This window comes from Lontra canadensis, unplaced genomic scaffold, assembly GCF_010015895.1.
Source record: "Lontra canadensis isolate GAN:19392208 unplaced genomic scaffold, GSC_riverotter_1.0 scaffold160, whole genome shotgun sequence".
Classification (NCBI taxonomy): domain Eukaryota; kingdom Metazoa; phylum Chordata; class Mammalia; order Carnivora; family Mustelidae; genus Lontra; species Lontra canadensis.
This window is the reverse complement of record NW_022631154.1, coordinates 2,229,652-2,363,034: the sequence shown is the minus strand read 5'-3', so window position 1 is coordinate 2,363,034 and position 133,383 is coordinate 2,229,652. Positions and strand designations below refer to the sequence as shown.

Below are 133,383 nucleotides of genomic sequence, written 5' to 3'. Positions count from 1 at the left end.
GGGGCAGGGCGGTAGGAGACAGTCCTGGGAAATAGCGAGGTCGGAGATGGTTGTGGGCGCCCGTGAGGAAGAGCTCTGGAGATGGAGCTCGCCCGCCTCCGAGCACAGTGCACTTCCCTCTCAAGAAACGCAGGGTCTGCAGCGCACTCTCTGGGTTCTCATGAGAGCCCTTCTCTGGCTTGGGCTTGCCCTGGACTGTGGTGTGACAGTAGCCACGACCCGTCTCGGACTCTCGGCCAGCACTTCAGTGAGAAACCTCTGGTCGGAAAGCTCCAAGCACGTTCCCTCAGTCACTCTCGAGCTGTAATCCCCGTGGTCCTGCGTGTGCAGAAAGAACACGCGTGTGCGCTCGAGCCTGAGCCCCTGAGCGGGCGGGCACGCAGTCCCCAGGGAGCAGCCCGGGTGGCCAGACCGTTCCCGCTCACACCCGAGGCTGCTCGTTTGCAGGCCGCGTCTGCGAGCCTCGTGCGCTGGGACGACTCTGCCGTAGGGAGGCCGTTGGAGAGTCGGGGAAGAGGGAGGTTACCTTGTCCCGAGCTGAGAGATTGAGTGCTGGTACCAGCGAGCGCGTCAGATGAACGGTTCTGTAGACGTAATAACGTTTTGGGAATAAGGCGAGGCCTTCTGCAAACTTGTGTTCTTGAGGCTGTCAGGGAACGAACTGTGCCCTGAGGCCCTCACTAGGCTTCTGAGTCCACGGTTGGCAGAGCCCTCGGCCTGGCCGATGGTAAGCCCGCCCGGCCCTCTCCGCGGCACAGTGGGGCCAGGCTCGGCAGGTGAGAGGACCCCCAGTTCCAGAAGGCAGCCTTCCTTCTAGGGACGGGGCCAGAGGTGGTTGTGCGCCCTGCTCCTGGGGAGGAGCATCACTCACCCGTGGGGCCCTGGAGGAGGCCGTGAGGCACTCACCGGGCTCAGGCGGCCACTGTGGGGTGCTGGCGAGAGTGCTGGTGGCAGGCTTGATAGGAGCAGCTCTCACTGACCCCAGGGGGTGTTCAGAGGCGATCGGCTGGCGGCGGCTCCTAACCCTCAGGACCCCGGGGGCAGCTCCGTTTGGGTCCTTGGCGGTTCGGAGAGGCATGATAAATGGGGACCGAGCTACTTGGTTCTTTCTCTGTGGCAGCCTGCTGTGTGACTTAAGAGCTCCCTGCGCTCTGCAGGGGGGTGGAGATGAGTGACAGTGGCAGCAGGGCCAGGCAGGGAGGCCCCACCCCGGGGCAGTCAGGGGTCCGAGGTGCCAGTTGCCACCGTGGTCCTGCACTGCAGGACGCAGAGGAGAGCAGCACCGGCCGTTGGCCTCTCACGTCCCAGAGACACTCGGTGGCCAAACATGGCTGCCAGGGCACAGCTTCCTCCTGTCAGAAGCCAGCACCCCGCCCCCAAGCCGGCCTGCTGCCAGGAGGGGAGGCAGAAGCCGGGAAGCGTGCACAAGACAGGAACGGGAGACCCTGCGCCGCGGCTGGGGCAAGAGGCCAGCAGCGGGTAGACCTTGTGCCAGGCCTGCCAGTGAGGAGGCTGGCATGCGTGCGAGAGGATAGCATCTGTCCCCCATGGTAGGAAGTCCCAGAAAAGGAGAGCTCTGCCTCCAGCAGAGTCCGCGGTGGGGGCTGACCTGCTCCAGAGCCGAGGGCAAGGGGCATTGGCCACCACACGGCCCAGGATCTGGGCCTCCAGTGCCCACAGCTGTCCTGGCGGCTCCAGTCTTCGGCAGCTGTACACAGCACAAGTCTGGTCTGTTGGTCCCAGATGTTCCTTGTCCTCTGGACGGAGACTGTAGGGCAGCAGCAGGAGTTGTCACTGGGAAGTTAAGGCCCCGTGGGTTGGGGGTAGAGGACCCCTGAGTCAGGGTCACAGGTATAAGCCGTCCAGGCTGTCGGACCCTGGGTCTCTTGCCCTGCTCCCCAGCTCCCGCTCAGAGATCCGCCTGGGCCGCTCTGAGAGCCTGAAGGGCCGGGAAGAGATGAAGCGGTCACGGAAGGCGGAAAACGTGCCGCGCTCTCGCAGCGACGTGGACATGGACGCGGCCGCGGAAGCTGCCCGCCTCCACCAGTCAGCCTCCTCCTCTGCCTCCAGCCTCTCCACCAGGTGGGCAGGGTTTGGGCAGCCGGGTGGGGGGGGGGGGGGAGGAGGGCAGGGGTGCTCTCTCGGGGCAGCGGGTGCTGAGGGCTGACTTCCTCCACAGGTCTCTGGAGAACCCGACCCCTCCCTTCACCCCCAAAATGGGCCGCAGGTGAGTGAGGCGCCCGGCCCCGAGCGGCTGGTTGGGTGTACGCACCCGTCTGCACGGCCGGTGGTTCTGCCGGGCATGGGGCAAGCGGGTCGGACTGGCCGTCGTGTGCACCCTTCCTCCTCACGGACTGGCCCTCTTCCCCTAGGAGCATTGAGTCCCCCAGCCTGGGGTTCTGCACAGACGCCCTCCTCCCGCACCTGCTAGAGGATGATCTGGGCCAGCTGTCAGACCTGGAGCCGGAGCCAGACGCTCAGAACTGGCAGCACACGGTGGGCAAGGACGTGGTGGCCGGGCTAAGCCAGAGGGAGATTGACCGGCAGGAGGTCATCAACGGTGAGGGTGTGCGCCCGACACTCGGGCGGCGCCCCGGGGATGGGACCGGCTCCGCGTCGCCGTGCCTTCCCCGGGGGTGGCGGAAGTAGCCACTGGGACGCCAGCGCCCGAATGCCTCAGCAGTGAGGTGGTTGGGGGTGACAGCCGTCCCTTCGGATGCTTGCTGACGTCTCCCGCTCTGTCTTCCTCCCGTCCCGTGACACCCTGCTCAGAGCTGTTTGTGACGGAAGCGTCCCATCTGCGCACACTCCGGGTCCTCGACCTGATCTTCTACCAGCGGATGAAGAAGGAGAACCTGATGCCCCGAGAGGAGCTGGCCCGGCTCTTCCCCAACCTGCCCGAGCTCATCGAGATCCACAGTGAGGGGCCATCCTCCCCACCTGCTGCCCCCCCCCCACACACATGCCTGCTCCAGCTGGCCTCCAGGTCTCTCTGTCCCTTGTCCCCCCACACGCCAGGGCCCCCTTGAGCAGATGCCTGTCGCCAGTGCTCCCTGGCCTGGAAAGCAGCATTCCCCTTTCCCTGGACCCTTCCCTGCCCGGCACTGGTGCCACGGGTCCCCTCTGAGGGTGGCACTGGGTCCGGCCACATAGCTCTGCCCCAGGCCCCCATGTCCCTTCTGTCCGTCCCAGATTCCTGGTGCGAGGCCATGAGGAAGCTCCGGGAGGAGGGCCCCATTGTCAAGGACATCGGTGACCTCATGCTGGCTCGGGTATGCCTGGAGGAAGCGGGTCCCCTTTCCCACGGCTGCACAAGTGGCGGAGGAGGGTATGGGGCCGGCATGTGACGCCCAGACGGTGTCCCTCGTGCCGCAGTTCGACGGCCCTGCCCGGGAGGAGCTCCAGCAGGTGGCTGCCCAGTTCTGCTCCTGCCAGTCTGCCGCCCTGGGGCTCATCAAGGCCAAGCAGCGCAAGGAGAGCCGTTTCCAGCTGTTCATGCAGGTGCGCCCACGGCCAGCAGGGGGAGCCCCGGGCCTCCCCCTGCCCATCCACACTCAGAAACGTGGCCCGGTTCCTGCTCTCAGGACAGACCGCTGCTCCCCAAAAGGGACCCGATCCGTGGTCAGGAGGCCCCGTTCACTCCCAGGGCCCGTGGGCACGGAGGCGATGTCCACTTCCTCGTCCATAAAGTGGGCATGGCAGTTGCATAGGGGCGCCTGTCTGGCCACCCCCTTCCCTGAGTTCCCTCCCTGCCCCCACCCACCTTCCCCTAAATATTTAAGGAGTTGCTTTCCGGGATCAGGACCCACTTGGAATTTTCACACCCATCTGGGTCCTGAGCCCATTGGCCGGTTCCTGACTGGGCTGACCTCTCCGTCCGCACCCCCATCCTTCCAGGAGGCTGAGAGCCACCCCCAGTGCCGGCGCCTGCAGCTCAGGGACCTCATCATCTCAGAGATGCAGCGGCTTACCAAGTACCCCCTGCTGCTGGAGAGCGTCCTCAAGCACACGGAGGGTAGGGCACCGGGCGCATGGCCCCATGCAGACCTCCTCCAAGCGCAACCCTGCTTTGTGACCTTTCAAGAGACCTTCCCGGTCTTCAGGGTCTGGTTCCTGGCCTCATTAGGGTCCGTCCAAGAGAGCGATCACAGCTATGCCCTGGGGAAGATAAGGTGTTCAGAGGCGAGAGGAGGGAAGGCGGGGCCTCCGGCCTGCGTGGGGTCTGAGGAAGCATCTGGATGCACACGGGGTTGGCACATGGACTCTGCCATGACCGTGGTCCCACCCCAGGGCCAAGACGCAGTCGGCGCCCACCCCGCCCATCCCCCTGCTGGATGCCTCCAGGCCCTTAGACTTGGGATGTTGGAGTCCGGGTATGGAGTGGCCCCCGGAGGCTGTCCCTGCCCCCAGCCGGTCCCCGGCCCTGCCCCATGTCCCCAGAGCTGGTTGCAGGCCAGATGGCAATTCCCAAGAGCTGCTGGTGTGTTCAGAGAGGGGCGGTCTGAAACCGAGGCCCCTCCGTGGCAGAGACCCTTAGTTTGAGGGCCTCAGTTAGGCAAAGGCAGCGCCCCGTGCCCATGCCTGCCAGCTCGCCAGGTGCATCAGGCTCCAACCGGCTTCCCAGGCAGGAGCCCCTGACCGCCACCTCCGCCCTGTCGGCAGGTGGCACCCCCGAGCACGAGAAGCTCTGCCGGGCACGGGACCAGTGCCGGGAGATCCTCAAGTACGTGAACGAAGCAGTGAAGCAGACAGAGAACCGGCACCGGCTGGAGGGCTACCAGAAGCGGCTGGACACCACGTCCCTGGAGAGGGCCAGCAACCCGTTGGCAGCAGAGTTCAAGGTGGGAACAGAGCCGGGGCCTGGAGGGACTCAGGGCGGGTGGCATGGCTAGTCTGGGATGTGGTGCCCCGATGGGACCCCACGCACACCCAGGCAGACAGCCCGTGGCGGGACCGGACGCTGGAACCTGGGGCGCTAGGGAGGGAATGAGACAGGGTCGGGGCGGGGAGACGCCTTGGTCCTACCCGTGCCCCACAGGGGCTTCCGAGCAGAGAGGGCCTCCTTTCCACCACTGGCCCCCAGCTCCTCCGCGGGGCGTCTGGCGCCTGGGCCTTTCTTGCACGTGCTCGACAAGCCAACGAGTGAGTGGCTTCTCCCTCCAGAGCCTGGACCTCACAGCCAGAAGGATGGTCCACGAGGGGCCCCTGAGCTGGAGGATCAGCAAGGACAAGAGCTTGGGTAGGTGTCTGGGCACGGAGGCCGCAGGGCTCCCCCGGGGGCAGGGACGGAGCAGCCGGCCCCTGACGGCAGCCCTCCCCACCGCAGACCTGCACGCGCTGCTGCTGGAGGACCTCCTGGTGCTGCTGCAGAGGCAGGACGAGAAGCTGCTGCTCAAATGCCACAGCAAGACGGCGGCGGGCTCGTCGGACAGCAAGCAGACCTTCAGCCCCGTGCTCAAGCTCAACGCCGTGCTCGTCCGCTCCGTGGCCACCGGTACCCACAGGGCTGGGGGCATCCCAGGGTCAAGCTCCCTGCCTCCCCCACGGACCCCCTGAGCCAGAGGATGGGGCCGGAGGGCATGGGGGTCAGGGGGTGTCTCATGTCAGCCAGACAGGCAGGAAAGGGCCCCGGAACAACACCTGCCGCGCCTCCGGGACTCACAGGCAGGGACAGGGATGAAGGCCCTCGTGCTCCCACCCTGTTAGGAGCGGAGGGTGGGAGATGGCTGTGAAAGGGACCTGTGAGTGCCTGTCCCAGCGTGGGCCCCACGGGGTGCACTGACCCAGTGCGTGTCATGCCATGGTCGAGGGTCCGGGCTCCAGGGCTGCTGTCACCTCCGTTGCCCGCCGCCAACCCTCCCCTCCCCCACACAGACAAGCGGGCCTTCTTCGTCATCTGCACCTCGGAGCTGGGCCCCCCCCAGATCTACGAGCTGGTGGCACTGACGTCGTCAGACAAGAACACGTGAGAATTGAGGGGGCCACATGTAGTTGCCTTCCCTTGGCCAGCGGGGTACGGGCCAGCGGGGACACGGGGACCCCGCAGGTGCAGGGGGTCGCAGGGCCACTGTCCTTGCCCAAGTCCAATGTCACCAGCGCCCCTTGCTCTTCTCGCTTCTGCCTGCTTCCTGCCCTCGGGGTCTGTCTGCCCCTCTAAGCTCCCTTCATCCACACGCCCTTGGCGGACGCCTGCCTCCCGGGCCATCACCCACCCACCCCATGTCGCCTCTCAGCACCTGACGAGGTGGCATGACTCAAAGCACAGACTGGTAGAGTCACACGGCATCTGTGTCAGGGCCGTGCTCTGGAGCGTGGGTCTGGCCTCTCAGGGGTCGTGTGGAGGGAGCAAGCAGCTGACGGCACTGAGCCCAGAGCCCCGCAGAGGCTCACTGGTCGCGGCTCGTGCTGCCACCGGGTGGGGGGGGATGCGCCCCGGCCTCGTTCTCACCACCAGTCCTCTCTGCTCCTGCCGAGCCACAGATGGATGGAGCTTTTGGAGGAGGCTGTGCGGAATGCCACCCGGCGCCCGGGAGGTGCCCCCACGCTCGCCCATGCCCCACCCCCGGGCACCCAGGAGCCGGCGCACCAGAGCCCCACACCCAGCAGGTGCTGGCCTGCAGGCCCCACGCGTCCTTGCTGCAGGCCACCTGCTTGCTGCTTCCGAGCCCTTCCCACCTCGGCCGTCTGCCCCGTCTCCTCTCCCCCCTACCTGGCTATCCTGGAGACCACGCCGGAGGGGGGTGCGGGGTATACGGTCAGGACTGGCAGAAGCCAGCAGCATCCGTCCTCCCCGCAAGGTTGCCGGCCAAGGGCAGATGCGAAGCCTTACACCTCCCCGTTCAGGATCCCCCCCTCGCTGCCAGTTCTGATGCAGGAGGCCAAGAGGCATCCGAGACCTCACCCCTTCTGGCTGGCAGAGAGTCAGAACCCCAGCGGGTGACCACTGGTGCCTTCTTCCCTCAGGGTCCAGCTCGATGGCTCAGAAGTGTTCCACAGTGAAACAGAGCCCGGGGAGCTGCCCGGAGGTACGTGCCCTGAGCTGTCTCTGCAGGACCCTCCCCCGCTCCCGCCGTCCAGTGTTAGAAGGGCAGATCAGGAGGTGACGGGAGAGGCGCTTGGGGCCCGAAGTGTGAGGTTTGGATAGAACAGAGAAGTGAGTGAGCAGGGCGTCCAACAGACCTGAGCGAGTATAGACAAGCTCGCATGGACAGAGGTTTTGTTGTTGTTGTTGTTGTTGTTGTTTTAAGATTTTATTTATTTGGCACACAGAGATCACAAGTAGGCAGACAGGCAGACAGAGAGAGGAAACAAGCTCCCCACTGAGCAGAGAACCCGATGCGGGGCTCGATCCCAGGACCCTGAGATCATGATCTGAGCCAAAGGCAGAGGCTTTAACCCACTGAGCCACCCAGGCGCCCTGGACAGAGGTTCTGACCCTGGCTCTCTGGGGACAGGTGTTTGGCCATTGGGTGGAGTCCAGGGGTCCCTGCTTCCTGCTGCTGGACATTTCTATGGAGAATGACATGCTGGGGGACAGTGTTCCCGGGCTGGGGCTGGGGAGGAAGGGTACGGGGGTCCCATTGAGCGATTCTCTGGGGAAGGATGTAGGATGCTGGGTTTAGAGAGAGACCTCCAGGCAGGCTTCTGCTCCAGGTCCCTTCCTGCCTCCTGCGGGTCTGTGGCCACGGGCCTTCTCCGGCTCTCGGTCTGCAGCATAAGCGGCGCCCCTGCCCGCCCCTGCCCACCCCTGCCGCAGCCTACGCTCTGCTGTCCCCGCACCCACAGCACTGCCTGCCGTGTTTCTCACAGAGGTCCCTGAGTGCTGTTGTTCATGGGTATCTCCCACTAGAACTTAAGGTCCCCATGGGCGGGGGACCCTTGTTTTATCGCTGCTGTGGGCCCAGAGCCTGGGCCAGTGTCTGGCCGTACCTGGTACTCAGTAAACATCAGTAAACGTCCCCAGAATGAATCAGCCAGGGTTCTGGTTCCCGTTGATCCAGAGCTGGGCATGGGGTCAGCCCCCACGGACCTTCCCTCCCCTGCCTCACGCCACCCTCCCACCCGCAGCAGGCCCTGGGCCCCAGCAGAGGGCGAAGGGGACGCACCCGGTCCTGCTGGAGGATCCCGAGCAGGAGGGCAGCCTGGAGGAGGAGCTGGGTGCCCTGCCTCACCCCTCCACGTCTGCGGATGGAGAGCACAGGGGCGGCCGGACGAGAGACCCCATCCTCCTGCCCCTCCCAGGCCCTCTGTTCATGGAAGGGTTGGCCGACTCAGCCCTGGAAGACGGTGAGTGCCTGGTGGACGCCCGTACACCCCACCAGCCGGAGGGCTCTCCCTGCGTGTGCTTGAGGAGAGAAGGGGCCCAGACGGTCGGGACCCCATGTCCCCACGCCCAGCTCCAGCCCGTGGGGAGCCGGGGGACGCCACCGCGCTCTTTCTCCTCCAGTGGAAAGCCTGAGACACCTCATCCTGGGGAGCCTACTGCAGGGTCAGCGCCCTGAGGCACAGCCTGCTGGGGAGCCTGAGGACGACCTCACCCCCACACCATCCCTCGGGAGCAGCACCTGTCACCCCGCGGACCCTGGCTCCCCAGGGCACAGCCTCCTGCGGGGGGAGGAGCCAGAGCGGGGGGACGCAGCTCTCCGCTCCCTGGAGCAGCTGCCCCCGCGGGCCCGGAATTCCGGGATCTGGGAGTCTCCCGAGCTGGACAGGAACCCCGAGGAGGAGGCTTTGAGCGCCGAGGCAGCAGGAAGTTACAAGGTGGTGAGAAAAGGTAAAGTGAAGGGGACGGCCCCCATGGAGACAGACCCCCAGCTCGCCAGGGCCAGGGCGAGTCTGCCAGGTGGCGCTGTAGCCCGGGGAGGCTGGCGCAGGGTCCTGGGGATGACACCGCCGCGCAGAAGCTTTGGGGTCAGAGGGCTTCAGAGCCTGTCCCCTAAAGTCTGTGGGACCCGAGACAAAGGCCGAGCCCCCGAACCTGACGGTAGCCTGAGGACGGCTGCATGAGCCAGCTGTCCCAGAAAGCATCTGCTGGGGGTCTAAGGAAGTCCCGCGGCTCCCCTGGGGGGGCCGCACCCCCGGCACCGGGCAGACACTGGGCAGACGCTCGAGGCCGCACTGAGGGCCCCACGGCAGGGGAGGGTGCGTGGCGAGCCGATGTGGAGGACGGAGGCCATGGGCAACGGCAGCCGGAAGAGCCAGGAGCAGTTGGGATGGGGGCTCGGGTGGGCTCTGGGCAGAGCAGGGACCCGGAGGGAGGGGAGGTCCCTGCGGCAGTGGGAGGAGGGAGGAGGCCTATGGAAAGGATGGAGTGAAGCCTGAAGAAGGTACTGGGGGCGGGGGCCAGGGAGGGGTCCCGGCCTCCGCTGCATTTCTGGCCCTGTCTGCCCAGGGCCCGCGCCGTCCTGGTTTCTGGGAACTGACCTTCCTTCTCTGCCCTTCGGTGAGCTGGTGGACGGCTTCTCAGCTGCCCTCTGGGCGCTTGCACGTGCGACCTGTGTTCACTTTATTGTCCCTCCTTTTTCTCCTCTGCTGCCTTCTCCCACTTTTCTGCTCCCCCTCCCCTCCCCTGCTCCTCCTCCCCTCCCCTGCTCCCTCTCCCCTCCCCTGCTCTCCTGGTCTCTGCTCTCCCTGGTGGTGGTGGCAGCTGGTGGCGGCACAGATGCAGTGGAGGTGGCGGGCAGCAAGGCCAGGCTCCCCGAGAGCGGCCGGTCAGGGCCTGAGCCACCCGACATGGAAGGCGGAGCAGAGGCTGCGGGTAACGAGCTTCCCCTTGGACCCAGAGCCAGACCAGGATCAGAGTGTGGGGCCTGTAGGAAGGGGGGCGGGGGTGGGCAGAGCCAGGCTTCGGGGGTTGACCCCTGCCTGCATTCACAGGGTGTTCCCTGAGAGCGTCCACGGGGGAGGAGTAGCACCCAGGGACAGGGGGAGCCCAGGCCCTAGTCGGGAGACTGGTTGGAGCGGAGTCAAGACGGTGGGGAGGCCTAGAGGGCCAGGAGCCCCGAGTCTTTGGCGTCTCCCCTTCTCTCCTCAGCCGCATGTGGGCCAAGGGGTCTGCAGGATCGCGCGGAAGAGGGTGGTGGGGGCAGGGGCTGCGCGGACATTCATCAGCAGAGCTTGCGATGGGGCAGGCATGAAGGAGCCTCCCTGCGCTCCTGTCCCTGACCAGTCCCGCTCTCTCCCACTCCTCCAAGGACAGGGGGCACTCCCAATTCCCCAGCGGCCGCCACTGAGCATCCTCCCTCCGCATGGGCCATCGGGAAGGCTCTCTGGAGGAGGAAGGCCTTTAGGGGTGACAGGTGGGCGTGGTGAGGCTGGCGTGCGCTGAGCTGGATCACAGGGCACCATCGCCAGCCCTGGGTCCGTGTGGGGTGCACTGGGGGCACAGGAGGTGGCTCCCACCTCCTCCGTATCCCCCTCATCTCCTCCTCTCGCCACGGGGACAGGGAACTGCTTCTATGTCAGCATGCCGGCGGGACCCCCAGACTCCAGCACTGAACCCTCGCAGCCCGACAGCCTCCCTGCCTGGCAGCCTTGGGGAAGCAGTGGAGGTCGCCGACGCCCTAGCCACTCTGTGCCCAGCCTGGCCCTCAGGGACGTGGGCAGCATCTTCCACACCATCGAGCAGCTCACCGTCAAGCTCAACAGGCTCAAGGTGGGCCCAGCGTGGCGGGGGCGTGGTGGGGTGCTCAGTCCCTGTCCCAAGACCCATCGCCTTGAGGGAGAGGTGTCCTCCGGCCTGGGTCCTCCCCACAGCCGCCCAGGAGCACAGAGCCACCCAGGGGCATGGCGAGGGAGCGGCGGCCGGGCCCCTTCCCGAGGGCCCTGCCTCCCAGGACCAAGGTCAGACGTCCCCTGCTACCCTCCCAGGACGTGGAGCTGGCCCACCGAGAGCTGCTCAGGTCCCTCGCGGGAGAGTCCGGCGGCACCACGCCCGTGGGCAGTTTCCACACGGAGGCAGCCAGATGGACAGACAGCTCCCTGTCACCTCCAGCCAGGGAAACCCTGGCCTCCAACTCCAGGGACAGCCACCAGCCAGGGCCGTGCTCGGAGGATGGTGAGCGAGGCGATGTCCTCTGGGTACCTGTGGGGGATGGACGGGGGTCCTCCTCCTCCCTGAGTACAGTGAATTCATCCCCTCAGCTTCAGAAAGGGATCTGCAGGGAACCCCCACAGGAGCTCGCCTAAAAACTGGAAACCCTCTTTGGATTAGAGAGAGAAGGGACCAGGGAGCAGGTCTCCCCCCTGAAACCTCTTAGAGGGCGGGCCGGGACACCGCTGCCCATGGGCTCAGGGTGGACAGGAGTGCGGGGCTGCAGACAGCCCTTTCCAGGCCGCAGGAGAAACCCTGTGCCTTGTTCCAGATGGACGCACCGGGGCGGGTGGGGGTTGTCCCCACACCACCAGGCCAGCTCCTCAGCTGTCCTCCCCACCTCCTCCACAGGCTCCGACACCCCCCTGGAAGACGGTACAGCACTCACAGCCTCGTCCCCAGGACTGTAACTGTCCCCACTCCTCTGGGGGCTGGCCCGAAAGGGGCACAGGGCAATGGGAGCCCAGACCTCCTCGTGGGCCCGCGGAAGATGGGTCCAGCCGAGACCCCGGGGGCGCCCCGCATGTCACTTGGTCTGCTCAGGTCCCAGTCCAGTTTCAGCGTCTCCCCTGCTCTCCAACTCCTCCGAAGGCCTCTCTGGAGAGTGCTGAGTGCATCTGAAAGGCCCCCCACACACAGGTGAAAGGAGGGGTCTCTGTGAATGCACTTTCTTCCTCCCTCCCTCTCCCCGCAGGACCCCAGGGCTGAGGCGGGCTCCCTCTGCCTCTCCCCTCGTCGTCACTTTGGTTTCCTATAAATATGTACGTACTGTCTGTGCATCTCACTCTGTAAATAACTTTGACCCATTTTATTTGTGTTCCTGGGGGCCCGGAGGCAGGCCCAGAGGGCACAGCTCGCATCTCCTAGTCAACAGGCCTCCAGGGTCAGGGCGCAAAGGGGGAGCCAGACCTGAGCACCAGGTCCTCCGTGGGCAGGAAGGTGTCCCCGCCCACCAGGCTTGAGAGCCCAGTCCCTGTGGCCTGAGCCGAGAGCTTCGCTCCCCTCCCAGGACAGTCCTCTTCGGGGGAGTTCATGACCCCACCTGTGTCCACCGTTCGCCACGCTCTCCCTAGGGAAAACCAGTGTATCAGGTGCGGCCCCGAAAACCGGGCCCAGGAGGTGGGGCAGGGGGTTCGAATGCTGGAGTCCCCGCATTAACCCGGGCCCATCCCCGGGGCCGTGGTGGCATCGGCCCCTGTCCCCATGCTAGCCCCCTCCTCACGGCCTGGTAGGATATACACACTGTGCTAGGTGTATATATACGTATATATATAAATATATATATATAATATATAAAATATAGAGATGGAAATGACTGTTTTCCTGTTAAAATAATGTATACTCTTTTATTTTCTTTCTCTCATGGTTAAGTTTTTGTTTGTTTTTTTTTTAAGAAAAGTTAAATATTCTTCAATCGCGGTGGTGTGTGTGTGATTTCTGGAACTGCTCGGATAAAAGATACTGTGGTTCTTAGGATTGGGGGGAAGACACAGGAGGCAGCCCCCACGCCCGGCTTCAAGCCCCCAGGCCCCACCGTGGCCGGAGACTCCAGGCCCAGAGCTTCCGACGTGACGTGCGCTCACCGAGCCACCATCGGGCAGACCACGTTCCACAGCCCCATGGCCCAAGCAGGGAGAGCCAGAGCCCACGCCATCGAAACACACACCGGCAATGGGTGCAGAGCCGGGAGACCCCGGCAGCCGCCCTCCACGAGCCCCAAGACTTTAAGGCAAAATGCGGGGCAGGGGGAGGCCGTGTCCAAGGCCTGGCCAGTCCTCGCTGGCCTCAGCCTCTGCTCTGTCCCCCCGCTCTGACGGGACCCAGAAGCCACGTTTTCCCCAGACCTCTGGCCCTTCTGCCTTCACTGACAGACCGAGGGCCAGATTCCCTTCCAGCTCTGCCTTGCGCTCCCTCCCAGACCTAGCACAAGCCATCTGCCGACCCCACGGGCTTCAGATCCAGGGGGACATCCGGCACTCCCCGAAGGAGCCCTGCTGTGTGCTTGGGAAGGGGGGGAGACACTCAAGCTGGAGCTCAGCGGCCGGGTACCCAGACACGCAGAGAGGCCCGTGAGAGCCGCAGAGCCTCACCAGCCTCGCAGAGCAGGCGTGGGGGCAAGGCGAGCGCGTCTCTGTGGGCTGAGGGTTAGGTCAGGTTCCATCTGCCTGGCTCCCTGGGCCTCATCCACAGGTGATCTCGGAGGGGGGGGGGGGCAGCTCTCCACGATCCTCTGGCCCGCCCACTGGGGCGTCCCTGGCTCCGGGCGGCCATCGCCTGCGGCCAATGCGCCAGGCTTTGTGGGCTTCAAGGTGCTTGGCCTTTGCCACGTCGATGCACAGACTTAACACCCTCTCCAGAGTAGCCTTCCGGTTCTTCGTGTCCCTAGCTGAGTCCTTGTCTCCAAAGTGACCGGGCACCTGAGCCGACGGGGAAACGCAGAAGAGGAGGGGCCTGCGGTGGCGGAGCCCGAGCCCTCCCCGTGCCCCTTCACCGGGCCTATGCCAGCGGTGACAGTCCCAGGTCATCCCACCGCGTCCTCTGAGACCAGAGGCTGAATGCGGGTCCTGGCGCGTCCCGTGTCCTGCAGGGAACACAGGCAAAGAGCAAGCAAGAAGCAGGCCCGAGGAGGCAGGAGAGTGTGGCCCTGGTCACCCGAGCCTAAGTGCCCAATCTCATCCCAGGAGAGCTGCAAAGCCCTTCGGCCATTTCAGACTCGGAGTCCAAACCTTCCGTGTAGTTCTGGAACAAAGTTTTCAGACAACAGCAGTGGGGAAAAGACAGCAATCACGGTTTGTTAATGACTGGAGATCTCCGCCAGGGAAGCCAGGCCACCAGCGCTGGGCAGCCCCGCTTGTCAGAGGGAGATGGGGGAGGGGCTAGGTGGAGGACGCCGAGGGCTCCTCCTCTCTGGCCTTGGCCTTGCTGATGGGGTCCCTGGGCAGCATCAGCTCCTGGATCATGGTGTACGTGGGACATTGTGGGGAGAAGTAATTTTTCTGAAGGAGGGAAAGGAAGGTGACATGACAAAGGGATAATACCACTTCTCTGGGAGGAGACAGTTTCCCAGGTCGGGGCAGAGGGATGGGCAGGAACGGGGGACTCACCGCCAGCGACAAGCACAGCAGCCCCACAGGGCCCTTGGCTGCGCTCTTGGACTTGGAGAACTGGGCCTGGTGCTGCACGGTGGCCAAGAAGCCCTCCAGCCCCACCTCGGTGATGCGGTTTCCTGGTGGGGGGAGCGGCCCAGGTGGCCCCCCCGCCCCTGCCCCTCACCCCTCTGACGCCCCTCTGGCCTTCCTGCCTTGAGCTCCCACCCACGTCTCTCTCCCGACACTAACTGCCAGAAGCAGGGCCTGTCCTGCTCTCACCCCGAGCGCCGTGTGAGGTGGCTCTGCTCCACCGAGTCGGGGCTGCCCCCCCCCACCTGCTGCATGGGACCCAGGTGGCCGCAGGGGGAGGACGGCAGGGGCGCTCACGCACGGGTGAGGTTGAGGTGCAGAAGGACCTTGTTCCCAGGCATGAACACTTTCCCCTCTCGGTGCTCCACGGGCTCCAGGAGAGGGTTAACCACCTCTGAAGGCTCCGAGACCAGCTGCTGAAGCAGGAGGACCCCTGCAGCTGACCCGAGGGGCTCAGCCCACGGGCCGCGCTCTCTGTCCTCCGTGCTGGGGGTACAGAGATAAGCCTGCACCCCCAGAAGCAACCCTGGAACGTGAGCCGGGAGCCAGGGCGGCCCCATCCCACCCCCACACACACAAGCCAGAATCTGTGGGGCCCAGAGGAGGCTCCCAGCCCAGAGCAGCTCCCGGGGCAGGTCCCCGGGACCACAGCGGAGGAGGTGGAGGACAAAGGCAGAGGAACTGGCCAGAGCAAGAGCCGAAGCGTCGTGTGGCACTGGGGTCTCCCTGCGCACCCGCGGCAGCGATGAAGGCCGAGCCTGGGAGAGAGGGGGCGCCCCCAGAGCGGCCCGCGGCGGCGGCGGCGGCGGCGGCCGGGGCAAGATGGGCGGGGCAAGGTTCCGGAGGGCGGGGCAGGGGCGGGGCCTGGCTGGCTCGCGCGCAGGAGCGGAGCCGCCGCTTCTGATGTCCAAGCCCCACGTTGGGCAGAGAAATTAATGACAAAAAAATTTTGTAACGCAGCCCCAGCCCCTCTCCACCTGACCTTCCTCTCTGGTAGGATCCTGTCTTGATGGCAGACAAGACTCCCAAGAGAGGCCCTTCCCTGCCTATGCGGGAGACAGAAGGGGAGGACACAGACCCTGGGGCAGCTGAGGGCGGGGGCGGGGGCGGCAGTCGGGAAGGCTCCAGAGTGAGGTGTCAGACCTGTCCGAGGTGAAAGGGGGAAAGAAGGCTCCAGTAGCAGAAGAGGGGGTCTCCAGGAGCCGTGCACGGGTTGGGCTGCAGGGGGACGTAAGACGCCTTCCTGGGGGGCTGCGACGCGGGCGAGGAGGACGGGGAGGGGAACCCAGCCGAGGAGAGCTGGGAGTGGCTGGCCGCGCCAGGGCCAGGGAGAGTTGACATAACAGGGAAAGGTTGACGGGAAAGGAGACCCCTGAGCTCCTGCCCAACCCCCAGGCAGCCTGGCGGGGACGGGGGTTGGGGGGGGCACGCGAGGACGGTAGGACAAGAGTGGTAGCCGGAGAGACCCTCCAGGAGGGGCTGGCGACACGCACTTGAGGGAGGTCACTGCTGCCCACCATGGCCCCCCTCCCCGCGCCCACCCTCCTCCCTGCCTCCCCGCATCCACCCAGTTCCCCCCACCCCACGCCCAGGCCCTGGTGCCCACCCGGCTCCCTGAGCTCACCCCACATCCACCCGACTTCCTGCGCCCACCACGACCCCAGCGCTCACCCCGCCCCCCACCCCCGCTCACGCGCGCCCACCCCCACCCCGCAGCCTACCTCGGACTCCAGCAGGAAGCTGCGCTTCTCCTTGTTTCCGATCTTGGGCCCCTTCCCCTTGTTGGGCTTCTGCTCCGGGATGGTGACCTCTGGAGTGAGGAGAGGGGCCAGAATGCACCGCGTAGATGGTGCCACACTGCCCGGTGGCCGCAGAGGGCACGGGCTGGACCAGGAGATTCGCCCTCAAACCTTGGGACGGGGTGCCAGGGGAACAGAACCCGGTGGGCGGGTCCCTTTCCTCAGGCCAGTGCCACGGGGGTCCAGGCAGGGGACATGGGGTGCGCAGTGTCCGGGGCAGAATGGGGGGCTCACCCACAGGAGGAAACCCAGAGACCGTGGGCCCCAGGAGGACCAGCAGGCACTCAGGAGCCCGTGCTGTCCCCCCACAGCTAGGAGGGGCCGCTGATGGGCAGCCCCACTTACTCCCCTTACTTACTCCCCTTGGAGGCCTTGGTGTCTTCTTTCTTGAGGGTCCCCTGTGTGGGTGACTGCCCTGACCCCGGCTTCTCCTCTCTCTTCGCCCCGTCCTGTGCAGCGCAAGGAGAGAGCTGAAGGCCCGGCTTGCTGGGGTTGTCCCCAGGCCCTCCTCCCTGCAACCCGGGTGCGCTGCGTGGCGGGCCTTGGCTCGCGGCACACCCACCCCTGATTTATCCTTTTTCTTGCCCAGGCCTTTCAGGGTCTTCGTGGTGGGCGTCTTGTCTGGCTTCTCTGACAGGGCAACATTGCTGACGCCCGTGAAGGGGTTCTTCTCGCCTTTGGAGTCCCCGTGTCGGGAGGAGGAAGGCTGTGCTCACAGAAGGGAGGGGATGAGCCGGCACCCCCTCCTCAGGGAGAGGTGAGGGGATCCCCATGCCGGACTGACAGCACCCCCACCCCACCTCCCTGCCTAAACGCTGACATTGCTGCTGGGGACGCTGGGCTGGGGGCCCAGACTCGCTCGCTGGGAGGGAAACCCCGGGCACTTCCACTGCTCCTCTCCACCGCCCAGGATGCAGCCGTTCCACTGGTGGGCAAACAGCTCCAGCTCTGGGGCTGGGACCAGGGCTGGGACCGGGCTGCTCCGGGGCCGGGACTGGGCTGCCTCGGGCTCTAACTCTAGCCATCCCCTTGGCCCACATGCTGCTGGCCGCGGCTTGGTAGGAGACAGAGGGCAGACGCCCACTAGGCCTGTGCCAAGAGGCGGCGACGGGCCAGGCCCAGGAGAGGCCGGCTTAGGACGTGCCAGGGGGCCGCAGGGCTCACCGATCTCGAGCGCTCCTGAGACCCCTTTTCCAGCAGGAGGCGGCGGCGCTCCACCACCTCCGTGTGTGTCAGCTCGAAGGGGCGCAGGACCTGAGGCAAGTGGCCACTCAGACGCCAGCCACCAGCCGGGGACAGCCCCCACAACTCCTCCACCCCCCCACCGCACCCACCTCGGCCAGCTTCAGGGCGCCCTGGTCCTGGATACGGTTGTGTGCCAGGGACAGCCAGAGCAGGGCGCGATTCAACCTGAGGCCCTGGGGCGGGGGGTGGGGAGAAGTACATGTGAACCCGCTGCCCGCTGCCCCACTCCTGGTCCCCGGATCCCAGCTCCCCAGCTCCCAGCTCCCAGGTCCCGCCAGACACGCACATCGGCGATGTAGCCAGCGCCTGCATCCCCGATGTGGTTGAAGCCCAGGTTGAGCGAGACCAGGGAGCGGTTGCAGCTGTGCAGTGTGGACAGAGCTTGGCCCAGCAGCTGTGCGCCGTGGTCATCGATGTCGTTGTTCCGCAGGGACAAATGGGAGACGCTGCCGTGGGGTGGGGGGAGGGATTCGCTAGGAACATGGGGTCGGGGCTCGCCTCTCCAGGGGATCTGACCTCTGAGGGTGAAGGGGCAGGAATCGTGGATCCGCGGGCAGGTGGGGGAGCGCAGGGAAGGGGAGACTAGGACTACCTGGCCTGGGGAAGAGGCCCAGAGACGGGGGAGAGAAAAAACAGTCTCACATGCTGTCCAGCGCCATGAGCTTGTGATAGGACTGCTCGGGCAGTGGGTTGCCCTCCAGAGACACCTTCCTAAGGACAGGGAAGGTCTGAGAACCAGGAGGCACCCCTGAGGCCCGGGAGGGATGGGGTCAGAGAGGAGGTGTGGGTCTCCGGGACGCAGCTGGGAAACAGACTCAAAGGATGGCCTTCCAACAGAGAAAATTATACAGGACAGAAGGGTGGCCGTGCCAGGGGGGTCACTCTGCAGCGATAGTGGCCCATGGTGACTTGGCCTCTGGGAGGATTCCTGTGACCACCACGTGTGCCCCACCAGATGGTGGCTGGACCTGGTGACTCACTTCTGACCAAATGGGATATGACAAAAGTGGTGAGATGTCACTTCTAAGTTCAAGTTCCAAAAAGACTGTGGCCTCCACGTTAGGGGCTCCGTGGCCGGCGCGGGGCTGTCCCTGCAAGGAGGCCTTGTGCTTCGAGCACCGGCCACACGTGGAGCTCGGAAGCCAGGGGACAGCAGCCCACGCTCCAGCGACAGCTCCATCCACCCCCACCCACCTACCCGCCCCACGGAGAGATTTGTGAGTCAGGAATAGGGAACCACCGGACCACCACTAGCAGTGCCCCCTCCCACGGTGCCCAGGGATGGGAGGGGGACAGAGGACCTTTCCCAAGTCACAACAAAAGTTGGACTAATGGCATGAAGTTTCTCTACTTAAATATATTCTCCCATGGGGCGCCTGGGTGGCTCAGTGGGTTAAAGCCTCTGCCTTCAGCTCAGGTCATGATCTCAGGGACCTGGGATCGAGCACCACATCAGGCTCTCTGCTCAGCAGGGAGCCTGCTTCCCCAACTCTCTGCCTGCCTCTCTGTTTACTTGTGATCTCTGTCTGTCAAATAAATAAATAAATTAATTAATTAATTAAAATAAACTCTCCCACAATTTAGTATCACTTTCAGCCTTTGGGGCTGGCTCATCTTTCACCTAAGGCTGATTACACTCATTTTAAGTGATTTGATTATGTTCATCTTATTTTGTATCTTACAACGAATGCTACCGTTTTGTTTCTGCTGGCTGATTTGTTTCTAATTGCCACAATGGACACAAGTCATGTTCCGTGGTGTTCTCTGTGAAAAGTGTTGAGGACCTCCAGCTGCAGAGGACGCTGTCCCTGCCCTGCAGAGGACGCTGTCCCTGCCCTGCAGACAGCCCATCCCACGGGGCGGGGCAGAGGGGGCGGTGGGTGAGGCCCCGAGCCAGTGTGAGGCCCTGGGGTTTGTTCCCCGAAGCAGGGTAAGTCCCGGCTGCTGGGGGAGCCTCGGGAAGGGGCGCCCAAACCAGCTTTGCCAAGGGCACCTGTAACTACACCGCCTTACAGCTCACACCTGCTCCTCTTCCTCTTCACAGCTTTGCTCAGCACCGCCTCCTCCAGGCAGACTTCCTGTCTCCCCGTCCTACACCCGTGCAATGGGGTGACTGCGCCTTACCTGCCCCCACTCCAGTGGTAGGCCCCAGGCCCCAGGCAGGAGGGAAAAGCTCCAGGAAGAGAGTGGATGGTGGTGGGAGGTGGGGGGGAGAGGGAGGGAGGCGAGGAGGGACGGGGCCCAGAGGCCAGCCTCTCCAGGCCCTGGTGCCGCAGAAACGGGACCCGCTTCTTCTGGTCAGACTGGAGCTTCAAAAATCAACACAGCCCTGGGCGGGGATGCCGCTCTCCTCCCCAAACTGCCCACCCTGCCGGGGCCCTCGCACCCCCTCTCCTCTCGCAGACCTGAGCGTGGATGCGCAGAGAGGCAGGAGAGCGATGAAGGTGGTCAGGGTCTTATCGGTCAGGCCCACCTTCCACAAGCTGGATTGGGGCGGCGGTACAGAAACCCAGCTGGAGCCTCGCCTCCTCCTCCCCAGGCCCCTCCGGCCACCCCCTCCCTTGCGCCCCTCCTCCCACAGCCCCCGGGGCTTCTTTCTCCCAAGCCACGGAGGCAGCGGCCCCACACTGGCCTCCCGCCCTCCCCAGCCCCGCGTCCCCTCACTGGATGGCCTGCAGCTGGCTGAGCGGAGGCAGACACGTAGAGAAGATTCCCAAGATCCGCTCCTCGACCTTCCAGCCTGCGGACGGGGCAGGGGGAGGCGCCTCAGCCGGGGACCCGGCCCGCGGCGGGGGCGGGGGTGCGGGGCTCACCGCGGATGAAGACCTCCTTCACCGACTTGTCCTCGGGCTCCAGCTCCACCTGCACCGTGGGCCGGAAGAACACGTACTTGCTCTCCAGACTGTTGAGGCTGCAAGACCCCGACAGGCGCTGATCGTCTGCAAGGCCGGGTGCGAGGGGCCCGGGTGAGGAGGGAGGAAGCAGAGCCGCACGGACGTACCGCTCAAGTGGGGTGGGGGGGTCCGGCCTGGGGCGCAGCGCCTTGGGCCCGCACGCGGCGTGGGCCGGGGTTGGGGAAGGAAGCCGGGAGACTCGCCCAGCCGCATCCCCGCCGCGTCGGACCCTCCCCGCACGGCCGCACTCGCTGCCCTGCACCCCCGCCGTTCGGCCCGCCCGGCGCTGCGAGGCTGGCTTGCACCGGGCGACCCCGGCAGACACCCCCGGGGCTCCCCGGGCACTCACCTAAGGCGGGCTTTTCCGACATCGAGGCCGAGGGGACGAAGGCCGGGTGCGGGCGAGGCCGGGGGACAACTTTGGGGAAGTCGGTGTAGCCCGAGCGCGTGCAGAGCTCCGCGAAATCCGTCTCGAGGACCCCGGTGCACTGGTACTCCTCTGCGGGGCGGCGGGGGGACGGCGGCTGTGGCCCGGGGTCGCCACCGGGGGGCAGCAGAGGGCAGCGGGGGTCCTGGGGGTCCCCGGCCCGCCGGGGGTGCGGGAGTAGGGGGTCGGGGAGCGCGGAACAGCTGGGGCCCCTCCTCAGGAGAACGTCTTCACAACCATTTTCTAAACGTAAGATGCGTTGTAGAAACCCGCAGAGCAAACAGCGCGGAATCCAGACGCCGGAGAAGGGGCCAGAAGGGCGCGGGCTACACACAACCGGGGCGCCCAGCCTCCGTGCGGCACCTCCAGCCAGCCGCCGGTCAAGGTCGCTTCCCCTCCGCCGCCCGCGGGCCGGGGGGGCCTCCGCCTCCCGCGGGGTATCCCGCGCAGCCTCCTCCTCCGTTCCCTGGGACGGCCCAGGACCACGAGGGGAAAGAAGCCCAGGCCCGCTGCGAGCAAAGGCAGGAGCCCAGGAGCCCCTCTGCAGACCCAGCCCGCCCGCCCCGCACCGACGCGGAGCGCCCGCAGAGCCTCCGGCGTGCGTTAGTCCCACAGAGGCGTACAGGGCGCCACACCCGCCCGCACTCTTCTAGATGCGCTGGGAACGTCGGTTCTCTCCAGAGCTCCATCAGCGCGGACAGGGCCCAGCGCGTCCCCTCCGGAGGGCGGTGCTGACCCCAGGCAGTCCCCAGAGGCCCCTGCTCTTTCCTGCCTCCCCATGGGCATCCCAGGAAGAAGTGATTCCCGGAGCCGGGAAGGGGTGTCCCTGGCACGTGGGCGAACCGGGAGGCAGAAGGGTTGGCCCCGCGCCAGCCTGCTCTCCCAAGGGCGCGGCAGCCTGGAGCCCCCACGCACCATCACTCCCACCTGGCGGCCTGCGGGGGTTGCAAGCCCAGCCGGTGGACAAGGACTGCTAACAGCAGGAAACCTGCCCGCAGGCAGGAGATGGTTTGGGAGCACAGGGGCTCCGCGTTCACGGGGACAAGAGAGGGTGGACGGTTCTTGTGGCAAAGGAGGGCGAAGCACAGGCACGTTCCTCCCGCGCCCAGCCATCGGGAGAGCACGATACACAAGACACGGGAGCTCCCTGGGCAGAGCCGCTGAGAGGAGGCTCAGGGGTCCCCGGGGTAACCCCCTTGCACAGCGGTCGCCCGCACACCACCTGCCTGCGGGAGCTGTTCCCCCTGCCAGGGGAGCCCCTCGACCCTTCCTGCTTCACCCACACCACCTTTCTCTACAACAGACCTTCTCGAACTCGAGCAGCAGTTTGTCAAAAGAGTTTTCTGCCCCGCCCTCGCCCCGCAGGGCCCGTGACTCCGCTGGCCCAGGGGAGTCCGGGAAAGTGCATTTCTAACAACTTCGTGGCTGGTGCCAAAGCTACTGGTCCCAGGACAGCGCCCTGAGAGCCGCCGCCCTGCCCTAGGAGCCCGCTGCCGCTGGGACGTCGCGGGGGCAGTGCTCGCTTCCGCAGCAAATGTGCTGAACTTGGCGGGACGCGGAGATGCTCTGCGTCTGCCTGGAGCCCGCGGTTACCTGGGGGACAGCGCCGCCCCGACAGGGCCTTGCTCTTGCTCCCTCTCTCACACACTCCCACCTGGCTCTCACTACAGAACTCGCCTTTGCACCTGGAGAAGCAGAAGCCAGCAGACGGCGTTTCCTCTAACCCTTCCTACTGCTGCCATCACCCTAGCTGAGGCGCCAGCCCAGAGCCCTGCTTCTGCCCTGTGCAGCACACAGGACCCTCTGACCGCCATGTGTTCCCGTCCAGCATCCCTGGGCAGCAGCCACCTGCATTCTCTCCCCGCCGGTGGCTGGGCCAGTCAGACTTCCCTGCCTGCTGCACTCCCCTAACAGCTCTGGGCTGGGTCCTGCGTGCTCTGTTCTTCCCTCCTGCCCCCGGGAATCTCTCTCCTTCCCAGGCTGACCGGGACCTAAGCAGCTCCCAAAGTCACACCTCCAGCCCTGCGCTCTCTTGAGTGCTCCAGACGTGTCCAGCTGACAGCCCGCCGAGGCCTTCGCTCACATGCCCTCCCTCCAGGCTTTCCTGGCTGCGTGAATGGCCCCTCAGCCCACCTCCTGGCACCTGGGAGTCCTTCTCCTCGCACCCCAGCCAAGACTACCAACGCGTTACCAGGAAGCCTAACCCGTTCTCCCTCACTGCTCTAGTCCGGCTACCACTGTGCTCCAGCCGGACTGTTGAAACACCTCTTTCTCCGCCTCCCTGCCTCATTCTCTACCCCCTCCACGCCATTGTCCATACAGAGCGGTGTGGGGGGGACTGGCCCCTGACCAAGGTCTGACGATCACAGCCTTTTCCTGTGTCAGTTTCCCATGAGTCCAGGGACAGCAAGCCCCTGTCCCCTTTCAAAGTGGTTGGATCTGAAGCCAGAGGCCTTCCAAGAGGGGCTCCTGGCTGGCTCAGTTGATAGAGCATGTCTCTTGATCTCAGGGTCATGAGTTCAAGTCCCATGTTGGGTGTGGAGCTTACCTAAAAAAAAAAATTCCCATAAATTCCCCTTCATGTATCATCGGTTTGGGTTGGGGTTCCAAGGGACAGAAGCATAGGCTTACTTGTACGCGGCCTGTGGTTTTCTTTTCCCAGAAAATGTAAGTGGATTATGTGTGTATTGTTCTCTCCCTACCCAAAAAGTGATTGTTGAATGAGTGCGTGAACAAAACTCCAAGTCCCCTCCTGGTGGGTTCCCCGGCCTCCCTGCCCTCCTTCCACCCCCTGCCCCGGGGACCTCCTGTCCCTCCCTGGGCCCTCTTCGCTCGTGCATCTTGGCACATCTTATCACATTTGTCAGTCCCAAACCACAGTGTGGGTTTTCTAAGATCGAGTTCAAGTCAAACATCGGCCAAGCTGAGTTCCAAGAGCGGGGCTGGAAGTGCTGTGATTTCTAAGGAGAGAGCCCAAGGCTACGCTGCCAATAGCCATTAGTACACAGAGCGCCCCGCCGTGTGCACCTGCTGAGGGCGTAGTGCACCTGCTGAGCACAGAGCTGCTTAGCCTCAGAGACGCCACGATTGTCCCCCGGCTCGGCTGTCGCGCGCACCAGGGCGTCGTTCCGCACGACCCGTGCAGCGCGCCCGGCACGACGACGGCGCCCACCCGCCCTGGCAAAGCCGAGCGCGCGAGGAGCCCGGCCGCCCGCCTACCAGGGTTCTTGGGCTCCTCCTCGCCCACCGGCTGCAGGACGGTGACCGGCTTCTCCTTGGCCGCGCGATCCCCCTTCTTGGTCACCGCGCCGGACGACTTCTGTGTCCCGGGACGCGGGGCCCGAGGGGAGACCCCGGGCGCACTCGCCTCCCCCGACATGCCGGCGCGGTCCGCAGCGACTCTGGAGCGGCCCGGCGGGCGAGGAGGCCAGACAGGACTCGGTGGGGCCGGCCCAGGGGACGGTCGAACCGGGGGTCTCTACTCCGCGGCCAGCGCCCTCCCCGCCACCTGCGGCGCCGCCTCCGCGTCCCTCTCCACGACAACCGTGCGCGGCGGGCGGGCGGGTGGGAGCAACCGCAGAGCGCGCGGGGCCACCCGGGGGCGCCGCAGAGCCACGGCCGGGGGCGGGGAGCCTGGGGGCGGAGCCACAGCCCGGGGGCGGGGCGAGAGAGCGCGGGGGCGCCGCAGAGCCACCGCCCGCGGCGAGGCCACAGGCGGGGCGGGGCGGGGAAGCCCGGGGCGTAGCAGAGCCGCGGCCGGGGGCGGAGTCACAGGTGGGGGCGGGGTCACGGTCGGGAGCGGAGCCACAGCCCGGGGCGGATGCTAGGGGTGGAGCCACGGCCGGGGCGGAGCAACCGGGGGCGGGGCCCCGGAGCGAGCGCGAGGGAGGAGCGGGGTCGCGAGCGCTCCGAGTCCACGCGGCCGGCGGCGCCCTGGAAGGCCGCGAGCATGTGAGGGACGCGGCAGTCGGAGGGAACTGGGCAGAAGAGTCGGTGGGGACAGATCCACTTCCGGGGCGCGGTAAGGAGAGGGTCCTCGTGGGAAAGGCGCGGCGCTGGGTTTCCATCCTCGACCCGTCTAGTTAGCCTCTGGGAAGCGTGGGCAGTTAGTAGATCCGGATTCGGTGTCCGCAGGTAGTGTAGACCCTGCCTGTTCCACGGCGGCGGGCCCCCATTTGAGCGGCCCCTCTCCCGCCTGCCTTCCCCCCCCCCCGCAGCCTCCGCAGGGCTGTGCGCCCCCAGGGACACTCCCAGCGCCGGCCCGCCTTTGCGCCGTCGTGCCGCTGCCCTGCGGACAGGCCGCTCCTCGGAAGCCGGGCCTCCCACGGCCTGTGAGCTCCCAGCCCGCTGCTGGCCCGCACCTGAGCACCTACGAGCCCTCATCCCTGGTACTTTCCGCTCACTCAGCCTCTCCGCCTTTGGGGGAACATTTATTAAGTATCTACTGTGTGCCAAGGGGAACCAATGTTGGGCACAATACATGATTCCTGCCTTCAAGGAACCCACCGCTTGGTGGGGAAGGCAGAGATGAATCAAACGATCCGGTAAAGAAACCACACGTCCCAGAGAGAGCTGGTACTGAAGGCCTTCTCCAGGCGCCGGGGAAGGCGCACAGCTGTAGCCCGCGCAGTGCGAGAGAGGCTCTTCCGTAGGACAGTATGTGAAGGAGCAGCAGTGAACAGGTGAGAGTGGAAGAGAAGAGGACGGATGTGCAAAGTCCCTGTGGTAGGAAGAAGTGTGGCTCGTAGGACCTGGGGCCCAGGGTGACGGGAACAGAGTGACTGTGAACACAGTTCCAGGTGAGGCTGAAGAGACCGCCAGGCCAGCAAAGCCCTAAGGCCTTGGACAGTTCTGACTCGTCCGAGAGCCATGGGGCACCCACAGAGATGTTCCGACAGAGGTCACCTCACTGCCTGGTGTTTTGAGCAGTTGCTTGGAGCAGGTACCCAGTGCATGCAGGCAGGACAGTCAGGCTGTTGCTAGAGTTGACTGGTTCGGGCTGCCTCTCGACTACACAGGACAGGCTGTGTGCCTAGAACCCTCTGAAGCCACACACACACACACACACAGCCCAGCCTGGGAGTGCACAGGAAAGGAACCCCATATACATTTTCAACATTAATCTGCAATCGAACTTCTAGCAACATTGATCCCACCTGTTTACGCAACAAGCCCCAGGGCCTTGGGGAGCCACAGGTTGGAGCACAGACGACAGGGAATGTGGGCTTTCTGCTGACCAGGGTCCCCCAGGCTGGAAGCTGGGAGCCAGGCCCTGTCCCCTCCACGTTCACTTCCTCTAGCAAACGTCAAGTTCCCGGTCTGTCGGTCCTCTCCCTGCTCCTGGCAGGGTACATACAGCAGGCTCTGTCCCCAACCTCGGGCAGCAAAGAGCAGGTGTGTGGGTCCCTACATGCCACCGTGACTCCTCAGCGGTCCTGGCGCCGGAGCGGGGGTGATGGGGGCTGCCGAACTGGAGGCAAGTCATAATGCCCGGGGATGTGGCTGTTCTTCGGTGAGTCGTAGTGGCCAGGGGGCAGGCCCGGAGGCAGTGGGGGCTGGGAGCCCACAGAGTCTCGGTCTGGGGACAGAGAGGGGACAGGATGGGAGATGGCTTCTCCCTCCTCACCCCTCTCCTCCCACTGCCAGCCAGGGACGCCACCCTGACCTCACAGGGTGAGGACCCTTTGTCACCAACCTCATTCCCCTCTTTCCTGGGTACCAACTGCTCAAGTCAGGTGCTGTTGGACCATTTCAAACCCTCAGCCCTGTGTAGCAGGGACACCGCTCACGGGCTCTGGGAGGCCAGCTGATGTCCCAAACCTCGTGCCTGGTGCGAGCCCAGGTCGGAGCCCAGAGCCCAAGCTCTTGCTGCCACACTGTGTTGCCACTGCTCTCTCTCCCTCTAACCCTTCCCTCCCCGTCCCTTTCTTGGCCACCACCAGCGCCCCCTGCCCCAACGGAGAAAGGGGGGCTCACCATAGGTCAGAGGGCTGGGCTCTTCGTAGGTGCCACTATCTCTCTGTGGCTGGGGGTGTCGCCGGCCCTGGCTGTCCCAGACCTGAGCTGGCTGCCTGGGGGGGGACCCTGCGGGAGGGCCTTTCATCTCCACATAGCTGCTCTCCCGGGGGCTCCCTAGGAGGCTGGGCAGGTCCCGGATGGTGGCATAGGGGTTCTCACTACTCAGGGAAGCCACGCTGGCCCTCAGCCCCTCTTCAGAGATGGGCCCTAAGGGGAGAGGAAGGAAGTCGGGCTCCGTGGGGGCCCGGGCTCCTAGCCCCCAGCTCAGCCTGCCCCCTCGCCCCTGCGCCCACGCCTTTGCCAGAGAACAGGCCTGGGCCACCACGGCTGCTGGAGCTGGGACTAGAGCTTCGGTGCAGCTACCGGAGGGGCAGGAAGAGGAGGGGACTGTGAGCGCACAGGCACCCCCCTCCTCTGGAACTGCCCCGATGAGCCCCGGCTCTGACTCGCCCACCCCCGCCTCGGCCTCCAGGCTCCTACCCCGCTCCAGAGGCCCCGGCGGGGGCTCGCGGCGGTGCTTCCAGTCCGCGGGTAGGGTGCTGTGGTTATCCAGCCCCTGGAAGCCGGCGAACGGCTGACTGCCGGGAACCTAAGGCGGGGAGGGCCGTGAAGTAGGGAGCCGAGCAGGCCAGGATGGAGCTTTCCAGAGACCCGGGTCTGGGCCCTCCCCTCAACAGCGCCCCCGCCCCCCCAGCACTGACCTTGTTGGCAGGCGGGGTGTTGGGGGAGCACTGTGACAGGGTGTGGTAGCTGGGGTTGGAGTAGTAGTGGCTGTAGCTCGGGGGGACATCTGCACAAACAGACATAGGCGTGTGGTGACCCGGCCGGTCCGAGAGAGGCCCCAGGCCCGGGAGAGCAGCACGGTCAGCAGCAGGTCAGCGGCCGGCCTCTCTGACCCCTCCTCTCCCCTCTGACGCAGATGGCGCACTCCCCATTTTCCGACCCGGGAAGGGGGGAGGGACATGGGAGCCCCGCCCCCCCACCCTGCCCGGGCCCCCAGGCCAGCTCACCTGGCATGACGTACTCAGAGCTGTCCAGGTGCCCGCCGCTGTAGGCCACCACCAGGTGCCGGTGCTCCTTGCCCTTCTGCCAGTGGCGGTAGCCGACAAAGAGCGCCAGCAGGGCCACCACCAGGGAGCCCAGCACTGCGATGCCGATGACTGCCCCCAGCGAGTTGTAGGCCACGGGAGAGGTAGGCATCATGGTGAAGGGCTCCTGGTTTCCTAGGGGCACGGGGTGGCCACTCAGCCTGGTGTCTCGGGTCTACTGCGGTGTGCAGGGCACGTGCACAGGAGAGGCCCCAGTAGGGAGGCCGGGAGCACCAAGGGTCTGGGTCCTGGTGCCCTGGGGACAAGGGGGGCCTGGAGAAGAACTCACCAATCCTGCAGGGGGCACCGCTGTCCTCTGGGGGACACACACAGGCCCCCGTGACAGGGTGGCACCTCTCTCCAGGAGCGCACTGGCATGGCTGGGAGCAGTTGGCTCCGAACGTCCCGGGAGAGCAGCCTGGTAGGGAGGCAGGGAGGCAGGTGTGGTGAGGGGCCAAAGCAGCAGTCTCCTCCCTGGGCTGGGGGGCAGGGCACGAGTTCCCCTTCCATGGGTACCTTCCAAGCAGAGGCGTCCCGTCCAGCCTGGGGGGCAGAAACAGCTCCCATCCTGGGGGTGGCAGGTGCCCCCGTGGCCACACTGGCAGGGCTGGGCACAGTCAGCTCCCCAGTGTCCTAGAGGGCATGCTGCAGGGGACAAGTGGCTGTCTGCCGGGGCAGGGCCAGTCCCCCCTGGACGGACGCTCAGGCCCCAGGCTCACTGAATCTGCTCGGCCTTGGTCTCCCAGGGACACCAAGGTTTCGAACCACAGCTGCCACGGGTGACCCGCGGATGCTTATCACGTGCCCACCTGCCCACTCGAACCTGCATTTGGTTGTCTAACAGCCATTTCAAAATGGGGTGCCCAGAGCCGGACAAGCAACGGGCCAGTTACTCCCCCGCGCTTAGCTCTGATTCTTTTTTCTCTTTAACCTAAGATGGAAGTGAGTGTCCGTACTGTGTAAGGCACAGTTTCTGTGCACCTGACACTAGGGAACAACGTAACGGCAGCCCACCCGGAACTCTACGGGGACGCCGTCCTCCATCTCCTCGCCGCGCCCCCGAGCCCGCACCCAGCCTCTCTGGTCACTGCTTCTCACTTCCTTCTAACACCTGCAGTACTTGGGGCTCTGGGCTCATCTGTTCCATAATGTTATTTATGCATTTTTGTGGGGAAGAAGCCATTTATAAATAAATATAAATTGAAAAACGCAGAAGCAAAAAGAAAAACATGTGAAACCAAGCTCAGGGCTCCCTCACCCGCCGCCGGCCCCCGAGCCCAGACCAACAGCGCCTTTCCCAGGCCACCCTGCAGAGGGATGTCCCAAGCTGCACCCCAGGGCACCTGGGTCATGATAGTGTCCGTACGTTTTATATAAACTACGGACCCCAAGTGGGCCTGGAAGCCTCCGGTCCTCAGCCCAGTGCTCAGCACGCACACGCGCTCTCACACACAAGCCGCCACCTACGCTGGGAGCAATCGGGGCCTGTCCAGCCGGCCAGGCAGTAGCAGGTCCCGTCCGAGGGGTGGCAAGAGGAGTGGTTGGCACACTTGCAGGGCGCACAGCGTTTGCCATAGCGGCCAGGCTGGCAGGCTGGGGGGAAAGGGCCAGTGATGACTGGGGGCAGGGACCACCCCTGGGTCAGCCCTAGACCCCACCAGCTCCCTCCTTCCTCTACATTGTGGAAGACTCCGAGAGGGCAGTGGGGGGCTTCCAGCATCTGACATTGCCCTGCACCCTCCTGCTGGTGAGGGAGGGAAGGAGAGGGAGCCTCACATTTCTGGCAGGAGGGCCCTCGGAATCCGGGGGCGCACACGCAATTGCCGTTCTCCGGGACGCAGGTGCCCCCGTTCTTGCAGGTACAGCTCTTACTGCAGTTGGCTCCCCAGAGGCCGTCGGGGCAGGGCAGGTGGCAGCGGGCCCCTGTGGGAGAGAAAGGTATGGAGAGCCTGGCCGGCCCCCCCACTCACGTCCACAGGGGCTCTGATGGACATACTCCCTGTGGGATCCATCCCCGAGCTCTGGGGGGCTTGGGGCCAGGACACCTCAGTGCTCACCCGTCCAGCCGGCCTGGCACTGGCAGTGTCCATGAACAGGGTCGCAGCCATCAGAGTGGTCACAGTCACAGCGGCTGGCACAGCCTTCGCCAAACTGCCCCTTCTTGGAGAGGGAGTGGATGGCGGGGCAGGCCAGTCAGTCAGGAGTTTGCTGTGACATGCCCTCCCGCGGGCAGACGGGCTGTTGAGCACTTACTGGGCAGGGGAGCTGGCAGTGTGCTCCGTGCCACCCAGGGGTGCAGGTGCAGGCTCCAGTTTGGGGGCTGCAAGCCGCCTCGTGGGCACACTGACAGCTGGCGTTGCAACCGAAGCCCCAGGTTCCAGGCGAGCAGGGCACGGAGCAGTTACCACGCTGCCAACCTGGAAGAGGGGCCCCGCAGAGAGGCATGGGGATCCAGCCCCACCCCCCCACCAAGCACAAAGGCATGAGCTGTGCCCCGCTCTGGGCTGGGAGCTGAGAGTGGGCGTGGGGGTGCTCGAGGCCCAGGCGGGAGGCAAGCGTGTGCACCGGTAACACGCTGGGTGGCTGCTGGTGGTCCAGCACTCCCTTCTGGGGCCTGCAGAATGGGGGGCAGGGGGTCTTGGCAGCGAACCCCAAACCAGGTACCTAAATGAGTAATGCAGATCACGTGTAAGACTACAGGGAGGAGTGGGGACTGGAGACCGGAGGCGGGTTGCACATCACGGAGAGCCAGCCAAACACAACTCAAGCCGTGTCAGAACGCAGCCTAAAGGTTGCCAACCGGCCACCCGTGTGGATCTCAGAAGCCCTTCCGGGCCCTGCCAACTTGTGGCTTTTGATGACTGAGGGCGAGGGATGCTCGCCCGAGAGGTGACTTCTGGCCTGGACCTTTAAGCGCAAGTAAGATTTTTGTGGTTGAAAAAAAGCAAAGTGGATTTTCCAGGAAGGAAGTGGCCTGGCGACTTTCCCACCGTCCCGCTGCGGCCCGGGGGCCCTGCCCCTGCGCTCGGGCCCGCCTTCTTGCCCGTGGCCCCGCCCCCAACCGCCCCTCCCCGGAGACCCTGCCCCTTACCCTCCTTGCACACGCAGGCGCCGTCGACCGGCGAGCAGGCGATGGCGTTGTCGCAGGAGCAGCGCGCGCTGCACTCGACTCCATAGGTGTCGGGGGCGCAGAGGCTGGCGCAGTGCGGGCCCTGAAAGCGGCGGGGCCGGTGAGCGGGCGGCCCGGCCCCTCGGCTCCCCCCTCCTCCGGGTCCTCCCCGCGCCACGCCTCACCGTGTAGCCGGGCGCACAGCGGCACTGGCCGCTGTCGGGCTGGCACACGCCGCCGTGGAGGCAGAGGCAGTGCTCCTGGCAGCCGGGCCCGTGCGTGTCCTGCGGGCAGCTCTCGTTGCAGTGCAGGCCGGCCCAGCCCGGCAGGCACGAGCACTCCCCGCTCATCGGGTGGCAGCTGCGGCGGGAGCGAGCGGCGCTGTCTGACGGGGTCCGCGCGCGCCTCCCGCGCCTCCCCGGGCTCCTCCGCGCGGCGGGCGCCGGGCTTCGCGGAACCGGGGGGCCATTCCGAGCGCGCCCCCACTCCCGAGGCCCCTCCCTCTCCCTTCTGTGACATCTGTCCCGCCCTCGGGTCGGGCTCCCGGCCTTCAGCGCCCAGGGCCTCTCCCACTGGCGTCCGGTCTGAGCGCGCTCCCGCGCCACACCTGAGGCTGTGCTCCGGGTCGCAGGTGCAGGGCTCCTGGCAGCTGAGGCCGTAGAGGCCGTCGGGGCAGAGGCGCTCGGTGCAGCGGTCCCCGGTGAAGCCGTGTTCGCACAGACAGGCGCCGTTGGCCGGGAAGCAGCGCGCGCCCTGGGCGCAGTCGCACGTCTCTGCACAGTCCTGGCCGAAGCGGCCCACGGGGCACTCCTCACGGCACCTGGGGGCCTGCCGAGTGAGTCTGACAGCGCGCACCCTCCCGCCGGTCCCGCCCCCGCCAAAGCCACTCACCGATCCCCCGTGTAGCCCGGGGCGCAGCGACACTGGCCAGTGAATCGGTCACAGAGGCCACCATTGTGACAGTGGCACTCTTGGGAGCAGTTGGGTCCATGGAAGCCCTCTGGGCAGGGCAGGGAGCAGATGGTGCCCTGGAGAGGTGGAACATGGACAGCCCCTCCCCATAGGCATAGGACCCCTTGATACCCCCACCCCTCAAAACCCTGCAGGGTCACAGAGCCCACCCCCTTCACACACACCCTCCTCCAACCGGGCGGAGAAGCTCCCCGTGCAGGCCACCCCCTTCCTACCATCCAACCAGGTGGGCAGCTGCAGGAGCCCTGGGAGGCCTGGTAGACACCCCCGTTGTGGCAAGGTTGGGTTCTGGGGCAGAAGCCAGCGGGGCCTGGGAGACAGGACACCTCACAGCTGCTGGGCAAAGCAGTGAGGTCAGGGCGGGCACAAGCAGCACCGGCCTCCCCTTTGCCCCCAAGGGCTGCTCCCCCATCCCTGCCCCGTGCTTCCCGGGGGAGCAAATCCTGACCTCAGAACTCAGTGTGGCAGCCAGCCTGCGGGTGCCGTGCTCCCCCCAGCCCCCCCACTTCCCCACCCCCCACCCCCACCCTGGGACAGGAGTCAAAAAGCAAAGGTTTCCAGGACCAGAAATGGCAGGGACAGCCAGCACCACCAGAAGGTAAACAGCCTGCACTGCCGGTCCCCTCCCCCCACCTCTGCTCCTGCTGTTGCAGGGGGTGGGTGGCAGGGGCAGGGGTGGGGAGGGGAGAGAGACACATCTGCCTGCCCTAGTTTCTCTGCCCCAGAGGGCTCCGCGTTGGAGCTGCTCCATGATGCCCAATGCATCCCCCCACCCCGGCCTGCACCTCTTTGCGACAGGCTTCTCTGGGACCGTGTCAGCCCCACTTTGGGACACCCGCTCACACACGCAGGCTCTGTCATCTGCACAGAGAGCCTCCCAGCTGGAGGACCCTGCTGTCGCCTTACAAAGAGGGAACAGCTCACAGAGACTCAATGATGGGCTCAAGGTTGCTCAACTGGTCAGTGGCAGAGCTGGGACGAGGACCTTGGCCTCTCCATTCTGTCCCACTGGGGGCCCAGCCAGAGTCTCCTCATATCTGCACGTGTGCCCAGGTGGCCCTGTGCCCACGACCCTGTTGTGCACCTGGGCCCCTTCCTCTCCGGGGGGCAGAAGCAGGCTCCGGTCCGGGGGTCACAGGGCGCTCCGTGGCACCTGCAGCGTAACCCGCAGGCGAGGCCGTACTGGCCAGGGGGGCAGGGCTGGAGGCAACGTGGGGGCTGCAGGCCCAAGGGGCAGAAGCAGGCCCCGCTCTTGGGGTCGCAGGAGCTGCCGTTCCCGCAGTGGCAGGGCTCGTCACACTGAGGCCCCCACACGCCTGGGGCACAGGCTGCGGGGTGAGGAGGGCAGAAGGAGGTCACCAGGGGTCTCCCCTTCCCTAGCCTCCAAGAGTCCAAGCCCACTCCCCAAACCCGTGCCCTGTGCCCCACTTCGGAAAAGGCAGCTGGCTGCTCTGGGGCTCTTGGAGTGTTGGGGTGCCTGCCCTGGGGGGCTAAACCCCTGTAAGTGGTAGGGAGGGTGCGGCCAGGCCCTCCCCCACAGCTCCCCCCGCCGCCCCCCCACCCGGCACTCACCGCTGGAGCAGTCCTCGCCCCGCCAGCCCTGCTCACACTGGCACCGACTGGGAGCCACACAGCGGCCGTGGACACACTCCTGGGCGCAGAGAGCTGGGGCAGAGACTGAAGGAGTGAGAACCACTTCCTCTGCCCCCACCAGCCTTTCCCCCTCAGAAGCCCGACCCTGGGGGGCCTGACCCTCCCAGAGCAGCACCTCGGCCTGGAAGAAGTGGCCACAGAAGACAGGGCCAGCAAGTTAGGCCAGAACTTGACAGAAGCTCAGAGTCCAGGCTCCCCAGCCCCTTTCGGTGACATTGTCCAAGCACCGTGGTTGGGAAAGAGAGGGGACCCTCAGGAGGGAACCAGACTTGGCTGCTATGTGGACATGGGTGGGTGGGGGCGGGACACGCTGGGCAGGAGACTACGGTGACGGTGACGGTGACGGTGACGGACTGACGGTGGGGGAGAGAGGCAGAGCAGGCTCCGGCTGGGAGCCTGTGGGGTGTGGCGCCCCCTCCGGGCTGTGTGGTGGCACCAGGCAGGTGAGCCTGGGCATCGACTAGTGGAAGACACAGAGCAACAGAGGCAGGGAAGGGAAGAGACAAAGACTCGTAGTGACAGAGGAACACAGGCAGCCCTGAGACAGACAGACAGAGACAGAGATGCTCCAACACATGGAGAGGAGGGGAGGGAGAAACATGGGGGCAGCTAGGACAGAGGTGGCTAGTGGCAGCTGCTGGTGGGGGGGGGGACAAGCCCGGAGGCAGCAAGGAAGACTCACGGACACATGTGTCCCCGCTCTCATAGAAGCCATGGCAACAGCGCAGGCGTTTCCGGTGCTCCGTCCTCACCACCTGGCGGTACACCGGCCTGTAGACGACCCTAGGGGACCCCCGAAAGTGGCCCTCAGTGCCCCCCGCTGACACCAGGCCAGCCACGCCCAGCGCCGTGCGACCCTGGAAGGCCCCTGGAAGGCCCCTGCTCCCGTACAGCAGGAGCATTCCCTCACTGCCCCCCACCACACACACTTGCGCACACGCACACACGTGCACAGGGGCACACACACCCACACGAGCCCCCCCAGACCTCCCTTTCAGGGCTGTGAGGCCAGATGCCTCCTCGGCTCTCCCAAGTTTCCGAGAAGGAGGGTATGGAGAGCCGGGGCCGCTGAGCCAGCGCTGAGCCCACGGCGGGTGGGGGGCAGGGAACCGCGGGCACTCACGTGGGCTGGGGGCAGGCGTGGGGGCTCTCCCAGGGCCGGTCACAGGGCTCTGAGGGAAGCAGGCTGAAGGGGCGGGAGTGGGACTCCTTGGTGACGGTGGTGAAGCTGTAGGACGGGTGGGTCAGGGCTCAGGGCGGGGCAGCCCGCAGGGCCCTCAGGAAGCAGGGGTGCGAGGGCTTGGCCGTGCTGGGGAAGGTGGGTTTGCTCCCCCAAGCCTAGGAGGAACCCCTATCCCGGCCCCTCCCTCTGAAGGGGTCTTCCCGGAACTGGAATATTTCTGGGGCCCCCTCATCACTGCCCCCTCCTCAGCCTATAGAACCAAAGCGTTCCATTTCCCCCTCCGCCTCCTCCCTACATGGCAAGAGCTGGAACTGATTCCTGGGACCGAGATGTGCTGAAACACTTCTGGCCAAACCCTGACCTGGGCCTTGCTCCCCAACCCCATGCCTTTTGCTCCCCCTGAACCAAGGTCCCTATTTGCTCCACAGCGAATGGCTCCCATCCTACATTCTGCCCTGCAGCTTCCCACGGGGACCAGGGGGTGGGGACACGAAAGGACAGGGTCAGAAGTAGCCCCTGCAGGGGAGCAGAAAGAGAGCAGGGACAGAACCAGGAGGGATGAGAGGGAGGACTAGGGAGAGGCAGGGAGGCAGGGAAGGAGAGGGAGAGGAGACCCCGAAGGCAGTAGGGGGAGCTGGGGAAGCCACAAGGGACCCTCACCTTTCCCAGAAGCTGCAGGTGTTGGGGTCACTGGGGCTGAGGGCTCCAGCCAGCCCCAGGCCCAGGGCCAGGAGCTGCAGGGGGCACAGAGGTGGTAACATTGCCAAGGCCGGGCCCTGGGGCAGGCGATGGATGACTGAGAATCTGCCGGGACCAAAAGGTGGGAGAAGACGCGAGCCTCTCGCCTCCTGTCCCCTAGCCCCTGCCCATGGTGGGCTCTGCTCCCCAAGGTCACATCCCTCACTAGGTGGATGTTACCTCTGCCCGGCCGTCCTCCCTCCGTTCTTTGCCTGAGTCCTCACGTCTTCCAGTCTCCCCCAAGTGACACCTGTCCTCCCCTGCCGACCGCCCTCCCCCCAGCACCATTCACTGAGCCCCGGCCCAGGGCCCCGAGAGGCAGGGCTCCTGCCCAGATCCCAGAGCCCCTCCAGGCCCTGCTCAGGGCACCCGGACACTGGTACAGAGTGGGAAGCTGGAGCCAATGGGAAGTCGTGCGGGAAGCCCACAGGGGCTGGGGGCCCGGCTGGAGAAATAATTCCCAGTCCCCGCAGCCCATCGTGGAATCGGCCACCAGAGGGGACCTTCCTGTCACTGCACGCCAGCAGGTGGGGCCAAATCCCTCTGATGCAGCTGGGGGCCTGCAGCTGCGACGACGGATGGGAGTAGGGCCTGTCCGGATGACCTCGAAGGAGGCCACTCCGATCTACGGTGTCGGTGTCGGGCCCAGTTCCACGGGCTCCCGGGAGCCCACGGTGCCCGGTCACAGAGGACACATTAAGAGCCTGAAATCCAGCTTGCTCCGGGGGATTACTGACCCCAGGGACGCCACCGAACACCACAAGCCAGGGAGAACCCCATCCCCAGCCCGCCAGAGGCCCCATATGCCCCCAGGTCCCACTGCTCTGGCCCCCAAGCTGGCCTCAGATGGAAGCAGCCCCCAGCTCCCTCTGGCCTCCCCCTCAGCCATCTGGAAGCGGCTCCTCTCTTCTCCTCCGCCCCGGCCTCGCCCGGTGGGTGGGGAGCAGGTCGGGACCTCAGCTGGGTCCACTTGGCTCCGGCGCTCAGGAGGGGCTGAGCTCCTGCCTGCCCGCCCACCCTCGAAGCCGGAGTCAGATTGTGTTCCGTGTTCCTAAAACTCGTTCTGGCTCCCTGCTCCCTGCTTCCCCGAGGCACCCACATCTGCTTACAATTTTTCCAGGAAGGTCGTGGTTGCTGGCCCCTTCCCCACCCCACACCCCCGGAGTATCTCTGGAATTCTGGAATGCCTGCTCCCTGGCCTCACCCGCGCCCCCCACCCACACACTCCCAGGGTCCCCGCAGCCCAGAGACGCACCAGACTTCACCCCACGTCCCCCTGTGCTGCGGCCCCAGAGATGCCTCCCCCTGTCTCCCACCACCTCCCAGCTGCTGGCCCAGGGGCTGTCCCCACTGAGGATGAGGGGTGTCCCTGTCACAGCTCCCCCAGGGCATGTGTCCCCCCCCCCCACCGGCCTTCCTGGTGCTTCTCCACCCACCCTTAGGCCTCAGGGCACTCACCAGCTCTCTAGGGCATCCTGCGGCCTGAGAGGCTCAGAGGAGCAGGGGCACGGCCTGGGGGACCTGGCAGTGTCCTGGGGGATCCCAGCGCTCAGGATACGGAGCCTGAAAACAGGAAACAGAGGCTGGTTCCAGCAGGGAGCCGTCACGGGCTCCCTCCTCCACACACCATGAACTCAGAGGGTGGGATGCAGGGGGCTGGGCCAGTGGCTGGTCTCCCGAGCTGGGCACCCAGGCCACTCTGAAGGGGTGAGGGGGAGACTCAGCCTGTCCTCAGAGAGCCAGGCCACACGAGGGTCTGTCCCAGGGCACCCCCCTCCCCTCCCGAACAGACCTGGCTTCTTCTGCCAGCATCCCCAGCTAGCCCCTCCACCCCTGCCCTGCCCGGGCTGCCTTCCCAGGTCCAGGGCCTGCCTCCAGGATCCATGGTGCCCGCTTTCAGGTGACCTGTCCCTGTGGGGCCTCCCGTGGCTGAGCCCCTGCAGGATCCTGAGCCTCCACACCCCTCCCACCCCCACCCTGTTGCCACACCACCCTCCACCTGGGCCCCCAGCTGTCCTCAGACTGGGGCTCAGTCTGAAGGGATCCAGATTTCCCACCACCCAGCACCCCCCTCTCCTGGACCCCTGCCCCCAGAGTGCGAGGCTGGGGGGGCACACGCCCCACAACAGAAAGGCCTGAGGCAGGGCAAGGAGCCCTCACATTAGCCCCTCCTGCCAGTCACCACCTCAAAAACCAAGGTCTAGAGGAAATGGTTCACCTGGGGGCTTTAGGAGGTGGGCAGGGGACAATGAGGAGGGCTCGACCCCCCCATCCCCTGCCCATCCAGGGTTCACCTTGATAATGGCTGATCAGGGGCTGGAGGGCTGGGAAGATTCTGTTTTCCCAAAGGGCCTCGGGCTCCCAGAAGGCACCAGGGTCCCAGTGGGTCAGGAGCAGGCCTGACAGTGGGGTTGGTGCAGCCAGTGGGTGGTCCGCAGGGAGGGGTGAGGTAGGAGGGGGATCCCAGCAGGAAGGGGCAGTGTTTGGCCTGACCAACCTTAGCCCCTCAGCTCCTGATCCCAGGCCAGATCAGGAGCCCAGAGCCCCAGCCTGGCCCCGCAGCTTGTCTCTGAGACTTTGTCTGGACCCATCCCAACACCCGCAGACCCACAAGTGCCCGGGCCACCTCTCCAGGGTGTTAAATCAGACAGTGCTGGCTCCCGTCCTGCACTCACGGAGGGCGCCCCAGTCCCCCTCACTGTGGGCTCCTGGAGGCCCAGGCCTCATGTACTGTGTGGAGAAAGGTAGGGAGCTGCCCCCGGGTCTCAGGTGCGGTGGGCTTCAGTCCCCTATGGGAGGCAGCGCTGTTCACAGGTGAGGGCATGGGCAGGAGTAAGCGCTCGGCCCAGGCCACACAGCGGGTGGGATCCAGACCCAGACCGCTGGCGGGCGTTCCCAGTGGTTCCCACCAATCCAGCCCAGAAGGGGAATCCCAGGGGCTTTGCATCTCTTTGTAAAAGTCTCAGTTATGCAGAGGGAGAGATGCCGAGGGGGCGGGGGCGGACAGGAGGAGGGGGGCTGCCGGGGAACACACCAGAGTCGTGGGAACTGGATGCGCTCGCAGTCAGGGACCAGCGGAGCTTTTCTCCTCCACCTCCAGACACGAAGCAGCCGCCCCCGCCGCCAGGCCCCGAGCCCCCCCATGCCCGAGTGTGGCCTCCCCCAGCCATGCCCCAGGGGGCCTCCAGGCCCACACCCAGCCCAGCCCCAGCCCTCCTTCTGCTCAGGCGGATTCCTTCCGGTGGGGAGCCCCTGTCCTCCCGCTGCCCCAGCCCCCTTGGGAGGAGGGAAAGGAGTCTGGGTCTTCAGGGTGGGGCAGAGCTCCTGGTGGACAGGAAAGTGACCATTTCTATAGGAGGCAGAGAACGGGAGGACCTCCCCCTGCCCAGCTCCCCTCCCCAACTTTTCTCCAGGAGGGGGGTCAACAGAGGACAGCCTCTGAGCTGGGCCGTGAATCACAGCTCTCAACTCCCCCAAGAGAGGGGTTGAAAGCAGCAGAGCTGTCCCTCAGATCAATATGGAAATTGACAGATGAAGGGCTTTGAGACCCCCCCACGTGCTGGGTTCACACTCACCGTACCCCCCCTCCACACCCCATCCCCATCCCCCTGCCCTTGGCACTGTCATACCATTTGGGTATCAATTCCAAGAAAAGCTGTTTCTTGTTTTTTTCTGAAGAACCTCCAGGATGATCCCGGAATGGGGACTTAGCTGCTGACACAGAGAAGGGAAGTGGGGGTGGGAGGGGGCCAAGCCCCCCACAAAACTTGATCCCTCAGAAGAACGATGGGCTGCCCGCCAGGTACACCTTCAAGCCAAAGGCAGTGGCTGAGACAGGATGCTTGGCTACTGCGGACCCAGCTCCCAGCCTGACCCCCACCCCTGGTGCCCCAGCCTCTCCTCCCATCTCTGTCTCTCTGCCCAGTCCTGTCATGTCACGGAGTCCAGAGATCATAGTACTTACAGCCTGGCACTTACAAGCTGTGTGACCTCAGGCATGTCACTGGAGCCCCATGAGCCTCCATTCCCTCATCTGTGAAATGGGACAGTGGCCCCCACACCTTGTGGGGTACGGTGGGGATAGGAACCATTAGTGCCGGTAAGCCCCCTGGAGCAGAGCCGCAGCCCAGAAGCCGCTCCGAGAACATGTGTGGACACAGGGACAGAACCCCCCCACCAGGTTCTAGGCTCTCAGCCTCTTCTTTCTGTTTTTGTTTTGTTTCTCATCAAAGTCTCCCTGCTGGGGCGCCTGGGTGGCTCAGTGGGTTAAAGCCTCTGCCTTCGGCTCAGGTCATGATCTCAGGATCCTGGGACAGAGCCCCACAGCGGGCTCTCTGCTCAGCGGGGGGCCTGCTTCCTCCTCTCTCTCTGCCTGCCTCTCTGCCTACTTGTGATCTCTGTCTCTCAAATAAATAAAATATTAAAAAAAAAAAAGTCTCCCTGCTTTGGGGCAACTGGGAGGCTCAGTCAGGGAGCACCCGACTGGGCTCACTCATGATCTTGGGGTCCTGAGATGGAGCCCCACGTCAGGTTCACGCTCAGTGCAGAGTCGGCCTTGGACTCCTCTCTCCTCCTCTGCCCCGCTTCTCTCTCAAATAAACAACAATAAATAGTCTTTAAAAAAAAAACAAAAACAAACCTCTCTGCTTTCTGCCTTTTTCATCTTCCTCCATCAGTTCCTTGGTCTGTGTCTTTCTCCCTCTCTCCTTCCTTTCCGACTGAGCCCCCAGGGGCCCGTCTCCTTCCTTTCCTCCAGGTTGCCAGGCACAGCACAGTTGTGCAGTGTGTTCACTGCACAAGGGAAGCCACCCTCAGGCGTGCTGCAGAAGTTCACCAAGCCATATGTCTTAGCCTAGCCACAGGGGCCTGGCCCCGGATCGACCTGCCTTGTCTGTCTGTTTCTCTGTGCTCTTTCCAAGCCTGTCTTGGCCATGGAGACAGGATCACCTAGTCCTCCTCACCCAGCAGTGAGACCCCAGTCTGCCCCCTCAGGGCTCAGCATCCACGTGTGCCTGCACACGCAAGCACAGAACCCCACCTACACCCAGCCAGGCCGCCAGCCTGCAGCACTCCAGGCTTGTCTGCCGGATGGAGGGGCAGGAAGCCTGTGTGTTCCCAGAGGCTGGCCGGGAAGGGGGCAGGGGTGAGGGGCCGGCCTTGTGTTCTCTGTGGCTCAGGAAACAGAAGCTAGAGGGTCCTCAGCCGGACCTGTTTACTCATCAGGAAACAGGGAAACCTGGGATTCTGATTCACCAAACGTCTATCGCGTGCCTCCTGGAGGCCGGCGCCAATGCCAGGCCCGGCCCTGCCATGGCCACGGCCTACAGGGGCCCTCTGACCGCTGTCCTCAGTCATGGGAAGGCCTCGGGAAAGTGACTTGCCCGGGGCCACCTGGGGGGCCAGCAGCAACGCCAGGATTAGAATCCGCCTCAAAGAACAAAGCACTGGGTGGAGGGGAACCCCAGACGACACAGGCGGGGTGGGGGGCGACTCCCCTTCCAGACCCTCCTGTCCTACTCCCTGGCACCCCCAGATACCCTCCGAAAGCACCGCTCCTCTCTGGCCACCGCTCCTGTCTGACGCTCTCTGTGGCTCCCCACACCACCACCCCCGGAAAGGGTACCCAGGAGCCAGGCCGGCTGGCTGGCCATCCCCCTGGGGGCGCAAATACTTGCTCCTCCGGCCTGAGCACCGGCCTGCAGGCCCCCTCGACCCAAATGAGCCCCCGCATCCACCCACCCAGGGCCGGCTCCAAACCAGACGGGACCAACACTTCCTCAGACTCCAGCCAAAGGCTGAGCACCCATGTCAGTCCTCTGCGGGCACGTGGGGCAGACCCAGGCCAAGCCATGAGTCCATAGGGCCCCAGAGGAGGGACCCTGGTGTCCTGTCCGGTCTGAGGCCGGCACTGGGACTGCAGGTTCATGCTCTGCCTGCCCCCACAGGCTGGGGTGCCCTCCGTCTGTGCCACTCGGAGGCCGTGAGTGGGCTGGGGACTCCCACCGACCACCGTGGCTATGACACTTTTATTAAGCTTGGCTTTCCCCGTGGGAATGGGGCTCTGTGGGGCCAGGGCGCTTTTCCACCTTCCTCGCCCCTGGCCCTGGCCCTGGCCAGCAGGGCCCGCAGGGATGCCTGGCCCCCGGGACGTGCCTTCACCCCGACGGGGCAGTGGCACTGGGCCCTCAAAACCGGAAACGAGTTCATAAGGAGCCTCCACCCTTAGGCAGGGAAAGTCGGCTCCAGACCTGCCCTCCTGACCTCAGGCAGGCGTCTTCGGCGGGCCCCCGAGTTCCTAAGCGATGAGAGCACAGTCCCGCAGGGCCCTGAGTCACCTGGGGAGGAGGGGCTGGGCCCACCGGCTAGAGCCCTGTCCTGTGCCATGGGCCTCAGGACTGGGACCCACCCCAGCCATCCACACACTCCCATCCAGTCAGAGGGACTGGGCCCCTGAGGCCCTATGTGGGGCGGGGGAGGCCGCATGTCCCAGAGCCTCGCAGGCACCGGTCCCCTCTGGAGACCTCCGTCTGGGCACCCATGGGAGAGCTGTCCCCAGCCCCCGTGAACGTGTGCTGCGGCTGGTTTCTGCCCACTCCCCCAGCGCTCTGGAGAGCGCGCTGTCATGCTTCAGAAATACCGCAGAGAAGGGAAGTCACGAGCCCCAGGTCACACAGCCAGGCAAGGGCAAAGCGGGGATGGGGACTGGGATGGGGACCGGGTCTACCAAACCCCAAAGCCTGCGCTCACCCTTCCCATCTCCTTCCGCGGCCTTCCTTCTGCTCTTCCCACCCCCGCTCGCCTCTGTCTCCAGCCCTTCTGTTCTTTCTCTCTGTCTCTGCTGTTTGCCTAAGTCCGCCCTTTCTTGCCTCTGGCTCTCCTTTGCAATGTCACTGTCCGTTCTCATGTTTCCGTCTCTTTACATCCCCATCTTTGTCTTTCTCTCTCCTTCTTGGTCTCCCCTTCCTTCTGCTGGCATCTCTAGGCCCGATTACATGCCAGGCCCAGGCATGGTGCCGTTACTCCCCCCTGCCGAGCTAGGACGGTTGGGCAAGGATGGCAGGGATAGGACGGCGGGGCTAGGACGGCGGGGCTCAGACAGCCAGGCCCTCCAGCGTCCAGGGAGTCTCTTTCTCAAGAGTTTCCCAGGCCACTCTAAGGAGATGCTCAGGAGCACAGGGGTGGAGGCCCTGCCGGACTCTAGCACCCTCCCCAGCAGCTGGTGGGGGACAGGCAGACAGCACCCAGTGGCCTCTATCTCTGCCTAGAGAGCCAGTTTCCTCTTCTGGGAAAGCCTGATAGGAATGGGGTAGGGGAGGGAAGGAACACAGGCCAAGCCTGGGCTTCACCTCCCGGTGGAGAGAGGGGGCCAGAGAGGCGAGCCTGGCCTCCCCCTGAGCTTCTCCGCGAAGGGAAGGTAGCCCCAACCCCCAGCCACAGCGGCAAGTAGGCCGGTACCCTTCGGGGTGCTCTGGGAGCAGGAGAGGACCTGCAGGGGACCGGCCAGGAGAGCCGCCCCCGCGCTGCCTCACACACGCGCACACGGGCACTAGAACGTGGACTGGGTGGGCGGGGGTCAGGGAAGAGCCCCTACCACGCCATGCCCCTGCCCGGCCCAGCTGAGGCCAGGCTGAGAGCTGACCCCTTGACCAATCCCTCCCGGAGCAGTGGTCTGGCTGAGCCTGGGAACCTCGGGCCGGCACAAGCTGTTCCCATCCCTAGGGACCTGGGTCATAGCCCAGCCCCGGGAGAGGCGGCTGAAAAGAGGTCAGGACAGGAGAGTGAGGCTCCCGCGTTGAAGGCAGGAGACGGGGTGGGGCTGCGGGGTGGTCTTCTAGCCCCCACCCCCGGGGCAGACCTCCCCCACTCCACCCTTGCGACCTCCTATGACCTCCGCCAGCCCAAGTCTTTCTGCCCATCCAGATGTGGGAGACCTGTGGCCAACCTCTTGTGCCCCCAACTGGCGAAGCCATGGGTGCCAGGGAGCGGCATCCCGGCAGTCGCTCACCCTCCTGAGGGGTCAAGTCTCCTGTTAGCCACCCCCACCCCAGTAGTGACAGGAGCCCTGATGAGGCCTGTGCTCGGAGGAGACAAGCTGTCCTTCAGCTGGGCCTCTGGCGACCCCAGGGGCAGGCGCGGTGCTGTGGGCGTCTCCTCTCAGAAAGACCCGCGGGGCACAGAGGACCTACAGCCCAGGAAGGGGCAGAGTGGAGATTCCAACTCCTGTGTGGCCACTCACGCCTCCCGGCAGCCTAGCAGAGGACCTGGAGCCCCGCTCTCCGGCTGCACACCCCCCCGCGTCCCCCCGCCCCCACAAGTCGCTCTGGGGGGCTCGGGAAGAGGCCTCTTCTGCATGCCACTAACTTGGTGTCCCCCCAGAGGGCCACCCCAGTGCTCTTGGCCCCTCCGCTGCCCGCACCCTCACGCAGGAGAACTCGAGGTCCTCAGCCCTTCCCAGGGGCGGGGGGACGCGGGGCGCGCGGGGGCGCGCAGTCACTCACCTGCCTTGGACCCGAGCTGTCGCCGGCCTGGGGTGGGGACCGCCCGGGGCCGGGAGGGGACGGCGGGGCTGCGGGAGGGTGGGGAGGCGGGGCGCGCGGCCCGCGGGGCGGGGCGGGGCAGGAAGGGGGCGGGCCCCGCGGGGCAGGAAGTGTGGAGCGGGCGCGGGGGCGGACGCCGGAGCGGGGGAGCGAGGGAGGGGGGCCGTGGGCTCCCGGGGAGGGAGATGCCGGGGAGGAAGGCGCTGGGGGGGCGCTGGGGGCTCCAGGGGTCCCGGGGCTGGGGCGCGGGGGAGGGGACTAGGGACGGCTGGAGGGAAGGAGGCGTTGGGACGGTGGGGGCGCCGCGAGCCGGAGGGAGCGGTGCTGGGGTGGCGGCCTGCCCTGGAGTGGAGCGGGGGGCCCCGGACCGGGACCCTCGTGGTTCCCCAGCAGCCGCAGGGCCCCGGCTTGCTCCGCCTCCCGCGCCTCAGCCTTCCGGGCCGCAAAGTGGGCCCGCGCCGGGAGCCGGAGAGCCCGTCCGCGGCGGGCACCTCCCCCGGCGACCGCGGGACCTGAGGCGGGCCGCGGCCCAGGGTCGCCTCCTCCGCTCCGGCCGGAGGAGCCGGGGGCGGGGGGCGACCTGGGCCCGACCTCCGCCGGCGCCACCTGGCGGCCACAGCGCGCTCCCGCGCCGCACTTGGTGACCCGCCGGCTCGCTCGCCCCCTCGCTAGCCCTCTGCGTGGACCGCGTCCGCGAATCCTTAGCGCGAGCTGGGTGCGTCCCAGGAAGAGGCGGCTGTGCCCGCGGCCGCGCAGCGTTCGGGCCGTGGTCCGCGCTCCCGCCCCGGGTTGCACCGCCCACCCCGAAAAGCCACCATGGTTCGGTTCGGAAAGAGCAAGGCCGGACACCCCTCCTCGGAGATTTCTCGGATCAGCTTTACTGAGGCGTGACTGACAACGAAAAACGTATCCACTTAAAAATGTACTGATCGGGGCGCCTGGGTGGCTCAGTGGGTTGAGCCTCTGCCTTCGGTTCAGGTCATGATCCCAGGGTCGTGGGATCGAGCCCCGCATCCGGCTCTCTGCTCCGTGGGGAGCCTGCTTCCTCCTCTCTCTCTCTCTGCCTCTCTGTCTACTTGTGATCTCTGTCTGTCAAATAAATAAAAGCTTTTTTTTTAAATGTACTATTCGATGACGCTTTTTAATATTTTTAACAATTGGGGCGCCTGGGTGGCTCAGTCGTTAAGCGTCTGCCTTCCACTCAGGTCATGGTCTCAGGGTCCTGGGACCGAGCCCCGCTTCGGGCTCCCTGCTCAGCCAAGAGTCTGCTTCTCCTTCTCCCGCTCCCCCTGCTTGTGCTCCCTCTCTCGCTGTGTCTCTCTCTGTCAAATAAATTTTTTTAAAAAATTTTAATTATGCCAAAGTCTATGTAACAAAATTTACCACTTTAACCATTTTAACAAGTTATTTTTTAAAAAGATTTCATTTATTTATTTGACAGAGAGATCACAAGCAGGCAGAGAAGCAGGCAGCCAGAGAGGACTAAGCAGGCTCCCCACGGAGCAGAGAGCCGCATGCGGGACTTGATCCCACTGAGATCATGACCTGAGCGGAAGGCAGAGGCTTAACCCACTGAGCCACCCAGGCGCCCCCACTTTAACCATTTTAAAGTGTGCGGTTCCGTCTTGTAAATACCTCCACACCGTGCAACCACCATCCATCTCCATAACGTTTCCATCACCCCAAACTCGAACTCTGTCTCCATGAAACAGCAGCGCCCCACTCCTCCTCCTCCTCCCTGTCCCCGTCCCCCCTCCCCCACACTCCTGTCTGTCCTTCTTTCTGTGTCTATGGATCCCACTACTCCCAGTGGCAGAAGTGGAATCCCAGTGTTTGTCTTTTTGGCTGGCGTGTTCACTTGGTTTGACATCTTAGTTTGATGAACTTTGACAAATAGGGCACCCTGTGTATCCACCACTTCAAAGTAGCTTTTCAAAAGGAAGCTCCGCGCGCAAAGCGGGGCTCCAAGTCACCACCCCGAGACCAGGTGTTACGCGCTCCACGGACCGAGCCGGCTGGATGCCCCAATCAACATAATTTCTTCAAAATCTCCCGGCCCCGCCAGGCGCCTGGGCGGCTCAGTCCGGCCTCCGACTCCTGATTTCCACGCAGGCCGGGCCGGCGGGGGGGGCTGGAGCCCGCGTCAGCCGTGAGTCTGCTCCAGATTCTCTCTCCCTCCACCCCCCGCCCCGCGTTCTCGCTCTAAAATAAATATATTTTTAAGATTTTATGTATTCATTTGACAGAGAGAGTGAGAGAGGGAATGAGAGGGGAGAAGGTCAGCGGGAGAAGCAGACTCTGCACGGAGCCGGGAGCCCGACGTGGGGCTCCAACCGGGGACTCCAGGATCATGACCCGAGCCAAAGGCAGTCGCCCAACCAACCGCGCCACGCAAGCGGCCCAAGAAATAAATAAATTTTTTAAAAATTTTATTTACTTGACAGAGAGAGATCACAAGTAGGCAGAGGCAGGCAGAGAGAGAGGAGGAAGCAGGCTCTGGGCCGAGCAGAGAGCCCGATGCGGGGCTCGATTCCAGGACTCTGGGATCATGACCTGAGCCGAAGGCAGAGGCTTAACCCACTGAGCCACCCAGGTGCCCCAGAAATAAATATTTTTTTTAAATATTTTATTTATTCATTTGACAGACACAGCGAGAGGCAGCACAAGCAGGGGAGAGGCAGAGGGGGAAGCAGGCTCCCCGCCGAGCAGGGAGCCGGACGCGGGGCTCGATCCCCGGACCCCGGGATCATGGCCCGAGGCGGAGGCAGACGCCCAACGACGGAGGCCCCGGCGCCCCCACAAAATAAATAAATCTTAGAAGTTTTCTGCGCCGTCGAACTCGCGGTGACCTTTGCATGTCGAGCCGCAGCCCCGACCCCGGCGCGCGACCGCCGGGACCCGCCCTGCCGCCGCGGAAGCGGGAGCCCCGACGTCCGCGCCGCCGGTTTGTGCGCTGCTCGCTCGCGGCGGGCTTCGCTCCCCGCAGGCGCCTGGGGCGGTCGCGCGCCGGGTCACCGAGGTCGGCCGCACCGCCTCCGCACGCAGCGCCGGGCCCGCGGGCCGCGCGGGAAGCCGCTCGGAACGTTGGCGCGCGAGTCCGCCCGGACGCGCTTCCTTCGTCCCCAGCGAGCGGCCCCGCGTGCGGCTCGAACCCGGGACCCCGCGACGGGCAGTCACGCGCTCCGAGCCCGCCAGACGCCCCTGCCCCGCGGCTCCTGGGTGGGGGGGCTGTGGGCTTTCCCGGGACGAACCCGAGCGGCGTCCCGGCTTCCGGTCCGGGGTCAAAACCGTGTCTGGCGCACGGACTCTGCCCGAGAGGCTCCTGCCAGCGGGAGACCGGCGAGCGCGGAGCGCGGGGCCGCCGGGAGGGCTCGCGGGCAGGGGCGGCTCCCGAGCGCGAGGAGCGGCGCGGGACGCGTCTGCGCCTGGCGGACCGGAGGTCTCCGGCAGGGGGCAGCAGAGACCGACGCACGGCTCCGTCCGGAGGCCCACGACCATAGAGGAGGGGAACCCCTGAGGCCAGAGGGGCCTTGAAAGGCTTCGGATGCAACGCCTCCTAGGGGCCAAGGGGGGAACCTGCGCTCCGCCCCGACCTGAGCCCGCGTTCTCCTCCCTCCAGGTTTGGTTGGGCGCCCTGGCGCTCTCTCTGGGACCCTGTCCGGCCTCTCCCTCCTTCCCCACCCTTGCATATGAACCTTAAACTTGCCTCATCTAGCCTGAGTGTTCCTTTTTTTTTTTTCCCAAAAATTTCTTAAAATTTATTCATTCGGGGGAGACTGAGCGAGAGCATGAGCAGGGGGAGCCGCGGAGGGAGAGGGAGAGGCGGGCCCCCCGCGGAGCAGGGGGCCCAGCGGGCGACTGGCCGCGGGGACTCTGGGATCACGGCCTGAGCTGCAGGCAGACGCTGAGCCGAGCCACGCGGGCGGCCCTGGCCCGAAGGTTTCGGGGACCGCGACAGGCCGAGACCGCCTGCGGGGTCCGGAGCCCCGCGCAGGGTCGGAGCTCGTGAACGTCCAAGCCCCGGGCCACCTGCGCCTCAGCTTCTGGGCCCCGCCCTGCGGCTGGGACGATGGAGGTCCTCCTCCTGCCTCCCGAGAGGTCCAAGGGTCCAAGGCTCTCATTCCTTTTTTTCTTTTCTTCTTCTTTTTCTTTTGTTAGTCGCTGTACCCAACGTGGGGCGTGAACTCACAACCGGGAGATCGGGGTGGCCGGCTACAGGGACGGAGCCAGCCCAGCGCCCGCCTCCTTCATTCTTTTGTTCAACAAGCAATGAATGCGCTTGTGCTTGGGCCCAGGATGCAGAGGAGATGACCGTGACGATGATGATGGCGGCAGCTTTTATCGGACAGGCCCTACTGACATCCCGGCACTGGTCTGAGAACCTTGCATTAGCCAAGAAATGAAGTCCCGGCTCTCAAGAGCTCACATGCTAGTTGGCGTCGCGATTATTCATTCCTTCGTGGAACAGAGGTTTGTAGAGCGGCTGCTGTCGCCCGGCATGGGGACCACAGCTGTGAACAAGCAAAACCTCTGTCTGAACATAGAGGGAAGATGGAGCTTGAGCCTGATTGTGGGGCTGCTGAGGAGAAGACACATCCGTAAAATCGTGATGCATCCTGTGACCTCCGTGCTGTCACAAACAGGCAGACGACACAGGAGACGGGGGTGGGAGTGCTGGGGGTCCTGGTTTTAGAAAGGGGGTCAGGGAAGCCCTCACTGAAAAGGGAACCTCCAGGTGAGGACCTAGAGGAGAGGAAGAGGGACCACACAGCTCTCCGTAGGGAGGGCATTGCAGGCCACAAAGGCCCTGAGGCCAGAGCACGTGCCACGTACAGAGACCAGCGAGGAGACTGGGACCGAGTGGTGTCAGGGGAGTGGATGCGTGAAATCCCACGGGGCCCTGTCAGCTGTGCTAGGGCCGCTGGAGTTTCTAGGAAATGGGGAGCGCCGAGGGGATTTTGAACAGAAGAGGGTCACGATCCTGTTCAAGCCTGAAAAGAGTAGCCGTGCATCGTAGTGAGCACAGTGGAAGCAGGGAGAGCGGGAGGAGGCCACCGCACCAATGGGGGACACAGAGTGTGGGTGCCTCATCCCTCTGGGAGGGGAAGGGGTTGCGGAGGAGCCCTAGAGGCGGCTACGTCGAGGGAGTTGGAGAAGGCTGGAGAGGGGGGTCCTGATGTGGCAGCCAGCGGTGTAGCAGGTTGGGCTCTGGGCCCCCTGAGCACACAGCTCATCTCAGCAGGCTGGGTGCCCCACACGGCCCAGATGCACAGACAGACGGAGGGAGGGGCCCCTGGCCCCAAGCAGCCCACGTGGTGGCCAGCACAGGTAGGATGGGGCGGGAGGGAGAGCCTCAAGGGAAAACCCAGGGGCATCTGGGTGGTTCAGTGGGTTAAGCCTCTGCCTTTGGCTCAGATCATGGTCTCAGGGTCCTGGGATCGAGCCCCGCATCAGACTCTCTGCTCAGCGGGGAGCCTGCTTCCCCTCCTCTCTCTGCCTGCCTCTCTGCCTGCTTGTGATCTCTCTCTCTGTGTTGAATAAAAAAATAAGATCTTAAAAAAAAAAAGAAGAAGAAAAGGAAAGTCCAGAAGGACAGAGCCTCCTTGCTGCTCCCCAAGCCTGTCTCAGTGCTTGGCCGCGGTGCTGATGACACTGGCCGGCGCGGCCCACCCACAGGGGTCGTGCCCACCAGACCCCTCCCTTACCCTCCTGGGTCTTCGGGTGTGGGCAAGGGACCCTGGAAAAGGAGCTACAAGCCTGGTTGCCCACCTTCTCACCTGGCGTCCCTGTCCCTGCCTCAGGCTCCCAGGTCCCTGCCCCTGGTGGTCCCTGCGGGTCCCCACCACCTCACCCTTCCCAGCCCGGCCCACTCCAGTTCCCGTCCCTCACTCCCCCCCCCTACTGGAGCTGTAATCACAGCTCAGCCCAGACCCCCTCCTGTGAATAATTGGGGCTGATTTAGGGGCTATCAGGGGAGAGAGGGGGGGCTAATGGAGTTGGTGGGGGGCCGCCCTGGTGATGAGAGAGGTATGAGAGGCAATTAGCGGGGCTGGCAGCCTCAGGATTCACCTAATGCACCGGCCAGCAGTAAGGGCGCGGGCGGGCTTAGGGGGTGGACTTGGACTTGGGGAGGGATCCTGGCTGTCCATCAGGATGCCCACAGGAGGCCGGAGGACAGATGGCAGGAGGAACTTCCACCAAACAAGGACAAGGGAGGGGCACTATGGAGAGGGAGGGAGGCTGACGGCATGAATCAGGGGCTCTTGGTCCCCCACAGACCCTCACTCTCAGTGTGTGTGTGGACACACACACACACACACACACTGCCCCAGCTGAACGCTATCCCTCGCTGGGGACCAGCTCCTGATTAATACCAACATTAGCCCTGAATGCTTGCCCCCCCCCACCCCCGGCCTTGCTGTCATTAATTACCTCCTCTCCTAGCCCAGCGCAGGGGAAGCCAGTTCCTCTGGGGCAGAAGGAATGAGTCTGACCCCCGGCCCAACCAGCCGCTCCCACTCCCTCCTCAGGGCTTCCGAGGGTAAAGGGAAGGGGAAGAGAGGCAGGAAGGAGTCCTGAGGAAGGAAGGAAGGGAGGGAGAGTGTCCTGTCCCCAGCACACCGCCTCTCTGAGGCCCTCACCCCTGCGCCAGCCCCCACCCCCAGGTGGTCGGCGCAGGGCTGCAAAACCTGGGCGAGGTGGGCAGCCAGAGCCCGGAGCCGCTTCCCCTGCTTCCATCCTTTCTGATTCCAGCTGGAGAACAGGGGCGAGCACAGCTGTGTGCAGAGAACAAAATTCACAACACTTCCTCCCAGAGACTGTCCCACGCGAACCCCAAACCAGACACACTGGGGGTGAGAAGGGGATGACAGGCTCCCCCGTGGGGCACCACCCAGCACCAAACCGGCAGCACCCGGTTCCCAGGAACAGGGGAGGCTGCCCAGATCCAGGCAGCAAGGTGTCCCGGAACATGCCAGTGTTTGTGGAGGGGGCCTGGCCTCCACCATGGGACCCCGACTGGCCTGTCCTTGAGCTTCAGAGGGGGCCCTGTCTCCTGCTCTCTGGGCGGCCCCCTTGAATCTCTCCAGCTCAACTTCGCCACCCCCCGTTGCTCTTTCTCTCTCTGCGTCACACTCGCATGCAGGAGCACACGTTAAAGCAAAGCCAGCGTCCCCCACAGTCTGTTCCTTGCCCTCAGTCCTCTCCTCCGCACAGTCCTACACTGTGTCTCTACGAGTCTCCCTCAGGGAAGACGCAGGCACCTCAGCTCCCGCTCAGGATATGGCTGGGGGCTCCATGAGATTTTTCTGAATCCCCCCAACACCCCCGTGAGCCCCGTTATAAGACCAAGTGAGCCTAGAGACCTGGCAATCGATATCCCTCAAAGACGAAGATGCTAATAACTTTATCCCCTCTTGTCCTCCGACTCTTGCCTGCATTAGCTCTGACCACAGGCCCGGGCAGCTGGGACCTGCAGTGGGCACGCCTGGAGCCAAGTAACCCCTTCAGATCCAGGTGGGAAGCAAGAAGGTAGACAGCAAGGAGGACTTCCTGACACTCGGGAGCGGGAGGCCACGGGGATGAGACATAGGAAGCCCCTGCAGTATGTTCCTGCCACCCGGATGGATACGTTGGAGGCCTGGCTTGAGTGTGTGAGGATTTGTGACCTCAGAAGCACCCTACTGGGGTACCCAGGTCCCTGTCTAATCCCTGAGGGCTGCCCGGAGGAGGTGAGCGGGGAAGGGATGTTTCCCTGGGGAAAATCAAGGAACGGGAGCTGACGGGGTGGGTCAGTGGGGGCTGCTCAGGCCTTTACCTCCCTAGCCCTGCAGGCTGCAGGCGGCTCAGAGGGAGGCTGAAGCCCCTTCCTCACCTCCCACCCCCACAACCGGCCAAGTCCGCTCTGCAGCTGGAGGGCTGGTCGGGACCAGGCAAGAGCACCTCTTCTGTGAGCACTGTCCCCACACACGGCTCCTGCCAGCCTGTCCTGCCCCACCCCCAAAGACCAGGGCCAGGCCGGGACAGAGGGCATGCAAAGGAGGAAGACAGAGGAACGAGGCCGCCTTGTGCCTGGAACGTCCAGTCCCCGCTGGAAGGGACGCACACACGGGACTTGCTGAAGCCTCCAAATGGCCCTGTGAGGCGGCTGCCACTGCTCCCCAACCCCCAACCCCCCCCATTCTGGAGCCGAGGACAAGGCGCGACAGAGAGGCTGAGTGCCTTGTCCACCACGGAACCTGCTGCTCTGGCTCCAGAATCTGGAAGCTTCATCTCCAGGTAGCCTGGTCCTAGAGGAAGAGGAAGGGCCCCCGTGTCGCAGGGGACGGGCTTGACGGGCGACAGGGCTCCAGCACAACCCTGCCTGGGCTCTGCTCCCAGCTCACAGGCCCCGTCCCTTTTCCTCCCCGCGATGCAGATGGGGCACAGCATTTGTCTTTGGGACTCTGGGCTCCTCATCCCTCTCTCCCTCTCAGCCTCTTCATGGGCTCCTCCTGCCTCTGTCCCTCCTGGCTCCAGGTCCGTCTCTCCCCACCGCCCCGGGGCCGGAGCGGCCAAACGCTCCACTGGGTCAGAGCTGAGGCTTGATGCCACTGGGGGCAGGGGCTGCACGGCCGGGGGCGCTCAGCTGAGAGGTCGGGATTGCTGGGTCCTGCCTCCTCCAGGGACCGCTGTCCCCTCCCTCGCTGGGCAGCCTGTCCACAGCCCCTTCAGGACTTGGACAAGACAGGATCTCTCCAGCTGAGACTCGGACGGCCCCAGGGCCTCCGGAGTCTGGGATACTCTCTGGGGTCTCCCTTAACTTGGGGGTTCATAGCGATGCAGGTCAGGACATCCCCCCCAAGGCTGCCCAGCCCTCTGCCCACACTGTTCCTGGAAACCGGAACAGAGTCCCGGCTGCTCTGTCTCCTGTCAGGAACCCAGCCCCTGCGGGACACGGCAGGAAGGAGGCAGAGGTTGCTTGCGAAGGCTGAGGGGGTCCAGCGGGCTCAGACCCCTGGGTTCTTCAGTGAGCCCATCTCTGCACTGGGGTGGCCCTGGGGGAGCCCCACTGGCTTCTTTCTCCAGAGCTGGGAGAAGCTGGCAACAACCTCCTTAAGAAGAGAGTTCTGGGCGCTCCCCTCAACGCTGAGCATGTCTGCGGAGCCTGCCACCAGCTCTGAGCCCGTCTTCAGTCCACACAGATTTTTCTCAGGGTGGGGCTTACACTGGGTCTAGGGGACCCAGATGTCCGCTCCCCACAGCCTCAGGTTGCTGTCCCTGTCCCAGCTCCCTGTGGGGTCCTCAGGGTCCCCTCTCAGCTGGGGCTGAGCCCTGGTGTGCGTGGGGCGGGGGGCAGCTAATGGACTTGGCACAGCCAGGAGGTAATTAGCAGGGAGGGTGGGGTGGAGCGGGGCACCACTAACCGCAGAGGAACCCGACAGCTACAGCGAGGGGACGGGGGCCGTGTCACGTGAGCGCGTGTGCCTGCCCGTGAGACCTGGTCGTCTGCACGCGAGTGAAGTGGGGGGCTCTTATGCCATGAAACTGGCCATGTGGGGGCAAGCCAGCCCCCTCCTCACCAAGCAGGACGAGGCCCTGGGCTCAGGTCACCTGAAGGGTCCGAGTGACCGGCTTCAGCTCCTGTTCCCGTCCCCTCCCCCACACTGTCGCAGACCATTCCCCTCCCCTGCTCGACCTTGTTCCCAGAAGCCCTCACCTTACCTGCCCGGCTTCTCCAGCAACACCTCTGGCTGCAGGCTTGAGGTCTTCTCATGCCCTGACGCTCTCCACCTCGGACAGGGTCCACTTGCCCTGGCGGGTCCCTTCTACTGCCTTACCTCCGTCCCCTCTGCTTCAGGGATGGCCCAAGTCCTGCTCAGGGAGGGGCCCCCCAGCCTCCACCCAAGGCGCCTCCCAGTCCGCAGCCCCCTCCTCAGCCCTGAGGAGCGGCTCAAGGACGGAGCCCACAGACGGAGCACAGGTGAGAGACTCCGGCGCGGCTCTCCGGGACGCCCTCGGACTCAGCTGCCTGGCAGGCCCGTGTCTGTGTCCACCACTCGTCCACCCCGTCTGTCCACCGGTGTCCGTCGTTCTCTCTCCGCAGTCCCCACAGGCCCCCGCACAGTCTGTCTGCGTGTCTCCAAGTCTGTGGGTCCGGCCCGTGTCTGCGTCGTCTCTCTCCTTGCAGCTTTGCCGCCCTACCTGTCGGATCTGGTCGCTGACCCTGTCTCTCCCGCCGCTTCGTCCCCCTCCCCCGTCCTCCACCTGCAGCAAGCCCCCCTCACTCGGAGGGGCCGCACCCGCCTCACCCCTCCCAGGTCAGAGAGGACGGAGGGCCTCAGGGACCAGACCCCCCACCCCATCAATCAGTCTGCAGCCCTGGGTCAGACCTCCATTAGCACTAACCAGCCTGGACAAGAGGCAGACACCATCGGGCTAGGCCTCGGGGTGATAAGACCCAGATTGAATCACTGGGGCGGGAAGCTGGGCGCCCAGGGACATGAGACAGCCGCGACATCAGCCCCGAGGAGCCATGGGGAGCGCGGGTTATTGCGGGAGCTGAGCGGATGATTGGAAGTGATGGGCCCGGCGTTGGGGGGGCAGCTCCTCCGGGGCTCCTGGTGAAGAAGACGGGGGCGGGGCGGGGAGGACCTCAGCCAGCCTCGGAGCCTGCAGAAGCCTGGGGCCACTCGGCAAGGCCAGTGGTTTCCCATGGGCAGAGAGGAAGGGAGAGGCCTCCTCCTCCTTGGACAAAATGGGACAGGGGGAGGCCTGTGTCCTTAGGAAACAGCCGCTTTGCCCAGGCGCCGGCCCCCAGGTGCTGGTCTCAGAGCCCTCAGAGCCAGGGAGAGGGATGAGGGGAAGCAACACGGGTCTTGCCTCCCTCAGTGCTCCTTCACCCTGCTCTTTTCCCGCCCCACCACACTCCTGCACACACACCCACACACACGTGTCACACACGCGCACGTGCACACACATGCACTCTCCCTCTCTCCCATCCGTGTTCTACACGTGCCTGCTCTGCTCCGTGGGGACGAACATGAGGCGGACCCTCCCCAGCGATGCCTCCCTCCTGTCCACACGACGGCGAGCTTCTGTCCCTCCCGCTACAGCAAGAGCCTTCCTGAGCACGAAGCGGTGAGACAGCCGATTCGGGCCGGGGGCTCTGGGAGTCGCCCCGAGGCCACCGCACCACCTCCTGGACACAGTGGCCCTGGGGCCCAGGAGGGTTTGCCACCGCTGGCGGCGACAGCTACCGGGAGTAGGACCACCACAGCGGGGAACAAGCGACAGGAGGAACGTCCCCCACCTGAGGCTCAATCCCCCCCCAGAGTGACGTCATCACAAGAACTGGCAAGAGACACGCGGCCAAGGGATAATAAATATAATTGCTATGACGGGACCCTGCCCAGAGGAGCAGGAGCAGCCGCCCCAGACCCCACTTGTCCCCTCTGGCATGCTGAGGGCGAGTTAGAAGCTTTGAGGTCACCCTGGGGCTGCTGGGAGTGGCAGGGGTCACTGGGGGGCAGACCCCAGGCTTCGGGCTGCACAGGCCCCGGGCTGGCCGCCTAGCCCAGGACGTCCAAGTAAACGGGAGGCGCCTGGGCCAAGGCTTGGAGCTGGGCGTGCACGTCCTTGATGCTGTGGCGCTGCTGGGGCTCCCGCTGCCAGCAGCCCCGCATAATGGCGTAGACTTCTGGGGGGCAGGCCCGGGGCCGCTCCAGCTCCCTCCCCTGCGTGATGCATTCAATCGCCTGGGGCCGCCGGAGGGAGAGAGAAGAGGGCGCTGGGCACTGGAGCAGGGGCCAGAGGCCAGCCACAGCTCCACCCGCCCCGCCTCCCAGAGGCTCTCCAGGAGGGTCCCCCAGATGGCTGGGCCTCTTGGCTATGAATAATCTAAAAGGAGGCAGGGAGCCCCAAGATTCCTTTCCACTTGGATGCTGGGCAGGGTTAAGGCTATGTAGGCTGGGAAGGTTGGGCTGGAATCAGACCCTCAGGAGACTTGCCAGCTGATGTGAGGAAGGGGCAGGGCCTCCAGCTCCCAGCTCCGAGAGCCAGAGGTAAGGAGAGCGGGACTGCACACAAAGGCCCTGGGGACTGGCTGGCTGGCCATTTAAGGTAGAGGGCAACCCCAGTTCCTTTTGGCTTCTGTAGGTACCATTCGGGGGGGGACCTAGCACTTCTGGACAGAAACTGCAGCAGGAAAGACCCGAGTCAGACTCCAGGAAGGACTGTTAGAGCAGCTAAGGGAGCCAAAGAAGGAGAGATGGCGGCTGGGTGGTGGGTGACGGGGCCTGGAGTCTCTCCCCGCCTTCTTCCCTCCCTCCCCATTAAAGGACTTGGGTTATGGGCAGCACTAATTCCATTCCCTCTCTCCGTGCTTGAGAAAATTAAAATCTATAACCCTCTCCCCACCCCAGCAGCCTCCAGGGAGCGGACTGCATTAGGAGAAATGGAGACTGACAGCTGCGAGCCAAGGAGGGGGTGGGGGGAGCTGCTCTGGGAGACAGAACACCTGGGGCCTGCTCGGGCGAACGCAGCCAGGAGGGCGGAGGGAGGGGCGGGCCTGTCCTTCCTGCGGTCTGACCTCCAGCCTTCCTGCTGCAGTGTCAGGCCCTCCCGCGCCTGCCCCTCGTCCAGGCCTCTCCCTTCCTCCCTGATAACGCCTGCTGCGTCTATAAAACGCAGCTGAGGACGGGGGTCTGGGTTCCATTTGTAAAGTGCTCTGAGGCTCCCCCAGGAGCCAGCTGGGCCCGGGCTAGGAGGCAGGAATCCAAGGGAGCGGGAGCTGGAAGAGGGCAAGGAGAGGAGGGGCGGGGGTGGAGGAGGCCCGGGGCCTGCGGGCGGCAGCGGGATGGGGGCACCGGGACCGGACAGGCAGGGCCCAGGGGCGGCGGCGGCGCTGACCTCGGTGTTGGAGAGCTGGTACCAGGGCTGCTTGCCATAGGTGAAGATCTCCCAGAGCACCACGCCAAAGCTCCACACGTCGCTCTCGGTGGTGAACTTGCGGTAGAGCAGGCTCTCCGGCGGCATCCAGCGGATGGGCAGCATGGTGCGGCCCCCCACCTGCGGAGGGCGCTGCGTCACCGCGGGGCCTGCGGTGCGCCCCTGCCTCACTCCGCCTGTCCCCTACCCACCCCCTCCTGTGGGTCGTTAAAGATGAATGGAGGGGGCTCTGGGGGTCGGGGGCTAAGCGGGACAAAGCGAGGGAGTCCTCTCTGTGCATCCCCGGAGTGCGGAGACACCCTCCTGTGTGGCCCAGGAGGTAAGACGGGGTTAGAATCCGGAGACAGGCAGCCTGGGCCCCCACGCGCCCAGGAAGAGAAGGGTGAGCCTACGCCCAAGGCGGGGAACACCAGAGACCCTTACTCGGTAATAGTCCGTGCTGTAGATGTCCCTACTCATGCCGAAGTCCCCGATCTTGACCACGAGGCCTTGGCCCACCAGACAGTTGCGCGTGGCCAGGTCCCGATGCACGAAGTGCAGACTGGCCAGGTACACCATCCCCGCGGCAACCTGGCTCGCCACGGCCAGCAGCTGCCCCAGGCCCAGGGGCCCCGGAACCACGTCCTCCCCGCCAGCCAGCAACTTGGCATCCGGCCCGTGGGACCTGCCGAAGAGTGAGGGGGAGGGGGCGGGCTGGGTGGCGGGGAGAGCCCTCAGGAAGCTGAGGACCTGGAACCGGGGAGCTGGGGTGAGGGGGGTTTCGGAAGACTCCGGAGAATGGAAGAAGGAACAGAGAGGCAGGTGTCCGGAGGGCCTGGGAGGGGGGCCGCCAGGTGTGCCCACCTCCGGAGCCTCCACCACGGCCCACACTTTCCACATTCACGTCGCCCCCCACCCCCACAAGGCAGCCCTTGTGAACTCGGGAGCCCAGCAGCCAGCTGCCCACGGGCCTGCATCTGTTGCCCACGGACACCTCCCATAGGGCCCTACAGATGCTCACCTTCTATCCCCAGGTCTGCCCCTGCCTCTGTGAAGGGAAGCTTCCCCCCTCAGACTCCGAGCCTGAAACCTGGGGGTCCTCCCGTCTCTCTCAACTTTGCTCTCAATATTCAGCCTCCCGTGGGGTTCTTCTTCCTGCCAAAGGTCTCCAGGACGCCCTCCACCTCCCACAGCCACCACTCAGGATCAGTCCCTGGTCACTCAGCTCCATTCCCCAGATAGTCCTTCTTCTGACCCCAGCCCGAGCCAATGGCTTTGTCGGGACTTCCCACAGGCCAATTTACTCCTCATCTGTTTCTTCCTTCTGTCTGGCAGGGGCTTACTAAGCACCCCAGTGTGCCCGTCACCACAGCTACCGTGGAGAGTAGGATAGAGATCAACAGGGGCACCTGATCACTCAGGCCAGGGATGGAAGAAATCAGGGGAGACTTCTTGGAGGAAGAGACATTTAAACAGACTCAAACCCTGAAGAAAAGAGGTGAGTAAGCCATTGAAAAGGGTCAGAGACACAGGAGGATGAAGTGGGGAGGGGGGGAGACCTGGCATACCATGCAGCGGGAACTGTAAGAGCAAAGGTCCAGAGGCAGAACAGACAGGCTTCCTAGGGAATGTCTTCCAGACTCATCTAGGAGTCTTCACGGTTCTCTCCTTTGGTTCCCTGTGCTCCCCCAGCATTGAGAGTCACTATTCCCACAGCCTGGGCCCCAGATGGTGGCCCGCCCCTGGCCTGCATCCCCAGCACTCAGCACGGAGCCCACACGGTGTCTGGTGAGCCAGGTCTCCTGTCTGGCCCCCCGTTGACTCCAGTCTCCTGAGTCCATCCACCTCCACACTCATCACCTTCCTCCTGCTCCCACCCTCCACGGGCCCCTCCTCGCCCACAGGGTAAGCTTCGGCTCTGGGGTCTCTCCCAAGCCTGATGGAGTGGATGATCCTTCATTCCCAAGGGGGTGTTTGGAAACCAAATCACGACCAACAGCTGAACAGACACACAGTGCTTTCTTGTCCAGAACCATAGCCCTCCACTGTCCCTCTGACTGGCAGGGAAACTGAGGCCAGAGAGGAAAGCTCTTGGCTCAGCTAGGGCATCACAGCTGAGTGCAAGCCTGGCCCTCCCCCTCCCCGCCTCACAGGTCACCCGACGCCATCCTGGGGAAGGGAGCGTGTTCATCCAAGGACTCAACAGAGGGCACATGTGACCATCACAGTCAGGGACTGAGAGCAGGGCTCCACCTGGGGCCATACTCCCCACTGGGTGCCCCTGGGCAAGCCGCTTACGCCTCATCTGTGAAATGGGCACATTTCTTGAAGCTATTAAAATCATGGCACACATGAGTAAACATATCAGAGTAGTTCTGTCCAAAGCCAAAGAAGTGAACTTTTAGTGACTTCCTGCAGGTATAAATTCCCACGTACGCTTGGAGACTCTGAAGAACGCCTCTATCTACACTCTCGCCCAGATACACTTGTGTGCGCGCAGCCACGGCTCGGGGTGGGAGCAGAGCGCCTGGAAGGCGGCAGGAGCCCCGGGACCGGCTGTTACTGTCGCTGTAGCTCTCTATGCCGTCAGCCCCACAGGCCTGGCTTCCGCGCGCCCCCCACCCCCGTGCCTGCAAACACACCCCTGCCAGCCGCGGGCCTGCCCTGCTGTGTCCTGACTTGTGCCCGTGCCCCCCACACTGCCCCATCCCGTGCGCCGACGGCCCACATTCCGCCGGCGGTCCTCGGAGCTCCTCGGGGACAGGAGCGGGCCTTCCCGCTCTGTCGAGGGTCGCCCCTCGGCTGGACAGACAACCGGGGTGCTCCTGTAGGGAAGGGGCTCGGGACAGACGCTCCTACCGGAGGAAGCGGTTGAGGTCGCCGTGGCGCATGTACTCAAAGACCATGAGCAGCGGGCGGCCCTCGGTGCAGACCCCAAAGAAGCGCACGATGTGCCGGTGCTGCAGCACAGTCAGCAGCTGCGCCTCCCGCTGGAAGTCCTGCTTCGCGCTCTCTGACACCTCCTTCAGCGCCTGGACGCCGGGGGGGTGGGGGGGGTGCGCGGGGCTGAGTGGGGGGGGGCCTCCCCTGCGTACACCCGAGGGGGCCGCAGCCCACGCCCACACCCCAGCCTGAGCTCCTGGCCCTGGAACGATGATGCTCCGGGACGTGGGACCCAGGCCCGCGGGAGCCCGGGGACAGGGTCTTACCTTGACGGCCACCAGCATCTTGTCCTGCTCCGGCGACAGGCTGTGGCACTCGGCAAGGAAGACCTTCCCGAAGGCGCCCTCGCCCAGCTCCCACTTGAGCACGATGTCCTGGCGTTTGATGTGATGAACACCTGCGGGGGGCGTGCGGGGTCAGACCGGAGCCCCCCCCCCCCCGGGTCCGGAAGGACAGGCCAGCAGGGGCTGACAGTGAGGCTTCTTGCATTCCCCAAAGTCCCGTGCTGCGGTGTGCACGGGGATGGGGGATGGGAGGGATGCTGGTTCGGGCCCCGGGCAGCCAAAGGAGAGGGTACGGGGCTTCTACACACGCGCACGCGCGCACACGCACACCCAGGCCCCCCTGCCCTTGACCCAGGAGAGCTCCTCACAGGCATCACTGAAGTACTGTGGGTTCTCGATGATGTGTCCTTGGAGCCCTGAACCTTTGCCCTCAGTGGGGGACAAGGAGCTGCCCCCTAAGGTCATAAAGTGCAGAGACATGGCCAGTCCGTCCTCTGGAGCCAGCACGGCGGCGCCTGGGGAAGCGACACAGCCTTATGGAGGGGTCACATCCCAGGTGCACACGCTGGCCCCTGTCGGGGTGCAGGGCACCAGGCAACCCCAGCCCAGACCCTGCAGGGGTGAGGCAGGGGAGAGAGGGAGTCAGCAGGGGAAGAGGAGGCACTCTCTCTGTTTGGCTCCTGTCCAACCCCAGGCCCTGTGGGGCCACCAAAGAACTCCCCCCCACCCCCGCCGAGCTCAGACCTCCCAGACCCACTTAGTGTTTGACTACAATCCAGCCGCCAATTAGCAGCTGCCTCCTGACACTCTCCCAGCCGCAGCCCAACAGGCACACGCACCCCCACACATCCCACAGCCCGGCCCTCGTCCACCCTGACACACCCCCCCTAGCTCTCCACTGTGTGCAAGCCCCCCACACGGAGGCCAGGGTCAGGGAGAGCAAGTGGCAAACAAAGCCAGCAGGACAGATGCGCACACAGCCCGCTGCCGCACCCCTACTCACGGCCAACCCCGAACTTGTTCCTCTGTCCACATCTGTTGAGCACCAGGAAGAGCGTGGAAAGGAAGAGGCAGGCAAAGACAGCCAGGCCCACAGCCACTGAGACCTGCGGGCGGGGGCAGTTAGAGCCGAGCTTCTTCCACTCCCTCAGAAAGCCCCCAGAGCAAACAGCTCCCCATCCTGTGTGGGAGCCCAGAGCCAGGCCCCCAGAACAGCCTTTTCCTCCCCTGGGGCCCCAGGCCTTGGGGTCAGGCCTCCAGACTCCGACCAGAAATGACTGTCAACAAGCTGCGACCCAGCCTCCCGATCCCAGGGCTGAGACAAGCCCCCCCATCTCATGCTTACCCCGAAAGGGGTTTCATCCTTCTTCTCCACGGGGTCTCCGGAAGTGCTGTTAGTGTCTGTGGGGACACAGGGCATGGAGAGTGCGGCTCAGCACACATGGTGTCTCCTGCAGCAGCTCCCACCCCCACCCCTGCTGAGCCCTCAGGGATCAGGTCCGCTGTGCCCCCTGCCCCGGCCTCGGCTTCAGGGACCCGACAGAACCTGCCCTCTTGCCTGGGCTACTCACCCACTGGCGAGAAGGAGACTGCAGTAGGGGAAGGAGAGAAAGCGGTCAGATGGCAGCCGGAGAGCAGTGAGGCTTCCCTCTCCCATTCCCCCCACCCTGGACTCATCCCTTCCTGAGGCAGGGGGTGGGGGGGGCTGGGGCGGCTGGGCCTCAAGGAGAAGAGGTCCGGGGCCCTTCTCCAGCCAGGCACCTACGCGCTGGTGTACGGCCCTGTCCTTGGCCAGCCCAGGGAGGGCGGCAGCCCGGGTTTTGGGGCTCCCGGGGCTCGGCGGAGGCAAGGCAGGGAGGCCAGTGCAGAACTGGACTCCAGAACCCCAGGCTCTTTTCCGCCCAGGACAAGGCACTCCAGCTGTGGTCAGGACCACAACAGTGAGGGGGCCCTGGGGAGGGGGGTCGTCCGCCGGGCTTGGGATGGCCCTTGCACCGGGAATGGGGTCCTCGGGGTTGAACTCGAAAGGGTTGTCCATGAAGGCGGCCAGGACGGAGGCGGACGCCTGGCCGGACGGGTTGGTGGCCAGCAGCGTGTAGTTGCCGTTGTTGACGTGGGTGGGCTGGTTGAGGCGCAGGCACCCGTGCCGCACGGTCTCGTTGGCCGCGGGCTCCAGGAACTCGGTGAAGATGAAGCTGGTCTCGTTGAGCACGGAGCCGTTGAAGAGCCAGCGCAGGGCGGGCGCCGGCTGCCCGTCCACCGAGAAGGGGATGCACCAGTGGTGTAGCTCCACCGGCCTGTGCAGCTGCACGCTGGCAGGGACTATGGGCCAGAGAGAGGGACAGCCGGAGGTCAGGGAGCAGCCGGAGGGGACCCGGCGCCGACCTGACAAGTCAGGGGGCTGGGGGGGCGGGGCACAGCCAGAAATCAGGCGGCGGGCCGAAGAGAAAGGGGCCACCGGCCCGAAGAAATGCACAGGGAGGGAGCTCCTGAGGAAAGGTGCCAGGAAATCGCAAGTAAACCGAGCAGCGGGTGTACACAGCTCGCAGGCTTGGAGAGCTTCTAGGTGGCCGTGAGTGACAGCCCCTAGGAAACAGGATCCAGGCCACGGAAACGAAACACGGGGTCTTTTGGATAAGGGTCCAGAAAAATGAAGGGCAGTTAAGCTTAAGTAGATCGGGAGAGGGCCGAAACATCAAACAAGCAAAAAACATGTAGTTAAAATGCTTTCAGAAAGGGGCGCCTGGGTGGCTCCGTCCGTTAAGCACCTGCCTTCGGCTCAGGTCACGGTCCCGGGGTCTTGGGATCGAGCCCCGCATCAAGCATCAGGCTCCCCGCACAGTGGGAAACCTGCTTCTCCTTCTCCCTCTGCCTCTCCCCTCTGCTCATTCTCTTTCGCTCTCTGACAAATAAATAAAATCTTAAAAAAAAAAAAAAACGCTTTTGGGGGAAAAAAAATATATGGGTTTGAAATAGACCCAACCTGGGGAAAGCAAAAGCTTCTTCTTTTTTTTTTTTTAAGATTTTATTTATTTGTTTGACAGCGATCACAAACAGGCAGAGAGGCAGGCAGAGAGAGAGGGGAAACAGGCTCCCCGCTGAGCAGAGAGCCTGATTCGGGGCTCCATCCCAGGACCGAGCTCCATCCCAGGACCCTGGGATCATGACCTGAGCTGAAGGCAGAGGCTTTAACCCACTGAGCCACCCAGGCGCCCCAGCAAAAGCTTCTTGATAATAGACACACAGATGTTGCGCAGGGGGCCCTACTCAGCAGGGAAGGACCCAACGAATAAGAGATGCTCCCAGCACTGGGGTGGGGGGGGGGAGCAGGGGGTGACTCTTAGAAATACAATGTTACACAGAAGAAACTAAGCCCAGAACAGAACTTGCGGGAGGGTCCGTCTCTATAATGCACAAGAACAGGGAAAACTAAGTCATACTGACAGGGAAGCACACGTGTGTACAATTATTTTTTAAAAGCAAGGAAACAGTTATCCCAAAAGTCAGGATGGTGCAGAGAAAAAGGATGGGGAGAGAAAGGGAGTGTGTGTGTTTGAAAGAGCCAAAGAATAATGATTGTTTAAAGTGTCAGTGTTCACACGTCTATGCTAGATTTTACAACTAAAGAAGAAAAGTTGTGTAACGTACATGATTTAAAGTAATTTGTTGAGGCGCATCTGGGTGGCTCCGTGGGTTAAGCCTCTGCCTTCGGCTCAGGTCATGATCCCAGGGTCCCGGGACCAAGCCCCGAATTGGGCTTTCTGCTCAGTGGGGAGCCTGCTTCCCCCTCCGCTCCCCTGCCTACCTCTCTGCCTACTTGTGTTCTCAGTCTGTCAAATAAATAAATAAACTCTTCAAAAAAATAAATAAATAAAGTAATTTGTTGGCAGACTAGGGAAATTAGGCAGCGAGCATAGAGGAGAGCTCAGGAGGGGAATTTGCTCTTGTAAAGCTCGGAGGGACAGCAAAAGGGCTCCGACGGGTCGGGCAGGGAGTAATGCAGTGAGAACAGCTGGGCAGCCAGGGCTGAGGGCCTCAGGTAGCAGGACTTGGGCAGCGGGCCAGAAAGAAATCCATTCCCATCCCTCTGGCCTTGACGAGTCCCCGGGACTCCCCCCACAGGATTGGGTTTTCATGGGAATCTGGAAACAACTGGGCTGGAGCCGCTCGGGAGACAGATACCTATCCCAGCCCCGTCCTCCAGCCCAGACCCTCAGAGCCTCTTTCCAGGGAAGACGGGGGTGGGGTGGGGGGTTGGGGGGTGGAGGCAGCCACTGGGACTCACAGGAGACGTTGACCTGCACGGAGACTTCGGCCCGGCCCATGTTGTTCTCTGCCCAGCATGTCACATTCTTCCTATTGAGGTCGCTGGTGACGTTGGCCAGGGTCAGCCCCAGGGACGGCGGGCCCCCAGATTGCTGGGTCAGGAAAGAGAAGGGTAAATGAGGAAGGGTGTCGCAGGCTTAGGTATGGAGGCAGGGGCTAGAGCCGCTGTCCTGGGGGCATCCCTGTGGCTCCAGATGGAAAGAGAGGAGGGGTGGGGGGACCGGGGGAAGGGAAGAGGGAGAGGAGAGAACACAGCAGAGGAAGGTCCCCTCCTTTAGAACGCGTGCGCAGACTATCTCCTGGAACATTGATTTAATGATCTGAAAACATCAAGAACATGACCGGTAGCCTCAAAACAGGAGCGGACTACCCTGAACGGGGACCACCCTCCAAGCAGCTGGGCCGATGTCCAGAAGGCCAAGGACCCAACAGGCATGAGTCATTCTTGCTCTGCACGCGGTGCTTGGCAGTTTCAGCCCCAGGGAGACCGGGGCGCGGGCAGAAGTGGCCACAGCGCCCCGACCCCCTCTGGCAGATAAACGCAGAGCCTGAAGCTAGAGGCAGTGACTGGGCAGTGACGGACGGGACTCTGAGTCACCGTCGGAACACTGGATCAGGTTCAGGTTCTCTTCCTAGGAAACGGGGGACGCGTGCCAGTTACGTGACCTCGGGACAATTCCTAATCTTGCTGAACCACGGCTTTCTTGCCTTGTAAGCCATGGAGGTAGACAAAATGATCCTTTCAAGCGTTAGAAAGCTACTTCCATTAAAATGATGGAAGGCCACGGAGCGGTGGACCAGCCTCATTTGTCTGGAAATTTCAGAAATGCGGAATCCCTTCGACTAAGTGCTGGGGGAGGTGAAGTTTCCCGGGACCTCCACTGGAGTGGAAGTTTGAAGATCACGAAGGGCTCCCTCACCCTGACGCAGGCTCTCGGTTCCAGCCTCCTCGGGGAGAAGCCTGGCCCTGCTCCAAGCTTCTGTCTGAGGACCCCCCTCCCCCAAATCCCTGTGGGTGCTGGGCAGCCCATCGACTCAGCCCTATGAGCTGCTTGCCACCCTCCAGCCTCACCCCCCCGCCCCCACTCAACCCAGTTGGGTGTGACTTTTCTATAGGAAGTTGCTAGAAAACAGAAGTGATAGCAAACATGGAAACCTCCCAAAGAGAAAAGCAAAACCCTGGAATTTCCCAAAACAGCTGAGCAAAGGTCTCCCCACTGGTGGTCATGGCCAACCTCTTGCCTCTACCTTATCACCTTTCCATCACTCACTCTCGTGGCTCTGCTCAGTGGCTCTGCTCAGTGGCTCTGCCCCCCACCCCACCGTGCCGGCATCCCTGGCCCCCAGTGGCTCCTCTTCCTTCAGTACTGTCCCGAGGGCCTCCAGCCATCCTGGGGGTGCAGCCCCTCCCAAAGTGAACCCCTGGCCTGGCTCCTCCAAGGGGCCGGACCCTGTGTATCCACCCACACACGTTGGGTGGGCACCACCTACTGTCGGCCTCTGGTGACCTTGTCAACGAGGCCGGAGACAGTTGGGGCTACTCGGGGCTGCCCATCGCCCGCTTGAGCACAGAAAGCCAAAGACACATCTGCAAAACCAAGATAGCAGCCGTGGCCAGAGGCAGCGGAGACATCAAAGGTCATCACGTCCACCTCCTCAGCTGACAGGTAAGAAAACCAAAGTGTAGACAGATTTTCCGAAAGTCAGTCCAAAAACTCATTAGTGAGAAAGCTGGACCTGGACCGGGACTTTCTTTACTAACAAGCTCATCACACACCCAGGAGGATCTGCTTCTAGCATCTCCAGACGAAGATGGGAATGACCCTGGGGACGCCCTGGATGCAGGACCACAAGCGCCGTACAGACCCCCCGTCCTGTTCCCTTGTCTAGAAAGCCAGTGATTGGGAGGGATGGTTTGGGGGTCCAGGGACCGTCTCTCCGGCAGCAGGCATGTGTCCCCTGGGTCCCCACTGGGCCAGTGCCCACCGTGAGGGCAGGTGTTTGCCGGCCCCACAGAACGAGCCTGAGCCCCATGGGTTGAAGCCGCATCTGTCCCTCCCTTACGTGCTTCTTCCTCACAGTCTCTCTTTCCCTGTCTTTGTCCCCTGTGTCCTGTCCAAGCGTCTCCCAGGGAGAGGGGGAGTGGAGGGACAGGGCGGTGAAGGGCTTCTCACCGTCACTGTGACCAGGTCCTCCAGCTCGGTCAGGATCCAGCCGGCCCCCTCCAGGTCCCGCCCTTCCACCAGGCACTGCAGCGACACATCGTCCCCCACGTCCACGGAGGTGTTGGGCATCTGGACCTTCAGCACGGGCACGCCTGGCAGCCCGGGATGGCCAAGGGACATTAGGTCAGGGAGTGGCCTCTGAGCCCTCCCACAGGGTGGTGCCTCCTCCCCCACCCGCCTCAGTGGCCCTGAGCCCCTCCTGGTGACGCCCAACGCCCTCCAACCTTCAGCACCCCCAGCTCTCGCCCGTGTCTGTTCCCCAGGCTCCTGCTCAGGGCTCCCTCCGCAGGCCTGCGGCTCCTCCCCACCCCTATGCAGGCCCGGCACCTACCGCAGCTGGCATTGGACAAGAGGGCCAGCGGCCCCTGCCCGGGGCACTGCAGCTTCTGTCCGCGCACGCCACCCAGCCCCAACTCCTCCCAGCGCAGCAGCCAGTACACGGCACACGTGCAGTGCAGAGGGTTCCCCAACAGGACCCTGTGGGTACGGGGGACACCAAGAGAGTCAGGGACCGGGCCAGGGTCGCGCCTGAGGAGCCCCAGAGAACGAAGTAGCAGATAGGAGGGAGTGCGGGCAGACCTCAGGCTGGCAGATCCGGAGGTGAAGGAAGGGGGACAGGGGCGAGGGTCCTCTCGGGCACCCCAGGAACAAGACGTTATTACAAGAAATAGGATCCAGAAAGCCCAGGAGCCGGCTGGGGGCTACATGGATTCCTTTACCCCCGCAGGCTCCTCAGGAAGACAGGTGTGTGCGTGGGGTGCGGGCGACATGGGCAGCTGTGCGCCCTGGCATAGGGAACGGTGCCGGCCCCCCACTGCCAGAGGGCATTCAGCCTTAGCCACCCAGCTCTCCCCCCACATCCTGGCCGCCCCCCCCAGGGCGGGAGGCCCCTCCAGTGGGCCCGCGGTCTCAGATGGGGTCACGGGCGTGGACAGAGTCCCCAAAGAGCAACCCCCACCCACCGCCACCCCTACAGGCAGAGATCCACATGCCCGCGCGCGCTCGCGCACACAGCTCTGGCCCCCCAAGCAGGCCCACACTCACAGCTCCTGCAGGGGGAGGCCCTGGACAGCTTTCCAGGAGAGAGACTCCAAAGCGTTGAAGGAGAGATTCCTGTGGGAGTTGAGATAGAGACGGCCGCCTTGAGCCACCAACCTTGCTCTGACCCAGGGAGAGGGAGGGAGGGAGGAGCCATGGGGAGCTGACATCTCACTCCCCCCCACCCAGTGCCCACAACCCTGGCAACTAGGACCAGGCAAGGAGGCACTGGGGTTGGGACAGGTTAGGCTCTTGGAGTCCCTTTCTTCTCGCTGGGACAGCGAGAGTTAACTCCACTTAACCCCCTCCCCAGATCCCAGGGAGGGGGTCTCAGGGAACAGCCTGCTCTCCTCTCCCCCCTACCTTGGCCCCAGCTGGCAAAGTGCTGAGACCCCAGCTGGGGGAAGGGCCTCCATCTGTGCTCCCCTCCCCGCAGAGCCCAGACGGGCCAGAGGAAAAGGGGGATGGTGGCGCAGATCTCAGAGGACTTCCTCAGCTGGCCCAGCCTCAGAGACCCCGGGGCCCCCAGGGATCGGTAAGAATGCCCAGGCCAGCACCAGACACAGCGGGGTGTGGTAGTACAGCTGTGTGGCCTCGGCCCAGAAACATCCCCTCCAGGAGTCTCAGAGCCCTCATCTGTAAAATGGGCTGCCACTCCCTCTCGCCGCGTTGGCTGCGAAGACTCAGGGACGTGAGTATGTGACATCTCACGGGCTCGCATTCTTAACCGAAGCCCCACTTTGTCATGAGGGAGGCGCCTAACGTCACCTTTTCTGCTGTGCGACATCACCAGACACAGCCGAGACTTTAGAGGACCCCAGCACCCTGCTGTCTGTCTGTCTGTCCACCATGGTGAGAAGGAGGAACTGAACGGCTGGCCCCAGAGGCCAGAGAGGGGGCTTCGAGGGACTCCAAGAGTCTCCCTTCCCTGCCCGCCGCCGCCCCTGCCCACCATCCACAGAGGGGCAGCTGTGACTCCCGGGGTGGGCAGGGTGACTGCGGCGGATCTGATGGCCCAGCTCCTAGGCTATCCCTGGGGGCCAGGAGGGGGTGGGAGGTGGCATCCCCAGCCAGAACCTGGGGCACGCTCCTGCCCCTGACTCCCTGTGGACAGGTGTGTCTGAACTCCGGGAAGAAAAACGGGGCAGACGCCCATGAGACGCATCCTTGTAGCGGGAAGTGTGGGAGCGAGAGACACCGGATGCTGCGGCTGACGGGGCTGGGGCGTGCGGTTTGGGGGTTTAGGGGGGTGGGATGGTGGGGGGGTGGGGTCCCAGGTCACCAGCATCCCTGAAGATGCGGAGAAGCCCCAGGGGAATGGGTGAGGCCATGTCCCTGACCAGGTCGGGGCCTTCTTCACAGCAGCTGGGGGGTGGGGCCCAATCCCAGCAGACACCCATCTGGGTCCCCCCCCGCCCAGCGCTGGCCACTCACAGGCGACTGAGCCGAGGAGTGAAACGGAAGGCGTCAGGCGCCACGGAGCGGAGTCCACTCTTCACGATGGTGCTGGGAGGGTGCAGCAGGGTCAGCCCACAGGCCCTCCGCTCCTCAGGGCCCCACCTCTCTGTCCACACCGGCCCCGAGGCCCCAGTGCGAGCTCTGGACCTCCCATCCCCCTTCAGGCTCCCCAGCTGCCTTGGGCCCCCGAGACCCCTGAGCTTTCTGGTCTCCTCCAGTCCCTCCGTTGTCAGCCTCCGAGTCACTGGTCCCCCGGCCCTGCACTGACCCCACCCCGACAGCCAGCCCCTCACAGGTCTCGCAGCTCCCCCAGGCCCCGCAGGTGAACGGCCTCCAGACGCTGCAGATGCACTTGGTTCTCGATGTGGCTGTGGGGAGAGGGGATGGGGGGTCACAGGGGCGCAGGTCCACCCTCAAGTTCCCGTGCCCACCTGCCTGCCTCCCTCAGCATCGCAAACGCAGGTGCAGGCACTCACACACGCACCGGTCACACACGACCCGTGCACATACAGATACACGGACACACGTGTGTATGCGTCCTCACCAGCACGCAGACACACTCCCACCCCTCATGTGTGCACACACGGGCACACACACATACCACCTCGCGCGTGTCCACAGGAGCCTTGGTACATGCATGGACACAGAGGCAGGCCGGTGGGCACGCTCCCACTGTCATGCCCGACGCACGTATGCATCGGCCTCTCGTGTACAGCAGTGGTCCCACGTTCACAAACACACAAAACCCCATTCTCAGCTTAGGGTTCTGCTCTCCTGCCCAAGGCCTCTCCTGTTCGTGCTCAGAAATGGGGGTCACGCTGGGACTCCTGCCTCCACAGAGGACCGAGGCTCATGACGGCCCCGCAGCACAGAGGGAACCCCGTGGTCATGCGAATCCGTGTGTTCCCAAACACACACTCCCCATCTGGGCTGACCACACCGCTGCACACTTGCTCCCTCGTTCACCCACGTGCCCGTGCGCGCGTGCACACCCCACCCTCAAAGCCACAGTCCCTCCCTACGCTCAGGCAGCAGCCACGACTGCCCCCACCCTTCAACAGAGCAAACAAGAGGCACAGAGGCTGTCGGTCGGGGACCCCTTGAGCCCCTCCCTGCCCCAAGAGGGACCTGAGAAGGGGGACAAGGGCACTGGGAGGCTGGAGAAGGGACGAGGGTGGTGAAGAGGCACAGACAGGCGGTTCACAGGGCAAGAAAATGATGGGAAGGCTGGAGGGGGCCATAAAAACACAGGTGGTGAACCAGAGACACAGAGAAAGAGACAATGAGCAGGAAGAGACTAGCAGAGAGAGAGAGAGAGAGAGAGAGAGAGACAGGCAAGGGGACAGACAGATAAGGACAGGGAGACAGAGACACAAAGAGATAAGGACAGAGCACCACAGAAAGCCAGACCGGGGCTGGGACAGAAGGACAGGTGCGCAGGGACGGAGGCTGCTGCCACCCTGGGGCCTGCCCAGCTTCGGGATCTGGCACGCCACAGAGTTCCTGAGAACTCAGGTGCCCTGCTGTGGCACGTCAGTGAACCCCCCCACCCCTTGCACACACAGACATGTACACACGCACACTTGCCAGGAGCCTTTGACTCACTGCATCTTCTCAGAACTCTCCCCTCACCCCTCTCCCCTTCCCTGGCTGGACCAGGGGAAGGGGGGGAGCCAAGCTGCGTGACCTCTCCTCCTCCGCCTACTTCCCAGTGGGGGGGACCCCAGCTGCACCGGCCAGGCAGCCTTCCCCCAGTCCTAGGGAGCCCTCTCCTGTAACTCCGCTCACAGAGTCTAGAGCTGGAGGGACCGGGGAGGGGTGGCGGCAGCCACCGTGACCAAGCTGTCCAGCAGCACACTCAAAGCTGCCTCATTCGCTTGGATTCATCATCAATCTGTCTTTTCGAGTCCATTATCTCCTCGTTAGCTCTGCGGGTGAAGGAGGAGGAGGGGACGGGCAGGCGGAGGCTGGGGGTCAGGCCGCTGCCTCACCCAGCAGGTCCTCTCAGCACCCCACCCTGCATGGCTCCTGGTCCCCAGCCTAGCCTGCCCATGCCCCCACCTCCCGGGGGGCTGGGCCCACTGGATAAGGGAACAGGGACAAGAGCTATGACGGGGATCATTGTGGAGCCAGGGCCCTGGTGTGAAGGTGCAGGGGACTGAGGGGACAGGGCTGGGGACAGCAGCCCCTCCCACCCTGCAGAGCCCTAGCCCAGACCCAGACAAGGCCATCTCCTCTCTTTCTGGTCTCCCTAGGGCCATTAAAGAGAGAGATGGAGGACCTTCCCGTTAATTACCACGAGATACGGGAGGACCTCGCTGCTAATGATCACAGTCCGCTCGAGTAACTTCCAGACAGTGACGGTTCCCACCTCGGACGCCTTCCAACCCATCACTGTCACCGCATGAGGCCAGCTCCTTGCCCACCCTCTAAGCCCCAGGCCGCAGAAAAAGGATTTTTCTAGCAGTCCCTCCCCTCTTCTAGAAGTCTTGCTGGTCCCATCAACTACACAGAATACTCAAGCATTTTCCAGGCATCGCCCTGTGATGCTCGAGTACCTCTAGGCCAATTATCACAGAATACTCCCATAGGTTTCCCCAGCTGCTAACAAGTACTCCAGTATTTTGTAACCAATTACTGCAGGTTGTCAGAGTACTACAAAATGCTGGAGATTTCTCCCAGGTTGCGGCCCCGAAAAGAGGAGAGCCTGTCAACATGAGCCCTGGCTCTCTGCCCCAAGTAGGGGGATAAGGGTGGAAAGGGAGACGGGGTGGGGACAGAGAGGCCAGGAGTCTCGTTTTCAATCCCCAAATCAAGGGATAGCGGGGACAAGAGATGGTGGAATCGGGAAGAGGGGAGCTCAGCCACCCCGCTGTGCCTCCTCACCACCTCCTCCCTATTCCAGTTCAATCCCCAGTTCCAGAGGCAAGAGCTGGTGTTGCCTGGTCATGGCCAGGAGCAGGGTAGGGGCTGGCTTCCCCCTGGAAAGGAGCGACGGCGGTAGGGGTGCCAAACTAGCCCCAGCTAGCCAACCCAGAGCTCGGGCTCCTCCTGTCTGCTCTCCAGAGGCTGCTTCGGGACGGCGGGGCTGGCTCAAACCGGGTCCACGGACAGCTCCCTTGCCTGGCTGCGCCAGGCACCTTCCAGACGGGCACTGCCGTGGCGGTCAGGGAGCCGCGGGGGCAGAGGCAGGCCCAGGTACAGTCTCCCGCCCCGCCCCGTACCCCGCTGGCTGGAGGAGAGCGCGCGCCCTCGGGGCCCGGCTACGCCCGCCTGCCCCCGCGCCCCGCTGCCGCGACCCCCGCGCCCCCCCGCGCCCGCTCCCCCGCGCCCGCCGGACACTCACAGCTCCGTCAGGTTCTCTGCGGCCGGCAGGCGGCGGAGGCTCTGCAGGGCCCCAGGCCGGGAGCAGCGCAGCCCCGAGGGGCCGTGAGGGCAGCAGACATCGGGGCAGGGCGCGGCGCCCGCGGACGCCAGCATCAGCCAGGCCAGCAGGCTGCCCGGCCCCGCCGCCCGGCCGTGTCCGCCCCGCTGCCCTCGCGGTTCGCCCCGCAGCATCGCGCCGGCCCCGCAGCCGTCCGTGCGCTCCCAGCAGCGGCCGCCGGGCCTCCCCCGACACGTGCGCCCGCCGCGCTAAAGACCCGACCGCCGGGAAGGGGCGGGGCCCGCATCCCGCCCCGCCCCGCCCTGCCCCCTCTGGCTCCACCCCCACCCCACCGGTCCTCAGCCCCAAGGCGGCCCCCACCCCTTTCGGGGGACCCCGCGCCCCTTCTCCCCCAAGCCCCCTCCCTCGCTCCAGAGGAGTCGCCTTAGAGGTGTCTGCTGGGGTGGGCGCGGGGGGGGAAGGGGATGCGTTATTTCCCGCAGCGAAAAGCAGCTGCCTTTAGGGGGCGCGGAGATGACAGGGCGGGGGCAAGGTCACCATCGGGGTCATCCCCGCCCGCCCCCAGCCCCAGTCTCCCTCCTCGCGGCGCGCGCCCCTCAGGGAGTGCACGAGGTCACTTGGGGTAATGGGGTGAAACAGTCTCCAAACCCTAGGAGGAGAGGGGAAGGGACCCCAAAAGGACCCAACGCGGACCTGGGGCAAGAAAACACAGCGGGAGAAAGGAGTCGCCCCAAAACAGCAGGAGAAGGGCCAGGCGAGCCGGAGGGACCACAGGGCGGCGCTAGAGGCCCGCGCGCAGGGGTGTGCGCTCGGCGGGGCGGGGGCGCGCTCTGCAGCCCGCTCCGAGCGGCGCCCCGGGGCCCCGCCACCGCCCCGACCCCGGCCGCTGGGGCCCCGCCGGGCTGGGCTGGCATCGACCGCCGCCCTGGCGAGAGCATCGATTTCTGCGCGGAGAAATGAATAGATCGGCTCTTAGCTCCTCGGACCCCGAGCCGCCGCCGTGGGGCTGGGCACCCGTCGGTCCTCGCAGGCCGCGCCCCGGGAAGCCCCGGGATCCCCAGCGCCTCCCACGCCGCGTGCCTCGGCGGCTGCAGGAGCCCGACCGTCTCAGGCCGGGGAGGGGGCGGTAAGGGCGAGCAAAGGGTCCCCGAGCAGGGACCCTCGGGCAGAGAGGGCAGGCGAGGGCCGCCCGGAGCGCCCTCCGAGAGGATGAGAGAGAGAGAGAGAGAGAGAGAGGCGCGGGGGCCCCTCCGCCGGGCCCGCAGCCCCGACGCGGACAGACAGACAGACCGGCAGCCTGGTTTGGGAAGGCGACCGGACAGAGGCAGGCCCAGGATCTTGGCTGTGGCCGAGGGACTTGGGTGGGACCGAGCCTCGCGCGAAAGCGGGCGTGGCGGCCCCCGGGTGGCTGCGAGTGGCCGGGAGAGGGGAACCGCCTGCGCGTTCGGGACCGGTTCGCGGTCCCGCCGGGGTTCAGCAAGCTCGCCCCGCCGGCGCCTGCCAGGAGCCACCCAGCAGGTGTCAGGGCTCCCCCCCCCGCAGAACGTCCCCCCAGCCCAGCCCAGCGCAGCCCCGGCCACGGCCCCCCTCCTCCGCCGGCAGCGCGGCCCCACGTGAGCGAGTCCGCAGGGGCGATAGGGGAGCTCGGTCCCCGGACAACCACCCCCTGTATTTTGGCCTTATTTCCCCCAACAGACCTGTCCCCCCTCAGTTGTCAGGCTAAATATTTTGGCTTGGCGGGAAGGGCGGAGAGAGCCGGCGGTCTCCGCAAGCCAATCCGTTTGGCCTTGGGGCGGGGAGGGCGGGGGCTGGGCGCGGCCCCCCTGCGCCCGGAGATAGCGCGCGTCTCCGCGGCCACCTGCCGCTCCTGCCGCCCGGGTGCCCCGCGGCCGCGAGGATCCGGGCCGCTCTCCCGGGCGGGTCCGCGCCGCTCTCCCCGGCGAGCTCCCCAGGCTTCGGTTCGACTCTTGCTCCGGGTTGGCAGGCCTCCTGGGCTGCCGTTTGCTCGCACCCTGCAAGCCCTTCTTCCTCTGGAGGCCTCTCCGCATCTGCTCTGTTGCGGTCTGCGTCTCGGTCCTCATCTCTCCGTCTCTGGGTTCAGACTGAGTCTCTGTCTGTGGCTGGGCCACAGGCTGCTGTCAGTGGCTAGCTGTGGCTGTCTTTGTGTCTCCGTGGCTCTCATTCCGTCTCCTGCTATCTCTGTGTGGGATTCCCCCTCGATGGGTCCCTACCCTTCCCTCCCCCTTGAAGCCTGCCTCTCTGTGTCCCTTAGGGCCTGCCAGACCCTTTTTCTCCCCGAAGCCATCTGCAGAAGCCGGGACTGGGCACGAGGCAGGGCTGGGACAATGGCAGTACCCAGGCTGGGCCCGTGGGTAGCACACATGCTCCTGATCCTCCTCTCCTTGGGATCTGGCCTGGACACACTAGAGGGTGAGTCGCCCAACACTGACTCCTGGACCCCCATCTCCACCCCTCCCACACCCCTGGCAAGCCCGGAGGCCAGACAACTGAGTGTCCAGCCGGAACACAGGTGTTTACCTCCTGCAACATGAAGACTGTGGTTAGCTCTCAGAAGGACTTCCCACCAGCAAGGGCAGTTAACTCTCCCACATAAGCATTTCCTCTCAGTTCCCTGGGATGTGAGAAGGACCTTGAAACAGAGAGATGAAGAGATGCCCTCCATTCCCACTTATGAAACCCTGATCCCAGTAAGCCTGAATGAGAATGACATGATGGGGGGAGGGTCTTAGGGCTCATTTCCAAGGCCACTGAACTCGACAGGCACCAGGATGAGATGGGTAGCTCAGAACCGGGCACCATGAACTAACTGAACCCATTGTGCAGACAGGGAACTGAGGCTCAGAGGACTGGGAGGTAAAGCTGGCCAGTGCCCAGGGCCTGGTCCCATGGCCCCCACACTCAGGGCCCCCACACTGGGATGGAGGGTGCCTTTCACTAGCCCTTCTGGTCAGAGGCTTCCCATGTGCAGAGTTTGGGAGGGGAAGATGATATAGACCAGGGGGCCCACATGGGGGTGCGGGGAGCCTGGTGGGGGTGGGGGGGGGAGAACAGAAGCTGAGCTGGCAAGATTCCAAAGGGGAAGGATTAAGAGCGCAGCCTTCCCCAACCCCACCATCCCCTTCCAGACTGAGACGGTTCAGGGGTCCAGCTCTGTGTGCCCACCTGGCAGGTCTCGTGACGCCCTCAGACCAAGGGCTTCCAGGAGCAGGTCAGAGACAGGAAAGCTGCAAATGGGTTGGGGTCAGGGGTCCCCCAAACAGTGCTAGTTGGGAAGGCATTGCTGGCAAGGAAGAGAGAGCCCTTTCCCCTCCCCTCCTCCACTCTGCACCAGGACAGGTTACCACGGATGCCAGCCAGGAGCACGGTTGTCAGGAGGGGAGCACGTCTCTGGGAGGGGGCCCGGAGGGTGGCGTTTGGTTGTTTGGTCACAGGGGACCCAGATGTCCTGTTCCCAGTGCAGCTCTGCACAGGGCCATGTCCCGAGCAGAGGCAGGCAGGGGTTAATCTGTGAAGGTCGAGGATTTGTTTTTCCAAATGACTCCCATCAGGGGAGCCCTAGAGAGGCAGGGGCATGAGGGAAAGTGGCATGTGGGCGCCTTGTAGGCCCTGATTGGCCTTTGCCTGGAGGGCTAGAAGTGTTTTCTCATTCTGTCTTTGGGGGGGGGGGGCGTGTGCGCACGCCCCTGTGTACCTGTGTGTGCTCAGACACACACACAGTAACTGGGCAGAGCCAAGCACGGGGACCCTTAAGAATGACAGGGAGAAGGTGTGATATAAGCCCCAGGGGGCCGCCTCCTCAGCGGGGGCGGGGCGGGGGTGGGGGAATGGGGGTGGGGGTGGTCTGTGGCAGAGTGCCCGAGCCAGGCAGGGAGCGAGGGAGTGAGGGAGCGGAGGCTAGCCGGCGAGCAGGCTTGAGTAGATAAAGGCCGAGCAGATCAAGAATTCAGACTTGCATCTCCTGCTGCGGAAGGAGCCAAGTGAGAGCACACTCTGGGCCCAGGTAATAGCCCGCCCGCTCCGGGGACTGGTCCTTGGTGCCTCGGGGAGAGAGAGACAAGTGGGCCTGGGTTAGAAGAAGGCGGACACACCCCCGTCCCCAGGAGAGGAGTGGACTTGGGAACCAAATGTGCATGGATTCAAACTATGGTCCCGGGCGTCTCCAGCCCTGAACTGAGCGCCTTGGAGGGACACGGTGCTGACCAGCAGTGCCCCACCCTCGGGAGATCCCCTCCCTAGAGCGTGACAGAAACATGGATGGCACCTGTGGGTGTCAGGGCCAGTGCTGCCCAGCCTTGGGGGGAAGTGATTGACTCAGGCCAGGATCGGGGGAGGTGGGCTGGACCTGCGGTTCGTGGGACAAGCGCTGAGTGTGTGGCCAGGCCAAGGAACCCCGCCCAGGCTGGTGTAATTCGTGTGGGCCTGTGTGTGTCAACACCCCGCCATGTCAGTCTGAGGGATTTTAAGTTTGAACTTCCGGTGATGGGGAGTTGGAACGTCCCTTCCAGCGTAAAGCAATGTAGGGACCAGACATGGAGATCTCTCGGGCCAGGGTGGGAAGGGGATGTATGAGGCTCTGGTCTCAGCCTTGGAATTCACTCGTTGGTCAGACATTGAGTGCCGGTTTCATGCCACGCACTATACCAGGCACCACGGAGACAGCAATGAATCATTCTGAGATCCTTGCCCTTCTGGAGCTTACCCTAAACAAAATAAGGAAATTGTATATTAGCCAGTATAAAGATTTAAGGAGAAAAATAAAGTAGGAAGCGGGGGGGGGTATTTAAAAGGAGGGCCAGAGACGGCCTCATTGAGGAGGGGACATTTGAGCAGAGACTTGAAGGAGGTGAGGGACCGTCTAGAGGGAACAGTGTTCTAGTCAGGGGGAACAGAAGGTGCAAAGGCCTCAGGGCAGAAGCTTGGCTGACCTGTTTGAGGAACAGTGAAAATGTCAGTGTGGCTGAAGAAGAGAGAGCAGGAGATGGGGTCAGAGAGGCCGCAGAGGCCTTGCCAGCTGGGGTAAGGACTTGAACTTGAAAGAGGTGGAGGAATGGGAGCCAACTTTTTTTTTTTTTTAAAGATTTTATTTATTTATTTGACAGAGAGACGCAGCGAGAGAGGGAACACAAGCAGGGGGAGTGGGAGGAGAAGCAGGCTTCCCGCAGAGCAGGGAGCCTGATGTGGGACTCGATCCCAAGACCCTGGGATTATGACCTGAGCCGAAGGCAAACTCCTAATGACTGAGCCCCCCAGGCGCCCCGGAGCCAACCTTTTCTGAGAAGACCCTTTGGCTCTCCAGGGCAGAACGGAGCAGGAGGGCACCCGGGCGGCCGTGGGCCCTTCAAGCTGCCAGGAGCCTCGGAAGTCAGGGAGGAGGCCACAGCAGAGCCCTGCTCCCGGGCGATGTCCTGCTCCGGGAGAGGCACCCCTCCCCCAAAGCTTCCCCGGGCAGGACGGGGTGCCGGGCCCGAGCTGCACTGAGGGCCGCTGCCGCCTGTGCCCACAGTGTGTCCCAGCCTGGACATCCGCTCGGAGGTGTCCGAGCTGCGCCGGCTGGAGAACTGCAGCGTGGTGGAGGGTCACCTGCAGATCCTGCTCATGTTCACGGCCACCGGCGAGGACTTCCGCGGCCTCAGCTTCCCGCGCCTCACTCAGGTCACGGACTACCTGCTCCTCTTCCGTGTCTATGGCCTGGAGAGCCTGCGGGACCTCTTCCCCAACCTGGCGGTGGTGCGCGGCGCCCGCCTCTTCCTGGGCTACGCACTGGTCATCTACGAGATGCCGCACCTGCGGGACGTGGGGCTGCCGGCGCTGGGGGCCGTGCTGCGCGGGGCCGTGCGGGTGGAGAAGAACCAGGAGCTCTGCCACCTCTCCACCATCGACTGGGGCCTGCTGCAGCCCTCACCTGGCGCCAACCACATTGTGGGCAACAAGCTGCGTGAGGAGTGTGCGGACGTGTGCCCCGGCGTGCTGGGTGCCACCGGCCAGCCCTGCGCCAGGACCACCTTCGGCGGGCACACCGACTACAGGTGCTGGACCTCCAGCCACTGCCAGAGAGGTGGGCCCCAGCCCAGAACACCAGCGGGGGTGGGCGCACAGGGAGGGCGGGGGGGGGGGGGGCAGACGCTGGGCGGCCACAGGATGGGTCAGAAAAATTCAATAACTGAGTTAGCACAAGACTGTCAAGGGACCGTGCAGGACAGCAGCCAGGTGTCAGGGAGAGGGGACAGGACAGGTGCGAGGTGGGCATGGGGGAGGGAAGCCACATGGGGCAGCGGCTAAGTACAAGGCCTGGGCTCCGTCCGATCTCAGCTGTGCAACCTACTGGCTTCGCTCAGGGTGCGTGTCTGAGCCTGCCCCCTCATCTGTAAGGTAAGCGCGGGGTCGTTAGGGGCAATGAGCTTCTCTCAGCATTAGACCAGTGCCTGGGCCCTGGTGGGGGTTCTAGGTTCCTGATAAAAGTGGTCCTAGCACAGGTGATCCAGGGCAGGCTGGCAGTATTTGGGGGGAGGGGACCTGGGTGGGCAGGGAAAGGAGGAGCTCACTGAGGAAGGACAGAACAGTGGGGTCTTCCTTAGCAAGTAAGGGGCCTGGAGAGAAAACAGAAGGAAGGAAACAGAGCAAAGGGGGGAAGTGATACAAGGAGGGGTGATGGGAGGAGGAAGAAGAAGTTACAGGGGAGAAAAGGAAAAGCTTCCAGAGGCTAGGACAAGACCTGGCATCCCCAACCCTCACCCAAAGCCTCAGCGTCACAGCAGAAGTGTAACCAGATCCCTTCTGTGTCCGCTGGGCCCCACGTCCCCATGCCCCTGTGTTGGCTGTAAACACTGTGGCTGCTTGTCCTCTCTCATGTACAGTATCAACACGCCTTCGCTGTCCCCACCACACACCGGCTCCCAGACAGCAGGCTGCCACCCGCAGACTTTGCATATCTTGGGCCCCCAGCCCCAACCCCCAATGGCGGCCACTTTGGGCGGCCCCCACCTAGGGCACAGAGCCAGGGAGGGTGGAGGTATGGACAGGTGAGATGATGAGGGGTGCCCCCTCCTTGCACACACTCGCCGGCCCCAGGCCTCACTGCCCAGGAGAGGGGGCGTGTTCCCCCTGGCACCATGCCCAGTGACGATCTGAGCACCGGGCCCAGACAGGACAGCAGACTGGGGAGAAGCAGTTTAGGTAGACAAGGTCATTGCTCTGTCCTGAGCTCTGAACCCCCACCAGGTGCTGTGGGAGATGGGAAGCCACAGAGAGGGGCCATGGTCCTGGTCCTCAAGAGCCCCATCTGGGGAAAAGCAAGCCAGCAACCACTGTCATCTGCACTGGAGGAATTTGGATGCTGCCTAAGAGTGTTACCCCAGGGGACGGGGTGGCACCGGGACGGGGGTGTCAGGGGGAGGCCTAACTCAGCACTCTGTCCACAGTGTGTCCCTGTCCCCACGGGCTGGCCTGCACAGCTGGGGGGGAGTGCTGCCACTCCGAATGCCTGGGGGGCTGCAGCCAGCCAGAGGACCCCCGGGCCTGCCTGGCCTGTCGTCACCTCTACTTCCAGGGTGCCTGTCACCGGGCCTGCCCTCCAGGCACCTACCAGCATGAGTCCTGGCGCTGTGTCACGGCAGAGCGCTGTGCCAGCCTGCGCTCCGTGCCCGGCCGCGCCTCCACCTTCGGCATCCACGAGGGCAGCTGCCTGGCCCAGTGCCCCCCGGGCTTCACCCGCAACAGCAGTAGGTGAGTGTAGGGGATGGGGGTACTCTTGGATCAGTAAGGGGGTCCCCACTGGTCCAGGGCTCACTCCACGCCTCCGCTTGCCCCTGCTAGCATATTCTGCCACAAGTGTGAGGGGCTGTGCCCCAAAGAGTGCAAGGTGGGCACCAAGACCATCGACTCCATCCAGGTGGCACAGGACCTGGCGGGCTGCACCCATGTGGAGGGGAGCCTCATCGTCAACCTTCGCCAAGGCTGTCAGTACCTTCCTAGGGGCGCACCTCTGCTCCTGGCCATGCCCCTGACAGTGACCCAGCTAAAGCCCTGCTTTCTATCATCCTGGGTCCCAGTCCTCAGGGCCCCCGCCTTGCTACCCCTGCCATCAGCACCTTCTCCCACCACCCCCCCTGCCAGCCATACACCTCCCCCACCCGGCTCCAGCCCTGTCTTCCCCGGTTCCAGATAACCTAGAGCCGGAGCTACAGCAAAGCCTGGGGCTCATCGAGACCATCACTGGCTTCCTCAAAATCAAGCACTCCTTTGCCCTCGTGTCCCTGGGCTTTTTCAGGAACCTCAAACTAATCCGGGGGGACGCCATGGTGGACGGGTAAGGGGTCAGAAACAGCCTCTGACCAGCTCCCTCTATCACATGTCCTCCCTAACACTCCCCAAATGGGGGGAGAGAGCATGGGCTCTGGAGTCAGCTCTGTGGCGTATGTGTGACACTGGGTAGGTCACTTAACTTCTGTGGTCCTCAATTTTCTCATCTGTAAAATGGGTTTAATATAACACTGCTTATTCTTTCTTTTTTTTTAAAGATTATTTATTTATTTATTTGACAGACAGAGATCACAAGTAGGTAGAGAGGCAGGCAGAGAGAGAGGAGGAAGCAGGCTCCCCGCTGAGCAGAGAGCCTGATGTGGGGCTCGATCCCAGGACCCTGAGATCATGACCTGAGCCGAAGGCAGAGGCTTAACCACTGAGCCACCCAGGTGCCCCGACACTACTTCTTTCTTAGGGTTGTTGTGAATATTACTTACGTTGTTGTGTGCAAAGCACTTAAAAGAGTGCAGGGAACACATATATTCTATATCGTTTATGGTGACATCAGACTCCACATAGGTCACCACTGCTTTCTGACGCTCTCAACAGCAGAGCAAGACCACCTGTGTTTGAAACCCATCCCTGCCACCTACCAGTCAAGACCTACCTATAACATAGCTAGGATTTTTCAAGACACAGAGAATGTTTTGTTTTATTTTTATTTATTTATTTGTTTGTTTGTTTATTCACGAGAGACAGAGAGAGAAGCAGAGGGAGAAGCAGGCTTCCTGCCTGGGATGACGACCTGAGCCAGAGGCAGATGCTTAACCGACTGAGTCACCCAGGAGTCCCTGTTTTATTTTATTTTGTTTTGCTTTATTTTATTTATTTACAAGAGAGACACAGAGAGAGAGAATGTTTGTGGGCCGGGAGTGGGGGGCCAGCAGAGGAAGAGAGAGGCTTCACACTCAGAGTAGAGCTCTAGAGGGGTTTTGAAATCACCAGCCTGAGATATGACCTTGAGATCACCACCTGGAGCCAAAATCAAGAGGGCGCTCAACCCACTGAGCCCCCCAGGCGCCCCCAGAGAATTTCTAAATTATCATCCAGCTGAGTGGTTTCTCATGTCTCTCCTAAACTGCCGTGGACCCCCAGGGGTACCCACACTCCAGCTGGAGAGGCATAGCCCCAGGCTGAGGGCCCCTCCTCCCCTGTGCCCCCAGCTCAGCCCCTCCAGGAGGGGCCCATAAGGCGCTCGGGTTCCCCACCCCTTGCCTCCACCTCCTCTGCAGCACAAGGTCTCTCCCCCACCCCCACCCCCGCCCAGGAACTACACTCTGTATGTGCTGGACAACCAGAACCTACAACAGCTGGGGTCCTGGGTGGCTGCGGGGCTCACCATTCCCGTGGGCAAGATCTACTTCGCCTTCAACCCTCGCCTCTGCTTGGAGCACATCTACCGCCTGGAGGAGGTGACCGGCACTCGGGGACGGCAAAACAAGGCCGAGATCAATCCCCGCACCAACGGAGACCGCGCCGCCTGTGAGGCCCGACACCGCAACCCCAGAGCGAAGGACCCCCAGAAACCCCTGACGCGCGCACGCGCACTGAAACACACCAGACATGGCCCCGGGGGGAGGGCGCGTTTGCCCCGGACGACGCGATAGGTTCTCTTCGGGGCCGCGCTGCGGGTGGCCTCCGCCTGGTCGGGGTGGGAGCTCGGGTGGAGACAGACGCGGCTGACCGCAGGTGTTGGCCCCTCGCCCCCCAGGCCAGACTCGCACCCTGCGCTTCGTGTCCAACGTGACGCAGGCCGACAGCATCTTGCTGCGCTGGGAGCGCTACGAGCCGCTGGAGGCTCGGGACCTGCTCAGCTTCATCGTGTACTACAAGGAGTCGTGAGTGCCGGGGGTGGGGCTAGAGGGGCGGGGCCAGAGTCCCCCCCCCCACCGTGGGCAGGGTCAGACCCGGTCCCGCCCATCTGTTCCCAAACGCAGCCGGGTGAGGGGTGAGGACAGAGCGCAGGGGTGCAGAGAGGCAAGGAGCCAGAACCCCTAAGACTCACTCCCTTGTAGGGCCCACGCCTGGCTCTCCCTTCACCTTAGTCACCCCTCCGTGCCTCAGTTTCACCTCAGCAGTGAATTGGAGAGGACAGTCAGGACTTCTGAGAGACCAGGAGAGGCACCCCGCTGGGAAGGCTCGGATAATTAAACTTCAATTCACTATGTTAATGTTCTGTGCTGACCACAGGCTCCTGCCCCAGCAGCGGTTTGGGGAGCACCCACTAATTTGGCCGGTTTTATGTGGAGCTCTGCCAGCATTTCATTAAAACCTAAGGAAGGAAGGGAGGCGGGACAGCCAAGGACAGGCTGGTTTTGCTTTGGAGAGAGCATACTGACCATAGTAGGAGGGACAGTGGTTAGACCACAGGAAGGATCTCTCCAAAAGCATGGCTAGGAATCAAAACGAGAATTCTTAGAGGAGAGAAGTGGGTTCGGGATGGCAGGCCGGGAGGGCAGCCTGGGGAGTGTTTCCACGTCTACAGTCGACAGAAGATGGGAGCCACCTGGCTTGGAAGCCTTCCTGTGGATTCAGATAGGGAGGTCTTAGTTTCTCACTAGCACATGGCCTGGTGTGGGAGGAAGGAGGATGTGTCAGTGGCGCGAGGCCGGCTCAGATGGCCAAGGCTCTCCTGGGCCTCACTGGGAGGTGAAGGTCTCCAGCATGGGGAGCTGGAGGGTTTGCTAAATACAGACTCCTGGGCCCCATCCCCACAGATTCCAAGTCAGTTAGTCATGGGGAGAGCCTGAGAATCCGCATTTCTAACAAGCTCCCAGGTAATCCTGGTCCAGGACCACACTTCGAGGAATACTAAAGTGGGCTGGCCGTGTGCACAGCACCCCCTGCCTGGCTCGTGTGGCTCACAGTCCACACGGCTGTACCCAGCCGCCTCTGGGCTCAGAAGGTAGAGAACCCTAAGTGTCCTTCAGGAAGCTCCCCTAGCATCATGGCCTCGAAGCCTGGCTGCGGCTTTGCTGGCTCAGACCTGCTATGGGTCCTGGCCCAGTCCCAGCTCTCAGCAGACCCACCCACTGGGTGCTCCCAAGGAGCGGGATGCCTTCACGCACACCGGAAGAATGACAGTGACCTTCTTATGGTGGTTCAGAGAGGACGGGGATGCTAGAAACTGGGCCGGGGCTGAGCCGCCCCTCAGCTCTAGGGATGCGGTGTTCAGCCCATTCCAGAATGCCACAGAGCACATAGGTCCAGACGCCTGCGGGACCCAGAGCTGGAACCTTCTGGATGTGGAGCTGCCCTTAAGCCGCACCCAGGAACCCGGGGTGGCTCTCGCACCCCTCAAGCCTTGGACACAGTATGCAGTGTTTGTACGGGCCATCACACTGACCACCGCTGAGGACAGCCCCCACCAAGGAGCCCAGAGCCCCATCGTCTACCTCCGAACCCTGCCGGCGGGTATGCGGAAGACTTTGAAGGGGGTGGGAGCTGGATACCTGAGCCCTGCTGGGACCGGGGGAACCCAGGCACTAGAAATAGGGAAGCTGGGTCTTTCAACACCAGGCCCCTAGAGACTGGGAAGCCAGATGTTTGAGTCCTGGAGAGAACGGAGGGCATCGGCCTAAGGTCCTAGGGACACTGTGGGTGGGAGAGGGCAGGGGGAATACTTGAGCCAATTCAAGGGCCTTCGAGGGCCGTGGGAAGGCCAGGATTCTACGTTCCAGGAAGGGGAGGTTCCTTGGGAGAATGCGAAGGGCTTGGACCCCAGAGAGGGGCCATTACCAGACAGTACCAGAAAGGGGGATCCGCGGCGCCTCAGTCGCACCCTATCTGCGTCCCCAGCGCCCACGGTGCCCCAGGACGTCATCTCCACGTCCAACTCCTCGTCCCACCTGCTGGTGCGCTGGAAGCCACCGACTCAGCGCAACGGGAACATCACCTACTACCTGGTGCTGTGGCAGCGTCTGGCGGAGGACGGCGACCTCTACCTCAACGACTACTGCCACCGCGGTGCGCAGGGCAGCGCAGGCCGGAGGGTCGGGGCGGCGGCGTCGGGGTGCTGTCCGTCTGACCGCGCCTCTTCCCCGCGCCGCGCCAGGCTTGCGGCTGCCCACCAGCCACAACGACCCGCGCTTCGACCGCGAAGACGAGGAGCCGGAAGCCGAGACGGAGCCGGGCTGCTGCCCCTGCCAGCACCCCGCTCCCGGGCAGGTCCTGCCGCCGCTGGAGGCGCAGGAGGCCTCCTTCCAGAAGAAGTTCGAAAACTTTCTGCACAACGCCATCACCATCCCCAAGTGCGTCCCGCGCCGGGGGCGGGGGCGGGGCGAGCCTGGAGGGCGGGGGCGGGGCGGGGCGGGGCCTAACGCGGCCCTCCCGGGTCTCCCCAGATCCCCGTGGAAGGTGACGTCCATCCATAAGAACCCTCACAGGTGAGCCGGGCGGGTCTGAGAGGTGGCGGTCCCGGGGCGCGGCCGCGGCTCTGACTCGCGTCCCCCCCACCAGGGACTCGGGGAGGCAGCGCCGGGCCGCCGGGGCCCTCCGGCTTGGGGGAAACACCTCGGATTTCGAGATCCAGGAGGACAAAGTGCCCCGGGAGCGCGCAGTGTTGAGTGGCCTGCGCCACTTCACGGAATATCGCATCGACATCCACGCCTGCAACCACGCGGCGCACACCGTGGGCTGCAGCGCCGCCACCTTCGTCTTCGCGCGCACCATGCCCCACAGTAGGTTCTCCCTCCGCCCCGCCCCTGACCCGCAGGACTCTACCCAGATAGTGCTCCAATGTTCGACCTCCCCACGACTCCAGTCCCCATAAGCCCTGAGCTTCCTGGACCCTCGAGATTAGCCCCCAGGCACTTGGACATGAAGCTGAGGGGGGGGGGCTGCCTGCTGCGCTCTCCCGCAGGAGAAGCCGATGGCATCCCAGGGAAGGTGGCCTGGGAGGCGGCCAGCAAAAGCAGTGTCCTCCTGCGCTGGCTGGAGCCACCGGACCCCAACGGACTCATCCTCAAATACGAAATCAAGTACCGCCGCTTGGGAGAGGTAGGTACCCGTGGGAACCCCCAAACCCGGACCCAGACGTCGTGTCCGCCCTCTTCCCAGCCAGCCGTTCTGCCCTGCCCTCAGGAGGCCACCGTGCTGTGTGTGTCCCGCCTGCGGTACGCCAAGTTCGGGGGTGTCCAACTGGCCCTGCTACCTCCTGGAAACTACTCTGCCAGAGTTCGGGCAACCTCGCTGGCAGGCAATGGCTCCTGGACAGAAAGCATCGCTTTCTACGTCCCTGGCCCAGGTAGAGGTGGCCTCGGTCCCAGACGTGCACCCCCACAGCCCCAGCTGGGTCCCCAGCCACGTCTCCTGTGGTAGAAACCACAGGAACGTGGTGGCCACTCCACCGGGTTCCTTCCCCTGTCCTCACTTCCCATGGTGAAAAGAGAAGTGTCCTCTACCCTCTGACTTCTCCATCTTTGACCCTACCATCTGCTGCCCTCTGACCACCAGAGGAGGAAGACTCCGGGGGGCTGCACGTCCTTCTCACTGTCACCCCTGTGGGGCTCATGCTGCTCATCATTCTTGCTGCCCTTGGTTTCTTCTACGGCAGGAAGAGGTGACGATGCCCAGTCCTACCGGTTCCCATCCCCCCTCTCCCAACCCCCCCCCCCCCCCCCCGCCAGCCCCCACCGCAAGGTCGGTCCCGGAAGGGTGGTATATGAGACAGGAAGAGAACATTCCTTAGAAGCAATAACTCATCCCCTGAGGGCAGCATGGAGGAGACCACCTTTCAGTCTGAGGGACCAAATTTCCCTGATGTTACCAGTGCAGGTCTTCCTTCCGGGGACTCCCTAGTCTGGGCGCACTGGGAGTGTTCATTTGGTCACCGTGTTCTCAGCCAAGAAAGCAGGGGAAGAGATAGGAGACCTCACCAAGCGCCCTGGTTGGTTGGTGCCAGATGCCCTGGGGCTGAACACAAGAGGGAAGTGGAGGCAGAATTTTGATTAGTTGGCTTTTAAGGATTACCGGAGGAGGCAGGAGCTGCCCTCCTCCTGTCCTCCCCGTCCACAGTCTGTCAGATCCCAGATCCCAGGCCTAGGACAAAGACCCGCTTGGAAAGTGTCTAGGGCTCCCCAGGGACAGCCTGGCCAGGGACGGGAGGAAGGGACTTCGCTCCTCCTTGCAGTATCCCTCCTTCTTGTTCTCTGACATTGCTCCTTCCTTCCTGAGGACCCTTCCAGCCTGACCCCCCCCACTCCCCCTTGCAGAAGCAGCACCCTGTATGCCTCTGTGAATCCGGAGTACTTCAGCGCCTCTGATAGTAGGTCCGGGAGTGGCGGGGCAGGTGTGTGGGAAAGGGAGGCAGGAGGAGAGGAGAGGCACGCTCCAGGAAACTTTCTTAGACAAGGCCGCCTCGGGACCTAAGCCTTTCTGAAGAGGAGAGAGGTGGGTGGGGGCGTGGCAGAGGCTGTGTTCCTGCCCCATGACTCCCACCTCCTCTCAGTGTACGTCCCTGATGAGTGGGAGGTGCCTCGGGAGCAGATCTCCATAATCCGGGAACTGGGCCAGGGCTCCTTTGGGATGGTATACGAGGGGCTGGCACAAGGGCTAGAGGCCGGAGAGGAGTCCACACCCGTGGCCCTGAAGACCGTCAATGAGCTGGCCAGTCCACGAGAACGCATCGAGTTCCTCAAGGAAGCCTCTGTCATGAAGGCATTCAAGTGTCACCATGTGGTAAGGAAGGATCGGGGACACTGCCAGGGTAGGGTCCATAATTACGGTGAAAGTCACATGATAAGAAGGATAGGGTCAAGGATGAGGTCAGGGTACCATCAAGGTCAGGGTTGGGACTGAGGTAAAAGTCATGGTTAGGGTTAGAGTCAAACCATGTCATGGTGGGGCCATGGCAGAATCTCGGCTAGGGCTGTGATCCGTCATCGATGGGGGTCAGTATTCAGCGTCTAGATCATTATTAGGATCATGATTGGGATCAAGGTCAGAATTGGGTGAATCATGAAGATTGGAATGACAGGTACGATCAAGGTCATGGGTTAGGGTCAGTGTCATTGGTAGATTAGAATTAGGGTTATGGTCACGGCTGGGTTTAGAGTCAAGGTGTCAAGGTCAGGTGGTGGTCACAGCAGGGCAACATGTTGACCAGGTGGGTAAAGGGTCAGGGTGGTGGGTGGACCTGCAACCAGGCTCTTTGTCCATCCCAGGTACGTCTCCTGGGTGTGGTGTCCCAGGGCCAGCCAACTCTGGTCATCATGGAGTTAATGACCCGGGGGGACCTCAAGAGCCATCTTCGATCTCTGCGGCCCGAGTCAGAGGTGGAGACCAGGAAGACCCTGGGCCACAGGGCTGGGGAGTTAAAGAAGACTTGGGCATAGTTGTGGGGGGATGGTTGGGCAGGAGCCCAACCTCTAGGTTCCTTCTTCATCAGCCCCCTGTCTTGGCCCTAGAACAACCCGGGGCTCCCACGGCCAGCGCTGGGAGATATGATCCAGATGGCTGGTGAGATTGCAGATGGCATGGCCTACCTCGCTGCCAACAAGTTTGTGCACCGCGATCTGGCGGCCCGGAACTGCATGGTGTCCCAGGACTTCACTGTCAAGATCGGGGGTACAGACGGTGCCGGGTGGGCATGGGGCAGCCTGAGGAATAGAGGAACTCTCCCTAAACTGGGCTGGGAGACTCAGGCCCACCCGACAGCCCTATCCCTCACAGCAGCCCCGTCCAAGGCCAGAGGTCCTGGGGCGGGATGATCTCTGAGGTTCTTTGAGCCCTCACATTCCAGAATTCTTGGAAGCTATGGAGGGGGAGAAGGCCAGGAGAGGTATCCCTGGGCCAGGGGCTGGCATGTGCTTCTGCTGCCCCCATACCTGTCCACCCTCACTTTCCAGACTTTGGGATGACTCGAGACGTGTACGAAACTGACTATTACCGCAAGGGCGGGAAGGGGCTGCTGCCCGTGCGCTGGATGGCCCCCGAGTCCCTCAAAGATGGAATCTTCACCACGCACTCGGATGTCTGGTGGGGGCTGGCTGGAGCAGAGGGCTTGGGGGATGTGGAGGTGGGGTCCGGGATGAGGCCCAGATGCGCTCAGCAGCGTGCAAGGTGCTGGCTCAAGCCCTTCTGCGTGTCCTCCAGGTCCTTCGGTGTGGTGCTCTGGGAGATCGTGACCTTGGCAGAACAGCCCTACCAGGGCTTATCCAACGAGCAGGTGCTCAAGTTTGTCATGGATGGTGGGGTCCTGGAGGAGCTAGAGAGCTGTCCCCTTCAGCTGTAAGTCACCCCCCACCCCGCCCCTTCCTCATCCCTGCGCTGTCCACCCACGCTGCCCCCTTGACTCTGGCCCGCCTCCTCTGATGCGCTCTTGTCCGCGGGTCCCCAGCTGAGTCTTCCCCACTACAGCCCTGCTTACTCTCCCGGGGTCCTCCCAGAGGCAGCCTCCCCCGGCCCCCTCTCATGCTGTCCCCGCCCCCCCCAGGCAGGAGCTGATGCGCCGCTGTTGGCAGCAGAACCCGCGCCTGCGACCCGCCTTCACCCACATCCTGGACAGCATCCGGAGCGAGCTGCGGCCCTCCTTCCGTCTCTTTTCCTTCTACTATAGTCCAGAATGCCGGGCGGCCCGCGGGGCGCTGCTGCCTGATGTCAAACCTGACTCTCTGCCCACCCCAGAAGGGGCTTCCTCAGGCTGCCGCCCCCAAAATGGGGGTCCGGGGCACTGAGGGGCGCCGTATTCCCCGATGACTGGCGGAGAGGTAGGGTCCTGACCTTTGTGGCCATGAAATGTGCAGACATTCACACCCCTTCCCATGCTCAGAAAGGCCAGGGGGTGCCCAGGCTGCACCAGGGAGCGGGAGAGGAAAGATGGGGGTGGGGGGCTCAGAGCGGACTCGCCCTTAAGGAGTCCAGAGACATCCAAGATTTCTTCAGGAGTCTGAGTTCTCCACGAGAAAGTGAGCAAGGTCCCAGCCCGAGTGGAGGAGAGGCCCCCGCCCTCAGAGAGGGGGCCCTACTCAGACGGGGAAGGGGGGCTCACCCACCCGGAAGGCGACGTCCAGAGAACCCCAGCCTCAGCTTTGGGTCTCCTGTGGACATGTGGCGCTGTCCGCACACTGGAAACCAGCAGAGCAGCCCGCATCAGGCCTCCCTGTCCTTGTCTAGAATGCTGGGGGTGGGGTGTCTCACTGGCCCCCTCTGCCCCACGCATCAGGTGGTGTGGGGAGAACCCAGAGACCTGGGTGAGCAGAGGTCGCAGCCCAGCCGGGTAGCCTGCCCGCCCCCTTCCTCTCCTTCGCGGAACCCAGGAACCCCCAAGATTGGTGCTCCTCCTCCCTCGTCCCCAGGCGCATGCCTCGGTGCAGCTTCCCCGCTTCGCGCAGGCCCTTCCCCTCCACCTCCCTCCTACCCTTGGGTGATTGGGGCTTCAAGAGCCTTGCTTCCTCCCCGCCCTCGCTCCTGCCCCGCACCCCTGCCTCTCACGAGAAGGCTGGAGAAAACACAATAAACGCTGGGGCCTCTTTGTGCCCTGGCCCCGGGCAGCCCATTGCCTCTCCGTCTATCTGGTGCTAACACGGGCTGAACTTCCTCCCTCCTCCTTGGGGACTTGACCCTGAGGTGGGGATACAGGAGAAGCGCGCGGCTGTCCGCAGCTCCGCGAGGACCTGACCTGCCAGCGTCCCCCTGGCGGTGGCGCAGGACGACCTCGCTGTTATCTGCCGCTCAGGCAGCACCCCCGCGGCCGAGCCGCCCCCGCCCTCATCTCTGGGGGGCCCCTCGCGGTTCCGGGGGCGGACAGAGCCGGGGAGGGGCCCTGATGCCCGGTGGGCGCTGGACGCCCCCAGCCGCAGCCCGGCGGGCAGGCGCGTCCGCTCGGAGCCTGCGTGTCCGCCCCCCGCGCCGGAACAGAGCTGCCCCCAGGCACGCGGCAGGAGCCCAGCGGAGTCCCTTTCCGGGCTCCGATGCCAAGGCCGGCGGGGCATTTGCGGGGAGGAGCAGCAGATAAGGGACTGAAGTCGCAGCAGAAGGGGCTGGCCGGGCTCCGGTTCTGTACCCGCCTCTCCGCGTCCGGCCTCGGGGAGAGTCTGCGGAGACCGTGTCTGGCGGAGCGTTTACAGCTCCCGTGCCCTGCCCTGCCGGGGTCAACATGGGCGGCAAGGGCCCCGGGTCCCCTGGACCCCTGCCCTGACCCTGCCGGTCACTGGTCGCTGAAGCAACAGTGACCCCCAATGGTTGCTGGTGGAACCACAGCGTAGCGAGCCGGGAGGGCGGGAGGTTGGGGGGGGGGGGGGGGGCTGGCCTCTGACGGCCTCCCGGGGACTAGGAGGGAGGGACGCTCCACACAGGAGCCCCCGGGGGAGACCCACAGCCTCCCACGGAGCACACAGGCCCCGACAGCAGCAGTGGGCTCAAGCCCTCTCCCCGCCACCCATACCCCTAACCTGCAGAGTCCTGAACACGGCCTGTCCACATGCTCGGGTCGTCTGGGTGAGGACGGACTGAAGAAAGGGTCGGAAAGGAAGAAAGGAGGGCTGAGTAGGTGGCGGCTCTCGATGAGCCTGCAGGAGCACGGTCAGAGGAAGCTCTCCAGGAGCCCGCGGGAGCACAGTCAGGAGCTTGAGAACAAGCCTTCAGCTACCCCCGATGACTGACAGAGTAGGGGTCTCAAAGGGGCTGCATGGCAGAGTTCCAAGGTCCCTGCTGTGGCTGTGGGACGGGGGTTCCGAGTGGGTGTGGTGAGGAGCGAGGGGAGCACCCCGCCCTAACTCAGGGGTATTTGCCCTTCTCCAAAGCCAGGACACTAGCCCCTGGCCCAGAATCGTGGGCAACAGTATTGTAGGAATCTTGGCCCCCAATATTGGGTATCAGATGTCCCCTCACTCGGTTCCTGGGAAGGCAGGACATCGGAACAGTTTGGCTTCCAGGACTGAGCAGGCCAGGAGCCACTCCCCGCTACCTGCATGGCTCCCACCGCAGCAGGGGAGAGAAGAGAGGGGGGCCCTGGGAAGAAGGAAGTGCTTCTTCACCAGCACCACAAAGATGGTGACTGAAATCCTAGGAGAAAGGGGGGGACCCGTTAGAGGGCACAGGATACTCCTTCCTGCCTCTCTCACCAGCAATGACCCCCTGCGGCTGTGGCTCTGAACCACAGACTCCTTCTCAGCTGTCAGGATGAGGAAGGATGGGAAAGGCTGGGTGCTGGGAGGGGGGGAGGGGAGACACACAGACCAGCAGGGGGATGGGAGCCCAGAACCTGTTTCTGCCCGCAGTTTCTGGACACTCACCCCCCGCCCCCACCGACGTCTTACCTCCCCCTTCACTTGTGAGCACAACAGGGATACTTTCCGCTTGGTCACTTCCAGATATGAAGGGGCAGAGGGTGAAGGGACCTCTTGGGTCCCCAGCCTTCCGGGGGGCGGGCAGTCAGGCTGGTCCTGCCGAGCTGCAGGAGGGGGAAGTAGGCAGAGGTGCAGGGAGATGAGGGGATCGAGGGTCCCCAGAAGACGAGGGAAGAAATCCTGAGATTAGGAAGAAGGACTCTCAAGAAAACGAGACCAGGCCCTTCCGCTCCGGCAGGCAGAGGAAAGAAAGAGTGTGCCCGACAGAGACGGGCAGCTGGAGCTCAGCGGTGCGGCCAGCAGCGCCCCTGACACAGGAGGAAAGAAGGTGGGCCGCGTGAAAGACCGGGGGCGCGGGAAGCAGGGGGACCCCTTGGAAGCAGCCTTATCTAAGGGAGAGTCCCCAGTGAAGGAAAGTCAAGGGCTGAAATCGTGTCATGAACACCGAGCGCTCCATGAGCGGGACAGCCCAGCACCAATGACCCTTGCGGCCGCACTGCGGTGTCACTTGAAAGCTGCAGCGGAAGCACATGGAAGGGTGGCCACAGTGAGTGCAGAGGGAAAAGCCCAGGTGACAAACGATACGGGTGCCCTGTCTTGCGTTTCCCTGGGCAAACTCAGAAAGATGCCTGGAAGTGTAGCTGGGATGGAAGTACAGCTGGGAGGCGGGGCTGCGGGGGGGGGACCCCGTTTGCTTCCCTCCATCTTCTCCGTGTGTTTGTTAAAGAACGTACATTATAGGGGCGCCTGGGGGCTCAGTGGGTTAAGCCTGTGCCTTCGGCTCAGGTCATGATCTCAGGGTCCTGGGATCGAGCCCCGCATCGGGCTCTCTGCTCAGCGGGGAGCCTGCTTCCCCCCTCTCTCTGCCTGCCTCTCTGCCTGCTTGTGATCTGTCAAATAAATAAATAAAATCTTTTTAAAAATTAAAAAATAAATAAATAAAAACAGTGATCTGAGCGGCCAGATCACCAGCTCGACATCACATAGCCAGTTCCTAGAGGTCCAGCTTCTTCAACCCCCACCTTGCCAGGGGCCGAGAGCAACCGTCTTCTCCATCCCTGGTCGCCATCTTTATCTCTCCGTTCCCCCTTCCCTGGCGTGGAGGCCTTCCAGTTCTCGCTGCGACCCGCCTTTCCACCATCCCGACCCTCCGAGCTCCTTTCAATCTGTCTGGACTCTCTTCCTTTCCTTCCAGCACGCCGCCGGTGGCCTGGGACTCCCCTGGGACTCGCCTCCACATGGGGCCCATCCCCCGCCCCCACATCTGGGCTGAGGCCCTTCTTCATGCCCTTTCTGGTCCTGCACCTGCTGCCCGCCAGCCGCGGCGCTGGGGTCAGGAGTGGCCTCGGGAAAACGGAAACCACGCTGGGTATTTCCACACACACGGGGCTGAAGATAAGGGGTTGACCTCAGTGGTACCGGGGGCCGGAAGCCAACAAGGAACACACCAAGTAACCCCGATCGCCGCAGGTAGATGCTCCCACCTGTAGGCTGTGAGAGCGAGCAGGCCAGAACTCAGAGCGGGGTCCAGCTCCCCGGGCGGCGGCTGGAGCTAGAGCACCGCGAAGAGGAAGCCAACAGGAAGAAACCTGGTCGTGCCCTGTCGGCCCCCCTCCCGCCCCGCGGCCCCAAACATCCCTCTGCAGAACGTAACAGAGACCCGCTAGCAGGGGCGTGTGTGACATGCGGTTTGCAGTCCAAGCCCTGGCTGCAGCGACTAAGTAAAACAGGCAGGGTGGGGGCTGGGAGGCAAGAGGCGAGTGACCGGCGCTGGTGGTGGTTATCATCCACTGGGATCATCCGTTCCTAAAATGCACGGAGCACGACGACATGTGTGCACGCGGCCCGCGCTCTCCACTCAGGGAACAATGTGCCATGTGTCCTGCTGTGGCTGACGCTTGGCAGATCAGGACACGGGAGCCTGAGAAAGTCCCACAACTAAATAAACGGTAGAGCTGGGATTCAACGTCCGAGCTGTCCTGGCGTTTCCCCACCGCGACCCGCTGCTGAATGACTGATGGCTGCCCCTAGCGGTGCTGGGGGGCCCTGTGGGGGGGCTGCGAGAAAGCCCCAAAGGGCAGGAAGGCACTGGGTACAATCGCCCGGCCCCAGCACCAAACCACCTTGAGCACACAGTGACACGTGGAATTCACACCCCAGAGTCGGCCATGGGGGACAGAGTCACAGCAAGGAGCAGAAGCCACGCCCTGAGGAGCACACCGTGGGGAGGCCAGCGCCCCAGGACAGCTGCCAAGGTGAGGAGCAAGGGCTTAGTCCCACCTCACCACTTCCCTGCTGGAAGCCCCCCGGGGATCCCAGGACCCAGGAGCCAAGACAAAGCAGCCCGGCGGGTGCCCTCGGCATTGTGTCTGGGGCTCCCTGCCCTTCATGCTCACTCCTGCCCGGAGGACCTCTGAGCCCTGCACCCTCCCCCACCCATCTGTGCTCCTTCATGCTGAGCACCACCAGACTCCCCCAAACCCGCTCTCTCGGGGACCACCTCCCCTCCAAAGGCTTTCTTGGCCTCGTACAACCTGGCTCCAGGCAGAGTATCCCGCTCCCCACCCCCACCCCCACCCAGGCTTCTAGTTAATTCCCATCAATCCGAATTACCTGGGTTGGTTTCCCTGTGGGTCTCCACCTCCTTGGGTCTTCCTTAACCCTGTAGCCCTTAAAACGGAGGGGCTCCAGCACCGAACATGTTTTCAACACACGCCCCGGACGACCCCAGGACAGCAGCAAAGGGCAGAGCGTTGGAGATGGAACACGGCCTTGGGAGCCAGACCCGAACTGAATGTCAACTGAACATACTAATGTGCTCCGGAAAGTTTCCGAGAGCCGACTTTGAGCCTCCGCTCAACTCATCAGTCAAGTGGGAAGTCCAAGGCCAAGTCCACGGCTGTGCAGGCCTGAGGCCAGACATCCACGGAGCCAGCCACCTCCTCCTTGCCAGCCGCCCCCTCCTTGCCAGCCGGCCAGCGGTTTCGAGCGGCATTTCCCCGATGTTCCAGGAGCTGGAGGCCCTGCCTGGCACCGGCCAACACTGTCTTCTTCGGGAAGTTGTCCATCCAGATCCTCTGCCCATCTGTGAACCACGTTGGTTTGTGGGCTTTTTGCTATGGCGTTTTATGAGTTCTTTACATATTTTGGGGCTTAATCCTTTCCCGGAGATAGGATTTGCAACTATTTTCTCCCATGCGGTAGGTTACCTTTTCATGTTGTTGGTGGTTTCCGGCTGTACAGAAGCTTTTTAGCGTGATGGAGTCGCACTTGTTCGTTTTGCTGTTGTCGTCTCTGTTTTGGGTGTGAAACCCGTGAAGTCATCACCACGACTGATGTCGAGGAGCTTCCCACCTTCGTTTTCTTCTGGGACCTCGATGCTTTCGGGTCCTGTTCTGTTAATCTTGGGTCTTTCATCCATTTTTTTTAAAGATTGTATTTATTTGAGAGAGAGAGAGAGAGCGCACACAAGCAGGGGGAGCAGCAGGGGGAGAGGGAGAAGCGGGCTCCCCACCGAGCGGGGAGCCCGACACAGGGATCCCTCCCAGGACCCCAAGGTCATGACCTGAGTCGAAAGCAGACCTTAGCCGCTTCACTGACTAGCTGCTGAGGCGCCCCTCTTTAACCTATTTTCAGTTAATTTTTGTTCCTGGTGTGAGATCGGAGTCGGGTCTCATTCCCCTGCATGGGGCCGTCCAGTTTCCCCATCATCTACCGAAGGGACCACCCGTCCCCCCTGTGTATTCTCAGCCCCTCGGTCATGAAGTGACTGACCGTGCGTGGTGGGTGGTTTCGGGCTCTCTCTTCCGTCCCGTCGACCTGTGGGTCTGTCTCATACCCGTGCCATCCTGCCTCGGTAACTACTGGTTTGTGACACGGTTTGAGCCCGGGAAGCCCGATGCCTGCGGCTTTGTTCTTTCTTGAGACTGCTCTGGCCCTTCTGCGTCTCCATGATTAGACACACATTCAGCTTTGTTCTGCTTCTGTGACAAGGGCCGTTGGAATTTTGGCAGGGACCGCACTGAACCTAGAGATTGCCTTGGGGAGGACGGACATTCACCCCTGACTTCTTATCACGGCCCAACCCAGACGCCCCTCGACCTGCACCCCGGCCCTCGCCTCCACCCAGCCACCCCATCACAGGACAGCTCTCTCCACGGCTTCGCAGAGGATGCAGGTGGCTCTGGGCACGACAGCTTTGAATGACCACGCGGACTCCGCCTGTCTTAGGATTCAAGCTCTTTGAGTGGAGAGGATGGGCTTTGACATTTGGTGTGTGAGCTGTATCGTGTCTCCTTAAAACTCAGATGTTAAAGCCCTGACCCCCAGTGTGACTGTCTGGAGAGAGAGGGCCTTTAAAGAAGGAATTACGGTGGGACGCTTGGGTGGCTCAGTGGCTGGGCGTCTGCTTTCGGCTCTGGTCATGATCTCAGGGTCCCGGGATCTAGCCCTGCGTCAGGCTCCCTACTCAGTGGGGGCCTGCTTCCCCCTCTGCCGCTCCCCCTGCTTGTGCTCTCTTTCTCTCTGACAAATAAAATTAAAAAAAAAAAAGTAATGAAGGCTCAATGAGGTCACAAGGGTGGGGTCCTGATTGGCTAGGACGGGTGTCCTTGTAGGAAGAGGAAGAGACCTCCGGCATGTTCCCCAACCTGCCCTGCAGCAGCACAGAGGAAGGGCCATGTGAAGACACAGCAAGAAGGCGACCATCTGTGAGCCAAGAAGAGAGTTCTAAGCAGAAACCAGTCCTGCTGGCACCTTGACCTTGGAATCCCAGACTCCAGAACAGTGAAAAAATAAATTCCTGTAGTCTGCGGTGTTTCATTACGGCCGTTCACAGTAATACGTGTGGGGCCTCAAGGAAAGCATCTCGGGGTCGGGGTAGGGGATAGCACACAAGTGGTCTAACACACATGGTCTTTTTTTTTTTTTTTTAAGATTTTGTTTATTTATTTGACAGAGATCACAAGCAGGGGGAGAAGCAGGCAGAGGGAGAGGGAGAAGCAGGCTCCCCGCTGAGCAGAGAGCCCGATGTGGGACTCAATCCCAGGACCCTGAGATCATGACCTGAGCCGAAAGCAGACGCTTAACGACTGAGCCCCCCAGGTGCCATAGCATGTGTGTTCTCGAGCCCTTCCTGGTCCCTGCCCGGCCGTGTGTAGGGCTGAGGGGCTCCCAGACCCCGGCCTCCACAAGCCCAGCCAGGGGGAGACGTGTGGTCTGGACTTCACCGCAGCCATGAGGAGACAGAGGTCACCAGTGCCCCTCACGGTGCCGGGAGCTGGCAGGTAAGAAGGGATCCGGTCAGACCGACCCTCGGCTGCTTGGCGCCCACTTCCCGGTGGAACCCCCACAGCCACCCTTCTGGAGAACTGTTCTCGCCCCATTTTCCAGATGAGGCCCCAGAAGCTTGGAGGGATGGAGCGATTGCCCAGGCTGACCCCGGCAGGAGGGTAGAGGGGGACGAAGACACAGGTAAAGGAACAGTTGCAGCCTCAGAGAGACTAAGCCTGTCCCAGCGACCTCCATCGGACGAGAGGCCTGTCTTAATCTGCACAGAGCTGTGGTGCGAGGGCGAGCTGTGCCTGGTCTCCGAGTTCCCTCCGCGAACCGGGCTGCGGGCCTGGGCCCAGGCCTCCCGACAAAGAGCCGTGGGAGTGAGTCCATGTGAAAGGCGAGAAATGCATCCGTTGCAATCACTGTGACGTGCATCAGTGTGGCGGGCGGTGGGGGGTGGTTCCCAGAGCATACAGTGAGGGGCTTGGGGAGGGCATGGAGGGCACCTCTCCATCTCATCGCCAACCCCTGGGGGCTGGGACCAGGGGAAGGCGACAGTGTTTCAGGAAGAGGGAGCAGGCAGCTGGGGAGGGAAGGTCTTGGGGTGTGGACGGGGCGGCCGGCCGTGACCCTGGGCAAAGTGCTCCCCTGCCCCGAGCTCTTCGGGTTGCAAGCCTGGTGTCCACCTCCCTCCGGGATGCAGGGCAGCTGATAGCCCAGGTTCGGGGACTTTCGCTGCAGCCCCCAAGCCAGCCCGGCCCCCCCAGCATTCCCCTGCTGGTGCCCGCACGCCACGCCCATTCCTTCTTACACACATTTGCAACGCTGGTGCCTCTTCTAGAACCTCCTTTGCCCACCTCCTTCCACCCTGCTCGCCCTCCCTGACTCCACTCAACTGCCTCCTCTGGGGGCCCAGTGCTCCCCGCATGCGGGCGCGACCCGCCAGCCCAGCCCCACAGCACCAGCCCCCCACCGCCCCGCCCCGCTGCCCACTGCGCCGTCACAAGAAGGATCTGCTGGGGGCGCCTGGGCGGCTCAGTGGGTTAAAGCCTCTGCCTTCGACTCAGGTCACAATCTCAGGGTCCTGGAATCGAGCCCCGTAACCCAACCGGCTCCCTGCTCAGCAGGGAGCTTGCTTCCCCCTCTCTCTCCGCCTGCCTCTCTGCCTGCTTGTGATCTCTGTCTGTCAAATGAATAAATAAAATCTTTAAAGAAGTCAGCATCGATGTTACAGTAACTGCTAATAATGTCACTTCTGATCACGACCTGCTTCCCCCAGGACTGTCCCTCCTTCCCCCAGGATTGCTGGGTTTTGCCCTAACCCAGCTTCATTATCTGCTGAAGGTGAAGCCACCCCCTTATCTCACAGATTTCATATGACCTCAGAAAGTCCTGCCCCACACCCTCCCTGCTGCAGCCCTGCCCCCTTCACTCCTCATGTGTCCTAAGAGCATAATTCTGTGTTGGAATCTCCCAGGAGCCCAAAACCCAGGCACCTTGTTGGGGCTTATCCTTTTGAGGCTGACATCCCCTATGGCCCCTGCTTAGAGCAGAAGCTAAGGGAGAGACAGGGAGGGAGGCAGAGAGAGAAAAGGGAGTCCCGGTCCAGAGTGAGGGAGCAGAGGGAGAAACAGCATGGATCGAGGTCAGATGGCAGTCAGGACTTCCCAAAACCCAAAGACAGACTGACACAAATACCCACCACCCCACCACCACCACCTTCAGCTGTCTGGCTTCCGGGGGAGGGACAAGTGTCTCACGGCTTTCCATGACGTGGGTCCGCTGCCAGGGCTGGGGCTGTGGGTAAGGCGACATTTCCTGCCCTTGGGGGCCGGGGTGAGAGAGAGGAGTTGCTGAGTGTGCACATTGTTCAGAGCGCGCGCGCGCGTGCACACACACACACACGCGCGCGCACACACACACACACACACACGCAAACCCGCGCCCAGCCCCAGGGGCTCTGTTCTCAGCCCGGCCCCATGGAGTTCCCCCTGGCCCAGCTATGCCCCCAAGGTAAGTGTGAGGTTGGAGACTGTGGGTGGAGGGACGTCCAGACCCCCATCACCCCTGCTGGCTCCAGGCCTGAGCTCCCACTTCGTGGTGGGGGGAAGGGCCCCATCCCAGCCAGAGCTGGCCTGGCTGACTGGCAGGGTGCCCGCAGATCCGTCTCCTTCTCTGGGGCGCGGGCTGCTCAGCCCTGGGGACATAGGTGGCTGGGTCTGCTGAGTGCTTCCTGAGAGGAGGAAACAGGAGAGCGAGGCCTGGGAGGCAGAGGATCTTGACCATAAAGAGAGGTCATGCCACCCTCCCCCACCCCTGCAGCAGGCACCCTGCACGGTGGGACTCTCTGCTCCCCCACACCTGTCTCCCTGGCCAACCAGGGCCTCCTTGGCTCCTTACTCCTCCCCCTTGAGAGACCCTGACTGTCCCTGTCCTCCAGGTCCCTGGTCAGAGGCCTGCAGGGGACGGGGGGGGGGGGGGCCCTGGAGCCTGGGGGAGAGGCAGTCCCTCCCCAAGAGACTCCAGCTGTCCTCTTTGCCCTAACAGGGACCAGCAGAGCCCCTCCCCCAACCTTCAGCACCTTCCAGCCCATGGAATTGCCCCGCAGGGGTTGCCGGGAAGTGGCTTTGCTCCAGGCCCCAAAGGCTGAGGAGGACCAGCCCAACCCCAGGGTCACGGCTGTCCACGCTGCGGTGAGCGGGACCCCAGCAGGCACAGCGTCCTCCTCGGCTCCCATCCCCCCACCGGTGAGGATCGGCAAATGGACCAAGGCCAACAGGGAGAAATCAGGGATGAGCTGGGGCAGCCCACAGGGCTGGGTCAAGGAGGGACAGAGGGAGAGGATGTGGGGAGCATCTCCTTCCTTCGCCATCATGTCCCCTCACTGTCCCTGCGGCATTGGGGCTGAGTCTGCAGGCGACCAGGTACAGGGTATCGGGTCCCAGAAGCAGGTGTCTGCATCTCTGTCCGTGGCCTTCCCTGCCCAGTGCATCTGGGCCTCAGTCCCTGTCACCCAGCCGGCCACTAGGAAGTCCTCCCTCAGATCCAGCCCAGCCCCTCCTATGGGAGGGTGAGTCCTCCCTCGCTCTGTCCACTGGGGTACAGGGAGCATCACGTCTCATCCTGCAGGCCAGGAGTGAGTTCCTGTCCTTCTGGAAGGCTCAGGCTAAGAGGTCACAGCAACCGGGTTACAGGCCCTCAGGCCCAGAGGGAAGTGGACAGAAATTCTCTGGAAACCAAAGCAATTAGAGCTGAAGAAGGGGTTTTAAGCTGGTCCCTGAGTTATAGCCTAAAATGGGCAACTGGGATGGGGAGCAGGGGTAAGGTTGAGGAGGCGGCAGCTGGCTGGCATCAGGAGGAAGCCCCCAAATCACGGCTGTTTTCCTGTTCCAGGCACCTCCTCAACCCCCGGGGGCTGCCTCCAGCCCAGAGGATGCTGGGAAGGCCGAGGAGGGGCCGGAGGAAGGAGGCCAGTCCCTGCAGGCCGAGACCCGGGCGTGGTTCCAGAAGACCCAGGCCCACTGGCTTCTGCAGCACGGGGCAGCCCCTGCCTGGTTCCACGGCTTCATCACCCGGAGGTGAGTCACAGCAGCGGAAAGGGGCCCAGAGAGGGGCAGGGCCAGCCCTGGGTCCCCGGGCCCAGCAACAGGGCGTGGAGGCTGCAAGTCCAGCCCTGAATCCTGGAGGCTCCCAGGCCAGTCTTGGAGCCATCTGTCCTGGGGGAGGTCCCTGCGGAGGCCACGGCCTGCTCACTCTGGGGCTTCTGCTTCCATTCCTGTCTCTTGGCCTCCAGTCCCCATGGCTTCCCAGGCCTCCCAGCCTCCCTCCCTCTCCGGCCTCTGCTCTTCCTCGTCTCCCTGGCAGGCTGTCCCTCCTGTATTTCTCAGCTTTGATTCCCCTCTTCCAGCTCACCCTGTGACTTCAGAAACCTACAAGTCTATCACCACCCCAGGGCACCTCCACCAGGCTGCCCTCCAGGATGAGGCTGCAGGCTGGGAGCGCTCCTGGGTGGGACCCCTGCCTCCCCAGCCCCCCACTGTGCTCTCCAGTCCCCACCCGGGACAGCAGACCCGGTCCTCTCTGCCATCCCCACCCTCCTCTGCCACTTGAGCCCTCTGGGCTGGGGCTTGGGGTCCTCCTTAGAGCCGCAGACAGACCCAAGGCTGGAAGTCTTCCTCACCCACAGGGAGGCAGAGAGGCTGCTGGAGCCCAAGCCTGAGGGATGCTACTTGGTGCGGTTCAGTGAGAGCGCTGTGACCTTCGTGCTGACCTACAGGTGAGGGGCGGGGCGGGAGCAGGGGCCATGCCCCTCCCCGTGGGGGGCCCGGGGGCAGAGCTTCGGCTTGGAGGGAGGGCCTGGCTCCACTCCGGGGTCTCTGATCCCACGGGCGCCCTCCAGGAGCCGGACTCGCTGCCGCCACTTCCTGCTGGCCCAGCTCCAGGACGGGCGCCACGTGGTGCTGGGCGAGGACAGCGCCCACGCGCGGCTCCAGGACCTGCTGCGACACTACACGGCATGCCCGCTCAGCCCCTACGGGGAGACGCTCACCGAGCCCCTCATCCGCCAGGTACGCCCGGCCCCCAGCCCCAGGGAGCCCGGCTACAACAGCAGCCTTCTCATCCTGGCCTGCGACCCAGCCATAGGCCCTTTGTCCACCCTGTGGCCTCAGGAATCCCTTCGACAGGGATACGTGCTGGGGGAGGGGTCCTCCAGGAACCAGGGCAGGCACATGTGGTCATTTGTGTTTTCACGTGAGGGCTATCTACTGAGCACCCCGCAGGCTCTGGAACTAGACCATGGACAAGACCACAGGGCCGCAAACACACAGAGCTCGCTTACCAGCAGCAAAGGCAGATAAGAGCAATCAAGGGGCATGAGAGGAAACGCAGAGTGAGTGCCACTGGGCCCGCGGGCCAGGGACCGTGTCAGGGCGTGCCTCCCTGAGGCTGGTCAGGCAATGCCAAGACCATGCCTGAGCCGGTGGTCTGGGCACAGGGACGCAGAAACAGCTGACCAGAACAGCCTTGCCTTCTGGAGCTTACATTCTAGTGCGGAGACCGCGATAAGACAGAAACAGATTATCCGTAATATGTCCAGTGCTAAGAAGACAGGGAGTGACCAGGTTGGGACAGAGGTCTGGGCCAGAGATCATCTGCATATAGAAGGACTGACTGTAAAGCCTTCAGGAGGGCTGGGAGGGAGCGTCAATGGAAAAGAAAGGAATACCAAGTCTCCAGCATTTAGTGTCCAGAAACGAGGGCAAACCTACAAAGAAAACTGAGAAGGATCAGCCAGAGGGAAAGAAGAAAAACCAGGAGTATGTGGTGTTCTTTCTGGAAGCCCAGCAAAGACAGTGCGGGGGTGGGTGGGGGGTTTCCTGCACTGATGGCTGACCTCTGCGGTGGGGGAGGGGATCCTGCAACAGTTCAAGGGAGCGTGCCTGTGGGGGGACTGTGCCTGTGGACAAGTCTCGCATGGACCTTCAAGAGGAACTGTGGACACGGAGATCCCCAGCGGTGGGAACAGGGGGCAGGGACGTCTGGAGGCAGAGCAGTCAGGTGCCAGCTGTCAGATCAGGTGCCGAGGGGTCTTGTCACCCCACTCCTCTGGAGTTCGGACATCCCCCTGGAGGACAGGCAGCCACCAAAGGGCCACCGGGGGCATTTCTTTAGCGCACTCTGGGCGCAGAGTGAAGGCTGGATTGCAGGGCAAGATGCGGCAGGGGAGGACTTGGGAGCCCTGGGCTGGAGTGGCGGCAGTGACCCCCAGAGAAGCGTGCGGATGTCAGGTTGTTGAGGCAGCGGAAGGAGCAGGGCCTGTGGGCAATGAGACCTCACCGGAGGGTGGGGGACCGGAGGGTTCCTAAGGGGCTGCCTCTGCAGCAGGATGGGGGTGCTGCTTTTTAGTCATTAAGGGACTGCGGTGACAGGAGGGGGAGGCGCAGGGAAGGAGAATTCTGACGTGGTTCTGTGAAGCCTGCAGTGTTCACACACCTCAAGGTGTGGACGTGCACCGCGTGGGTCCTGAAGCACGAGGAAAGCCCCGTGGCGTAAGCAGACCGGAAGCCGGGGCCTGTGGACAGCCAAACCCTCGGCTCCAGCCCAGCTCCCATGGGAAGGGACCCTCCCACTGTAAGGTTCATCTTCCTGGAGGCAGTCTCTCAGCCCCGAAAACATATAGCTTAAGCCCCCACAAAGTACTCCTCTGGCTCCTGCAGAATGAAACGCAGGCACGGCAGTCGGGACATCCGTCCCCATGCGGAACGTTGTTAGGCTAAAGGCTTGTCAAGCCTTGTTGCATTTTCACAACCACAGGCACAAATGGAGACTGGCCTGGCCTGTGTTCCTGGTGCAGTTTAAGGTCAATGCTAGACACAGCCTGTGAGCAGAGCTACTTGAACCGCCCCACCCCACCCACCTTGGTCCCCTTGTTCTCCTCTCCATCCCCTGTTCCTCACCCAGGAGCCCCACCAGTCCGCATTTCCGTGCCTCTCCCCAACACATCCTCCACCAGCACCAGCTTGCTCTGTCCTCCTGGATCCCCCGGCCGCCTCCCCCCAACCCCTCCTGCACCAAGTCCCTGAGGCCTCGTTCTTTGCCATCAGACGCCTGAGCCAGCAGGACTTTCCCTGAGCACGGAAGGGTCAGACCCTGGAAGCAAGGACCCACCCCCTCAGTACAGCCCGATCGTCAAGAAGTTGCAGAACGTGACCCCCACGCAGAAGGAGGGGACCGGGGAGCAGAAGGAGGTATTGGGCGGGAGGGGCTGAGGGAGGAGCAGGGGGTGCGCGGCAAAGGAAGGGTCCCGCGCGGGGCCGGGGCCTGCGGGAGGGGAGGGGCCCGGGGATGTGGGCGGGGCCCGGGCGCCGCAGCCGCAGCCTCCGCCGCGCCTGGGTGGCTCTGACGCCCCCTCCCCACCCCGCCCCCTGCCTGGCCTTCTCTCCGCGTCTGCGCAGCCGCCAAGGCCCAAGCCTCCCGTGCCAGCCAAGCCTCAGCTGCCCCCCGAAGTGTACACGACCCCGGCCCCGAGGCCCCGCCCGGCCCCGCCCCCCAAGCCCTCCAACCCCATCTACCAGGAGCCCGACGAAGCCATCGCCTTCTACGCCATGGGGCGCGGCAGCCCCGGCGAAGCCCCAGGCAACGTCTACGCGGAGGTGGAGGCGGAGGCGCCGCCGGGCGCTGGGGGCCCGCCCTGCGTCCTCGGGCACCCGGCCCTGCGCAAGTGCAGGTCCAGGCCCGTCCCCGGAGGCCAGGTAACCGGGTGCAGGGAGGAGGCGAACCGCCGCCTCCAGGGCAGCCTGCATTTTGGTCCCTGTCCCTCACCTAGTCCCAGCCACCCGTACCCCACGCTGTGCCTCGAATCTTGGGTCCAACCGTCACCCTTGGTTGGAACTTGGGGCCTCTCCCGGGCAGGCTCCCTCCCCTCCACCTTCACAGCCCCACCGTCCTGAAGAAGAGAACTTGGAGTCCCTCTTGTCATCTCAGAGGAGCTCAGGGAGGGGCACCGGCCCACGCTCCCCGCTCCCACTTCCACTCCGCACCATCCCCTCCGTCTTCCCTCTGAACAGTGCTAGTCCGTGTCCCCGTCCAGGGCTACGTTAGACCTCCGGGCCACTCCCACCCTCTCCCCGGCCTCGGCCCCCTCCGCAGGCCCTTCCTCACCCTCCCTGGAATGCCCCAGGCCTGCCTCAGCCTCGGAGCCTGTTCCCCCACTCCCGCCCCTGCTGCGGTGCTAGCGATCAGAGCCCGCAGCCCAGCCAGGTCCCTGCCCACTGCTCTCCAGGCTCCTGCTCAGCCGCCAGTGCCCCACAGCCTCCTGAACTCAACACAGCAACCAGCTCTCACCCTTCTCCCCAGACTGGCCCTCCTCTACCTCCCAGCCGGACTGAGGGCCCTGAGTCACCTGACTCTCCCAAGCCAGAACACCCAGGGCTCCCGAGACATCCCCGCCCCGCCCTGACAACTCATAGGCCCCAGTTCGTGCTGGGTCCCTTTCCCAGCCTCAGCCTCATCATCCCTCCTCGGGATTTCCCAAGAGCTTCCTAACTGGTCTGACCACCACTGTCGCCACTTCTGCTCCCCCCTGCCCCAGCGAAGCCAGAAGGGTCTTTCTAAAACCGCTCCCTGGCCCACACGGCCATCCACACTGGGGGAGGCAGGGGACCCCCTCTTCCACGGCGCCTTCCTCCCAGAGCGGTTCACATCTCTCTGAGTACACCCTCCCACTGCCCGGTGACCTTCTGGCTGTCCTTCAGGACCAGCTTGCCCTTCTCCTCCCGGCAGGCTTCCCAGACAGGGCCACAGCGGCTGAGCCTCCCGTGACGCGGGACGCCTGTCTCCACTCTTCCCCAGCAAAGTGCAAGCCGCCTGGGAGCGGGGCTGGGCCTTACTCATCTGTTTCCAGAGCACCCAGCACAGTGCCCGGCACAGAGCGGGTGCTCAGGAAATGGTGGCTGAATGAGAGCGGCTTAGACCTCTGCAGGCCAACATTGTTAAGACCAGAGGCCGGCCTCGAGGCCGCTGGTAGGCCTGAGAGGCTGAGGGTAGAGGGTATGACCTTGGATCATCCTTCTCTCCGCAGAACCTAGGCTGCCGGCCGCCGTACTCGGAAAATGCTGTGCCTGGACGAGGCCCTCCTGTGCCCCGGCACACCCTCCCCCACAAGCTTTCTAGACAGAGGGCAGAGGCCGGAGGACAGGCGTGGCTTCCCCTGGGGCCTCCTCAGTAGCCCGGTGAGTCTGAGCTGGGGGAGGATAAGCCAGGACGCCAGGTCCACAGACCTTTGCACACCAGCCGCCGAACAAACTGTAGGCGATGGGAGCTAGCAAGGACCTCAGCCGTCATCTGTTGCGAGGATGGCACAGAGGTGTCATCTTGCATGCCAACTGCCATCCATTGGTCATGGCTGCCTGGAGCACTGCCCTGGGAAGGATGTTCCGGTCATCTCTAAACTCAGCAGAAAAGAGCATCGTGATTGATTAGTGATGTCTGCTGCGGGCAGGGAGGCAGGAGGAGCAGTGTATCCTTATGCCCTTACTGATCCAGGCCAAGTCCTGGTGCCACAGATAAGGAGACAAAGCCAGAGAGGGACAGTGACTCGGCCAAAGCCAAGGACTAGGGCCCAGGCTTCCTTGTCGCCCTGTCCAGCATTCTATCTCTTACCCCACACCCTCCTCTCTGGGAAATGTCAGAGATTTCCTCCAATAGGAAATCTGGCTACTTTCCGGAGTTCCACTGCACAGAGGCCTGGGTGCCCGTTCCCTCCTCCAGATCCTAGCTTAGCCCTGCTCCCCGGACAGGTCTGGGCCCCCCCACCCAAAGAAGCCTGGAGTTCAGGGGAGCAGAGGTGGACTCGGCTCCCTTTTAGGGACACACGCACTGGCTCCATCCCGAGAGTCCCTGAGAAGTTGGTGGCTCGGTGACCCGAGGGCCTCTGAGGAGGTGTGCCAGGACGGCCGTGCTGCCTCCCACTGCCCAGCTTCTCCTCCCAGAGTCTGATTTCCTTGGCCTTCTGAGCCTTTGGGTCTGGGCCCTGGTCCAATGCTGCTGTTGTCTGAGGAATGGTTTGGCGAGAACAGATGTTAGACCTTGTTTGTTGATTCTTGTCTGGCTAATAAATCATTGCCAGCCACCTCTCCCCACTGGGATCCAAGTGCTCCAGCCTCCTTCTGTCTGTCTCCCTCTCTCTCTCCTATCGTGGAAGGCAAGGGGTTGAGCCACCACTGCAGTGGAGGGAGTGGGTCTGGGGGTTCTGAGATACCTGGGAAGGGTCACGAATCTGGAGGCTGGGGGGCTGCAAGGTAGGGAACTGAGAAGTCTTTCTAGGCTGTGCTGGGCAGGTAGCCAGGGGAGAGGGGCAGCTGCATCACCGGAGGGGGGAGGTTGTGCCAGGAAAGGAGGGACAGGGAAGAGGGTGGTTGAGGGGTGAGCCCTGGACCTCCCTCCCCCACCCCCCATGCCAGCACAGGACTGGGGGGCCCCTGCGGTGGCTGAGTCCGTGTCTTCCCAGCCTCTCGGGCTGTGGCCTTGCCCCCGTCAGGACCCCAACCCTCCCCTGTCCCTCTTGTGAGGCTTCTTCCCCTCTCCACCCAGACCCACTTCAGGAGCTGCCCCCTGCTCTGGGCTGCAACACCCCTGGAGGACTCTGCCTTGGGCCTTGTTTTCCCCTCAGACTGGGGGCTCTCGGGGGCCGGGCACGCCTGCCTTCCAGAAGCCGCTGGAGGCTCTGGGTGCTCCTATGGTCCCATCAGCACAGCCAACCCTTAAACTCTCTCTCACGAGAGCTTAGTCAAGCCAGTCTGTGCCCATTAGGGTTCCCCGCTCCTGCCAAGGGGGCCTGGAACCTACTGAGGCACAGAAATCCTGCAGACCCTTCCCGGGGGCAGAGCTCCCGGGGCCACCCCCAGCCTAGCACCCCCAGCCCGGCACTGGAACCAGCCCCCATGACTAGTGCGCTCCCCGCCTTTCCAGCCAGCTCTCATGAGCTTAAGGAGAGCTTCAGCTGCTGAGTCAACAGAGTCGGGGTTCAACTCCCTTCTGTCTGCAGGTCTCCCGAGCCAGAGAGATGGGGAGGGAGGCGGACAGGACGGGAGGGGAGGGAAGCAGATGGCTCTGCCAGAGCCTGGCTGATTGCTGGGGCGGCAGAGGGGCAGAACAAGTAAGGGTTTACTGTCAGCGAGAGCTGTAAGTCAGGGTCTGAAAAGGCATTACACCCAGGAGCAGAATGGGACGGCCCGGTGCAGGGAGGGGGCAGAAATGCCTAGTGACCCTCTTGGTGCTCCTGAAGGAGCAAAGCCTGGGGGGTGGTGGGCAGCAAAGCTCTCCCCCACCGGCAGCTGCACACGGCCAGGACAGGCTCGCAGAAGGGGCGCTGGGAGAAGCGGGCGGTGGCATCAGCGAGAAGCCTGGGTGCTCTTGCGGCGTCGTGCTAGCTAGTGGCATGGCAGCCCTTCCTCAGCACCACTGGTCCCCACAGAGCGCCTCCTTGCTTGCACAGGGAGCTGCTGCCCAGGTCAGAGACCGTGCAAGTGAGGGGCTCATGGAAGCAGGACTGCTGGGGCTCCGGGGCACACCAGACCCTTCGTGACTGCTTTTCTTTTTGGTTCCCCCAAGTAGGAAACTGGTCCAGAGAGGGGAGGTGACAGGGAGCTGGGGGCAGTCAGGCCCACATCTGGCCAACCCAATCCTGTGCACCAGGGGTCCCTCCCATATCAAAGGATAAGGGCCCCCAGTCCTCGCAGGGGCTCCAGCTGCAGGCCCAGCCCCCCCAGACCCCGGTGGGGGATGTCTCCCCGGCTCACCACCCTGCCCCCTTCCCCGAGCCGAGGTGGGGTGCCGATCCGAGGTGCTGTCCTGCGGGCCCCAGGACAGAGAAGCTAAGAACTCCTAGAAGTAGCTAGCAGCAGGAGGGGGGGGGCTCCTCCCCAGCCGGGGACCCTGCTGCCACGGGGAAGGGCATTTACCAGCCGGCTCCATCCCCCACGGTCCTTCCAGCCCCCCCACCCTGCCCTCCACGCAGGAGGGCTTCCTTGGGCTTGGGGCACTCAGTGCTGGGAGAGGACATCCCAGCCCAGCCTGAGCCTGAGGAAGGCTCTACCCTCCAGCACCGAGGCTGACCCTGACAGCTGTCTGCACTTTTCCGGAGCGGTCCCCCTCATCCTGAGTGCTCCCGCCGCTTCTCCGCACCTCCCGCGGCTCCCGCAGCGCACGTTCAGGGAGGAGCCCTAGAAGTCCAGCTGGGGGTGAACACCAAGACCCTTCTGTCCTGGTGCACCCTACCCTCAACCACCGCGACCTAGGACGTCTGTCCCCACCTGAAGCAAAGCTGGGCGGGGGAATCGGAGGCCAACGCAGCTGCGGGCAGCCTGCACCACACACTCTCGCGTCCTCACGGCCTCCCTGGGTTCCCCAGAACTTCATCCGTCCCCACAAGGGACTGAGGGTTCTCCGACAGCAGGCACAGCACCCAGCCAGGGGCGGGACCTGAGCAGGCCCTTCTCCAGGGTCCAGAGCCTTGAGGGAGGCAGCCCGTGACAGCCTTGCCATCTCTGTGCAGTTTCTGACTTTTAGGGACCTCAGCTTCCCGGCTCTGCTGTCCTAGTCAATGCCACACCGGGCCCCCGGAACACAGGCCAGCCCTTCCTGGGGGCCCCTAGGGAGACCTGGATCCATTCCTCCCTCTGCCCCCTCGGCTGGTGCTGCCGGACCAGCTTTAGCCAAGTATCATTTCCATTCCTCCTCCTCTCTGCCGTCCTGGTGTCTTCTCTGTTTATCAGAACTTGAGGCCCCCACCTCCGAGAAGCCTTCCCAAATGAGGACTGTCCATTGCTAATCTGCATTTCTCTTGGTGACCAGGAAATTACATCTGCCAAATAAAATGTCACATTTGGTAGGACTAAAAGTGGCTTTAAAAAAAGTGGTGTAAAAAAAAAAAAGTGGTGAAAGGCTTCTGTAGAACACAGAGGCTTACAGAAACTGGCCTAAGTCCACACACTTCCAGAAGACGCTGGGACCCTCGGTGCCCAGAGACCCTGCAGTTCCATCACGCGGGGCCTCGAGGCCCAGGGACGTGGCGAGCCAGGGGGCAGGGCTAGATCAGCAGCGTCCAGGGCGCAGCCGACAAAGCCTTTGGCTCCTCGGGATCTCACACCTGGGGCCGTGGAGCCTAGCCCACCACCTACGACAGCCCAGGAGGTGACCCCGGCCACCGCCCCCCAACCCCGTGCCTCCGTGCACCCGCCGTAGAAGCGCTGGTGGGTTGCTGCTCCTTCCTGAAGACGGGCTGGATGCACGGATTTGGACCACTTCAGCCCCAGTGTCCCTGCGGGATGCAAGAGCCCTGTCTGGCTCCAACCCGAAGTGGGTCAGATTTCAGATAAGTGGGTGGTTTTCCTGTAAGTGACGATAGCCTCCCGTGTACTTAATGAGAAACAGACTCCAAGACTTACCCGCCCGCACAACCGGCCGGCAAGAGCCTCCCTCCTGCAACCTCCCTCCCAGCCCAGGTCCCGGCACCACTGGCTTCCAGCTGCCCCCGTGGAGAAGCGGGCAGCAGCTAGACGCGAGCTGCTGCGTCTGGTCAGCTCCCCGCCCCGGGCCGGGTACCAGGCCCTTCGCAGGACTCCGCCAATGCCCTCGTGGAGGGAACAGGAAGCCGCCGGGGCACAGCCCTGCCGGAGCCCCGGTGCCCTCGAGAACACGCTCCACGGCAGTGTGTACGAGGACCGGCGCGGTTCCCCGACCTGGGCCTTCATGTCCTGCACCGCCCCCCCGCGCTGGAACCGCGTGCTGCTGGTGGGCACCCTGGTGCAGAAGCACGAACTGAGGCCGTGACCCTGCTGCCCCCTCCATCTCTAGCACAAAGTTCAGGATGCAGAAGTCTCCAAGGAGATCTGTCTGGCCCCGAGGCCCTCTGCAAGGCTTCCAAACCGGTCAAGGCCAAGGGCAGCCAGTGTGAACGCACATCGTCTTCGGGGACAGACACTGGCCGCTTCTGTTGCGGCACTGAATTTGCTAACGACTCTCGTGTCTCGGGAAGAACCTCCCTGACCTCTCGTCTTCAGAGACACCTGAGACCAGCAACACTTTACAGATCTGGGACCACAGGCCTGTGCCCCACACAAACTCATACATGTAATTCCCAGGGTCTTCACTGGCCGTGAACGCGGCTTAGAAGGTGGGCACAGAGGAGAAGGCAGAGCGATCGCTGAGGCAGCCCCTGACGGTGCAGACGTGCACTGCAGGGGTAACGTCAGATCCAGAACGGGCAAACAAGTGAGAAAGATCCAGAATGGAAAGAACAAAACCACACGAAAAAGTAGGAAAGGGCTGAGGGCAAGCCAAGTCTGTCAGACTGAATGTTTTATTTCAACAGACATCCCTGGTTTTTAAAAAAAAAAAAAAAAAAAGGAGAAAGAAAGTGGAGGGAGGAGGGGCTCCCGTTTCATCACCCCCACCAGGGAGCCGCGCCGTGCAGGAGCTCAGAGCCCCATCCGCAGCGTCGCTCCAGTCTCTGCTAGCTCCGAGGCAGAGGAGCTGAATTTTCTAACTTGTGTTAAGAAAAATCCATCAAATGTGTTCATTCTCGCAGAGGCGAGGGCCGGGGCCTCAGGGACAGAGAGCCTGGGCTTGGAGCAGCAGGGTCCCCGAGGTGAGGCCGGGCGGCAGGAGCGCGGGGGCGGCGGGTCCGGAGCCCTAGAACCCGTACTTGGCCTGAGTCTGCCGGCGGCTGAGCTTGTTCTCCGACCACGTGTTCTTCAGCTCCAGCTCCCGCTCCTTAGCCTGTGGCGAGGGACACGGGTGCGCTGAGCCGACCGGGGTGCCGAGGGGCCTCCCTCTCGCCTCTGCGGGCTTCCCACCTAACCTCTTCCTCCCCCAGGCCAGGTACGGGGAAAGAGCAAAGCCCCCGAGAGACTTCACTGTCTTAGTTTGGCAGAAAGGGAAGACCCTGGGAAGGCAGACAAGAAGCGGCTCTTCAGGGAGCAGACAGCATCTCTCTGGGGCCTGACGGGCTGAAGCAGAGGAAGAACTCAAGAATCCTGGCCCGAGGGCACCTGGCCGGCTCCATCAGAGGAGCAGGCCGCTCCTGATCTCTGGGTCACGAGTTCAAGCCCCATGTGGGGTATACAGAGGACTTAAAAATAAAATAGCGCCCGGGAGGGCTCGGTCGGTGAAGTGTCTGCCTTCGGCTCAGGTCATGATCCCGGGGTCCTGGGATCGAGTCCCACATCGGGCTCCCTGCTCAGCAGGGAGCCTGCTTCTCCCTCTGCTGCTGCTTCCCCTGCTTGTGCTCGAACACACTCACTCTCTCTTTCTCTCTCAAATAAATAAAATCTTTAAAAGTAAATAAATAAATATAAAATAATTTTTTAAAAGATTTTATTTATTTATTTGACAGACAGAGATCACAAGTAGGCAGAGAGGCAGGCGGGACGGGGGGGTCGGGGGGAAAGCAGGCTCCCTGCTGAGCAGAGCGCCCGATGCGGGGCTCGATCCCAGGACCCTGAGATCATGACCTGAGCCGAAGGCAGAGGCTTAACCTCCTGAGCTACCCAGGTGCCCCAATATAAAATAATTTTTAAAGAAATAATCCTGGTCCCCCACCTGCTGGAATTAAACTGAATCCCTCAGGAATGTGGGCAAAGGCGAGTTGGAGGGCACATCTGAAAGGAAGACAGATCTGGCACCTGGTACGCCCGACCAGCCAGTGAAAGAGGACAGGGAAGAGGGAGAGCACAGGGGAGGACCGTGGACAGTGGGGGAGGAATGGGGAGGTTGGCCTCCAAGGTGTGGACAGGGCCACACTGGACGCCAGCCCCGCCACAGCTACGCTAGGGGATGTGGTTTTGCTGCTGTGCTGAGTGGATGTGGGACCTGAGAAAGTCACACCACTTTCCAGCACAACCGAGAACTGTGGCAAATGGCCTGGAAGGTACAGAATGGAGACTTTCCTCCACTGACCTCAGCGGGGCACTCGGGGAGTGAACAAGCAGTGCCCTAAAGAAGGGCTCGTCGATCCCACCGCACGAGAGTAACAGGCGCCCGCTCCCCTCCCCCGGAAGAGGGTGGGGATTGAGAGCTTGGCTCGGAAAGAAGTTCCTTGCCTCAAATCCTTTCCCTACCGAAAACAAGACGGGGTAAGGACACAGGGGGTCCCTGAAAAGGAAGGTGAAGCCATGAGGGGAACAATGGAAACAGGTTCCCCACTGAAACGTGCGGGCAGCACGTGGGCCCCCAGGAAGGGCCGGGACAGCACACTGCCAGCGGGGCCCAGAAATGCGTCTAATGACTAAATGAGGACTTCAGAGGTGCTGGGTCCTATCCGGTAAGTAACATTCTAATTCCAAAATACGTTTTTGGATTATCTGTGTTAATTACTCGTGTTGGTATTTCTTGCCACAGAAGTGGGAGAATGCAAAGCCAGCCTCCTGGGGCGCCTGGGGGGCTCCGTCGGTGAAGCGTCCCACTCTTGGTTTCGGGTCAGATCATGATCTCAGGGTCGTGGGATCACGCCCGGGTCAGGCTCTGCACTGAGCACACGTCGGCCTGGGATTCTCCCCGTCTGCCTCTCCCCTTGCCGGTGTGCTTGCTCAGGCTCTCTCTCTCTCAAGTAAGTAAATAAAATCTTAAAACCAATCTCCTTATCAGGAGGATATTTTGCTAAAAGCAGGTAAACCAACCTTTTCCTTTAAAATAGTTTCTTAAATCCCTAGATAAGCTTGTTATTTACTTATTTATTTTTTAGAAGCTCTCTTTAAAAGAACCATATGAGAAACCGCTTCGCTGCCCTCTGGGTTCGTGTTCCTGAGTCTCAATCACTCCAGGCCCTTGCCTCTGAGTCTTGTGGGAAGGGAGGCAGGAGCACAGTGGGTGATTCTGAAGGACTCATCGCCCCCTGGTGGCCACGTGGAGAACCCGCCCTGGGCCGGGCAACAGGAGGCTGGCGCCCGGGGTGGGCCAGCACTGGCCCAGGTCACAGAGCCAGTGCTGGCCCGGCCCCGCCCTCTCACCTGATGGATCAGGTACGTTATCTGGTGCTTCCGCCGCTGCTGGCCTGTCGGCTGCTCGCCTTTCTTCTGCGAGGGAAGAAAACACCATCATTAAGCCACAGGGAAAGAAGCAGAAGTATCTCATGTGCCCAGGTGGGGCCAGAAGGCTGAGGGCTAGAAACCAACCACAAAGCCCAAACTCTGGGGGACAAAAGTCAGCTTGTGGCTGTTTTTACAGCTGTATACTTAAAAAACAGTTATTTTTATTAAAGCCATTATGCAAAAAACCCAGACTTAGAAGACCCACCTGAAACCGCCTGCTGATACTCCCGCTGGACTGGAAATACTGGGGTTGGGACCGTGTGTTCCCAGCCCAGCAAGCAACACGGCGCTCTGCCCACGGTGGACACTCGATGCCAGTTACAGTGCCTGCAGGGGGTCTAAACCCGCATCAGCTTAAGGCCACAGGCGACCACCGTCCTTCAGGCCCTCTCGCAACCCTGCCCGTCTCCCCGCAGCCCGCACTCATCTCTTCCCCCCCTCCCCGCAGTGCACACGCCAGTCCTGCAGTTCGAATCTCCGTCGCCCCACCTGTCTCCAGGCTTCCAGCCTCCACCCAGAACGGCACTGAAGCCCTCACTGAGCTCTGATGCAAAGGCTTTACTGTCAAAGACTGTGCTGGTCCCGCGGTCTTCCTGCCCTCCGCCAGAGCTGTCTCAGACCAGAAGCTTCCTAATCAGCTGCACCAGCTCCCAGCACTCGTCTCTGGAGTGTCCTCAGCAGCCTGTCATCCCTCATCAACACTCGAGCGTCCTGATGTCTCTCTCCCAGCTCCGCTGTAAATGCCTCAAGGACAGGAACCGTATCTTTTCCTTCTTCTTACAAAATCTAGCTCTAATACAATGAGATGGTGCAAAGAGAACCTGAACCTGGGGAAACGGCGAACTCCGATTCCTTGCTGCTACGCAACATCCCTTAACATGACCGTCAAAGATGGCCAAGGCGAACCAACCCCGGCCCGCGGTGAGCGCCGTTACCATGCAATGACGCTTCTCGACCCATAGTCAGGAGATCGTGCTCTCCTAAGTGGTTTTTCCAGGAAACAGTGATAGATCTGTGCTGCTCTAACCACAATCCTTTGCTCTGTCCTGTATGACCGCCAGCATTCAGTTAAAACAAACGGCTGGGGCTTGGATGGCCATCTGTGGCCACAGAACAAAGCAGAGAAAGTCAGGGGGATGAGAATCCCTTCTCATCCCCCTGACTTTCTCTGCTTTGTTCTGTGGCCACAGATGGCCATGGGAGTAAGATGCCCGACCTTGGCCTTGCTGGTGCTGGGCTCAAATCCAGGGCTTCCCCACATTCCCCCCTGCTGTGGCAGCCTCATTAATGTCCACACTTGCTGTACTCAGCTACTAGGTGAAGAGGAGTTCATCACATGGAAGAAAATGAGCACGGAAGGCAGAAGCACGGCGTGGGACGCGTGAGGAATAAAGCATCTGAAAGCCACAGCTGGCTACGATAAACAGAGCGGAGAGGGGTTGCGCACGCAGAAGCTGAGCCCCCGGGACTCTGCTGTTATGCCCACACCTCCAAGATGTGCTGAGCCAGGCCCCAGCTCAACAGCACAGAGGAAGGATCCGACTGTCGGCAGAGGGCAGAGCCGCCGCCAGCTCCGGCCAGCCAGGGAAGCAGCATAACACGTCAAGGCTCTTCCCAAGTGCAGGATGGGAAACGGCGCCCCCTGCCTCCCTCCTCACTCTCAGCAACCAGGCTCCACCGTCCAGATGAGAAGCAGAGGGCTGCAAAGCTCTGGAAGGCAGAGGCAGCTTCCGCGAGGCGCAAGCACACCCCACAACACGGGCAGCAGGCGCATGTGACAGGTGCTGGGCGGTAACGGTCAGGTGTGGGGTCAGGACAGGGCTAGGCCCAGATTTTGCTTTGGGGCCACACAACAGACCTTCCCACTTACTTTGCTGAATGACTTCATGGTCTTCTCTTCTGTCAGTGACTTGGTCATCCACTGCTGGGCCCCACTGAGCTGGTCGTCACCTTTGATCTCCACAAAGTTGACCTCCTCCCTCCCTCGGTTCCTCTTGCCCTGTAGCCGCTTAAACTGCAAAGGACAAAGAAAGCAGGAGGAGGGGCTCTGGGTGAGAAATCGGGATGTCACTGGTGATCCAGAATTTACGGAATGGTCTTGTGACTCCCCACTCCTCTGCGCCAACTCCCTGACCCCTCCCAGGACAATGTCCCCTTTCACCCCACCACCTACCGAGCTCCCCTGATGCCAGATGAAAGGCTGCTTCTCAGCAGTTCTCCTGCCCTCAGGGAAAGGGAGCCCCAGGCAATGGTTCCCAAACATGAGCACAGGGTTCACTGCTGAGAATTTGTGCTCAAAATGCAGATACATTGTATCTACTGAAAAGGACTGCACACGATTTTCAAATTAAGAATTCAGGCTAGGGCCGCCTGGGTGGCTCAGTGGGTTAATCCTCTGCCTTCAGCTCAGGTCGTGATCTCAGGGTCCTGGGATCGAGCCCACATGGGGCTCTCTGCTCAGCGGGGAGCCTGCCTTCCCCGTCTCTCTGCCTGCTGCTCTGCCTACATGTGATCTCTGTCTCTCTGTGAAATAAATAAATAAAATCTTCAAAAAGAAAAACAAAACAAAATAAAACCAAAGAATTCAAGCTAAAAAAAAAAAAAAATCCTAGGATTTCTCCTCTAAAACCTGGTTTTCACACGTCTGCTCCTTCTCATTGGTTTGGTCTCACAAAAGGCAGCAGATACCACACCAGAGCAGACCCAGAGAGGGAGACGGGGAGAAGCAGCCGCACAAGAAAAGCCTGGCCAATTTTCTGGGGGACTGCTACTCTCTCTTCTCCCTCACCAAAAAGGCAAATCATACCAAAATCACCCAAAGATGCGCCTGGAAGGCAGAGTGGGTGAGGACTCCAATGAAAAGCACTCAAGGTGCCTCGGGGATCCCATCTGTTGAGCGTCTGCCTTTGGCTCGGGTCATGATCTTGGGGTCCTGGGACTGAGTCCCAGGCCGGGCTCTCTGCTCAGTGGGCGGTCTGCTTCTCCCTCTCCCTCTGCCCCTCCCCACCACTGTTCTCTTTCCCTCTTAAAATGAATAAAAAAAAATTTTTTTAAGGAAAAACAGAACACTCAGAGACTAGAGTGGAACTCAGATCCCAGTCTGAGCATTACCAGCGAGGCTCTGAGGGGCATCCCGCCCACAAAAACTAACTTTTGCCAGAGGATGAGCCCTCTGCGGCCTCCTAGGTGGAGGACAGAGAGGCCAACTCTGGGACTCGCTGGGGACACACCCGCCGGGGACTGGTGGATGAACACATCAACCGCAGGAAGAAAACTGCAGAGGGACGGACACCCTCTGTGAAAAGGTGAGCAGACGACTGTTTCGCCTAAGAACCTGTATGTAAAGACACAGCACCTGGATTCCTCCAGCCCCTCCTAACCGGCCACGACCTCCCTCCAGAGAGAACAATCCTTTACCCGTCAACACAGCCTGATGGTGCGGGACATGGGGTTTTCGTCTCTCCTGGTGCGGAGGTTAGGGAGTTCCGCAGCAGGGCACAGGCCTTATTCACGGGGCTGGGGGCTGTTCCCACCCCAAATCCACTCCCCACTTATTCTTTCAGGCGAGTGAGCACCACATTCCGGCTAAGCACCCGACCACCCCCACCCAAATTCAGCCCACCTGGCCCCTGCAACCACGAGCGGCCACGGGACGAGATTCTTGGGGAGGAACCTTGGGGAGGTTTCCTAAACCTCGAAGGAGAGAGCCCTTCCTCCGGCGCTCTCCCCAGTCCGCCTCAGCAGCCATCTGCTGGCTGGAAGGCTGGAGGCCATAAGCAGGGCCGGCAAACTGACCGTCAGGAGGGCCAGACCGCCTCGCGCCTTCTTGGAGGAGCAAAAAAGCGAGCTGCCCTGACTTAAGCCACCACGCTGGAGCTTCCCGGTTACGAGCTGCCGCAGTGAAGCCCGATTCGACACAGCTAAAAACCCTGTTTTTTCTTTAGTTTCAGATTTGAAACCTGGTGTCCACGGGTCAGAGCCGGTCACTGGTGCGTTAACTTACTGCCTCGTCATCGATGAAGGAGGCGTCTGGGGCAATTTCCTGGGGGGGGACCAGGGCCGGGTCCTGTGCAGGATAGTAGCCACCACTGTAATAATCCTGCAGCCGAGAGGGGACAAAACACGCCAACTGAGCGGAGGCGGGGGGGACACGGAGCAGACCCCGCCCGGGAGCCCTCAAACCCACCAGTTCAAGCCGCCGAGCCCAAGGATCCTGAAGACGCACCCTGGACTCAAGAGCAATCCGCACTACCCAGACAGGGGACACAGTTCCGGGAAGGGTGACAGGAAATAAAGACCCTCTCTCCCGCTTCAGTTCACACCCCGCTCCCTCAGCCGCTTCCGGAGGGGATTCCCAATCCTCAAGCCACACTGCCCTCGGCCCCGCCCCATCCCCGCCCCCCAGCCTCGGCCCCGCCCCCTTCAGCTCCCCCCTTCCTCGGCCCCGCCCCCGGCTCCCCGTCAGCCTCGCACTCCTGATGCGGAGACAAGCTCCGCGTGAGCAGGGGGAGTGGTGTGAGGGCACAGCATTCCCGCTTCTAGTCTTACTTGGGGACTCAGGACGCAAGGACACCGCCGGCAACAGGCCGGGAGGGTGCAGATCAGGCACAGAACATGAATTACCTAACCATACCCCTGAGACTAACACTGTGTCTGACACAATGTTTCCTTGCATGAAAACAGGAAACAAAATCAGTGATTACAGGGCGGTGCAGAATTTATGACAAGGCAGGGAACAAGCCAGGTGTGTGTTACCACACACTTAGCTCTGGAATCTGAGGACCAGCCTGAGACCCACAGCTGCTGCGGGTCCCAGAGAAAAAGGGGTGCAGGCAGGGCGAGCCCCCAGGGGGACACAGGGAGAGGCGCCCTTCCTGTCATACTTTCTCCCAATTCTTCCCCTTTTGCCCCTAGCTCCAAAAATGACGCTCTAAGAACATTCACTTTCTGATGAGCTAAATGGAAACTAAGATTTAATACGGACCAAGAAAATACATGAAAATCCAAAGCGAATGGAGCACAATTTAAAGTACTCACAGAAAGAGACATGCAACCGCAGGGCGCTGAGCACACGTAACATGCTCTCGTGTGCACAGACTGCCTCGTGCAGCTTATAAATGGATTCCGAATGCCCGTTATTCATTTTAAATGGCTTTTTTTTTTTTTTGGCTAAAGAGGTCAAAACACTCTTATCTTCCTCCTCCTTCCTTCTAACAATGTTGAAGGGAGATACGCAGTCCCTGATCCACCTACAGGACACATGGAGGCTCAACAGCAAACACTTAGGAAATATTTAGAAATTGTTGGGGCGCCTGGTTGTCTCAGTCCGTTAAGTGTCTGCCTCTGGCTCAGATCATGATCCTGGGGTCCTGGGAACAAGCCCCCGTGTTGGGCTCCCTGCTCAGCGGGAAGCCTGCTTCTCCCTTTCCAGCTCTGCTGCCCTATCTACTTGTGCTATCAGATGAATAAAATCTTAAAAAAGAGAAGAACAGGGTCCCCCCAAAGCCCACCCGAGATGGGTCCCTACCCATGCCCAGGCTGAAGATTAACAATGGTGGTTCAGAATCGCAGCGGTCCCAGGGGACTTCAGTCTTGGAAAACTGCCGCCAGCTGCTCCTGCTCGGCCAGCAGCCCCGCGGCCAGCCCCCAAGTGCCGGGAGCCCTCTCCCGCCAGGGCGCCCTGTGGCCAGGAGTCTCCTAAACCCACCCGCGAGCGGCCCGCTCCACCCACTCCCACGCCACCCACGGCAAAGCCAAGCAGCTCCACCAAAGGGCACTTTGACCTAAAGTCATTACCAGGCATTTGCTGTCCCAGGCACCGCGCTAAGTTGATGGGACAGCCTGGCGAGACCAAGAGGCCACCGCTCTTAAGCCCCTTGCATGAGGGAGCTGCTCGGACTCACACAGCATGTGATTCAAAGCCCAAACTGCCCCCGGGCCCCCCGCTCTCTCACAACACAAATCCCGGCACCCCGGCTCCCCAGGGCAGGCGCCTCCACCCTTCCGACCTTCCAGGGCCCGGTCTTCCACGTCCTCCCTTCTCCCTCTTCCCTGCTATGTCGACTCTCCAGATCCCCCAGCCCTCAGCCCGTCCTCTCCCGTCCTGCTCTCGGTCACCCCACCTCCAGCTCACGCATCCCCGCCACCCCCCCCGCGAGCCACCTTGGATCTCCCAGACCGGAGGCCGCTCGTCTTCCGCCTCCTCCCTGCCCGCTCACCGGCTCCTACGATGAGGGCTGGTGTTCGGAACCGAGGTGTCAGTCCTGTCGGACTTCGAGACTCAGGCAGTTTTAGACCCACACGGCTCAGGACAAAGGTAGCACGTGTTGAGGCCCCACACGTACAGGAAAACCAAGACGCCAGAAGACAGTAATTCAGCCACAGTGACACCACGGAGGCTGCGTCGCTGGCCCACGGCTCTCCCTGGCCGCCCCGCTCCAGCGCGCTCCGGCCTGCGGGCCAGGCCTCTACCCACCTGATAATAAGCACCAGCGGCATTGGCGTCGCCGTACGTGGAAAACGGACTGTAGCCGTAATCCTCCCCAGGCTTGGGCATCCACGGGGCCCCACTGGCGCCCGCGGCCATCTTGAACTCAAGGGGCGCATTGGCCGCATCGTCCTGGAAGGCCGGCTCTAGTTCTGTGCCTGGAGGCAGCTCCTCAGGGATGCTGGGGACGGGGTAAGGGTATGGCTCAACTCCAGGCGGCTCAGCCTTGTCAGGGAGGGAGAAGAAGTTCTCAGGGGCCACCTCCTCGTCACTGTCGTCCTCCTCCTGCGTGATCTGCTTCGTCACCTGCAGGGCGGCACTCTTGGCGGCGGCCTTGATGGCAGAGGGCGACGGCGTGGTGGTCGTGGTGCCCACGACAGAAGCGAGGGGAGAGGGCTTGGTCTTAGAAGCCTGTCGGGAGGGCTTAGAGTCGGAGGAGCCGTCCGCGGGTCTCCGGGAGAAGGCGTGGGGGAGGAGCAACCTGTTAGTCTCTTTCACCGTCAGGTTTTTAGGTTGGGGAAGCAGGGCAGACAGACCAGTCCCCTCGCCGGATCCCTGGTGAGCGCAGGTTTGGGGAAGGAGGAAAGACACGGGACAAGTGAGATCTTGGGATCTGTATTCCCAGCATTAAGAATGAGAACTACAGACGGGCACCCCGGCCTACGACCCTGCCAGCCCTTGCTGCCTCCTTACCTCTGCCCACTCGGCCCACCCAACTGGGCTGGACTCTCCCACCCCAGGCCCTTCCACCGGCTGCTTCTCCCAAGGTAAGACACCGTCCCTGGTCTCCGTGGCTCCGTACCGCTGCCCTCTGCCACAGAGTCTTCCCTGATTCTGTGTTTTGGGCAAATGTGATACTCTTTTTCTTTTTATTTAGATTCAAATTTAATTAACATATACTGTTTTATTGGCTTTAGAAGTAGAATTTAGTGATTCACCCATTGCATACAACACCCCGTGCACCCCATCCCGGCACCCCACCCCCACGCCCCCACAGCCCTCTGTTTGTTTCCCGGAGTTCAGTGGCTCCGAGGCAACGCTCTTATCCCATATCATTCTTCTTCCCCAACGGCCCAGGGCTCTCTCTAGCTGACTGCTCTGCCTCTCTCCATGCCTTGAAGGCTCCTTTCAACATAGGAACCCTCTGCTTCCTTTGGACTGCTACTCAAAATCAAAAACAAGGCTCTGTCCGAAAGATGCCCATTCCTGTTGCCCAAAGTCCTCCCGCTGCCCAAGGACAGCCCTACAGACGCGGCATATTCAGCTACGCCCCGCCAAGCACTGAACTTCTCAATCTGAAAGCTGATCGGCCCCACCCATCCGGAGCTCCTACCACCCAGGAAAATCTCTCTGATACTGCTTTCTGTACGCTACAGGGCCCGCCTGGCCTACGTGTAGGGCTGAGGGAGGTGTCCGTTTGAAAAAGGAGAACGGAGGGGCACCTGGGGGGCTCAGTCAGTCAAGCGGTCATGATCTCGGGGTCCTGGGATCCAGTCCCGCATCAGGTTCCCTGCTCAGCAGGGAGTCTGCTTCTCCCTCTTCCTCTGCCCCCCTCCTCTGCTCGTGCTCGCTCTCTCTCAAATAAATAAATAATATCTAAGAAAGGAAGGAAGAGGGAAAGGAACAAAGGGAGGGCAGGAGGGGAGAGTGGATAAGGTCACCAGGCCCCTGTCCCGGAAGGCCAGGATTCGTCAGCCCCTTGGCCAACCAGCGCTGGGGGCAAGTGAAATGGGGCTTGGGAGTCAGGCAGGCAGCAGGCTCATCCCGCCAGCGGGCCCCCTCCCTGCTGTGGGTCCTGGAAGACCGCAGACTAGAGCGTGTAGGCACCGGGCCGACATGCCACGTGGAGTGCCTGCTCAGGCGGCCCTCAGGCGTCCGACTCAGACAACATCTGGGGTCGCAGCCACAGCCCCCTGCAGCGCTGGGTCCCCACTCGGCCCCCAGCCGAGCTCTCTACCCACCCCCCCCACCGCTGCGCGCTGGCAAGGCTGCTCTTGACTCCCGAGGCCTTCTGAGCCCGTGTCCTCCCATGGCTAGAGCTGCCCAGCCACCTCGTCCAGGAAGCCATTCTGGTAACGGAGAGCTAGCCTCCAGCGGCCTCAGCTGCCGGCATGTGAGGTGACTCCTCCCCCCTCACCCCTGTAAGCAGAGCCACAAGCTCACGCCCCCAGTGCCCTCTCTCCCTCCCACGTGACTGGGCCGTCCGCCGTCCCAGAGGTGGACCAACACCTCGGCGGCCTCAGGAAAGGGGGCAGCCTCAGCATCATGCACCTGAGTCCGGAGACGACAGCCTGAGAGCCGACACAGTTCAGCTTTTGTTTTTCTGCAGACATATGGTCCATGAGCTCAGAGAGCACTCGAGGCCCCGAGTACAGGGTAGAATGGGGAGAAACTGCCAGGGGCCGGAATCGAGGCGCTGGGACAAGGGGGAGCAGAGAGGTCATCCCCCGGCACAGTCTGGTTGAGGACTTTGGGTCACAGTTCCAGAGCAGGAGCCCAGTGCGGCAGGGACGGGCTCGGGCTCCAGGGTGAGACCTCGAGTTGGACCCCGGCCCGGCCCCGCTTGCCAGCTGAGCCCGGGCAGGCTCCTTCCCTCCCGGGTGCCCCAGGTAGGATGTGGGGGTGATGACGACCCTGGGCCTTGGGGGATTCGATCAAGCAAATGCTGGTTCGGCGCTCAGAACAGCGCCTCGTACGCAGGAGATGCTATTTACGTGTTTGTTCTCCAGGTTAAAAGTGAGATGGGGAGAAGATGGAGAATTTTAAAACACAGATGTTCCCTCGAATGGTTCTGGCCCTTCTGTTTCCTACTCTGCCTCCCGACATGATCCCCGGAGCGGACACACACGGCAATTCCTGGTTTCCACGTCCCCCACCCCGCCTGCCGGGCAGCCGCCAGAGGAGGGCAGAGAGCACAAGGGCGGGAGTCGCCCAGAAAAACCACCCAGAAACGGCCAGTCCTCCCGTCCGTGCATCTGCCCTAAGCGCGCTGGGGCAAGCGCCGGGCGTCACAGCTCCTGCTCTCGGCAAGCAGCGCGGGCAGGGAAGAGGCGGCCTCCGCACGCCGCGAAGCTTACCTGAAGAACAGTTTTCTTCTTGGAGGGCTCGTCTTCCTCGGAATCTGACTAAGAGAAAAAGAAACGGAGTAAGGCCTTCCTGCGAGAGGGCGGCGGAGGAAGCAGCCGGGTCAGGTGAGGGCCGTGGGAAGCAGAGGGCCATGGGAGGAGGGCCGCGCGAGGGTCCCCCCCATCTTGTCCCTGCCTCACCGAGCGCCCCCCCGAGGGCAGAGCTCCTCTCCTGCCCCCGACGGCAGACCTAGGGGATATGCCCAGCTCCCCAGGCCACTTGTTCTCCTGCCCCAGACCTGTGGCACGACCTACGCGCCATCAGTTTCTATCCCGTCAAAGTAGAACTCTTTCCTCCCATGTAGACTTGGAGGGAAGAAAAGGCTCTGCCCGTTCTCCTTGTAAATCTGTCCACGAGAAGATGAATGGGATTCGGCCCGCGGTCGCCCCCAGCTCAGCCTCACGTCCGGAACCGCTCACCCAGACTCCATAACCACACGGCCGGCGGTCTCCGGCGGGAGTCAGTGGTGTGTTAACTACTCTTCTGCGCGGCATTAAAGGTCAAAGCCGTTGGAGAAATCCATTCTCTCCCCAACTATGATCTACTGTCTGCCAGACAGAGTTGTTCGTGTCCAGGAAGAAGGCAGGCCAGTAGGGACGGTGAGCGCCTGGGGCGAGACAGGCGGCCACTCGTGCCAGCCCTGACTCACGGGACCGTTCCCAGCACGAGCTCTCGCACGGACCTGCACGCGCCGCCCAGCGCCGGCTCCTGCGCACCCCAACCATCAGAAGGGGGTCAGGCATATGAACAGCGAGCTCTACCACTCAGGTTTTTAAAACGTTAATCCTAATCCCCAAGCCAGGAACCCTGAAAGCCTTCCGTCTGTGCCTGGGGCCCTTGGTTTGGGCATCTGCGCGTAACGGGCCTCTGAGTCCCGCTCATCACCAAGCTTCTGCAAGAACTCAAACCCTCCGCCTTCCTCAGCTGACCCTCCTAACCCACAAGTTCCTTCTTGGGCTCATGGGCGACAAGGACCTCACGGTAGCTGAGAACCTACTCTAGGCGAGACACGTGCTCTGTAGAGAACTTCCCGACAGCTGCCCCGGGCTGCGTTACAGGCAACGCTGCGCAGGCACGAGACAGGGCCTGGAGTGGGGAGAGCCGAAGACCGCTCACCCCCAGGGGGCCTCCAGGACTTTGTGTGTGTGCGGTGACACAGAAGAAGTCCCTGCCCTCAAGAAACTTTCGGTCCAGTAAGAAGAACAAGCACCCAGTAACTGCAAAGGTGGCGGTAAGACACAGGACATCGAGGGGCACCGGGGAGCGCAGTCGGTGACGCTTCCCGCCCTTGATTTCAGCTCGGGTCCCGTCGTATCTCAGGGTCAACATGCCCCCCACCCCCGTCCAGCTCATCACTGAGCGCGGAGCCTGCTCAAAGTTCTCTCAGTAAACAAACAAACAAACAGGAGGACGTCAAGCGCGGCTCAAACATCCCCTCAAAAGACCTGCTGGTCCTACATTCCCTTCTTTCCCGCGGGGGCCTCCCCTCAGCACCCGCCCTGCGCCTCGACCTCAGCCCCAGGCCCTCTGCTGTGTCTGCGCCCTGGACTTCCTGACGCCAAACTCCCGAGAATCTTCCCGGCTCTGTAAACGTGACATTTTTCTTTTTTTTAATTTTTAAAAAGATTTACTTGGGAGAGAGCACACATGCGATGGGGGCTGGGAGGGGCCGTGGGAGAGAGAGTCTCAAGCCAACTCTGTGCTCACCACGAAGCCCGACCCAGGCCTTGATCTTACGACCCTGAGATCATGACCTGAGCCGAAGCCGAGAGCCAAGGGTTGGACACTCAACCAACTGAGCCACCCGGGTGCCCTTGAACGTCACATCTTTCTCACTCATATATATCCTTGCCTTTCCCACCATCTAGCTCCAGACTGCCTCACAGGAGTCTGTGTGCAATGATTTCCGGCACTCACCGCTGCCACAAGCACACGCATGACGAAACCTGGAAGGGGAGCCCGCCCTGGCACTTACGTGTGGGGTCTGAGGGAAAGACGGTCACCCAGGGGCAGGCAACTGCTGACACTTCCCTTAGTCCTCCGAGCAACACTTCCCGGCAGACGCCATCGCCTCAGTTCTGACGGCACGGAGGGGAGGCCTGGCGAGGTTCCACGGCAGCTAGAACTCGGCGGGACCAGGCCCTGCGCCTCTACAGAGACACCACGCCCGGGTACCAGCCCGGCCCGAGCGCCCCTGGAGCAGGCCCCGCGAGACCCCACGGGACGCACCAGGAGCACAGGCACGAACCCAGAAACACAGTCTGAGTCTCGGCTCTGCTGCTTCTCTGCCACCCCCGAGCCTGCTGGAAAGGACACACACGTCCCAGCCAAGACTGCACGCGCTACTGGCCACGAAGAGGGACGTCATTAAAATTCTAGGCAGAGCTCAGGGACTCTCAGTCTCTCTGGCCTGCAAGATGTTAAACTCAAAGAAACAGCCCGAAGCCCCCAACCCCTCACATTTTGACCTGTTCTCTCTGTCTCCAGCTCCCAGGCCTTGGAGACCCCTGATCATGCCCCCCCTTCTGCCCACGAAGCCTCGTCCCCGCCCACAGACCCCGGGACACAACTGAACTCCCACATCTTACACAACAGCTCCCACTTCAACGATCTAAAAACAAATTTTAGGGGCGCCTGGGTGGCTCAGTGGGTTAAAGCCTCTGCCTTCGGCTCAGGTCATGATCTCAGGGTCCTGGGATCGAGCCCCACATCGGGCTCTCTGCTCAGCGGGGAGCCTGCTTCCTCCTCTCTCTCTGCCTGCCTCTCTGCCTGCTTGTGATCTCTGTCAAATAAAGGAATAAGATCTTTAAAAGAAAAATCTTTAGCCAAGTTTAAGACAATGACATCCATAAAACCAAAAAACAAGCACATTCTCATTTCTCAAGTGTGTGACAACAGAATGAGGCCCCATGAGGCTGACTGTCCCATGACCGACAGAGCCTGTGGCTAGGGCCACGCCGAGAAGTGCCGTTTCTCCCTCAAACAGCTCATGCTGCTTCCATGGCGCTGTCGGCCCCGGTCTCCAGGTCTCCTGTATGCCTGCACGGACTGCAGAAGCGGCCTGCTGCTCCTGAATTCGGGGAGCTGCGACGGGCTCTCGTGATCCCCCCCTCTCGGAACACCGGGTCCTAACCCACCGAACTGCCTTAAAAGTCATCTTGCAACGCACACAAGCTATGGCAGAGCCCCTGAAACACGGCACCCGAGTTGGAATCCGCCAAGTGCACTGAGCCCCGAACCCCGTAAACTCCTGACTATCCATCTCTGGGGAGGGACAGAGCAAGAGTCTCTGCATCTGAGGGTTGACAAACAGGCCTCAGGGACATCCAGGACCACATCGGGGCCATGGGGCAAGTCCAGGGGGCCTAGGGGCACGCACAGAGGGAAACTGCCCCTGCCCCTCACATGAACTCGCACCACCTCTGCCCTAGAGGCCGTGGCCACACGGAGCTCCTGGACCCACTGTGGAGGCTCAGAGGCCATGTGAAGCCCTTGAGGCTGTGGGGGACACTAAGCTCTAACAGGGAACAGAAGGAGAGCTACAAAGAAAACCCATGTCTGGCACGCAGTGCGCCAAAGCGCAGAGGGGGTGAGGCACATGGGCGCCCAGTGGCCTGGGGCCTCCCTCGGAGCCCTGCAGAGGAACTTCTGCTCGGCTTCCTGGAGACCCTGCTGGAGGTGACGGGCTCAGCCCCAGCACACGTCTCATTTAGACGCAAGGGGAACTTCCTGGACGGGGACAGGGACAGCAGCACACTGGACCTTTCTCCTTTATCACAGCAAAACACACACGACATAAAACGTGCAACTGAGAAGGATTGCGTGCACTCTGAGGACTGCACCACCATCACCACTGTCCACTGCTGGAACTTTCCATCATCCCGAACACACAGTCTGTACCTCCCAAACCACAGCCACCGTGGCCCCCTCCCAGCCCTCCAGCCCCCGGGCACCGCACCTCCCCGCTCCGTGTCTGTGAACGCACACACCGTGGGGGGCCTCGCACAAGGGGGGCCCGCAGCACGTGCCCATCTGTGGCCGGCGGGCTTCCCTGAGCACCCCGCTGTACACGGGCCGGCGTCTCCTCCCTTGCTCGGGCTGCACAGTGGCCCACGGCACGCTGCTCATCCGCTCACGTGTGCTCGGACACCGGGGCTGCTGCCGCCTTTGGGGCTGCGGTGAACGGTGCTGCTGGGGACGCGGGTATGCAGGTGTCCCTGAGTCTTGCTCTCAGCTCTTCTCGCCTGGGACGCAAACTGCCGGACTAGAGGGGCACCCGGCTGGCTCAGTCGGTAGAGGACGTGACTCTAGATCTCAGGGTTGTGAGTTCGAGCCCCACATGGAGTATGGAGCTCACTTAAAGGAAGTTTTTTTAAAGAAAATTTTAAAAAAGAAACCGCTGGATTACAGAGAAATTCTAAGTAACTCTCTGAGGGACTGCCCAACTGTCCCCACAGGAGGCTGTCCAGCGAGGGCCCCGGCGACCCCTGGAGTGCTGACGGCCAGCCAAGGGTGGGCCAAGCGGCACTGTGTGGCCAGACCCGGAGACAGGGCGATGTCCGAGACCCCAGAGCACCGGGGCCCAGCCAGAGCGGACCCTCCTAAGCTTCAGAGGCACAGACTGGTCGTGCCTTGGAAATAAGTCATCGGTTTCTTCTTGGCCTCCTAAGAGCCCGAGGCCTCCATGGCCACCACTGTCCTCTCCGCCCCAGCTGCCAAGAGTGACAAGACACACACCGGAGACTGCTGAGCAAGAACGGAAACAGACGTTTTCCATTAAGCCGGGCCCGCCGGGATCTGCTCATCTATGGAAGCCTCCCTCCCCGTGGCTGCCTCCCTCTTATCTTCCCGGGCTCTGGCGCTGACAGACGCCCTCTCCGGAGCGGCCATCTCTAGCTGCCAGGGCCCGGAGCCAAGGAGGAAATCAAGGCCCAGGCAGAGACAACCCCCCCACCCCGAGCCCCGGGCTCCAAACTCGAATCACTGGCCCGCTCCTCGCTGCTATTATCCCAATCAGTCAGACTCATCAACTCGTTTCCCTCTTCGGGCTCCGGGATCCGGTGCGGACCCGCGCCCTCCGGGTAGAGCGGCGCCTGGTCGGCCCGCGGCCGCGCCCCACGCCCGCGGCTGCTCGGGGCTCTCTCCGCCACAGTCGCGGCGACAGAGGCAAACAGGCCTGCGGTATTTCAGACCCATCTCTGTTCTCTCGACTCCCCGGTCCTCCGTAAACGAGGGGCGATGCTGGGCTGACAGAGTCCCGGCTCCTGGGCAGGTGCCCCCACGGAGGTCTGTGCTCCTTCCCTCCCGACAGAGGGCTGAGGCTGTGCTCTCTCCGCTGCGGTGGACGCTTACTTCCTTGCATAACAGAAATGACCAAAACGAACGAAACCTCCCATCTCACAGCTGCCGGTGTCCCACAATCCCGGTAAACAATCTGAGAATACGGGTAAGACTGAGCCAGATGACCCTGAAATGTGTTCGCTCTGGAACGTTATCCGGAGACCGAGACAGCAAACTCACTTCTCTAACGCTGACCTCCCGTACCCTGACTTGAGAAGTCCGCATCCCCTAAGTCCGCAAAGTCAACAACCGACCCGAGCCCAGAGCAAGGCCGGACCACGGAGACAAGAAGGGCAGAGGCGGCGGCGACCCCCCATTCCGCGGTCACTCCTACCTCCTCACGCAACTGCACAGCTGACCCAGACAAAGAACTGGGCACTGCCTGTCCCCACTGCGGCCCGGCTGGCCGGGGAGCTGTCCCTGAGCGGACGGAGCGTGGGCGCTCGTGAAGCCAGACTCGGGACGGAGCACGAGGCCCCACCTGGGCTGCCTGCTAAAAGGAATTACACAACGAGAAGGTGGCGGTGTGGGTGGCCGTCGTTCTCCGCAGGAAGGCTGAGGAGCAGAGAACACCCGCTCTGCAGGCAAAGAAAAATGATCAGACACGTCGAGAGCTGTGTGGGTCCCCGACAGACCTGCGATTCCTGCCTCCGGCCCCTTCGCGAGGCCCCTCAGCGTGTGTACGACCCGTTACTGGTCAAGCGAGCTCGAGGTGCCTTCTGACACTTGCAGCCAATTAAATGCACCCGACCCCCAATCTGTCCCGTTCCGTCTTCCCTCAGTACATGGCGCCACCACCCTCCCAGCTGCCTGAGCTACAAGGCAGGGAGGGGCCGGCCTTAGCCCTGGCCTTCACCCAGGCCATCCCGTGGACGGCCTACGCCGACCAGCCACTTCTGCCTCTCTCACGCCCACCAGCCTTGCTCCCCGCAGGTCTTGGCCACTCTGTGACCAGGGAACCCTTGCTGGGCCTTTAAGGGCGCTTCCCCACCCCAGGGTCACATACAAAGGTCTTTGCGTGGCGCGAACAGCCCGCATCCCTGGCCTCGGCGCCCTTCCCGGGCTCCAGCTCCTGCGCTGTACTGACAGCGGGCGCGCCCCCAGCACCGTCGCTCTCTCCGCAGGGCCCCTGCAACAGTGCCCCACGACCTGATGGCTCTGGGCGCTGCACCTCCCTCCCACTCAATTATCTCCTCTCTGTCCCGACATCTCCTCGCTCTGGAAGCCTCCCGACCTCTAGACTGCGTCCTGCGGGCACCCATCCAGTCTAGAGGTGGGCGCCCACCGGGTGTGCTCCTGTGGCGCCGGCTCTCGTGCAGCTCTCCCCACCTGACCTCAGGTCTACCTCCTCGTCAGTCTCGTCCGGCAGACCGCGAGGTCCTCGGGGACAGAGCCGATCACGGTCACCCCTGTCCCCGCACAGACAAGCGGCTTCGCGCTCAAGGAGTGAAGCAGTGAGAGTTCGGAGTCCGTAACCTGCCGCAACGCCGAGCCCTGAGCGCAAGTCACTTAAGGAAACCTCATCCGTTCCCTCAAACGTGTACTCGGAGCCGGACGGGTGCAGGACACAGAGCTAGATGCAGAAACGCTCAGAACCGGAGGGGCAACGGCCGCCCTCACGTGGCCACCCCCAACTCTCCGAGGCCACCTCCCGCGGGAACCACGCGTTCGGAGACCGCCACCAGCTCAGGCAGGGCCACGAGGGAACGGGGAAGCTGAGGGCCCGCATCTGGCTTTCTCTAACGACCGCGTCGCTGTCGCGCTCAGGAATTTTCGTGAGCTCCACGGACAGAGGAGGGGCGGACCGGGGAGCCCTCCGAGCGACCGCCCCAAGCCCGCCTGGACGGAAGGTTCTAGGACCTCTCCCAGCCTCGCTTTCTAAGGCTGCCCTCGCCGACCTGGACACGAGCTCCCCCACGGTCACGGCACAAAGGGCGGCGCAGCCCACAGCACCGCCTCCCCCAGACCTCACACTTACTCCGCCACAAACGAGGTGCAGAGAAACGTGAAGAAGGGAAAGGAGAAGCCCGAGGACTCGAACGCATTTTTTTCTATCTTACTCAGGGACTTCTCTCCGCTCGAGGTCAAGTCAAGGCCCAAGTACATTTCGGCGGAGCGACAGGCGATCCTAGAGACAGAGACCACAGGCTCGGGTGAGAACGCGGGGGCCACAGGAAAGTCTGTGGAAGAAAGTCTGCAACGAGACAGCGAGGGAGGTTCCAGAACCTCATCCCACGTCCGCGCAAGCTCATCCACTCAGAAGACACGCAGGGGCGAGGCCCCGAGCAGCCTCCAGTGCAGGAGGCCAAGCGGGGCTAGAACGCAGCGAGCCCGCCCTCGTGAGGCCGGCCACGGAGCGGCGGAAGGAGCCACAGGAGGCCACGGGGCTGTTGGGCAGCCCCGGCGTCCTCGGGGCAGCTGGCTCGCAGAGGCGGCGAGCGGGGGACGGCAGGCTGTGGGGAAAGGTGCAGAGCGACCCGGGAGACCAAACAGGGACACGGCCCGAGACAGAGCTGCGCGCCCGCAGGAAAACAAGAGCGGGATGAGCTTCTCTCCGGGCCTCACCTCGGGGTGAGGAGGCCTGACCAGCTCACTCTGCAGAAGAGAGAAGCGGAGGAACTCGCCCAGACCCTAAGCCGCCGCCGCAGGCCTCGTGTCTCCCTCACTCCCAAGCGCTCACCCCAGAAGGGGCCTTGTTTCCCGTTCCCACACGCAGAAAACAATGTAAGCTCCGCCGCCTCTTCTGCAAACGGGACCCAAGCGCCCCAGCTCGTGGGGCAAGGCCATACCTAAATGGGGAAACCGAGGCAGGGGCCTGGAGATGAGCGGCCCATCCCTTCACCCGCACTGTGTCCTTCCCTGGGGAAGGTCGCACGTGGACCCCTGCTTGCCCCGCAGACACCAGAGTGTCATCTCCCCGAGTCCTGCCGTGAGGGGAGGGCCGGTGCCTGCCCGCGCTCTGCACTGAGCACACGCCCGCCCCAGTCGGCCCGCAGCGCAGAGCCCGCCACGCCTCTCTCCCTCCGGGCCCTGCGGTTCCTCGACTGGGTGCCCCGGGCAGGGTGCGCCCGAACGTCCGGCCGGGCCGCAGGAACCCTGCCTCCTCCGTCACTTCTTCCCGCTCCAGGCTTCGCGCTGCGCCAGGACGAGGAAGCGAAGAGCCGCCCGAGGCGCAGACGCAGCAGGGGAGCCGCTGCGTGGCGGCCGGGGCTGTGGGCGCCCGGCCGGACGTGGCCCTTCCGCAGGCGGGTGCAGCCTGCAGACACCGCACGAGCAGGTCCCCGAGTGGACAAACGCGCTGCCCGGCTCGCGCGGCCGCAGGAGCCCCGCGGACCGCAAGCAGCGGCCGCAGGTACGGGAGGCGGTCCCGGGACCTCCAGGCCCCGCGCACCGCCCGGCCCCAGCCCCGGCCCGACCCGACCCCGAGCGGCCGTGCGGGGCTGCCCTCCCCGGACACTCACATCCCCCTGATGCAGCTCCGGCGCCGCGATCTTCACGGGCTCCGTCCTCTTCTTTGGCTTGGGAAGGCCCAGGGGGGGGCCCGGCACCGCCCATGGAGGGGGGCAGGCCGAGACCCGGGCCCCGGGGCGAGGGCAGCCCCAGCCCCTCCCCAGCTCCCGCCGCCTCAGCCGGGCTCACGCCCGGAGGCGGGGGAAAGCCTCCGAGGCCGAAGGGCAAGGGCGGCGGAGGCTGGAGCCGGGGGTCCCCGGCGGGCGGGGGCAGCAACAGCGGCGGGGGGAAGGCTGGGGCCAGCATCTGGGGGGGGCGGAGGCAGCAAGGCCGGGCCCTTGGGTGCGGGGAGAGACGCGAACAAGCCCCCCAAAGTGGGCCCGGACGTAGGGGCCGCCGCCTCCTCCTCCTCCGGCTCCGGCTCGGCCTCATCCGGCTCACTCTCATCGCTGCTGGCGTAAGCAACCAGCGACATGGCGCCTCCCGCCTTTGGGGCGCCCTTGCCGGCAGACGAGGCCTACTTGAGACCGGGGATCCCCGGAGGCCTAGTGGGCCCCGCCACTGGGCGGGGCGGGGCACCGAAAAGCCCGCCTTCTCCGTACTCTGGGGCTAGACGCGGCAGGAGCCCATGGCCACGGTAGATTTCCACCGAGTAAGGCTTCCCTCTTCACTTAAGCGCCCAGTCCCGGGCAACTACACACAGCTAATGGCCGCCGAGTCACTCCGCCTCCTCCTCGCCTCACCAACACGGAAACTACAACTCCCAGAGGACACTTTGGCCACAACTCCATTCTGGCCGCCGGGAAATCAGCGCAAGGCACGGCGGGAGTTAGAGTCCAAAGAAGGATTAAGGGTCGCGCAGAGAGCCAGGAGGGAAACCCGCCTCTGACACGAGGACTCCTGGGATGAGTAGTTTCTCTGGGCCTCTGGCGATCCCGAGGGAACTACAAGCCCCATCAGTCACTGCGGTAGTCGCGGAGATGGGTGGGAGAGCACTTCGGTACTTGA

The 133,383-nt window shown here is 63.0% G+C and overlaps 7 protein-coding genes and 1 long non-coding RNA gene across 16 annotated transcripts in view; 3 read left to right on the top strand and 5 right to left on the bottom strand.

Moving 5' to 3' along the window:
- Positions 1-11,682, top strand: part of ARHGEF11 (Rho guanine nucleotide exchange factor 11) — a 76,786-nt gene extending 65,104 nt beyond the window's left edge. For all 7 annotated transcript variants that reach the window (XM_032844971.1, XM_032844972.1, XM_032844968.1 and 4 more), the window contains 19 exons: positions 1,903-2,082; positions 2,180-2,227; positions 2,373-2,560; positions 2,773-2,919; positions 3,193-3,272; positions 3,376-3,501; positions 3,898-4,015; positions 4,663-4,841; positions 5,164-5,239; positions 5,327-5,494; positions 5,875-5,965; positions 6,481-6,606; positions 6,964-7,025; positions 8,068-8,286; positions 8,447-8,773; positions 9,647-9,757; positions 10,446-10,654; positions 10,870-11,056; positions 11,444-11,682. In XM_032844971.1, coding sequence (XP_032700862.1) covers positions 1,903-2,082; positions 2,180-2,227; positions 2,373-2,560; positions 2,773-2,919; positions 3,193-3,272; positions 3,376-3,501; positions 3,898-4,015; positions 4,663-4,841; positions 5,164-5,239; positions 5,327-5,494; positions 5,875-5,965; positions 6,481-6,606; positions 6,964-7,025; positions 8,068-8,286; positions 8,447-8,773; positions 9,647-9,757; positions 10,446-10,654; positions 10,870-11,056; positions 11,444-11,502 — 2,701 coding nt within the window. In that variant the 3' untranslated portion in view covers positions 11,503-11,682. The remainder of the gene's footprint in view (positions 1-1,902; positions 2,083-2,179; positions 2,228-2,372; positions 2,561-2,772; positions 2,920-3,192; positions 3,273-3,375; positions 3,502-3,897; positions 4,016-4,662; positions 4,842-5,163; positions 5,240-5,326; positions 5,495-5,874; positions 5,966-6,480; positions 6,607-6,963; positions 7,026-8,067; positions 8,287-8,446; positions 8,774-9,646; positions 9,758-10,445; positions 10,655-10,869; positions 11,057-11,443) is intronic.
- A 2,268-nt stretch (positions 11,683-13,950) lies between these two features.
- LRRC71 (leucine rich repeat containing 71) lies at positions 13,951-24,157 on the bottom strand. The gene is made up of 15 exons (XM_032845049.1): positions 23,856-24,157; positions 20,559-20,708; positions 20,129-20,254; positions 19,980-20,055; positions 19,721-19,798; positions 17,958-18,026; positions 17,602-17,761; positions 17,405-17,488; positions 17,235-17,324; positions 16,633-16,776; positions 16,429-16,519; positions 15,993-16,081; positions 14,573-14,684; positions 14,197-14,318; positions 13,951-14,088 (listed from the first exon to the last, which is right to left on the bottom strand). Exons 1-15 carry the CDS (start codon positions 24,013-24,015, stop codon positions 13,969-13,971), a joined length of 1,671 nt encoding a protein of 556 aa, XP_032700940.1. The 5' UTR covers positions 24,016-24,157; the 3' UTR covers positions 13,951-13,968.
- A 1,534-nt stretch (positions 24,158-25,691) lies between these two features.
- Positions 25,692-43,957, bottom strand: PEAR1 (platelet endothelial aggregation receptor 1). The gene is made up of 23 exons (XM_032845048.1): positions 43,896-43,957; positions 36,856-36,960; positions 35,320-35,463; positions 34,600-34,704; positions 34,159-34,259; positions 33,396-33,488; positions 32,908-33,151; positions 32,039-32,156; positions 31,743-31,879; positions 31,459-31,671; positions 31,037-31,211; positions 30,834-30,954; positions 29,996-30,159; positions 29,800-29,902; positions 29,519-29,665; positions 29,210-29,335; positions 28,259-28,387; positions 28,032-28,160; positions 27,665-27,877; positions 27,356-27,444; positions 27,135-27,243; positions 26,613-26,861; positions 25,692-26,214 (listed from the first exon to the last, which is right to left on the bottom strand). The coding sequence occupies exons 3-23, from the start codon at positions 35,418-35,420 to the stop codon at positions 26,063-26,065; spliced, it is 3,018 nt and encodes a 1,005-aa protein (XP_032700939.1). The 5' UTR covers positions 35,421-35,463; positions 36,856-36,960; positions 43,896-43,957; the 3' UTR covers positions 25,692-26,062.
- Positions 43,958-55,402: 11,445 nt separating this feature from the next.
- NTRK1 (neurotrophic receptor tyrosine kinase 1) lies at positions 55,403-72,672 on the bottom strand. The gene is made up of 17 exons (XM_032845067.1): positions 72,461-72,672; positions 69,408-69,482; positions 69,091-69,162; positions 67,663-67,731; positions 66,950-67,095; positions 66,568-66,710; positions 64,353-64,485; positions 62,063-62,389; positions 61,639-61,656; positions 61,413-61,468; positions 61,071-61,173; positions 60,436-60,582; positions 60,050-60,180; positions 59,700-59,872; positions 57,285-57,525; positions 56,823-56,981; positions 55,403-55,669 (listed from the first exon to the last, which is right to left on the bottom strand). Exons 1-17 carry the CDS (start codon positions 72,670-72,672, stop codon positions 55,484-55,486), a joined length of 2,391 nt encoding a protein of 796 aa, XP_032700958.1. The 3' UTR covers positions 55,403-55,483.
- A 939-nt stretch (positions 72,673-73,611) lies between these two features.
- Positions 73,612-90,273, top strand: INSRR (insulin receptor related receptor). The gene is made up of 23 exons (XM_032845066.1): positions 73,612-73,625; positions 74,772-74,929; positions 78,024-78,575; positions 79,939-80,242; positions 80,333-80,475; positions 80,681-80,825; positions 82,089-82,303; positions 82,533-82,659; positions 83,997-84,235; positions 84,620-84,787; positions 84,876-85,071; positions 85,165-85,206; positions 85,280-85,500; positions 85,683-85,819; positions 85,904-86,066; positions 86,276-86,381; positions 87,034-87,086; positions 87,270-87,499; positions 87,985-88,095; positions 88,228-88,387; positions 88,669-88,798; positions 88,916-89,050; positions 89,256-90,273. Exons 2-23 carry the CDS (start codon positions 74,845-74,847, stop codon positions 89,494-89,496), a joined length of 3,903 nt encoding a protein of 1,300 aa, XP_032700957.1. The 5' UTR covers positions 73,612-73,625; positions 74,772-74,844; the 3' UTR covers positions 89,497-90,273.
- On the bottom strand, positions 86,533-88,802 carry LOC116859627. Its single transcript, XR_004381195.1, has 4 exons — positions 88,710-88,802; positions 88,306-88,419; positions 87,260-87,467; positions 86,533-86,734 (listed from the first exon to the last, which is right to left on the bottom strand). It is a non-coding gene; the product is annotated as an uncharacterized LOC116859627 (long non-coding RNA).
- Positions 90,274-99,329: 9,056 nt separating the features above from the next.
- Positions 99,330-107,035, top strand: SH2D2A (SH2 domain containing 2A). Of its 3 annotated transcripts, none has more exons than XM_032845134.1 (8): positions 99,330-99,396; positions 99,931-100,076; positions 100,777-100,961; positions 101,570-101,659; positions 101,783-101,951; positions 103,989-104,132; positions 104,340-104,636; positions 105,965-107,035. In XM_032845134.1, exons 1-8 carry the CDS (start codon positions 99,363-99,365, stop codon positions 106,109-106,111), a joined length of 1,212 nt encoding a protein of 403 aa, XP_032701025.1. In that variant the 5' UTR covers positions 99,330-99,362; the 3' UTR covers positions 106,112-107,035. The 3 variants fall into 3 exon arrangements, with proteins under 3 accessions (XP_032701025.1, XP_032701024.1, XP_032701026.1); XM_032845133.1 differs by having other exon boundaries at positions 99,931-100,130; XM_032845135.1 differs by lacking the exon at positions 105,965-107,035 and having other exon boundaries at positions 99,931-100,130; positions 104,460-104,856.
- A 4,289-nt stretch (positions 107,036-111,324) lies between these two features.
- On the bottom strand, positions 111,325-133,131 carry PRCC (proline rich mitotic checkpoint control factor). Its single transcript, XM_032845035.1, is given in 9 exon segments — positions 111,325-111,663; positions 113,892-113,957; positions 115,843-115,986; positions 117,976-118,071; positions 120,448-121,014; positions 123,537-123,584; positions 132,387-132,467; positions 132,469-132,690; positions 132,692-133,131. Coding segments are annotated over 9 exon segments (1,470 nt in total). The 5' UTR covers positions 132,851-133,131; the 3' UTR covers positions 111,325-111,576.
- Positions 133,132-133,383: the final 252 nt, after the last annotated feature.

Excerpts from the sequence above, each read along its gene's own strand:
- LRRC71 (XM_032845049.1), bottom strand. The coding sequence starts at position 24,015 with ATGTCGGGGGAGGCGAGTGCGCCCGGGGTCTCCCCTCGGGCCCCGCGT. Across the intron at positions 20,255-20,558 it reads GTCGGAAAAGCCCGCCTTAG|ACGATCAGCGCCTGTCGGGG; the intron begins GTGAGTGCCCGG and ends CCGGCCTTGCAG. Across the intron at positions 18,027-19,720 it reads CTCTGCGCATCCACGCTCAG|GAAGGTGTCTCTGGAGGGCA; the intron begins GTCTGCGAGAGG and ends CCCTGTCCTTAG.
- PEAR1 (XM_032845048.1), bottom strand. The coding sequence starts at position 35,420 with ATGTTACCACCTCTGTGCCCCCTGCAGCTCCTGGCCCTGGGCCTGGGG. Across the intron at positions 34,260-34,599 it reads CACGCCTGCCCCCAGCCCAC|GGTCGTCTACAGGCCGGTGT; the intron begins GTGAGTGCCCGC and ends GGGGTCCCCTAG. Across the intron at positions 31,672-31,742 it reads CCGGGCTACACGGGGGATCG|GTGCCGTGAGGAGTGCCCCG; the intron begins GTGAGTGGCTTT and ends GCAGGCCCCCAG.
- NTRK1 (XM_032845067.1), bottom strand. The coding sequence starts at position 72,672 with ATGCTGCGGGGCGAACCGCGAGGGCAGCGGGGCGGACACGGCCGGGCG. Across the intron at positions 64,486-66,567 it reads AGGACCTGGTCACAGTGACG|CAATCTGGGGGCCCGCCGTC; the intron begins GTGAGAAGCCCT and ends TTCCTGACCCAG. Across the intron at positions 60,181-60,435 it reads ACAGTACTTCAGTGATGCCT|GTGTTCATCACATCAAACGC; the intron begins GTGAGGAGCTCT and ends CGCCCCCCGCAG.
- INSRR (XM_032845066.1), top strand. The coding sequence starts at position 74,845 with ATGGCAGTACCCAGGCTGGGCCCGTGGGTAGCACACATGCTCCTGATC. Across the intron at positions 84,236-84,619 it reads CCTCCGAACCCTGCCGGCGG|CGCCCACGGTGCCCCAGGAC; the intron begins GTATGCGGAAGA and ends CTGCGTCCCCAG. Across the intron at positions 85,072-85,164 it reads AACGCCATCACCATCCCCAA|ATCCCCGTGGAAGGTGACGT; the intron begins GTGCGTCCCGCG and ends GGGTCTCCCCAG.
- SH2D2A (XM_032845133.1), top strand. The coding sequence starts at position 99,363 with ATGGAGTTCCCCCTGGCCCAGCTATGCCCCCAAG. Across the intron at positions 99,397-99,930 it reads GGCCCAGCTATGCCCCCAAG|GGACCAGCAGAGCCCCTCCC; the intron begins GTAAGTGTGAGG and ends TTGCCCTAACAG. Across the intron at positions 100,962-101,569 it reads CACGGCTTCATCACCCGGAG|GGAGGCAGAGAGGCTGCTGG; the intron begins GTGAGTCACAGC and ends CCTCACCCACAG.